We start from the raw sequence: 143,639 nt of genomic DNA on the forward strand, positions 1-143,639 counted from the left end.
CCTTGGAATCTGGAAAAAGCTAATATACAATATCTGCCTTTATTAGTTAAAATAATAAATGGCTAGTTCCACTTTTTAAAAAAATCATTTATTTTCTGGGCCTACCAGAGTTTGGACAGCCTCAGAGCTTTGTACTTTGATTGAAAAGTCTTTCATTTGTCTTTTGTCTGTCAAAATAGCTGTATTAGAACAGTACATTGGTATTTGACAGTCTCAGGTTGAAGGTTACCTACCTGCTTTTCAATTAAATGGATGAGAGAGACAGACCTTTTAAAGTTGGTTCCTACTGAGAGTAGTACGTGGCTTAAACAGACACACTTTTACACCATTTTCAGCATATAAATAAATACCAGTTCCACAGCTATATGCCCTGGCTCTTGAAAGGGAGAATCACAAGGTTTGAAGGTTGTTTTTGCATCTCTTCACAAAGTAGTATCTTCAATGACTGAAAAAACTTATTCTCTTGAGTAAGTAACAGCTAAACAGAAGTAGTAAATATTGAGTCAGATGCAGCACTGTGTTTAAAAATTTTACACCTCTACCCCGCTCTAATGCTGTCCTCAGGAGCCAAAAAATCTTACTGCATTATAGGTGAAACCACGTTATATTGAACTTGCTTTGATCTGCTGGAGTGCGCAGCCCCCTCCCCGGAGCGCTTCTTTACTGCGTTATATCCAAATTCATGTTATATTGGGTCACGTTATATCGGGGAAGAGATGTACTTGGACAACACAGCAATCACACTAGCAAGTTTCAGGAAGAGAGCCTAGTAGCACAGTATCTTGTGAAATATATACTTTGAACAGAGAATGAATAGATCTCTGGGCTCAGTCCTGTCTTCAGTTGCACCACGCAACTCTGGAGCATCACATAGATGTAAACGACAAAATAATTTAACCTAGAGAGACACACCCACCAGGGCCGGCTCCAGGCACCAGCCCAGCAAGCAGCTGTTTGGGGTGGCCAACGGTGAGGGGCGGCACATCCGGGAATTCAGCGGTGGGTTCCTCACTCTCGGAGCGAAGGACCAGCCGCCGAATTGCCGCCAAAGACTGAAGCAGTGGTGGTAGAGCTGCAGATCATGATCATGGCTTTTTTTTTTTTTTTTTTTGCTGCTTGGGGCAGCAAAAAGCCTGGAGCTGGCCCTGCACCCACATACCAAGAAGATTATAGGCAGTGCTAGTAGCAGGACTCGTAGTTAAGGTTGCCTGACACTTTGCATTAAGACCTATTTGCAGTTGCTTAGAACTGTGCCAAACTTTAACCATTGGGGATGAAGTTTCCCATGTTGGTTGCCTACCTTAGCTTGATTTTTTTTTTTTTAAGTTTTGAAAAAAAAATGCTGTAGCTGTTTCCCCAAGAATGAGATTAGGGAGCAGTACGTTATTTTGCCCATGTTTTAAAACAAACAACCCACAACCATTTTGCTGAGAGGCATAATGCTTCTGTGCTTGCTACAGGGACTTGAAATTTGGCAGGCTACCTGTGTCCATATGCACGTTTTGTTGTTCCTGTTGAAAAACACCCACATTTGGCCAGTTTCAGCCTAAGAAAAGTCTCCCTGTGCACATGCTCAGAAAACACTTTTTAGCATTTAGCAGCCAAATACTTTCACACACTGAGAGCCTGCACTGCATGTGTTCCAGCCCACGGCTGTGGGGGTTGAATAGGACTTGTCCATCAAATGGCTCCTCCTGGCTGCCAGGGGCTGCCATAGTGCCTGGTATAGAAATTAATAGCAGGAGACTCACTCTCTCATTCTCCTGGGCTTTTAATGCTCCCCCTGCTCCACCCAGGAAGCATAGAGTGAGGAGCAGATTGACTCAAATACAGAGGGGTGAAAGATGTATGCGGCAGCTAGACAGTAGGCGGGAGCAGAGGAACAACAGATGATGGGTGAAGCTGTGGAGAGAAGTAGGGAGGGAGGCAGGGGCTAAGAGGGTGGAGGTAGTATGGGGCATATGGGAAGGAGCTGGGATGGTGTCAGGGTTGAATTGGAAAAGAGGGGCAGGGAAAGGAGGATGGAACCAGGAGTCAGGGAGTGGATGGTACCTGTGTTGGGGGTAAGAGAAGGTGCGACAGGGGACTCCACTCAGTGCAGGTGGCACCGCCTCCTGACCATTTTGGGGATTAGCTCTGCACAACCCACTCCACCATGCTCTGGCCCTTCTCCAGTTCCAGGAACTGCTGCCTCCTCTTCATGACTCAGCCCTCCAGCCAGCTCCCTCAACATGTATTTCCCCCTCTGAGCACGAGAGTCCTTCCACAAGACTGGTCTCAGGCAGTCTTCTCCAGCTTCCTCACAAGCCAAAAGGGGAACTTAGAGCCACCCTCTATTCTAGGTTCCGGTCTAGGGACCCTGAACCTGATAACTCTCTGTTGCCAGCTTCCTGGCTTTATAGGCCCAACCCAGCTCCTCCCCAATTGGACATCATCAGCAAATTAAGCTTTCGCATGCCATGGCTTTCTTCCAGGTGCAGCCTATAGGTTAATTAGGCTCATTCACCCTTTCATGCCTTGTGTGGAGTAATCACCCCATCGCAGAGGGGAACCAAGATAGGCTAGAGGCACAGGGGAAGAAGGGTGTATAAACACTAGAGAACACTCTCCTACAAAACCTGAAAATTAACCTTCTCCACCTTCCTCTGCTGTCAGCAAATAGCTGTGAAGCCCATTGGCAAAGTGTTTCATCCCCATCTAGTATTCTTCTAGAGGATAACAGCCTATTTTGCTGCAGCTCAAGTGGTAGAGGCCTGTGCTCTGTATTTAAAGGTCTGAACCCATGCTGATCACCCAAATTAGGTCCACATGATGGCATTTGTTTTTTCAATTTGCCTTTTTTTTTTTAAATGAGGAAGTTACATAGAAAAAACTGCATTTTAAAGGTTGTACAGTAAAAAACTCAAAAGTTAGGAAATGCCCAAACTGAGCTGGCCTGTACAACTTTAATTCAGGCCTCTTGTGTGCCTGCATTATGGTACAGTATTCAGTTACAAAATTGTATACTGTTTTTTCCAGAGGACCCCTTGGCCTTATTCAGGGCACTAGATGGATGGTGCTCTGGGGATAAATCAGGGTATAGCAGTGAGGGAGGCTGTTGGCTTTAGGACCCCTGCCTCATTTGCTGCAGAAGTTGGAAGGTGTGTAGTAAATGAGGCTGTGAATGAGAGGAACAGAAAGGACAGTCTCATAGTTAAGGAAGAGAAGGACACCTTGAAAGATTGGATTCTGCCACTAAGTTCCTATGATGCTGGGCGAGTCATTCAAATCAAACTTCTCACTGTTACCAATTTTACCAACAAGGGTTTGAATTTACTCAGTAATTTAAATAGACCTCAGTTCAATTAGCTTGAGTGAGTTTTATTGACAATTAGATAATTAGACAGAGCACAGGAGAAAGAGAGAGACATTACCACAAACTGTGAGAACCTATTCCTACAACACCATGACAATTAGCTTACACTAGTTGTGTGGGTATAAAATGTCAGTTTGTAAGACAAATTCAGAACCAATCTGTTTACCATTTAATTCTATTATTTTCTCTTTTTCACAGACATTTTATTTTTTCCCATAAATTTCCAGTATATTTGAACATCTGTTGCTTATCTCCATGTTTTTGGTAAGCATATTAAATTCTGATGACCTAAGCATCTGTTACTTGTTGTTAATACATCACTAAAAATAATAGCCCTTAACAAGTCTTCTAAAGATTGTCGGGTGATTTCTGGTAATTCTTAGCAAACTATTTTCTCCTTAGGATGACTTCCAAAGTACTTTGGGAGTTTGGTTCATAGGCAAGCTATAGGCCTTACAAAAGTCTGTTTCATTCATCAGCACCACAATTGGCCACTAACTGTGAATTCCTCATTTTTGGGCGTCAACTGTAAGACATCTGGGATCAGAGCTGCAGAAGTGCTGAGTACTCGCATCTGCAACGGAAGTCAACTAGAGCTGTGATTTGAACCTATAAAATGCTAAGTACTGTGGAAAATCAGGCCATAGCTGCCTCAATTCATCACCTGTTCAGTATTGTGAAGATCAAATCATTAATGTTTGTGAAGCAGCCACACGATGGTGAGAGTACCAGAGAAATGCCCAGGAGGAAATTAATACTTCAGTATTTAGTGCAGGGTTTGGATGGTGTATATTAACTAGGTCTGGGGTCATATATTGAGTATGGTGGATAAAAGGAAGTACTGACTAGCAGCTCATTCACCCATTCACAGAATGAGGCAAAGGTCCTGCAGAAAAAAAATAGTATTTATCATATAATTAAAGCCTGTATCATAATGTGTACACACAGGGGGATGAATTAAGATTTCACAGGCAATCTTAATTCTGGTATTTCCTTACTTTTGAGTGCTCAACTTTGCAATGTTAATGTTCTTTTAACAGTTTGCTTTTATGCAATTTGCTATAGGCACAGTTTTGGGATGATGATACTCATATGGTGAACTATATTTAATTATGCTAAATCATCACAGATAAATGGAAATCCAAAAGTATGTTTCACCTAATGCTTTCTCTAGAGCAGGCACTCAAAGAAGAAAAACAGTTATCTACCTTTAACTGTTGTTCTTCGAGATGTGCTACTCATGTCCATTCCATTTTCCGCCCTCCTACCCCTCTGTCGGAGTTGCTGGCAAGAAGGAACTGAGAGGGCGCAGGGCTGGTGGCGCCTGATATACTGTCGCATGGGAGCGCCACAGACTGTCCTATGGATACCGCTAAGGATAATTGAGGTTGTACTATACAAGGAAGTATAGTACAGATCTATAATAGAAAATTATTCCCCATGGCTTAAAAAACGTGCCTTCAAGAGAGTAATAACGACACCCTCAGTATGAAGAACTGGGCTCACCAAAGTAGTACTCATACTTTTCCCAGTGGATGGCCTCAGTCATTATATGCCCCTGTGGGTTGCTTTTTAAACGCACAGCTCCAGCAGTTACAATGCATCAGTCTTATGACTTTTTAAAGAATAAAGAATAACAGCGCAGAGGATTTGCCTTCATCTTCATCAGTAACTACTGACTGCATTCCTGGTTTTCTTTAGCTTGAACCAACTAGGTTTAGATTTATACTTTGAGTCCAGGGTAATATACATCTGTATATGACAGTTGTCCTAAGTAATTCAGCATTTTAACAGACTCCTATTGGCTTCCGTAGTGCGGAACCAGTCCTTAAATCTTCTTTAAAGTGTACTTTTTTCCAGAAAAATGACTGTATGGGATGGTGGCTTTCAGTGTCTCAATGACTTGCTCAGCGTACACGTGAAACAATGTCTTTTCTGCCAGCCCTGCAAACTTTCCCTGGGATCTGAGAATCAAGCTGCATTCTTTCCTTTTCATTTCTTGTCACCAGTAATAATGATTCTGCAGGCCAAATTATGCTTTGTTATACCTGTGCAACACAATTAGGACCCTTGCCGTTGTAACTACTGAGGGCTTACTTGGAAGACACTGGTGTTGCACAGATGTGTCTGAGGGTAGATGCACAGGGTAAAAAAAGGCAGGAAGTGGCATAGAATGTGTGAGAAGATGGGTTTAAATGCAATCATCATCAGGTTAATTTGGCACTTGGCTACATGCCACTTTGACAGTCCATCGTGCTCCTACTGAAATAATTGACAAAACTCCACTCACTTCAATGGGAACAGCATCAGGCCTTTAATGGCTTGGCCTGGTTACTGGGAAGGAGTAACTTGGGATGTGTCTACACTGCAGTGTAAGCCCAGGATTAGTGGGACTTGAGTCTGGATCCTGGGTTTGAGCATCCACACTACATAGTGACCCTAGGTTTAGAATATCTGGACCCGTCCGTGCTGCAGTACACAGATCTGAGTCAAACCATCTTATCCCAGTTTCCTGACACTCTCCCCCAGCTGTTCTAGCCATTGGTTCGTGGTGCAACATGGGAAAATTTGACTGTCCACCCCACGTTACAGGAACTTGTTGCAGATTGCCAAGTTATGAAACCATAATCTGTCTCAGAGGGCCTGGCCAAAGGAGGTTTAATTACATTCTCAGCAAGTGCAGAATGTTGGCTGATTGTGCATTTGGAGACCGAAATCCTGCTGGCACTGTTTACAGACACATTTGGATTCCTGTCATCAATGCTGTCTGCATTATTGTGGCTCCCTTCATAATTTTTGTGAAGCTATTTTCACCTCAATAGAGCTGTGATGGTAATGGATTGGTGAACCAGTATGCTGAGGCAGAAAGTGCACCTATCGCACCCAGGCAACACAAATCAGGGATGCTCTGTCTATGGGCTTGCAGGGGCCAATGGGAGAGGGAGAATAGTATGTTTGTGAATGTGGTTGTACAATCTTTACAGTAAATGAAGTACTGACACATCACACAATGAAAAGCATGTGTGTTGCCAGGCACTGTAGTTATGAATGACATGACCACTTATGAAATGGGAGCAGGGGCAAGTGGCAAGAACTGGATTTACAGCATGGCTTGATGTAGAGAAATACACCTCTACCCCGCTATAACGCGGTCATGGGGAGCCAAAAATCCCTACCGCGTTATAGCTGAAACCCCGTTATATCAGGGTAGTGGTGGCAGGGCTCCAGCAGTGATTTAAAGAGCTCCGGGATCCAGCCGCTGCGGTGAGCCCCAGGCCCTTTAAATTGCCGGTGGAGCCCCACTGCCACAGCCCTGGGGTAGGGACCACTCGTGGGCGTGGAATGGCCTGTTGAGGTAGTCCGCCAACTCGTTCTGCACTCTTGAGAGGAACGATGCTTGCAGATGCATCGAATTCTCTACACAGAAGTCCCACAGCATGAGGGCTTCCTGGCATGGGGAGAGAGCATGCACCCCCATTTGTTGATATAAAACATCACTGTGGTGTTGTCTGTCATAATTGATACACAACTCCCTGTTAGGTGGGCTCAAAGTCTGGCACGCCCAGTGGACCACTCTCAGCTCTCTGACATTGATGTAGTGAGCCAGATCTGCCTGAGACCAAAGGCCTTGTGTCTTGACGTCTCCTAAATGTACTCCCCAGTCCAAGTCTGATGCGTCCGTCACCAGCAAGAGAGTTGGCCGGGGGCTGGCGAAGGGGACAGCTGCACACACACCTGTGGGTCGAGCCACCACAGAAGGGAGTTGAGGATGAGGTGAGAGAATCAGTACCCTGTCCAAACGGTCTCGAACTGGCCAGTACACCTAGGCTAGCCACGACTGGAGTGGCTGCAGCCTGGCATGTTACACTACTTAGGTGCATGCGGCCATGTGTCCAACGAGTCTTAGGCAATTTCATGCGGTGGTGGTGGGAAACTGCCAGAGACTTTGAATAATGTTGCCTATGGCCCGCAACCTTGTTTCCGGCAGGTACGCCCTGGCCTGGGTTGAGTCCAGAACCGCACCTACGAACTCTGTCAACTGAAGCGGGGATAGAGTCAACTTACCCCTCGTTGAACGTCACTATGATGAATTTGACTTGTGCCTCCACTAGAGGCCTGGATGGGCCCTTGATCAGCCAGTCGTCGAGGTATGGGAACACCCATACCTGGCTCCTGCACAGAAACGTGGCCACAACTGCCAGGCACTTGGTGAATACTCGGGGCGCCGCTGACAGACTGAATGGGAGGACTGTGAACTGGAAGTGGTTGTTGTGTGCCACAAATCTGAGGTATTTTCTCTGGGATGGAAAAATTTCTTTTGTTCACAATTTTTACAATGCAAAGATTTGTAATAAAAAAATATAATACAACACTTTGTTTTGTGTTGTAATTGAAATCAATATATTTGAAAATTTAGAACATACAAACATATTTAATAAATTTCAATTGATATTCTATTAACAGTGCAATTAAAACTGCGATTAAATCGTGATTAATTTTTTTTAGTTAATCATGTGAGTTAAATGCGATTAATCAACAGCCCTAATTAAATATCAAATTATCTGGACAAAGTGGAGAAATGGTATGAAATTCAATGACAAATGCAAAGTACTCCACTTAGGAAGGAACAATCAGTTACATACATACAAAATGGGAAGTGACTGCCTAGGAAGGAGTACTGCAGAAAAGGGATCTGGAGGACATAGTGGATCACAAGCTAAATATGAGTTAACAGTGTAACACTTTTGCCAAAAAAAAAAAAAAAAAGCACAAACATCCTTCTGGGATGAATTAGCAGGAGTGTTATAAGCAACACACAAGAATTCTTCTACTCTACTCAGCACTGATTAGGCTTCAACTGGAGTATTCTGTCCAGTTCTGGGTGCCCGTTTCAGGAAAGATGTGGAGAAACTGGAGAAAGTCCAGAGAAGAGCAACAAAAATTATTAAAGATCTAGAAAACATGACTATGAGGGAAGATTGAAAAAATTAGGTTTGTTTAGTCTGGAGAAGAGAAGACAGAGGGAACCTGATAAGTTTTCAAGTACATGAAAGGTTGTTACAAAGAGGGAGAAAAGTTGTTCTCAACCTCTGAGGATAGACAAGAAGCAATGGGCTTAAATTGCAGCAAGGGTGGTTTAGGCTGGACATTAGGAAAAACTTCCTGTCAGGGTAGGTAAGTAATGTAATACATTTCCTAGGGAGGTTGTGGAATCTCCATCACTGGAAGTTAAGAGCAGGTTAGACCAACACCTGTCACAGATGGTCTAGATAATATAGTCTTGCCATGATTGCAGGGGACTGGACTCCATGACCTTTTGAGGTCCCTTCCAGTCCAATTCCATGATAATTCTCTGCCCTCATCCAACAGGACAGTGATGGAAGAGTCATCAAGTTGTCCAAGATACAATGGACCCATGACCTGCTTTTACTACACAAGTGTGGCTGCAACTATCAAAGCATGTAATAATATTCCCAAAGTGCAGTTTTTGACTTCCAAAAATACCAAACCAAGTAACGGTTGGACTTTAATCGGATAAAGCAATATTGTGGTGAGAGAGTTGGGAGAAATCAAGGTAGTGCAAGTGGACTATTGAGGAGTAACAAGCAAACTTGTTTGGCATAATTTCCTTTCAATTTCATTGTTAAAATATGTATTTTTGTCAACTGGTGCTGGAGATAAAGCATAAAGATAAAATAGCACAACACAATTTGTATACTTTTACTGTATCAAGTAGGATCTTTCTCTTCTTTCCTGCCTGTGTGTGTGTGTGTGTTGGGGGGGAGCGGGGCAGTGACAGATTATATGATTTTTTTTTCCCCCTCAAAGAACATTTAAATTAATAGTTGACTGCTAGCTTCCATTTCTCACTGAATAATCTCATGTGTTTACTTGTCATATTAATAGCTTAGAAAACATGGTTTAGTTAACACACAGGACTGTCAGTCAGGAGTCCTGCTTTCTATTCTGTTCTGCCAGACACATGTTGGGCAAGTCTCTTAACCCTCACTGCGCTTCAGTTCCACCCTCTCCCTCCCCAGTTAAATGGAGACTTACACTGGCTGACTTTACAGGGCTCTTCAAAGACTAAAACTGCATTGTTGTATTTGTATAATGCTTTGAAATCAAAGTGAGAGGCCCTATAGAGATGCAAAGCATTGCTGAACAAGAAAACCTAGAAACAAGTTCAAGTGATACTATATAAAAATGCTGCTTGTTGTTCTGTGAGGAAAAGAGCTCCTGAACTATAAAGCCACCATCAAGAACTCTCAGCTGTTATGTAATAAATTCCATAGCAACAGACTGTTTAGTTCAAGTAGAATTATTATGGTCATTTTCAGTTCCCAACAAAAATCAGTATTGTCAGAAAAGGTAACAAGTAATGATCTGCCTCAGAAATAGGGTTTGCAAATTTCTCACACACAAGTACTTTTTTTTTTTTAAAAGACATAATTCAGATGACATATGAAGTGACCTTGAAAGTTAGGATAAACAATAGTTGCTTATATGCTAAATAAGAAAAAGAATGTTGTGCATTGATACAAGCAGCAGAAAGAAATTAGCTAGAACATTAGAATTCAGATATGAAGGGAGAATGCAACCTGATCATTCACTCACAAAATAATGCCACTGATACCTCACCATTGCTATTTTCATCCTAGTATTTCATTAACGTGCAATGACATCATCACAACGATAACCTTACATGGAAATGTCAAGACATCATCCCATGTTTTGTGTGGTTTTCCATGTCTCCATTTTGCAATATGTCCTTTCTTCACTTATTTTTTATTGCTGGAGTATGTATAATTGGAGCTGAACAGAAAGAAGGAAAGTTGTTTCTTCTACCCTCCCCTATATACTGACAGCTGGGAAGGACAAAGTGATTCCAATAATTCCTGTCCATTTGCTAAGCACTCCCAGCAGCTGCCTCAAGTCAGGTACTACAGGCACTGTTTTTCTCACAAATATTCAATTGGCCTAAATCAGATCTAAGCACTACACTGGTCACTTTCATCCTGGGCAGGTACACAGATTAAAAGGCTATAAAACAGATTCACGTTCACATTCAACTGACAACGCATTTTTACTTAGACCATCTAGAAACAGCTTTTTTTTTTTTTATTACAATGACAGCACAATTAATCTTCACAGCCATGAAATTTTGACTGAAGCAATCTGACAGCAAGCAGTAACTAAAAGCCATAGTTTCCATGCAAATAGAATGTGAAAACTATGGCAACCAGCTACAGTACAGTTTCATTATCCCATTATAAAAGATACACACATCAACTACAGCTTATACATTTTTCTTATTTATTCAAAACTAGGGGATAACAAAATGAGGGTTAAAATGTACGCCACCTTTTTTACATAAACAAATGCATAACAATCTATCAAAGAGATTCGTTTCACAAGCCTCTCTGTCCAAAAACACACACACAAATTAGTATTTTTATACACAAATGTTTATTTCTCAAATAAACATCCCCTTTAAACACAAGGAATGAAATCTAAATCTTCATAAAGATGAATCCAAAATGAAATCCCTCCAGTACATTGTGTAATCACACTCTGTTCTTGGTCACTACTGGCTTTAACTGTTTAACATAAAAAAAGGACAGATTATTTAAAAATCATGCTAATGGTTTTCTAGCTCCTCCTCTGACCAGCTCAATACTGATCTGCAACGTTTTAAAATTTTACATCACCAAATTTGAAGCAAGTTGAAGTGTGGAACAGCTGTGCATTAAACACAAACGACTGAACAATAAGATTATAAGATGTAGTCAAGTTCATAACGAATGTAGGTGTTCTTTTCATCGTTGTAGATTCTTGGATAATGTGCTATCAGGGCATCCTGTGAGCCAATATAGATTGAATTATAAATCTTCCAATACACATCTCTGACTTTCCTGGCAGGGTGAAACAAACCCTAGGAAAATAAAACAAAATATAAAATTAACAAGCAATGTACATTACAGACTTGGTATGTGAGCTATGCATAATAGTAAAATAAAACAAAAAAACTCCTTAAGCAATTATTTTTAATCGGAGTTTCGCTATTAAAATAAATGCCAACTAAAAGTCTGAGCTAAGAAAACACACTCAATTCTCTCCTGTTACTGCTATTCTTGTTTAACTTTCTAATGAAGATAAAACAATGATTTGTCATTACTTGGTACAGAAAGGAAATATTCAAATTTAGGAGTTCTGCACCCTTTAAGTCTCATCTGTTCTTCAGGGTGAATTCCACTTTATGAGTTTCTGGTTGTTTTGCTCTCTTTAGAAAGGTCAAGAGCCCAAACTCCAGTATATATAGCACTGAACTGGACGTAAGCAGGAGACCCAAGTTCTATTCCTGGCTGTGCTCACTTGCTGTGTCCCAGAGAAAGTCACATCACCTCTCTGTGCCTCAGTTTCTTCAAGTTGTTAAGTGGGAATAATGCTACTCAGTTTCTCCTTTGTACAGCCCAGAGATAAACACATGGAGGTGCTATCCAAGAGGTAAGTTTTTATTATTATCCCTTCCCTTCAGGACAGGTAGAATTTTAAGGCTCTAGGGAAATACTAATCTATTGCTTAGTAGTTTAAGTGAGGAAGATACAAATTAAGAATACAAAACAGAAAAGGCAGAGATGCCCCTTTCCCTTTCTTTCCTTTTCCTACTGCCTTATTCCTACTAACTCCTCACCCTACCATCTTAAAGAGCAAAACAAAACACCAGACATGCAACTAAAGAAGCAGAGTCAGTTCCTCGCTGTATTCAGTTCCCTGTATGTTATATCCTCACCCCCTGCCTTTCGTCTGTTTTGTCTTTTAGACTGCAAATCTCATAGGGCAAGGAGCATCTATTGTCAATGACAGTATAGCAATGGGGCCTTTGGATGCTACCATAATATAAATGTTCACTAAAACAATATTCAAACCCAGTGCTGACAGAATATTTCCTATCTCACAGTATAGTTTTCCAGTGCTTTGAGCTATCTAGTTTTAATTGTCTTGAGAGATGAACAGACCATTCTATGCACTAACACTAATCACTATCAGTTTGTTTCCTGATATTTAACCTAAATTCAATTTAATTTCATCCATTGTTTTCTCTTACACCCCCACTGTTCCTCTCAGTCCTTCGTATTTACCTTCAAGCATCTGCAGATATTTATACCCTTACAAGTTGGTCAAACTAAACTCATTTTTCCCATTAGCCTCATCTTTCATTCCCCACATGCTTTCTGCAGCCCCATGATTACTTTCATTTCACTTCTTTAAACCCCCTAAATATTGTCACCCAGAAATATGTAAACAAAGTGTGCAGAACTGAACACAGTATTTCAAATATAGTTTGACTCACAAAGTAATACTATTACTCTCCCACTTCTGTGGCGTAAGGCAACATTACACTGCAAACACTGAAGGTGATGTCCATTATCACCCTTAACACACTTTTGGGATTTCTGCTTTCCAGCTGTTTCCTCCTTGTGGAGTATCAAAGTTTGACAAATTACTTTCCCTGCCACCCCAGTATAAGCAAGCATACCTGTAAACAATATTGCAGCATTCTACACGGTCCAATGGCAACTCTTAGGCCCTCCAGTGCACCCATAACTGCCTGAATGACGTGAGGAGATGTCTCAAACACATTGGGCCACACATAATTTAACAAGTGATTCAGAGAATCCTCACAGCCAAATCCATATACTCCAAGAGACATATGCTGCACCACAGCACTGGCTGTTTGTCTGTGTACAAGGTCTCTGCAAAGAAAATATAACCTGTTTATTTAACAAGTTCACTTGCAAATAAAACTTTCTGATGGAAATCATAATAATTAGGGCCCTACCAAATTCATGGCCATGAAGAATATGTCCCGGACTGTGAAATCTGTCCCCCCCCATGAAATTTTGCCTTTTGTGTGTTTTAACCCTGCACTATCATGGGGGAGACCAGCCAGTGTTTCTAAAATTGGAGGTCTTGACCCAAAAGGGAGTTGCAGGGAGGTCACAAGTTTATTTTAGGGGGGTTGCGGTACGCCACCCTCACTTCTGTGCCGCCTTCACAGCTGGGCAGCTGGAGAGTGGCAGCTGCTGGCCGGGAGCCCAGCTCTGAAGACAGCACCGCCACCAGCAGCAGTGCAGAAGTAAGGGTAGCAGTACCGCAAAACCCCTACAATAACCTTGTGACCTCGCCGCACACAGCTCCTGTTTGCGTCAGGACCCCTACAATGACAACACTCTGAAATTTCAGCTATTTAAATCTGAAATAATGAAATTTATGATTTTAAAATCCTATGGCCGTGGACTTGACCAAAATGGACCATGAATTTGGTAGGGGACTAATAATAATGCTTTTTTGACACCAAGAATTCTAAAAAGTTCTGAGGCTACTCTCCTGTTCTTCCCTGCAAACAGCATGGGGCAGAGAAATGACACTTCAAATCAGCTCATAAAAAATTATCTAACAGTTTAGTAGGAGAAATTACTATAATTTAACACTGCTCAATAGCCTAGAAAAATAACTGATTAAAAGTAGTCCTAATATGGTAAATCCTGGGTCAGTCATTCTGTAATTATCTCATTTTGCAAACTTTTAATCTTCAATGGTATTACTAAAAAAGGAATGTATAGTTGTTTGGAACACAGAGAAAGTTGGCTTGAATTACATCAAACTAAAATATATGTTATTCTGTTAACGTTTTTAATGAAGCAATCATCTCCATGTACATTTTTCTGCTGTTGAGGAATCAGGCATGCGATGGAAGTGTGTTTAATGTAACAAGGAGAACCTGAATGTGACAACAAGTATCCTAAGCAATAAATTACTTACCTGTCCATTAAAGCATCTTCAAGCAATGGTGTAACAGCATAAATGTAATCTTTTCCCATCTCTCCAATGTATTCAAACAGAAAAGAAAGAGATTTTAATACACCATTCTGGACATTCAGTTCTGGAACTCTGTATTCATTCATCAGAGCAGGCAGTACTGTGAAAGGAGAGCATGTTTCAGCTACAATAGCAATTGCTACTGTAGTACATACTCTGTTCTGTCTTTCTTGTACTTTCAGGTTATTTAGCAGTGTAGCCAGCACATCATGGGGTCTGGAAGAGACAAAATGCAGAAGTTTGTCAGTGAAAAAATGTAAATATGTACTAAGTTACTTTTAATGTCAGAAACCAGTCAGTCAATAATAGATTGTATCTCAGTGAGAGACAGCTGATTTGGAACTAGCAGAAGGCAGTGAGTTTTGCAATAGCTAACCTAAGTACCTGTGTGATCTTTTCATGACCCGCATCCATCCTTCACCACTTGGAACTCAGTTGTTGTATCTTGCCTCAAATTAGCTACCTCCACTTTTTGGAGTAAGAATTTTCTGTTACTATAGCCCTGATCCTGCAAACATTTATGCTCTTACATAAAATTACACACATGCTAAGTGTTAGCTGGATTAGGGTGTATATTTGTACAGTGCTTGTATGCTGTGGTCCCAATCTTAGGGCTTCTAGAGACAAAGTATCTGTTTTTAAATAGATTGCTTATTTGGATAGTTGGCCATCTGCTAAGAATATGTAGACTATTTATACAGAATTAAGCTTCACTCTATAGTCTGTGCCAAGACTATAAATTGGGAATACAAATTAACAGCAAAAACTATTTCTTTGCTGAAGTTCTTTATTACAGAAAACACTAACGGAAGAGACTTGTGGAACTACAATCTCAAGAGCAAGATTGTATGAAAGGACCCGGGAAGCACCTGAATGTACCATTTCCTCCAATTTCTCAATCAGAAAAACATATAAACTTATAAAATTAGAACCATTCTAGTACAAGCACTGGAAGAAGATGGCTACAACTTAACTTTATCTTTCTACCAACATCAGAATGTACTTTAATCATGTCTGCCCTACAAAGCTAGGGTATATCTACACTAGAAACCCTACAGTGACAAAGCTGCAGTTCTGCTTTAGCACTGTAGTGTAGACACTTAATACAGCAATGCAAGGGGGTGGAGAGGTGGTAGCTAGGTTAATGGAAAAATTATACCATCAACCTAGCGGTGTTTACACTGGGGCTTAAATCGGCTTAATCAATCACATAGGGCGTGAAATTTTACACAGCCCTGAGCGATTTACTTAACACTATAATGTAGACCAGCCCCAGGTCTATTAAAACAGCATACGTTACTGAAGCATAACTGACTGTAGTTTACCTCCTATAAAGTGAATAAAACGAAGTACAAAAAAACCTATTTTAAACAACATTTGGTTAAAATTTTAAGAACAAAAGAAATTCAATGTTATTTTTTCAACAAGACACACAATCACCACCATCTAAGAAAGGGCCTACACATGCTGTTCAGTATCAAGACAACATACTTACCCAATAGCTTTTGCAATATAACCGAAAGTGTTCACTGTGGCTCGTCGGATAGCTTTCTTGTGAGCTTTTAACAACTCCAGCAGTTCAAAGCAGATCCTCATCCATTCCCTTGCAGAAACATATTCTGCACCCCTGGATAAGAAAATAAATGTGGGTATTTTAGTGAAGTCATACCTTTTTTAAGCAAGAAACAGATTACAAGATGTACACCTATGCTACTAACACAGGAACAAAGGCTCACCTTCTCTCTTTTTAAACAGTTAATTAGATGGCTATGTGAATTTTTTTATTTTTTTTTTAATAAAAGAGTACCCAAACCACATATAGAATTAAGCTTCATTCTACGATCTGCATCAAGTCTATGTAAACTGGCAAACCAATGAAAGACTAACAGTAGCAAATAATATCATTTAAATAGTACACGACACTTGATGCACTTGATCGATCATACTTTGTATCTACTTATTTTATTTTACTAATCATGAAGAAATGTTAATATGAACAATCTTTGTAAAAAAGCTTAAGGAACTCTACAAGCCCCAAAGATTTATAAAATCCAGATCCCAAACCTGATAACTAAATTATCAAAGATTAAAATTGGGTAAATGTTGTGACCTGTTATGTAAGCAATTAACACGTCACGGCATTTCAGAAGTATACCACAACTCCTCACCTGTCCGCAATACGCCCAACTAGGTCAATACAATTCTCCTGTACTTTCTCATGTCTGTTTTTCAAGATAGGTGTGAGTCTTGGCAGCAGGTCTTTGATTGGGGGCGTCATTTTGTGCATACCTGTTCAACAGAATGACACCTTATTAAGTCTCAGATTATCTTAACACCCCACCCCCCCATTTCCTTACTTCCCTCTGGCACAAAACCCCCCCACATACCTATAACATTCACAATGGCTTTAAGTGCTCCAAGTATACTGCCTAATACTTCAGGGTATTCCTCACCCAGATACTCATACAGGACAACACCCAAGTGTCCCATCAGTTTTTCCTAGAACCAAGTAACAAGATGTAGAAGTTAGCAAAAATTCTCTCACTTTTCTTTAATTTAAAAATGACTTTCTATGGAAAAGAGGAATTGGAGAAATAAATACCTCTTGACAAGTCTTCATGACAACTGCAGTACGTGAGATTAGGTCAGCAGCCTGCTGCCTAACTTTGGCTGATTTGTTGTTCAAACGCCATAAAACTGTACCACAGATCTGGGGCAAGTATGGTTTAACTCGTTTGCCAAGAGCATTAACCACTGTGCCAAAGCCATTCAACATCACAGAGTCCTGAACAACAACAACAACAAGAACAAAGGGTTAGAAAAGTAAGATCAACTACATCACTAATTGCATGCAATGTTGTTGGAGCCACACTGGTCCAAGGATATTAAAGACAAGGTGGGGGAGCTAATATCTTTTATTAGGCCAACTTCTTTTGGTGAGACAGACAAGCTTTCGAGCTTACACAGAAGAGCAGCTCTATGTAAGCTCAAAAGCTCGCCTCTCTCACAAACACAAGTTGTTCCAATAAAAGGTATTACATCTTGCCCACTTTGTCTCTCTTATATCAACTGTCCATTTACTATTGAACTCCTTTTGTACCTATAACCTTTATAATATATGCTACTTTAATATTCCAGAACTGCCTTACAAATTTCAGTGCTCTTTGTTCCAATTAAAAAAACCATGTAATTCTTGCTTGGATTTCAAGTGTAAATACACTGGACCCTCACTAGAAAGCGGGATATATGTTAAAATGAATTGTAATTGAAGTAATTAAATTTGGGATCCATGGCCGCAACCACGTTGTATGCGAATTCGTGCTATATAGACGCGCGTTCTAGCGAGGGTCCAGTGTACTAATTTTTCCAGAACAGTGTAAACGGATTAAATTAAATAAGTTAACTGCTAAGAGCATCTTCTAACAATACCTCTGTGGTCTGTTCCTGGAAGGCATACAGGATACCATCAATAAGTTGTTCTTCTAGTTTATGGTCAATGTCTGCTGCACCCAAGTTCCCCATTATTTTTTCAATTGTTTCCATAACCATTTTTCTGTACTGTTCAGCCTCATCTTTCAGATCATCCACAATCCTGGAAATAATTTCTGCTGCTCCGACTTTGTTTGCCAGCTCCACTGTGGTATCAACCAACTGAAACATAAAAATATAGCTTTGGGCAAAATAATCAGAGAGAGATAGTTTACAAAGACTTCCTAAAACCTCTAAGATGACCTGGGAAATCCTTTGCTTAGTACAAGAAAAGAAAGGGCATCATGCAGATATCATTTACTCTCAAGAACAGAATAACCCTTCTCAGGCAACAACCAAGTTGCAGAAAGCCATTTTCAAGGTTGTGGGTAAGCAGAAAAATTTCCAGAATCTCACATTCTTGTCTATATCCCGAGAAAAATAATTGCAAATGAACTAACCCACTTGGCTGTTCTTTGCCTTCAAGTTAGGGAGTGGGAGAGTTTTCCCTGCATGGATAATTAAAAATTATAAAACATGCTGTTTTTTAACTAATGTGAGAGGTGGATGTATTGCCCAGATAGTTAAACACTTTTTTTTTAAATGGGAGTTTGGAAATTCACACTATCACTGCGAATGACACAGAGTTTGTTTCCTGTTAGGATGGACTGAAAATGATTTAAAACATATTGCAATGTTAAAATCGCTCAACTGGAAGGACCAATACTAGAGTGGATGGAAAGTGAAGCATTTAAGTCCTCTCTGAGACTGTCAACTTGGGTGTTTATTTGAGCTAATAGTGGTAACACTTTTGTGATGGGGACACCTATCAACTAGAAACCGAAGCCAACCAGTCATTTTACATAGCACAAATAAGCCATCAGATGGTAATTACTTTTGCACTACCAACTGACTGGTATTCAAACCGGTAAACTAGAAGCAAAATGTTTTGTATTCCATTTAAGAATGCTGAGCCTTTTAATCATCTATCCACATCTCACGATGTCTCTCTGCCCAAAGTGAACGCCATCCCAAGATGCATTGAAAAAGTCAAAAATAAATTCACCATCACCAAACATCTCTCTATATACACCATTTTATAAATTTGATTCAAAGCAGTTTAAAATCTTTTCCAAACTAAACTATACCTGTCTGTAATTTCTTCTGTCCAGTGCCATTCTGTGCTGCCAAAAGTGTTTGAAAAATGGCGGCAGAATCTCTGTTTTAATGTAGTTTGCTTCAACGCCATCTGTACCACAACACTGCTTTACTACCTAGCAGGGAATAAAAATACAAGTTTTAATGCTGTAGACCAATTTTTTTATTTTTTTTTAAGAAGAATGCTTATTATATGACAGTTTTTTTTATTGATCCAAATCACAAGTAAAATCAAGTTTACTTTAAACATTACACTGACAATGTGTAAGTGATTTTGACATACCTTTAACACAATTTTTTTCATTTCTTCATCAGGAGACTGGAACTCTCGGATAAGGATTAGCATTACTTCTCTGGTATAGTAGTTGGCATACTCAGCATCCATAAGAGGGATAAGGTACCCAATAGCTTTCAAAAAGGCAGCCAGACCCTATTTCAATACATAATATATTTGTCATGGGTATTAAAACGTATACAGCAGTTTACATTCAAAATAGAGAGATGAAAAGAAACAGACTGTAGAGACATACCTTTCCTCTGTGCTGACGTATGCCCTTCCATAGGGGCTTTAGAACGGAGTCAAATGATTCAATACCATAGGGAGTAGCTGCCTCAGCCAAAGCAGCAATAGCCAAAGCACTGATAGTGCGCACTTTCTGCTGCTCATCCACCAGACCTGGAAAAAAAGTTATATTCAGTAAGTGCTTCTTACACCATTACACAGAGCTTGAATTACTGTGGAAAACCGGGGGAATGTGTGCAAGAGGACAGGAAAGAGGGGGGAAATCCTTCTTTTGTTAAAGCGTAAAAGCACACTCCCCACTTTTCCATCTTATGCTCAGCATTTCCTTGCACAAACCTTCAATATCTATTTTGGAATTAAAAAGTCTTGTTTACACAGAGAACTGTTTGCTCTAAACTTCTAAAAATCAAAAACAATGAGGAATTTCAGCTTCAAATGTCCCTTAAGATTCAGGCCTCTTCACGAAAGGTACTGAAGTGCTGCTTCCACTTGGCAGCTATTTAACAAAAAGGAATCATTGTAGAGAAGTCATGGGCAGGGGAAATCCAGATGAAAAACCTCATGCTATTTTGTAATACTTGGAGAAAACAGAATTGAAACAAAACACCCAACTACATCAGGCTGTGCTCTAACACTGCAGAAGTTGATTTTTTAAAAACATTTCAGAAAAAGTAAATGGATTGTTTACAATCTATGAAGTGCCTCTATTGTGGGTTTTAAAACATTTCACTCCCTAGAATTCCAGATCTTCTCAACAATGAAGTCCCAAGAGCTCCATAATACAGCAGTTAAAACTGACCAGCAGATGTTTCACTAAAACAAGTAAGCAATTACAATACAAGTCATCTCAAGTGCTGTAGTGTGAACTTGATATATGTGGATGTTATTGTATCAATAAACAAACTTCTTCAATTAGAATTGGCTCGCACTGTGCTCACTGAAATCCAAGGGTTCTCTGTATGTATAAATATCTGCTGTGTGTTCTATTCTATGCATCTGAAGAAGTGAGCTGAAAGCTTATGCTGAAATAAATTTGTTAGTCTCTAAGCTGCCACAAGTACTCCTGTTCTTTTTTAAATTATACAAGACTTGTTGAAAGATGGAAAACGCAGGATAATATGCAGTTATTAAAAAAAAACAAAAAAACAGTAATTGTTGTCATCTACTAGTCAAAACATGGTCCAAAGAGCAAGAAATATACTACATAAGAACTAAAGGATTAATAGTCCAAAAGAAATTAGAAGTACTAGTTATTTTCAAGTTACTGGCTTCTGGACTTTATAGCTATAACAACTCACATATAAAGGTTTATTACAGTTATTTAAACCAGGCTATAGACTAAAATCTTTTGACAAAAACTATAAAAAGGAAAGACTCTGATGTAGTCTGATGTAGTCTCTATTAGAATCACAAAGTCTAGACCTGACATTCAAGAATTTGAGTCCTTAATTTAACCAACAGCCTTATGTACAAACTAGAGAAAACATTTAACAAAAACAGAACGTACCATGTTCAATGATTTCAACCAAACTTCTGAGATGAGGCAAGATAGCACAGCCCATAAGAATAGCAATTTGCTGTACAATCTTGATGCCAGTGTGCCTAGCTTGCCAGGATTTTTTGCTCTTACATACGGCTTTCAAGAAGGGCAACAGAGAAGGAATGCCTAAAGCAGAGGCAACAACAGCAAAGGCTCGAGCTGTTGTATTTCTGACATACTCATCCATGTTATCAATATCAGGTCGCATGGTAGAGATCATTGTAGCCAAACCAGCAGCCTGAAAGACAAAAAATAAAACATATATACTTGTGTACAGGAATGATGAACTTTTAACTTTTTTGCTGGGTTTTTTAGTTTCTTATCACATATAACCATTACTTTTTCAATACTAAAAAGCAGAATACTCTAGGTCAAATAGTTACAGTTACATTTTAGCTATCACACTATCACATTCAGAAAAAAAAAGGAAGGATACTGCAGTGTTATTACCTTAGCCAAGTTTGATATAATTTCTCTGCCTTCCACTCTCGCATAGTAGTCTTCATCAATCAGCAGTGGTTCAATGACCACAAGAATCTGAAAAGGGTAATAAATGAACAAATTAACACTTCAAATTATATTAATGAATCTCTCAAGTATTATTGTCCACTTCAGTAGTTCTGGCCCTAAGAAAAGGCTGGTTAACATGGTGATTCCATGGCTCCCATGCTCATTAAATTCAAAAGATCACCATCTCCCTTAATAATCCTTTACCCCCTCATTCAACATGAATTCACATACTGATTTTCTAGACCTTTCTCCTCTAAGACAGGATGCCACCACCAGCGATATTGCATGGATCAGCTATCACAATCTTTTACTTCCAGCACATGCATATACAATTAACTCTTCCAGATTGCCTTGCTTTTAAGTTTTATATTTTGATTATTATTTTGTTATATTCTGACTGTGCACTCCTACCAATAATGTAAATATTTTTTTTTAAATGAAGATTCAAAGGCACGGATGCATAAACATCTATAAATCTGAGCCACAGAAAAGTAACTATTATAGAACACTCAGTAAAGAGTACAGAATGCATTAACAAATATTAAATATTTAAGTAAATTTCACTGAAACAGACCTTGTGTACGTATGGTCGGACCAAATCATCCAGTTTGTACAAGATTCTATCAATAACTTTGACAAGCAAGTGACGTTCTTGATCTTCAAGTGTTGGTGACATCAGAAGAGGTAGAATCTGATTAAACAGCGGACCTGCTCCAAATTCACGAGCTTTATCAGTAATCTGACGCAAAGCAGCCTAAAAAAAGAAACCCCTCTGAATGAAACCAAAATAATACAACATTTCTATGTAATGAGCAAAATAAAGCCATAATCAAGTGCAGTTCTACTAATTTCAAATGATTTATGCATGCTGTTGCCAGAAATGCATTTGGAACAATGATCTTAAGATACAATAATATATAACATCCTTCATATAAATGTGTCACAAAATGCTTTATAGATGTAATTATTATAACACAGAAATACTTACTGAATTATTTAATACATAATTTAGAGAGGGGGGGAAATTAAGAGGCATAAATAAGGGAAAAACAATACAGGGAGAAAGCAAGAGCTAGATGAGAAAAAGGAAAAAACAACAGACAGAAATAAAAGTCCTTCAGAAGCCGCTTGGAGCAAGCCCATGGGCAGTTTTACGGAAAAAAAGAGGTGAAACTGGATCCTAAAATAAATGGGAAGGAAATTACGGTATTTGAAAATTAGAGTGGTATGTCCACATCAGAAGAATGTCTTACTTTTCTCATTGGAGGTGTACCATTCTTTATTTTCAAGAGCAATTTCATTATTTTTCTTTCCTTCTGTTCTTCTGGACTAAGTGTTGATTCATCAACATCAACCTATAAATAATTACAAATATATTAATTAATGCACAGTTTTTCTACCATTTCCAGCCCCATCTCAGGAGACATTAAATGAGTATCAATAAAATCTCATTTACCAGTAGTTTATCAAAGTATTGAATATCATCTGGTTTTAGGAATGGAAGATTTCCAGATGGTTGGTCATTAACGCTCTTCATGGTCCTATCTTCTGTTTGCATGTGGAATCCAGTCATACCACCCAATGGCGTGGGAGTTGCTGTAAGTTTTCGAGCTGGAGTACGAATAGGCACATAACCAGCTGGAGGGGGAAGAACCTGAAGTGAAATGAAGATAAAAATAATGCACTGAAATAAGGAAGATACAAACATCTAAACACTAAAATCTAAAAGTATTTTCAGACTGCAGAGCAGGATGTTAAAAATAATATTACCTGACAGTCGTCAACAGCCTCAGAACAGGGAAGAAGTCAGAAAAATGCAGAAAATGACTGATACAAGTATCTGTCATGTTAACTGTTTATCCTATTGATTTGTGACAGTCTTCCAGCATATGTTTTAAAGTCTACGTTTGTATTGTTGTAAATTAAATAACTGTGATCTAATCAATTATTTGAAACTGTGTACATGCTGCTGGACTTGAAAGTACAGGAATGATGTCAAGAGGAGTCCTAACAAGCGTAAGAACTACTGTAAAGTTCTCATGAGCAGAGATGAAATATTAGCCTTTAAGTGTCTCTTTATGAAGTGTTTGATATGAATATTAAAATAAGTGGGTGGTGTTTTTTAAATGTAGCATGTTAATACTGTCTAACTGACAGTTTTCAATCTCTGTCTGATCTGTTTTACCATGCCATGGGCTCCAGTTCTGCAGCCATTCCACATAGGGAACTCCTTCTGAAATCAGCATGAGCTCCCTTAAGGTGAACCAGAAGAAAAACTGCCCTCCTTTTAATTTACCTCTTAAGTTTTTCCCTTCTAATGGATATTTATAAAATACCAGTAAGTAAACTAACAAATGTTAGCATGAATTCATCTGTATTTAGTTTGAGGCATTCAAATCATAAGATTTTATTGTTAAAATCCATATTCTGAGTGGAAAATGTATCACCAGTATGTTACAGCATTTATACTGACAGACTGCTTAGATTTATTCAGATGAACTACCTTATATCCCTCTGGGAACATGGCATCCAGTTCTTCATCAGATAGTGGCCGGTTTCTCTCATCTATTTCTCTTTCCCAGCGCCATGCCTGCAGCTGTTCAGGAGTCATGCTCATTATATGACCTACATTTATGTAAAAGAAAGGATTTTAATTTTTATCTTCTTTAACATTGTCTGGAATTAAGACATTCAGCACTTGAGTACAGAACTGGCCTCAGAATTCCAATTGCTTGAGTTAGAACTTTCAAGAAGCTCTTTAGCAATTCTTGCCTCTCAATTCAACAAACATTCACAGCAGACTTTGAGGTTACATTGTTCCGTGTTCTCTGCCAGAATTAAATTGCTACAGACATTCAGAATACAAAGTTGGGCTTCCATAGTCAAAAAAGAGAACGGGATGCCTACATATATCTACATTATTTTTACATTCTAATATGAAGTGATAGAAAACAGAAACCTTAGTTAATGGATTAATCTTACCTGGCGTAGGGGTTGCCATGTTCATCGCTGGTGTACCAATTGGTGTTTTGCCAGGTGTCAAAACAGGAGTACTACCACCCATTTGACTAGCAGGTGTTTCATCCCAACGTGACTTTCTTTTACTTGCTCCAGGAGTTGGGGTTTCACCAACTGAATCACCACCTCGATCTGTACGAGGAGTCTCAGCCCATCCACTGCCATGTCCCGGTGTATCTATAAAAATAAAAGCCCAATTTTTTCAGATTATGATGGCTCCAAGTCAGATTTTACAAGCAAAATCCTAACGTTTCTGAAAGTGAAAACAAACAAACAAAACATTCTAAAAGGGAAGCATTACATCAATATCAAGATCTGATCTCCCTTACACTATTCCATTCCACTCTTTCACCTCCTTGCCCATAACAACATACTAACAGAAGCATCAAGATCCATCACTGGTAGATCAGATAAGCAAAGATAGCAAACAGGTAAGCAAAAACTTCTCTCATTCTTAATATTAAAGTCTACCACCAGTATAATGAATGTATACAAGAATTTAATCTTAGGGATGAAAAGAGTCTTTTTTATATTCTTTGGTTTCATCTGAGCAACCAGTACTAGATATCATCGCAACATATTTGAAAGAACTTGATTATTTTATACATTAGATTAAACACTCCAATACTTGCTTTGTTAAAATATTTTAACAATTTAACATATGACAAAGATTTTTTCTATAGTCTAACAGGCGAATAAAGTTTTTCAAAGCAAATAGGGGTATAAATGCATAAATCTTATGAAACATGCCCAACTGACAGTATAAGCAACATTTTCTATATATCCATAAAAGAAAATGCAATGTGAACTTCTCTGTCCTGTCTGCATGCTTCAAAACCCTGATCTTCAAGGGCCACTGCAGCGGATAGTGCAGTGTCAGTACTAAAACAGACACTTAAGCCTGGTGTACACTTAAAGCATAGGCCAACACAGTGGTGGCACTCAGTGGTATGAAAAATCCATATCACTGTAGCTATGCAGACCTGCTTCTCCCATGTAAGTACAGCTAGATTGACAGAAAAATGCTTCTGTCAACCCAGCTGCTGTCATTCCATGAGACACAGTTCCTACAGTGACACCAAAACCCCTTCTGCGTTCATGCTACAAGGTTACAGTGCGTAGCTGTGGCACCATAGCCATGCTGATGTAGTGCGCATACTGCATAGCCTTAGTTTCCTTTACTAAAACCATGAGGGGTGACATTTTTGTGATAGAACTCTGCCTACTAGCATCCCAACTAAAAAACACATCAGCCACTGGATGTCCGAGAGCAATAACTTTTTTCCCTACTTCTGGCCTAACTCGCTTTCATACTGACAGCCTGAAGTGAAAAGTTCTTATCTCATTACCCATCCAGACCTTTCTATCAATTCTAGTAATTTCAGAAATACCTCTTTCTGTTTTGGGGGTCTCATCCCATCGATTTTTACGTGCACTGGAAGTTGCACCTCCGTGGCCTGGAGTTGCATGACCAGGTGTATCCCGTCCAGGGGTTGCAGCTCCTGCTGGTGTATGACTGGGAGTAGGATCCCATATTTTTGAGCCTGGGGTTGCTCCAGGAGTCTCACTACCCTTTGCACGGCCAGGAGTTTCATCCCACCTCAAAGAAGGAGTATGTCCAGGGGTCTAACCAAGACAAAAGCAGAAGCTGTTAAAATCAAAGGTAGCTGAGGAGGGGTTTTTTGTACAATAAAAGGTAGGTGTTTAATTTCTATTTAGTATAATAAAAGTGCAGTCTGTGAGATATCTATAGAAGTAAAGAGCTTCTGTAGAACTCTTAAGACTTGCTGGAAACATTAACAGCTTATACAACGCAGAGGTGAACCAATAAAGTGATAAGTACCTCTGCTTGATCCCAACTGGATAGTTTTTTAGGAGTTGTACCAGGAGTCTGGTCAGCTGTTTGATCCCAACGCCGTTTGCGTTTTGAAGGTGGCTGGGAGGAGGTGCCATTGACGACTTTAAGTTCCCCAGCTTTAGCTTTTTCTGCTAGTTGTTGCCTAATTTCCCTCTGTTAAAAAAAAATAGAGAATTTATTCCTTAGAAGGGCACTCCTGTGTTAAAAAAATTCTTAAAATGAGTTTCTTTAGGGTAATATTGTAGGTTACTAAAACAGAGACAGTAAAGTCTAATTCACTTGCATGCTGTTTCCTTTTGCATTTTTCTCAGCTTAGACAATGAAATTTTGACACTGTTTATAATCAATTTCTAGTCAATTTTAATTTCAAGTTCCCCTACACTAGCATAAAGCTGCAATGTTTGTGTTCAGCATTCTGCAGTAGAATATTTATTTTAAAAAAAGTTTTCACTAGATTCTTTTTAAAGGTTTCAGAGAAATATCTATATTGGTATTAGATTTTTACAAAACCAGTATTTTAGGCCAAACATGTCTTACCACTGTCTTTCTAAAAGGTTCTAGATGTATTACAAATGGAAAGTTAAATCAAATTTTATTTTAAAAGTTATTAATTACAGAATACTTTTCAATATGTGATTAGTAAGACAATGTACATTTAAAGACTTTACTACACATTTGCCTCAACCAAACAACTTTTTTACCCAAGTGCTTAGAAAAGTATTATTTAAAAAATATTTTTAAATGAATTATATCACAGCATGTAATATTTGAAGCTATTCATTTAGGTTTTAGTTAGCTATATGTCTGATCTTAATTAAATGTTAAGAAGATTGCTTTAGACAACTTGGATATATAATTAATATGGAACTCTATTTTAACTTATCAGTATATACATAAATATTAAGATGACAACATAAAAAACATGGGCCAGATCCTCAAGTGGGGTAAATCAGCATAATTCCATTGAAGCCAAGTGTGTCAGATGACATTGTAAACAAAACGCGGGCAGCATTATCTCCTGCAAATGTAAACAAACTTGCTTGTCTGAGCGATTGGCTGAACAAGAAGTAGAACTGAGTGAACTTTGTTTAGTTTTTGAATGCAGGGGTTGGTTTTTTTGGTTTTTTTTTTAAACATAATTCTACATTTATAAATTCAACTTTCATGATAAAGAGATTGCACTACAGTACTTGTAATGGGGGAACTGAAAAATACTATTTTTTTTTACAGTGCAAATATTTGTTATCAAAAATAAATATAAACTGAACACTGTACACTTTTATTCTTTTTTGTAATTGATATCAATATATTTAAAAATGTAGAAAACATCCAAAAATATGTAAATAAATGGCATATTATTGTTTAACAGTGCGATTAATCACAATTTTTTTAATTGAACGATTAATCACGATTAATTTTTTTAATCGTTTGACAGCCCTAGTAAAAACAAAATGTTGCAAGGATACAGCAGTTAGAGCACAGGCCAAAAAAGTTCTCTCTCCTGTGAAGAACTTAATTCAAAGCTTGAATTCAAAAATAAAAATTGCAGTTCAGAAATGTAACCAATTGAAATGCGTCATCTGCGCATAACATGCAATTTACAAAAGGAAAACTTCAGGAGAGTAAAATTATTTTAGGAAAGAAGGTTCAAAGACTCAGCTGGCAGGCAGATATTTATTTGGTCTCTCAAAACTGTTTGCAACACAGTTACGGGACCATAGAATTTAAGAAAACTCCTATTTAAAAAGAAAATGTAAAATGTATCAGAAAAATGAATTGGCTTTTAAAAAAGATTCCACTAAAAATCCAGCTAAATCTTTCATTCAAAGTCGCAAAGGTGACACAGACACTGAGCAGCAGCCAACGTCTCCTGGCATTCTTAACTTTGTTAGTTAATCCTTTGAGTGTCTCAATGCTTTTATGAAGTTTTAACTTTTTTTTTTTTAAGTAGGTTATAAAAGTTAAATATAAATTTGCAAATAAAAATAGGGACTAAAAGGGTGGCCAGAACCAGGATAGTGGTAAAAGATCCTTGATCCCTTTTTCAGTAGTAAAACAACTAAAAAACTGCAGAAGCAAAATAATAAAATAAAATGACAATTCATCTCCAAGAATGGGCATAAGAGAAGCGGGCATATGAACAATGAACCTTAAGGTGGCTCTGAGTGATCAGAGAGTGACTTGTATAGGGGTACACGAACACTCTGTAAGCACAAAACAGTTCCCCTTCATATAAATATTAAATTAATATACTAATATAATATATAATTAAATTAATACAGCTAAAAATGTTATAGCAAATAAAAAGTGCAAGTTAAATTATGAAAGAAGACATACTACTTAATTAAAGTCCTACAAGGGCTCCAAAGAGGAGCCACAGTAGGCTCTTTTCTTTTTCAGATGGCCATGTACTTTGAAAGCAGACAGAAACCCAGCACCAAGGAAAATCAGTAAATATAAGGTGTGAAGCCCAACCACTGAAATCCTATCCAAAAGTTCTGTTTTAACTGTGGTGTAAAATAAATGTTACTAAGTGAGGAAAAACAAAAACCACATGGTGGAGTTTTGTAAATAAATTTTAAATAAATTAAAAAAAAAATAGAGTAAAATATCCTAGATTGAAAACAGTTGCAAATAATTTAGAGTTAAGACCTATTAAGAAAATATTGTACAAAGATGTTTTGTTTGTGTGTCAGTGTTACTGAATTTTACATTCTGCAGTTACCCAAATGATTGTGCCCCCCTAAAATTTAGTGGAATATGATTAAAAACGTTGAAAGGACATTCTGGACAAAAATGTATCTTTTAGAATGCAGAAGACTGCCCAGATGGAGGGCAATGAGACCAAAGGAAACTTAACAGGATTGGGACTGGACTGTTTGAAATTAGTATGTCAATCTAAAAACAGCTGACAGGGTTAGGGACATGGGAACATGACTAAGCATTTCAATAGAAGATACTGTACCAGCAAAAGTACTGCATCCACTGAATGAGCAAAACCAAGGATTCATTAATGAAGCTTTGTTAACTGCATATAATATATATAATGTTATACATTAATTCCTCCCTTAACGTTGTAGTTATGTTCCTGAAAAATGCGACTTTAAGCAAAATGATGTTAAGCAAATCCAATTTCCCCATGAGAATTAATGTAAATGGGGGGGAGGGTTAGGTTCCAGGGAAATTTTTTTCACCAGACAAAAAACACTATATATTATATAGATATACACACAGTATACGTTTTAAACAAACAATTTAATACTGTTCACAGCTATGATGATTATGAAGCTTGGTTGAGGTGGTAAAGTTACAGGGTGGAAGAGGGAGAGATATTTCCCAGGGAATGCCTTGCTGCTAAATGATGAACTAGCACTGGCTGAGCCCTCAAGGATTAACACGTTGTTAATGTAGCCTCTCACACAAGGCAGCACGAACACAAGGGAGGGGAGACAGCATAGCAGACAGAGACAGGCACACACTTTGTGTGTGTGGGAGAGAGAGAGAGATGCACACTGCCCTTTAAGTAAGCTGACCCACTATTAAATACATTGTCTTTTTAAGTGGATCAGGAAGTTGAGACAGCAGCTGCTGCCCCAAGCTCTCTGTCTCTCTCCATCTGTGTCCCCTCCCTGTTCTGTATGGAGAAGGGGTAAGTGGGGTGCAGGAGTGCGGGGAGGGGGACACCCTGACATTAGCCCCCTCCCTCCTCCTTCTGCACAGCAAGCAGGAGTCTCTGGGAGCAGCTCCAAGGCAAAGGGCAGTGGGGGGGAGGGACAGCTGAACTACCAATTGATAGCCTGCTGGGTGGCTGCAACACAGGGAACTTGGGGGAGTGGGGAGCTGATAGGGGGAGCTAATAGGGAGGCTGCCGGTCCACCCTGGTTACAAGCCCCCACCAGCTAGCTGCAATGGGTCGTTCTTCCTGCAAGCGCGGGACAAAGCAGGCAGCTGCCAAACGACTTTAGAAGGGAGCATTGTACAACTTTAAACGAGCATGTTCCCTAATTGATCAGCAACGTAACAACAAAACAACATTAACTGGGAAGACTAAGTGAGGAGTTACTGTAATGGCTTTTAAAGAAGTATAGTATTGAATCAATGTATTCTAATATCATCATGTGAAGTATGTGGGGGATACATGCTATCCAAAGTCAAACCAGCTTTAAGTGAGTGATACGAAGCAAGAAAACTTGCTCTTTTATCATCCTAGAAAAGTTAAAAATGTGGGACAAGAGAGAGAACACCAGCTACTCAGGGTAAGAAAATTAACAAGGGTCCAATACCATGAAGTTAAATGCGAAACCACTGCAACCCATACAGGGTGGAAAAAGTTTGTTTTCCTTCCTCAAATACTGTTGCAAGACAATGCAAGATCTGGAATGCCCCAGACATCCTGCTGTTTGCACCTAGGGGACACTTACATGTGCAGGTGTAATGTCTTACAGAGTTGCTGGAATGTGGATTCACTCCAGGAGAACAATACAGTTTAGATGCTGGAACATTCATAAAGAAAAAAACTGCCTATGCTAGTGATAACAAGTATTGTATGGTGGCTGAAGAGGACCATTTCTGAATGGTATTTTAATTGGCCTAAGTACTGTTTCACACCTAAATTTCCTAGGGTAATAAATGGAAAAATTGTTATATTTTGTACCAGTTTTTATAATGTAAATAAAAGCAAAGTTAAAATTACAGCAAGATGCTCTAAAGGCAGAGCAATCTTATAATATAGAATTACGCCCTAATGGGCGAGGTGAGCTTTCACCCGGTGGTGTGTACTTTAAGCCTAGTATTAATGGTAGTTCAAATAACTACAAATACTGTAGTCTTGGGAATGTGTTGCTGGATAGTGAACTTAAAAAAGAAAGCACAAAGAGGCAGGAATATGATGCAAATTAAATGAATGCTAATATAAACAACAAAAACAAAAGCAGTGGAATATAGGCGTGGCTTGACATGAGTAGTTAGACATGTGTTAGGCCTCACTTCTTGGGAGACAGGACTACGGAGGTAAATGGATCAGCAGGCTGTAAACAGAATAACTGTATTAGCTAAGATAAGGGGGAACACCCAGAGAACCATTTACAACGGACAAGATAAATGCAGAATATGAAGATGAGGTAAAGAGTAAGTCATACATGGACAGAGCATGCTGTACAAGGACTGGTTCCTACAATGTAACCAAGCTAATCCCAAAATGTATGATGCAATATATAGTAAATACAATGTCATGTGTAAACGTATTTAAAGGAAAAGGTTTGCTCTAACTCTGGGTGTGTTGTATGACTGGTACCCACCCCCTATGCTTGAGCCTGATCAGCTCAAGTGTAGTTTGACTGCATGCAAATAAAAGATACCTCAGAGACGAGTTTGGTATTAAGCCGAGTTCTTGGGAAGCGAGTGAATAAGATATTGGAGGCTACTGAATAGATAAGGTCTCAGAAGCTACCCCAACACGTGGGTTTCAAATACTGCAGCAAAAAAATTTCTTTAAAAACCAATTTGGAATCTATTCAAATATAGCTTGGGGAACCAGTTCAAAGTCTTCTAAAAGACTTTATTTTTCTTTTAAAAACAAATTTAAATTTTAGGCCAAATTTAAAGAAACACAATCAACTTGAATTCTCTACTGATTTAAGATTTTTTTAAATGAACTAAATGTATGTTCAGATATCATATCTGTCATCAAAATCCTCTGGCAATTGTTTTGGGGTTTTACAATCACTTTTTAAAAATCTCTCTCTTGTCTATGCTGAATGAAAGATCAACATGGGAATCTGACTGTAACTGACTGAACAGGAAGTAATTTACTTTGTGCGTATTAAAGGAACAACAACAAAAAGATTTTCCTCCTCCATGATTATCTTAGCTGTTATTTTGAACCCTAGTAGATAAGCTTTCAAACAAACGTGATATTTAAACAAGTAATAACATTTACACATGAAGACTGGATTTCAAAGTAGCCTAAGGCCCACGTTCCTTTAAAAATCCAAGACAAAACAAATAAAGCATTAAGCTCAGATTAAAAAGATAACAGACCTCTTCTTTTGTTAAATGCTGTTCACGCATAACATCCATATATGTTCTGGCATTCATTTTAGGATCAGGTGTCTTCCCTCCTGCAGAAGAGAACAGCAACAGGACAGGAATGCAATAAGTACAGGATAATCAAAAAAATCTACTTTTTTCATTGTCCTGCTCTAATATTATATTATTCCATAATCACTTAATTTTACTTTTTTGATTGAATTTTTTTAAAAATTACACGTATCTTACGTTTATTCAGTTTGTTGATCAATTTAACCTGTTTGAACACAAACATAACTACTGCAGTTTAAAACAAATATTTTAAAGCAGATAAAAATGATAAAATGACAACACAGTTAAGAGTCTTCAGAAGTGATGGGTTCCTGGGTTGCTAATCCGGAATACGTACACTTTCGTGCCTTTGTGTCCATCAGCAGTTCTGACTTCAAGCAGCAGAATAGAAGCCTAGAAAATTATCTCTTTACCATTAGTAACACTTTGGAAAGATATTTATATTCAAAACATTACCTTGTGTAAGCTGTTAAATCCTACTTGTTATCTGACTATGAATAACTACTGTATACCTAGATAATGATTCAAAATGTTTTAGCATAAAGATCAGTTTATACATTTGACAAATTTGGACAAAAAAACCCTCTAGTTCTTTATTTTGAGGTGTCATATTGTAGAAGGGCTTCATTTTTTATATTATAAAAAAATGAAATTATACTATTTGACCCTCTTTTCTTCTGAAGGTACAATTACAATTGGGAGTTGATTGTAATACAGTACATTTACCATCATGATGATACTCACAGGCAAAAAGATTTTTGTATACCATGTTTTATTCTGTGTATCTTGAGTTTTTATTTTAATTTTTAAATACTTTACGGAAGCCCAAGTAAATAAAAATGAGACTTATCATGGACACACTATTCTAAAAAAATGTGCAGATTTGCTATACAAGCAGTATAGCATTACAATTTAGGAAAAATAAAATTCTTAAACATTTTCTATACTGAAGATCATTGCCCAATTGGCAGTGTCATTCTGACACTAGCTTTGATAGGACTTTCCTTTGGAATACTTTTTCACCATAATTTACACAGGATGTGTTGAACTGCACCCTTAAGAATGCAGACAGGACTGGCATATAGCAGTACTGCTGTAGGAAAGAAATTAAGGACAGTTAGTATGGGCCTGTGAATTCTGACAAAACATGTTTATATCAATTATTACAATTAAGCAAGTAAAATAATTAATATCCCTATTAATTCATGCAGGCTGAAATTCTAATTTATAAAACCTGCAACAGATTCTAATTTTAAGCAAACAGGCGCCTTATTTTCTCTTGTGAAACTCACTCACCTGAGGAAAACTTCCATCAGGCCCATTATGCCCCTTGTGCTGACTTGCATACTAAAATTAGCAGAACAGACTTGCACTATTAAAAGTATCAAAGTCTCTTTATATGCTTTTTGTTTCACTCAGCTATACTACCTGCATTAACATAAGATGGTAAGAATTATGTGCTCTATTTTGAGAATTAGCATTTCAAAAGCAATAATCCTGTAAATCTATGATTTGGAATGAAAACTTTCCATGTACTCAAAGTACTATTATTTTTGAGCACAAAATACATAAGTTGTTCAAAGTACAGTACACAACCCAAAACAAAATGAAAAGAGAAACCTTTAACCCTTTGTGTTTCTATGGCAATGGCTCATTATTTTCTTGTCCTTCTACCTGGAAAGAAAACTTGTGTTATAAAGATGAAAAATATGACATCTATGATTTCAACCAAATCTATAAAAATCTATATAAAAAAGGGGATGTTTAAAACAAAACTAAGTTCATAAGCATGCCAAAAGAAATCAAAGGGCTAAAGACAATTTAAGACAACAAACTTGATAAGACCTATAAAAAAGTGAAACCAATTACCATCTGCAAAAGGATCAAGACGCTCAGGAGAAATGATCATCATCCGTCTGTGCTTTTTGTATTCATCTTCTCGATCTGCAATCTTCTGTGGACGATGTTCAGCAAAGGGATCATACTTAAAGTAAAGAATATTTGATTGTTAGCCCACTATACAAAATAGCAGTATGAAAGATAACTGATGAGTGGTAGAAAGGTAAACCCATGTGGGTTTCCAGTATTATTACATGGGTTAGGATTTATTTTACAGTCTCAAATCATAAAACATCGGAACAGTAAACTGAGGGGAAATTACCCTTTACAACTGGAAAAAGTGATTTCTACCAGTGAATTTCTGTCCAGCAGTCACATCTGACTAAACCACATTACCATGCTTCAAATTAATTGCTCTTTCACTTAACTGTAGTTTTTTCTCCTCCTTATAAAGATGATTTTCAAGCACTTGCCCCTGTTTTTAGTAATTATAAAAGTGCCAGTTTCATAGGGAAAGAACTAAGGTATTTTTCCAAATGGCTTTTAAAGTCTTAAAAATATGGAACATAAAAGCTATAGGAACCACTTTAAGATAATATATTGTATAATCTTTTACTAAAAACCAAAAACACTTACACAAAAAACCTAGAATGACTTTCCTCTATACTCATATATTTAAGAAAATTCACCTGTTCAGTTGACTGTGGTATGTCATTAAGTAACGCCACTGGAGCATGGTACCCTGGCTTCTTCTGACCAAGCAAACTTGTAGAGGAGTAGTCATCATCATCCTGTCAAAACAAAATTTTCAGAAAGATAAATGTATTGTTTATTTTAAACCGCATGTTGCAAGATTTACATTTTATAGCTACAGATTTCTATATTGTATTGAAATAGAATCAGCTACATTTACTCTATACTTTATCCCCCTGCTCATAAAAGTACAGTTTTACTCCAAAAAATCAACTGCTGAGCAGATGATGCTACTTACGTTATTAAAATATAGCTTGCCGAGGTGCAAGCATCATGTGTTCTGCCACATGTTGTCAAGCCTGAAGTAAATTGTCTATACTTGTTAAACAGAAGTACCAGATGATCTCCAACATCAATTGTTGGAAATGTAAGATGCCAGAGGCATGTAATATACCTAATAAAAAGAATCTCCACTCTACACAATCCCCAGTAAATCAATTCAATCTGAAATTTTGGGGGGGAAAAAAAAAAGGGGGCGATGTGAATGACAAAATTTCACGAGGGAATGCTGATGGGAAACCTGTGGGTGGGGGCTGGAAGGAATCAGAAACTTATAAAGAAACTGCCCACTCAATAATAGCTACTGAATCACAAACAGAATTCTAAACGAAATATTATTAGAAATTCTCATGTGAAAAGTACCTACAATATATATACTGTACATATAGTAATCTAACTATATTCAGTACAGACATTCCCTGCTACAGCTCAGTAGCCAGTTTTAATACTATTAAATAGCTATTAAAAGTAAGCCATTTGAACTGAAATATATGCAAAAGTTATTAAATTGACTTTATCCCTTCATTAGGAGGTCTGTTTTAAATGCAGCCTTTGACCTCTTCAAATGACAACTAATAGCACTTGACCAAAAAAAACTAGTAAGCAAGTATCAAAATACCTACTATGTAACCAACTTTTGAATTACAAGTGTCAGCTTAACTTTTGTTTTGTTTACTCTTCTCCTTACCCCATATACTCTTTTAAAGAGTATACCTGGGTTATTAAACTACACGGTCTACTTCTTTATAGTCAGAGGAGTTAATAGGTGTTTTGTGACTATTCACACAACTAGAATTTTGGTTATGACTTAAAATATTTGCCTAAACTTTGTAAACATTGGGAATGAATATTTTGACAGTCTTTTATTTAACGACATTATTGAGGAAAGGAGGTAAATACCAGCAAAAAGACAATCCCTTTTATTTTCTCTCTTTTTACTCTTAGAATCTATGTAAATTACAATTTTAAATTTTACTTAGTTTGAAATTTTAAGATTAAAATATTCAATCTGTAAAGAAATCTGCTAGTTTTTTTCTTTATTTGACTAATTTAAAAATACTCAGAGAAACAAAATTAAGATCTGAATTATTTTGACGGCTTTCCCTAAATCAAACAATATGTTTCACTTACATCTTCTAGTTCAGTTGCTGCAATAGAAGTCACATATCCAGCAAACCTGCTGTCACTGCCACCATAAATCTCTTGATCATAGTATCCTGTGGAATCAAGGCCTACTCCCTGAGCTTCATCAAGGGCAGCCTTTTTCCCTTGAATTTCTCGAATCTGTGCTTCAATATCTAGGAAGAAATAATCAATTTTAGTATTCTTATATAGTTTGTTGCCAAAGCAAAGTTTACAAGCATGATAAGTGGTGAGACATTTGAGAAAAATCCAGCAAATAAGCAGCAATATTTAACATTACACAGAAAAGACTGATTTTTTTCCTCCCTATTCCAAAGTGATCCTCTTATAGTAGCATCTCTCACGCACAGTTATATTAGAATAATATCTAAATGTACTGCAAGTGAGCCAAATTTGGGGGGGTTCCTGAGATACAGCTTACCCCAGTACTGTTCTTAAGGTTGGCACATTCTCAATTCTTTTTTAGCAGACCTAAGGATTAAAACAAAGTTCTGATCATGCCTAAAATGACCTCAACTGTTCAACATTTATCTTAGCTAGTGAATGACATTCACTAACCCGTTTCCCATTATTTATTAAGTTTTATTCAGTTATAAATGTGTCTGTTTGCATGGGTATGGAATAAAAGTATATTTTTGGAAACTTAATTAATCTTTATTAGTTCACAACCTATGCTGGGTAGGGCTGACATCATTCACAGACAATAGTAATAGATACCTTTACAATGTTATATTACTACATACACAGCACTCATTACAAGGTTCATATCAGGGTGCAAAAGAGCAATGCCAGGTAGAGCGCACTACAGCAGCACACATTACTGGAGCTCATTAATTAAATGGTCTTTCAAAGGGCAGGTCTACACTACTGCGGGGATAGATGCTCTGAGACTGATCCACTGGCATCGATTTAGCGGGTCTAGTGAAGACCCGCCAAATCGACTGCAGATCACTCTCCAGTCAACCCCTGTACCTTACTCTTCTAGTCAGGGGTAGAGTAAGTCAATGGGAGATTTTCTCCCGTCAACCCCCCATGGTATAGACCCCGTGGTAACTTGACCCAAGGTACGTTGCTGGAGTTGCATAGCGTAGGTCAACTTACCACAGTATTGTACACATAGCCAAAGCCTCTGTGCACCAAATAGCTCTAGTTTGAGCTCTTCTTACTGCTCTGGTATCCAGCTGCTCAAAATCAGGAGACAGACATTCTACCTTTGCATTCCCTCTCTCCTTTCCCAGCACTCCAGCAGAAACTTTCCCCTCTTTGCTTCATAAATATTATGCAGGACATGGCAGGCAGCTAGAACTATTGAGATTTTTTTTTCACTGAATTTCAATCTTGAGTAGACAGCACCAGCGACCTTTCAAACAGCCAAAGGCACATTCAACTGTCATTCTGCATCTGATGAGCCTGTAATTGAAGCACTCCTTGGAACTGTTGAAGCAGCTGGTGCCCAGCTTCCTGAGCCATGGGAGCATGGGGTACGCTGTGTTTCCCAGGATCACTACCAGCATTTCAACATCCCCAGTGGTAATCTATCAATCTGGAAAGAAAGTCTCTGCTTGCAGCTTTCTGACCAGCACCTGTGTTCTTAAAGATGCATACATCATGCACCTTCTCTGATCAGTCCACACTGATGTTAGTAAAGTGTCCACAGTGATTGACTAATGCTTGCATTACCACAGAAAAGTAGCCCTTTCTGTTGATGTACTCTGTGGCAAGGTGGTCTGGGGCCAAAATAGATGGCATGCATCTCCCTATCACTCCACTACATTTTGGGAACCCCACTGCTGCAAAACCATAATGTTCTGCACATTGCCCAGTGTCACAGTCATTTGACTGATTGGTAGCAATTGGGTATTGCAAGTTCCCACAGAGCAATCACCACTTGCTCCTCCTCTGTCAGTGCAGATCTCAGTTTGGTGTCACTGCTGGAGGGCTCTGCACACAGATCCAGGAATGTGGCCTTGTGCATCCGAAAATTCTGTAGCTACTGCTCCTTATCCAAAACCTGCATGACAGTGCAAACCCAACAGTTGATGCTCCTTTACCAGGTCCACAACCAGTGTTCTATCATCTGCAGCTGCTCTGTGAATACCACCAATAACTTTGAATTGTTTCTTTCTACGTCCCACAGACATCTAGCCTCCATGGATTCATCATGTTCCCTGCAGCTCCTCTGGTGGCTTTGCAAATACTGCAAGATCAGGTGCCCTATGCTTGCAATGCTCATGAGAATAGTAGAGTGTGCAGGATCCATATTTCTGACACAGATGGCAGACAGTGAGAAGGGACATGCAGGTTTGTGGGGATTTTGAAAAGAGGCACAAAACATTATGGGATGGAGAACACTGCACTATGAGATGCTGAAATCATGTTCCCAGCACCCCGCGTGACTCGTTTGGTCCCATGAGGCATTGCAAAACCCTCCCAAAACACCCTGCATTAGATGGTGGCACGCTGCACAGTGGGATAGCTACCTATGGACACTGCTATCTGCATCAATGCAAGTGCTGCTAATGAGGACATGTACCGCTGACACAAACAGGGTGACCAGATAGCAAGTGTGGAAAATTGGGACACTTTTCTGGGGCAGGAGGACGAGGGATATAATTTCATATATAAAACAAAGCCCCTAATATCAGGACATCTGGTTACCCTAGACACAAGGAGCACAGTGTAGGCATTCAAAAGCAATTTAATTACTGCAGCAGCTGTACGCCGACGTAATATAGGTTGACATAATTTTGTAGTGTAGATAAGGTCTCAGATGAACACACAAGTTCACAGCCCTCAGAGCTACTGTTTCAGGCTGCATTCATCTCCATGGGGTGCTCTCCTGAGAATTAAAACATTGAGATCAATGGACTACTTCACACTTCTCAGAGCCTCCTATTCTTTCTTGATTATCCTGTGTTGGAAATCCAGATACAGCAAAGCAATCACTGATGATTAATTTCATAACATATTATAGTGGAGCACCACTTCTCCAGCTGCTAAGATTGAGAAGACTTTTTTTTTTTTTTAAAAGGGTGATTTTTCTAAGTGATCTAAAATACACATGCTCGCTCATAAAATTTGGCTTAGTTATCCAAATTTGGGGTCATTTTAGCAAGAGGTTCCTGAGATACAGTCCATCTGAAAAAAACAGCTTGTATTAAGGTTCACAGATTCTACCAATGTTTTTTGTACACACCTCACCCATGAATGGCTTAATGGGACAGCAAAGGGACAGTAAGCTAGAAATGGCAGTGGTGGGATGTACTTTGCAGGGCATGAGGGAAACACACCAGTCTTCTCTCACTCATTTGAAGTTACTGTAACTAGCATGTAATAAAATCATCAAGGTTTTTTTTAGACATAATCCATGTCAGATTTCTCTCACTGACCCCGTAAGCATACAGTCCAAACATTTGAAAGTACAGCCATTATCCCACTCGACTATAACAAAGTGTATGGGGGGTGGGGAGGAGAGGCACTTAGGAATCACATAGCAACCATGTGGCCTATGGGGTGAACAATGGACTGGAACTCAGAAAGTCTGGGTTCTATTCCCATTCCTGCCACTAGCATGCTGGCTCACCTTGGCCAACTCACTTCACTGCTCTGGGCCTCACTTTCCCCACTTGTGCAATGGACAGCATGATATTTTTCTCCTTGGTAAAGTTTTTTGACATCTACTGATGAAAACTGCTACCTAAGAACTAAGTATTATCATTACCTGGCAGAAGTAGCATTTCAACTACACACATTACAACTGCCTAAATGACCACTAACTCCTACCAACAACATGTTTCCGTTTAAAAAAAAAAAAAAAACCCTAAGAAATTCATTGACAAAGGACTTTGTTAACACAGAGTTAAGGTTGCCCAGAGGTATCTCACGCCATTCCAGCAATTCGAGTTAGGCAAACTCAAACTTCTGGAAAGCAGGATATACAGAGTTATGGTACATGTCCATGAAACTTTAACTCTGCCCTCTGAGTGATGCCCCAAGACACTAATCGCATATATACCCACACTCTGCCTTTCCAAATGAAATGAATGGGAGTTTTGCCACTGTCTTCGACGTAAACAGGATCAGGCCTTAAATCAACTAGAGTGATAATAAAACTATAACAACGCCAGACATTCACTACCTCCCGAAGACTCAAACGTGCAACTCTATTATATTCCCAACCAAGCCAGCAAACAAGAAATAAACTATTTGTCCGTAGAACTGTTAGAGGCTATAACTGTAAATGGGATTATAGTGTGTGCCTGCCATTTATAGTGCCACAACAATAATTAAATTTTTAATTATAATTTAATATTACAATTACTCAAAATATGTTACAGTGATAGCAAAGATGTGGGTTCATCAGCAAAGAGGACAGAAATCCCCACAAAACGTCTGGCTGTATTTGCACTCCTATTGTACTTCATTTTAATAGAGAGATATTTTAAGACATTATCTGATCAAAACTGGAGGAGGCAATTTCAGCAGGCCAAACAATTACACAACCCAGTACTTGACCGGGACACTGGGTTTATACCCCACACTTGCAGAAATCCCATAAACATTTGTAATGACCGTAAGTGGTCTAATGCTCAATTTTTAAGAAGCACTGTCAGCTGGTAGATCATCTTAGGATAATTAAAGCTGAAAGGATTTTTAAAAACCTTTCACTATCTGTGTTCTTTATTATCTCTCTTCATTTCATTTCTACTTTCCAGGATGAATGGATTTGTCAGATTTATTTTCCAGTTATCTTGCATTAGACACCAGGCTGGGTCACAAATCCTGTAAAAAATTTTAAAATAAATTAAAAACTGTTAAGTTTTAAAAATTTACAGGATTTGTGACCCAGCCTGGTGTCTAAAACTTTATTTTCATTAAAAGTTACTAATATTAGGTTTTGTAAAACTTATTTTAAAATCTGAAATCTTGGGCCACATAGAAACACAGAGTCAAATCAAGCTAACTTTGAAGTGTCTCTGAAAATGGCCTTTTAGGCTTCCAGGTTTATAGTGGGTCACTGATTCACATAAAAATGGCTTAGTTTAGGGAAAAAAACATCTTTTTAACTGTATCTGTCAGCTCTACAAACTCAAACTCAAAATCAAATCAGCTCTACAAATCGGAAATCAAAGCTGGGTTCCTTTCCTCTCACACACTGTCACTAATAATTAAAAAACACCGCAGGTCAAATTATGGTAAGCATTACAAGGGAATGTTTTGTACATACGCAACTGAGGGAATAATTTTACCTGACAAATCCTTATAACTGGTTACCATGTGTGAGAATTAAAGAACCCAGTCTGAGGGCTCAGGTGCAGTTTTCAGGGCTGCTCGATAGAAAAATGGATTTTAATTGTGAGCAAATCTGATATGGAATCATTGAGATACAATGACTATGGAACCTCACCATGCCACTTTTATGGTATTTTTCAAAGCAGAATAGTACATTATCTCTTTCCAAAGAGACAGTAACTAAAACACACACTCTTAGTATAAGGTCAGCATTGATTTAGGCCCCAATTCTGCATTCTTTGTGTACCCTCACAACTGTTTGTTTTCAACAGGAACAGGCTGCAAAAATTTCCCATCATTACCAGTGGTTCAGTTACACCGTATTACTCAAATAACCAAGGCATCAATATCTGTCATGTCTTAAGGACTATGTTGTGTAGATCAGTTTGTGTGACAGTGCTTAAAACAACCCTCTGGAGCCTTATCAGTTCTACCACCAATAGAACTGAACATGTAGCAATAGTGAATGTTTTGTGGCAAGAGAGTCTAGTGAAGATACCCCTTTAAAAGGAAAAGATCAATCAACAGCAAGTTACAGCAAGTGTTTTTTGTAGAGATCACTCATACAACCCCTGATCAGACACAACCCCGCTTAGCGTAGGAAATCAAAGACAGGTAGCATGATTGCATATTTAAAAAGTACTATGCTAGGCAGCAAAGACTTTAGTTTAAGATCAGTTAAAAGGCTTATTTAAAGGCAGTTAATGAGCGTGGTGACTTTCCTATTTATCTTGAAAAATCCTGGCAAAATTAACTGATCATCATCTCAGGCCTGATTCAGCAAAACATTTGCTTAAGTGCTTTACTGGTTTGGGACCTTAATATAAATATATAGAATTGTTAATTTAAGTCTGAAGAAGAACTGTACTTTTCTCAAAAGAAAACTGCATTCTAATCTTTCTTTGCTTTTAATATTGAAGAAGACAATTATAATATCTGACAACATGAAAGTATTAATTCTTCCTTTTCTGCATTTCACCCTATTTTGTAAATTTTATAAACCATGGTATTTAAACAAAGCATAGTATCATGAGTATGATTTAGCTAGAAAAACGGGTATTGAGCACTGAGTCTTTACAAATACAACTGATATCTTCAAGTTAAAAATAATTTAGACAAAGCACTTTTTTTTCCAGGGAGGCCAGAATGTGATAACCGAATTCACATTGGTAGTACCTTACGCCGCAAACAGCTCCATTTACTTCAATTGACAGCTTGTGGCATAAGGTACTATTCAATGTGAGAAAAGGTATAAGAATCTGGGCCAGTATTAACATATTATATTAAAGAAATATTTTTAATTTAATTTACTTTTCCCAATTCACTGTTTATTTTTTGTCTACTTCAATTAGGCTTTGTTTACACTACCACTTTTGTCGGTAAAACTTTTGTTGGTTGGGTTGTAAAAAAAAACAAAAAAACCCCCAAAAACCTGCCAACACAGCAAATGCCACTCATTGGGGGTAGTTTAATTATGCCAGCAGGTGCCTGCTAGCAAAAAGCAGCTACATGTGAGACCTTACAGCGGCACAGCTGTACCGCTGTAAGGTCCGTAGCGTAGACAAAGCCTTAGTTTGGACATTGAGCCCAATTATTCAGTTTCACTTTTGTTTCTAGCGAATCACTTTTAGGTGCTCATACATAAGCAAAATAATTATGCCTGACAGCTTCCCTTTAAAATTATCCAGTTGACAATAAGAGTTTGAAGCTGTTAATCTCTCTGTTCTGATCCCTGGAAAATTGCTTTATGATATATTTTTTTCTCAGACATTCTTCTTGGAATATTTAGCTATATACTACAACACTCTGCAGTTGTAACACTGAACACGAATGTGGTTGTTAATCATGCTGACAAAAACTCATTTCATTTGTGATCCAAGGCTAACACCTTGGCAGTTAGACTAACCAACCCTGCAAACATGCTCATGCTTAGTTCATAGTCCCTTTAAAGCCAATGGAGTATGAAGCTGGTTAAATTAAGCATGTGCATGTTTGCAAGACTGGAATTTATATTTGAATTGTTACCATTTTTGGTAAATTATGGTTATGAAGTCTGGTACCACTGACAAGACACCGAAGAAACTCAGTGGCCCTGGCAACCCACGGAATACTCAGATTCTCTGCACAATGATAGGCCTTATCTATACTTAAAATTTAGGTTGACACACCTACAGTACTCAGGGGTTTGAACAATCCACAACTCTGAGTGCTGTACCTATGCTGACCAAACCCAGAGCAGAGAGGTGGCATTCCTATAGTGACAGAAAACCCCCTTCCATCACTATATGCTGCATCTACACTATGGACCTATCCTGGCATGGTTACAGCACTGTAACCATGCTGCTACCATCCCCATAGTGTAGACATGGCCACACAGTCATAGAGTTTAAGGCCAAAAGGGATCATCAGATTATTCAGTCTGACATCCTGTATATTCATAGGCCACCAACATCACCCCAGCATCCATATGCTACATCCAATAACTGAAATTATTACAGACAAATCCTGGCAGATCAACACCCTTCATTTGAGTTGTGTATGATGCATTCAAATATAAATTGTTTATATGTGTGGTGGACTACTAAGTGCCTTTGTTCTATCAGTTATCTCACAATTTGCTTTAAAGCTGTTTCAGGACTAGGAAGTATTGCAGACATATTCCGGCAAGACAGTTTTTGCATATGCTCAGTTGGGGAAATGAATCTGGCTACAAATAACCCACATAAACTTTTTATAACAGCAGTTACTATAATGACAAGTTAAGGGCCCAATCCTGCAACTGACTGTGCTTGAAGAGATCCTTTTACAGCCACTCAGAGCCTCAATGAAGTCAACAGTGCTCCTACCATGTAGAATTGGGCTCTCATCAGGACAGATTACTGTATAACCTCACGTGGGCAGAGTGGCTAACAGTATTTCAGGATCATCATCACACCTGGGCACTATATAAGTAACAAGTGTCTCTATTCTCCCTAGCAACCCAGTATCAACTTCTTTATTACAAAATAAATACTATTGAAATGGAGGAGATCGAGCGAGAAAGAGACTACGCAAGAAGATCAACACGTGTTACCAATTCCCAGTCTCTGGTGTGGAAGGATAGTAAATTGTAACATGCAGTATTTATTAAGTTCCCAGACTTGCCGTGCAGCCACCTGTAACGCGAGAATACCCCCACCTAGCTTTGGTGCAACACTTTTTAAGTCAGTAGGAGACAATAACCCGCCTTTGTATTTCTAACTGAGAGGCAACGGGAATGGGAACACGGTGAGCGTCTGGGAGCGAGGCGGAGTTTCCGACACTGAATCACATCCAGACTGGATCCGCACATGGCTCGCCTCTACCCGGAGCCGGGAAGGCGACTGCGCAGGACCGAGCCGGGCTCCGACCGGAGGCGGACCGGGGGCTCGCGGGCCAGACGTCACCTTCAAAAAATGAAGCGCAGCCGCTCCCGCCAGCCCGCCCCCGTGTTACGGCGTCCACCACCCCCGCTCGGCGCCCGCCGCTAACCCATCGCCGCTCTCCCGCGGCGGGGCGGCCCGCATGGGGCCGGGCCGGGCCAGGCCAGACCGGGGGGGCCTGGAGCAGACGCAGGCAGAGACGCCATTACACGCAGGCCCTGCCCACTCGCCCGCCCGCCCGCTCGCCCACCCACCGCTCGCCGCGGCCTGCGCCGCTCCCCACGCGGTCAACCGGGCCCGGCGGCGCGGTGCCCGGGGGCAACAAGGCGCGCGCGCGCGCACCCGAGCGGGGGTGGCTCCGTTTCTCACCTTCGTGGGTCTTGGCGATCTTCGCCATTTTGTGCAGCGCGAACAACACCGAGACGGAACTGGAGCTCCCAGTCCCCAGCCACTTCCGCTACGAGGGACGGGGGGAGGGGAGACTCACTGCGCAGGCGCAATGTACGTCAGCTAGCGACGGTCCGGGGCGACGGAGACTCACTGCGCAAGTGAGGTTGCGTCGACGAGGGGCGGGATGGGGGTGGGGCGACAATTGCGCAGGCGCAGTGCTGGGCCTCACGGGCGTGAGAAAGTGCCCGTGGGAGTAGGGGACGATTCTTTGTAGCTGGGCACCCCCCCCACCACAGACAAGTTTGTTACCCTCCGCGTGTTTGGCTTCACCGCACCGTGACAGGCAGCCCGCTCGTGAGGGGCCGGAGCTGGGGTGGAGCTTGTCCTAGCTCCGCCCAGTCGGGATGCCCGGGACAGGGGCCGCTGACAGGACGCTGTGCCCGTGTCAAGGCTTGGTGCGCCGCTTGGCGGGGCTCAGGTGTCCTGCCGGGCTCGCCCGTAGAGCCTGGGTGCCCGGCTGTGATCTGCCAGGCGAAGTTCCTCCCGGACTCTGGAGAGGACAGAGTGGGTTGCTCTCTGGAGCCCCCACCCCCCGGGGGGCCTGGCACGAAAATGTGACGTCACTCTCAGCAAAGTGTGCTTGCATGGTCCTTTTCTCCTTTCTTACCCACTTTGAGAAGCAGTGAGACAGTTAATGCTGACATTTAAATTCTCATAATGGGATCTCTGAGTTAAAACCTCACTGAGATTAATGAGGCAATTCACATCCCTCAAAGATATTGTCTCAGGTCCAGTAAACGGAGGCAGAAGTCACTGAATCAGTTAACTTCCAAAATATAAAGTAAGCCTATCTTCATAACAATAAAAGCTACAGACGTTTTTAAAAAAACATTCTGGAGCACAAGATGGTGGATGAGGAATATAGGGAATGCCATGTATTCACCCCCAGCTTGAGTCATGTCCATGCTATTGGTGGCAGCTGTTCCCTTGCCTTTCACAGTGCTAGGAGATTGTGGCACCGTGCCAAGAAAGTGTCAACTTATCATCAAACTGTGACAGAGTTCCACCTGAGTGCCAATGTGCTGACTGGAATGACATAGCACAGTGTGGCAACACGATTGCTCTGCCTGGGACCTGCAAGCAGGCCCAAAACCCACAGCACAGGAAATCAGCATAACCCTGAAACGGCTTGGATAGACATCTGATCTACTCTATCTATCACTGCTGATCTGATGATGACCCTGCAGTAACACTACTACAAGTAGCAGTGTTTGAGGCTGCTACTTTAGAATACAGGAGCAGTATTACTTACGAGTATGGGTGGCAGTGTGTCACCACCATGATTTTTGTAATGTTTAAGAGGTTTGTTTGTTTTTTTGGTGAAAAGTCATGTTGTCCAAGTCTGGTCTTATTTGCTAGTTTTGCAGTAGTGCAATTCCACTGACTTATCTGGAGTTACTCCTGATTTATGCTGGTATTTTTAAAGGGTATTTAGGCACCCAAAGATGCAGATAGGTGCTTAGTGGGATTTTCAAAAAGCGCCTCAGTGATTAACTCCTGTAAAAATCTGACCCAAACTGCCTGCAAATCCTTCTCAACGTAGCTACAGCAGCTGGTCTTTGCAGCCACAAAAGTGATTGCTAGACACTGCGTAGGGCATTCAGGAATTATGTTAATTCGAGATGTTCCTTTGGGCTGCCTTGGCTAGAGAGGCTTGAAAGAAACCTTAACTAAACTCAGAAACATATTAAGTGGATTTTCTCAAATTAAAATTTAAAAAATCACCTTTAGACTCAGACCAAACCTGGAAAGTTTCAACCCTAAAAGAAACATGCAGAAAATTGAATTGGACTTGGACTAGCGACCAAGGGGTGAAAGGCTCTGTATTCTGTTAAACAAAGAACAACAGAAAACTGCATGAAATTATAGCAAAAGCTGTGGTGGCTTTTATTTTTGTTCTCCTGAGTTAGTGTGACCACCACCATTTTCAGTTAGGTTCCCAAAGTCTATTAGATTGTAATGGTTTTCAGCCACTCTGATACTAGGCTGAGACACTACCATGATGGGTGCTCTATAAATACAAATAATGGGTAGATTAGATAGACAGATGTCAGCAACCTGGTCTCACCAGCACGTAGGTGGGCAAAGATGTCATAAATCATATCTCTTCTATTTTCCTGATGTACCAGAGAAGTTTAAATGAATGTATTAGTCAAACCAATGTTGACAGTTTGAGTTCGTTAAGGGCATTTTAAGAGATCCTGTTAAGGTCAGATTGAGATGGACTAGCACAGCTGTTTGGTATTTTGATTGGGATAAATGGTGGAGTTTTTAATGGGATAGATGTTGCTATGGGGAGGAAGTTAATATTTTATTATAGTTTTCTGTGTTGCAGATAAATCTTGTCAAGCTGTATGGTCTAATTAAGTTTTCATTGGAGAATGATCTAACTGTAATGTTATTTTTCCATTTATTTGAGTTGGGCATTCAAATAGCTGGAAGATGGTGAGGATCTTTTCTTCTCTTCCCTTATTTTTATATTCCCTCTTATCAGTTCATGTTTTGTTAGACTCTTTACTGACACCCCACCCCTTCTTCCCATAGCCACAGAAAGGATTAGTTGTTGAGTCTCTTGGGGATCCAGTTCGGGAGATCAAGATAGATGAGAATTCAGTGTAGCAGAAGTTTAATGTGTGTAACTGTGATAGTTCTCGGGGTACCCAGGATTGTTAGTCACCTTGTAACCCTCTTGCCTTCAGTGGGAGAGAGTCTTGCTTATGCTTAACTTGTCAGCTTCCGGACACCTCCAGTCTTTTAGACCTCAAGTCCTCATGATAGATCAGGTTGTCTTTTTGCTGTTCATTATGGTTACTCGTTGTATACTTTCTTTTATAGTATTTCCTTTACTCAAAATACATAAACAGAAAATAATCAGCTGTAACAATCCTATCTGTTTCCAATCTTCTTACTTCAGTGTTTGGAACGTGATCCTTAGCTAACCAGCAAACTGTGGGTAAATCCTGCCATGACTATGCCACTGTGATTGTTCTTAAGGTACTCAGAACTGTGAGTCACCTTGTTACCCTCCAGTGAGAAAGAGGTTTGCTTGTGCTTTAGTGGAAGTTAGCTCCCTGACACCTCCAGTCTGCTAATCACACAATCAATCTCCTCTGAGCTATCCCAGCCCTTCCTTTGCCTTGAAGGTTAACAGGTATACTGGGTACCTGAGCCTCTTTAAAACATTCCCTTGCAGTGGCCAGCCCCTTATCCACTGAACACTCACAGTAATACCAGGTCTGCTGTCTCCAAAGGAACAGTATACACACCTGCTTGAATGACTCAACTCGGGATCAGCTCCTTGTATAACACCACAGGACTGAGATATATTTATAGTTAATTGACAATAAACTTATGATTGTTTTATCAAGATTTAAGAGATAGCGAGTAAGAATAATGAAAACAGGTTACATATAAAACAAAAGTATAACATGTTTTCTAAAGACTAAACTTAACAGGCTAACCTTTAGTCTAATACATCTAGCTCACCCCAAATGCCCTTTGCAGCATTTTGAACAAAGCCTGGTTCAGAGCCCATTTCCATTAATATAAACACACTGTCCATTTATTTCCTAGATGCAGGGATAAAGGTGTCTCCTTTTGCCTTCTCCTTATATCCCCCAAAGTTCATTGTTTGTCCCTACGATCAGGGTTGACCCCTTGTGGTTTATTTTCCAGTGTGCTGACTCCCTGTTGATTTTGTATGTAAATAGGGCTTCCATTGTGTTGGTTTCCAATGCTTAATTTACATGCAGCCCAAAAGAGACAGGTGAATAAACATATTTCTCTGGCAGAAGTCTATTTGTCAATTCTGCCTTGACACAGACTTCAGGAACATATTTTCAGCATGCATAGATAACTCCTTACATAGTGTCAGTACATACATTTCACAACAATATTAATGACCAATATCACCCTGGCTTTCTTTTAAGACCTTACATGATATTCTCTGGTGAACCAGAATGTACATACCAACATCAGGATATTCTTGTAACCCACTTGGCACTAAGGAGTTTGTGGGTGACAGTAACCAATTGAAGTCATTGTCACGTGATGGTGTTCCCCATAATGATTAGTGTGTCTTTCCTTCTCTTGAAGCAGCAAAGAATCCTGTGGCACCTTATAGACGAACAGATGTTTTTGCAGCATGAGCTTTCGTGGGTGAATACCCACTTCTTCGGATGCAAGTTTCCTTCTCTTGCGTCTCAAGCTTGGCTTCTAATGTTTGTTGTGCTGCAGAGTTAACATCAGTAACAAGGTTGTAAGTATAGTTTGTCAGGAATTTTCTGACAATGTTGTTGTAGTTGTTGTTTGTTGTTGGAAAATGCTAATTAATCAAAACTAAATGTTTCACAGACATATTTCAGTGTTGATGAACTTCCGCTAATAGACAGAAAGGGTCCAATGGGATCCTGCCTGGGCAGGGTTCATTTAGAAACCTGCCTGGTTTCCTGCCACCTCATCTAGCAGGCTGCTGAGGAGACCAGATTTCTAGGATCCATGACTCCAGGGCATCACCACCATGTGGACTGTGTAAGGACTGGGGCTCCCAGGGTCCATGGCTCTGGGGTGGCCCTGCCACATTGACTGCCTCAAGGCAGGGAATCCCAGGCTTCTGCGCTCACAGCTCCATAGCAGGGAGCTTGGAAGCTCTGAGATCTCTGGCTTGAGACCCTGACATATAGCTAGGAGCCTACTAAAAGTTTCTAGGCACTCTGTTCCTGGGGGGAGACTCCTGTGATTCCAGGAGACTTCCTGGGCCACCCCTGACTTCTGGGGAGCAACCCAGAGACTCCCCTGGAGTTGAGGCAGTGTGAGAAGACCCTAGAAATCGGGGAAGGACAAATCAAATGGAAATGTTTAAATATTTCCTAAAATAACATTTTTTGGAATTTCCTTTTTTTCCCCCTCTCTTATTTGGAGTCAAAACATTTTCAAAATGATGGAATTTCCTGTGGAATAAAAATTCGGAGTCTTGACCATCGCTAGTTACAAATAGTTGCTCTGACTAAACATCCTCCAGCATAACAGGGAAATAAGACATATTTCAATAGTTGAAGAGGGCATGACTCCCAGGAACACTTCTAATAATTAACTTCAGAATAGGCCATCTCCTGTAAACTAGAAAACCTAGCCCCAATGTTGTGTTGTGATTGAGTTTGGTGCAGTCTGAGGGTGGGAGGCAAGACTTTCATCCTTCCTCCCCCACAGATTCTGGAAGCTGCAAAGACTGTTTCCCAGGACCACTCTAACTTATGGCTGCCTACTGTGGCCCCTTCTCTGACACATTCTTTCCTTCCTTTTGTGATATCCCCATCATGCTCCACCAGCTCTATGCCTCCCTCCACCTCACATCAGGGAGATTTTCAGGTAGTTATTTCTACTGGGTTTATGACTCCTGTATCCCAGTGGAGCTGTCATACAGTAGCCTTATGTAACCCTGAAGAAAGCCTCACATTTTAAAATGTAGTTATAAGAAAAAAAAATCTGCATGTGTGTGAGAGGCTCAGAAGAGCAAGACAGAGAAGGCAGTAGGGAACTGGTCCTGTTTACTAATATACCCAATGCCAGCCTTGAAAAAAATCATACCTGCATGTAACAGGGTGAGCTGTCCCCATTACTGTCAGTGGGAACCTGGGGCCAACCCACCCAGGGCCGGTGCAACCCATTAGGCGACCTAGGCGGTCGCCTAGGGCACTGACATTTGGGAGGTGGCGACCACAGTGGCCAGATGTTCAGCCGCCGCGGTTGCCAAACATCCGGCCACCGCGGTCATCGGTGGTATTTCGGGGGCGGGACCTTCTGCCGCCTCTGTCGGGGATGCCATTTTGAGGGCGGGACCTTCCGCCGCCTAGGGCGCCAAAAAGGCTGCCAGCGCTCCTGAACCCACCCTGTTTGAAGGCCTGGCCATTAAGAACAGCTGCTCAGGAAGGAATAGTGGAACCCAACTGATAATGGGGGACACGTACCAGTAGAGTCACCACCTCCTGAGCATGATAGAGCCCTGCTTTTTAGAGAGAGGGAGAGCTGAGAGTCAGGAGAGAACTGGAGGAAGGGATGTCCTGGGGTAAAACAGAACTTTGGGGAAGTGGAAGGAGCTTGCTAGAAATGAAGCACAGTTTCTGGAAGGAGGATTATGGTCCCCCTGCCCTGAGTAAGAAATCTGAGACCGGAATTAAGGAAGAGACCTGGGAGAGAATCCAGAGTGAGTACAATAGTGAGTGGAGTCTCCAGAGTTTGGTGCTCTATAAAAAAGAAGCAGGGCTGCCAGGAAGGTTTGTAGTATAGGAAGAGGCCTGGGTGAGAGAAGCAGAATAGACTGTGGTTACTGGAGGGGTTTCCAGGCCTGGGACGCTATAGAAGAGGGTGTCCACAGGTCCTCCTATATTGCTACCCTGTGATGATGTGCAGTGACACCTGTAGATAAGGAGAATATAGGACTGATTAGAGCCTGGGAGGGAAGTGCTGGAAATGAGGTTAAGAGGAAGGAAAAGACAGTCCCTCAGGCAGGAAGAATCTTGCCTGCCAAGATGGGGGTGGAAGACTTGTTTGTATTTTGATACCTTGAAAGGGGTGGATTTTTGTGATTTAGCTGGAGGACTAAGTCACTAAAGCACCCAAACTGTGCTGAAAGCCAAGATGATCCTCTCAGATGAGGGGAAACTGAAGCAGGGTTAGTGCATTGCCCTGTGAGGAGGTGTGCTCTGGGACTGCATTCTACAACACTACAGGACAGGTACAGCTGGAGGGTATGTGCTGTGACCCCAAGTGTATTAGCTTGTAATAAATCCCCAAAGTTTGTTTTGAGGGAAGCCCATTGAATCCGAATGGAGAAAGAGATAGTCAGTTTAAGGCAAGGAGCCAAACCTATGTCTACTTGCTCTTCTGTTTTGTTTCAGAGCCATTGGCCATTATCTTTGAAAACTCATGGTGGTCAGGGTAGGTCCTGGATGATTGGAAAAAGGCTAATGTAGTGCCCAGCTTTAAAAAAGGGAAGGAGGAGGATCCAGGGAACTACAGGCCAGTCAGCCTCACCTCAGTCCCTGGAAAGATCTTGGAGAAGGTCCTCAAGGAATCAATTCTGAAGCACTTAGAGGAGAGGAAAGTGATCAGGAACAGTCAGCATGGATTCACCAAGGGCAAGTCATGCTGGACTAACCTAATTGCCTTCTATATGAAATAACTGGCTCTGTGGATGAGGGGAAAGCAGTGGACGTGTTATTCCTTGACTTTAGCAAAGCAAAGCTCTCCTACAGCATTCTTGCCGGCAAGTTAAAGAAGTATGGGCTGGATCAGGCCATATGGAATAAAGGCCATATTATTCCAAAGAAAACTGCTGAGGGCCAACCCCCCACGGCCCCGCGGACCCCCCCCCCAAAACACAACACCCCCCAGTCCCCCTGAAATACTCCCTCCCCAGCACCACGCAGCCCCCCTGAAATACTCCCCCCCAAGCACCACCCGCCCCACGGAAACAAACCCTCCTTCTCCAGCACTGCCCCACCGAAACAGCGGTATTGAACCCTGATATGTTACAGCGGGCCCCTAAGGTAGTATACTTAAGGTAAAAGAAAACTATCTTTTTGCTAGAAGTAGAATAAGATCTTCCCCCAACTTTGTAATAAATTGCCCTGTTGAATTAATTAGGTGTGAATGAGGAAGGCGTGGAAGGCAGGCACCTCCAGACAGCTGCAATCCTTGGAGAGGGGATGGGAGCCAGACCAGATCAGTAGAACAGGTCAGCCACTGACTCCTCGCTCACCTCCTCAGCCCCCAACCCAACTGGCTCGCCTCCTCACCCCCCGCCACTGCCCACCCGCCTCTTCAGCCCCCCTCCCTCACCCACTGCTTGTTGTGCAGGCCTGGGCTGGATGAATGGACTATAAGGTGGATAGAAAGCTGGCTAGATCGTCGGGGCTCAACGGGTAGTGATCGATGGCTCCCTGTCAAGTTGCCAGCCGGTATCAAGCGGAGTGTCCTAAGGGTCAGTGCAGGGGCCAGTTTTGTTCAGTATCTTCATTAATGATCTGGAGGATGGCGTGGACTGCACTCTCAGCAAGTTTGCAGATGACACTAAACTGGGAGGAGTGGTAGATACGCTGGAGGGTAGGGATAGGATACAGAGGGACCTAGACAAATTAGAGGATTGGCCCAAAAGAAATCTGATGAGGTTCAACAAGGACAAGTGCAGAGTCCTGCACTTAGGATGGAAGAATCCCATGCACTGCTACAGACTGGGGGCCGAGTGGCTAGGCAGCAGTTCTGCAGAAAGGACCTCGGGGGTTACAGTGGACAAGAAGCTGGATATGAGTCAACAGTGTGTCCTTGTTCCCAAGAAGACTAACGGCATTTTGGGCTGTGTAAGTAGGGGTATTGCCAGCAGATTGAGGGACGTGATCATTCCCCTCTCTTCAGCATTGGCGAGGCCTCATCTGGAGTACTGTGTCCAGTTTTGGGCCCCACATTACAAGAAGGATGTGGAAAAACTGGAAAGAGTCCAGCGGAAGGCAACAAAATGATTAGGGGGCTGGAGCATATGACTTATGAGGAGAGGCTGAGGGAACTGGGATTGTTTAATCTGCAGAAGAGAAGAATGAGGGGGGATTTGATAGCTGCTTTCAACTACCTGAAAGGGGGTTCCAAAGAGGATGGATCTATACTGTTCTCAGTGGTACCAGATGACAGAACAAGGAGTAATGGTCTCAAGATGCAGTGTGTATGTGTGTTGGGGGTGGGGGGGCTGGTTGGATATTAGGAAAAACTTTTTCGCTAGGAGGGTGGTGAAACACTGTAATGTGTTACCTAGGGAGGTGGTGGAATCTCCTTCGTTAGAGGTTTTTAAGGTCAGGCTTGATGAAGCCGAGGCTGGGATGATTTAGTTGGGGATTGGTCCTGCTTCGAGCAGGGGGTTGGACTAGATGACCTCCTGAGGTCCCTTCCAACCCTGATATTCTATGATTCTATATAGGTGTACATGGTACTTTACAACAGATGGCAACAGCTGGTCAAAACCAGGTTATAGAAATGCAAAGTCCTAATAACTTCTGGGGAATTAAATTGTGACTAAAACCAGAGGTGATGAGAGGGGAGGAAAGTGGGGACAATTGTACCTGAGCTCAGGGCCCCACTACCAGAAGTCTGTAACTGGGGTGAAATAGGAAAGGATGGAGCTTCAAGTTCTCTTTCAACAGGCCTGTCTAGAACTTCCAGTTGGGGATCAAGACACCACTGTTTGGTGCTATACGAACATGTAGCAGAGATTGTGAACTCTTCCGGATTGGGATTATCTAGACCAACAAGATTAGTGGATGAAACAAACAAATTGGTAAGAGTGGGGGAAAGGGAGGATAGGGTAACAGTGATGTAGAGCATATTTTGTGTAGGCTAGCAGCACACAGTATAGCAGCCTCTCCAGCCATTACCAGAATTGAATCTAAAGGAGGGTGGAGGTGGCTTTAAAAACGTTTGTGTGGGGGGCGGGGGGGGCTGTGCTAAGCATGTAGGTATGAGAGAAAATAGGTGTTTGAGGGAGAAGTGAACAAGTCAGTGAAGGCTTTTTGTTCTCTGTCTTTAAAGGTGACTTGCCCAGAAAAAATTAGACTTATAATGGAGGTCCAAAAACTTAAGAACAAAACTAGGCTGCCTTTTTTTTTTTTTTTGGTGAAGTCTTTTTACAGGATGTAGATTGAGAGCTCTGTAAGGCCTCGCCTACACTGCAAAGGGTTTGCTGGTATTTTTATACTGGCAACACCCCTCATGAAGATGCAGCTTATACAGGCGAGAGTTATTTTGCTGATATAGCTTGCACCAGTTCCCCAAATGAAATTTTGCTGGCATAATTGTTTGCTCTAGGCTTTTAGCTAGTATGAAAATGTTGTAAAGAATCACACCTCCACCTGACATTATTATACCAGTAAAAATTCATAGTGTAGATCTCATCTAAGATCCCACACCTGTGATGACTTAATCGTGTGCTTAACTCTTACACACTGTGAGTGGTTTATTGACTTCAGTGGAAGTATTCAAAGTGCACAACATTAAATGTGTGCATAAATCTTTGCATGTTTAGCAATCTTTAACAGATATAAAATTTCTTGCATGAGAAATTATAAGGTGCCTGAGTTACAAAAGATCTTCTCATAAAGAAATAAGCCTGAATAAAAAACTCTTCCAGCTGCAAGGTCACTTCTGTAGTGCCTCAATCTTACAATTATCCAGTAATCCATAATTTTCCAGAAAAAACAATGGAGGAAACTCTAATTTCTAATGTAAAAGTCAACCAGAAAAGCACATCTGAAATAAAAAACAACTCTTCAGGCCTCTTTTATAAAGAAGCATGCAAGGAGACAAACCCATAAAGATAATGGCTGATGTAATTTGCTTTCTCCTCCCTTGGATTCCTAGCAAATTGCAAAGAGAGCTGACAACCTAACTTTCTACATGCCCAAGTTGCTGTGTGCGCCTTTTGGATGACAGAATCTCTTTAATCTGCACAGATGTTGAAGATTCCCTGGCACGTTTTGAAACTCCACCTATTTTCTCCAGCAACCTTGTTGGATAAAGTAGTTCCTTGCTTTGCATCCTGCAGTTGTGAAGCATGTTAGCTGATGCTCTCCTCATCAGAGGTAGCTACATTTCACAGTTCCTTATGCATGAAGGCCTTGAACCTATGTCAGGATTTGTCAGCAGCACAGACTTCAACTCTTGCATAGGACTCTATCTAGGCATAGGTAGTTGTGATAGTGGATACAGATGCAAGATAAGGGCCACTGTTTTCAAAACATCTTGATATCTTTTGTTGGGGGAAAGGGTGCTTTAGAATACTGAGTGAGATTTTATATAAATATTTAACAAATGATTAATATTAATTGCATAATCAATAGACTCTAACCCAGTGGTCCCCAACCTTTTTGTGGCCAGTAGCACATTCATGTTTTCAGAAGAGTGTGGCGGGCGCCAACAATTTGTCAAGGCTTATTTTGTATTTGTACATTAAATAATACGAAAAACATCATATTTAATATTCTTCCCATTCTGGGTTGAAATAATACGTACGTTGTCTCTTATTTGAACCACTCATTTTGGAGCAAAATGTTAAAAAAATAATAAATTGCAAAGCACAAGAAAACAGCAGTATCAGTGCAGGAAGAATACTCACACACAGGGCTGGCTCCAGGCACCAGTGGAATAAGCATATGCCTGTGTCAGCATTCGGTCCATTTTGCAGAGGTGGAGCATGGTATTTTTTGTTTGTTTGTTTTTTTGTTTGGGTTTTTTTGGCGTAAGTTCTGGGCAGTGCAGGGACAAGCCTGAGAGAATCTGCGCAGCCTGCAACCCCAGAGTACTCTGCAACCCCAGAGTACTCTGCAGGGGCGGCTCTAGGAATTTGGCCGCCCCAAGCAGTCATGCCTTCGGGAGGTGCACCGGAGCCGCGGCACCAGCGGACCTCCCGCAGGCATGACTGCAGAGGGTCCGCTGGTCCCGCGGCTCCAGTGGACCTCCCGCAGCTGCGGAGGGTTCGCTGGTCTCGCGGCTCCGGTGGAGCATCCGCAGTCATGCCTGCGGGAGGTCCACCCGAGCCGCGGGACCAGCGAACCGTCCGCAGTCATGCCTGCGGGAGGTCGACTGGAGCCGCGGGACCAGTGAACCGTCCGCAGTCATGCCTGCGGGAGGTCGACTGGAGCCGCGGGACCAGCGGACCCTCCACAGTCATGCCTGCGGGAGGTCCGGTAGACCTGCAGGTCCGGTGGACCTCCCGCAGGCATGACTGCGGAAGGTCCGCCGGACCCACCTGCCGCCCTGCCGGCAAAATGCCGCCCCAAGCGCGCGCTTGGCGCGCTGGGGTCTGGAGCCGGCCCTGGTACTCTGTCCCCAGCAGGCGGGGGGCCCTGGCATGTCTCCCCTGCTGGGCACTAGGCGGGCCCCGCGCCTGCCGGGGACAGAGAACACCGGCGCCCGCAGCCCTGGAGTTCTCTGTGCCCGGCAGGCGCGGGGCTGTGGCTTCTCTGCAACCCCGGAGTTCTCTGTGCCCGGCAGCCCTGGAGTTCTCTGTGCCCGGCAGGCGCGGGGCTGTGGCTTCTCTTCTTGAAGCCGGAAAGAAGCTGTAGCCCAGCGCCTGCCGGGGACGGAGAGCACCGGCGCCCGCAGCCCTGGAGTGCTCTGTCCCCGGCAACCGCAGGGCCGCAGCTTCTTTCTCCTGCTGAGCGCTAGGCGGGTGCACATAAATGCCCCGGCCGGCACCACGGCGGGGACCACTGCTCTAACCTTTCCTATCGTTATGACATTGCAGTTACTCCCTCTTTCGCCCAGCAGGTGGCGCTGTGACGGCACACGCTCTCCGCGCGGGGCTTCCTTCAAGCCTGCAGTGAGCGCCTTGGGGCGCCGGGCCCCTACCTCTTGGAGCAACAGCCGATTGGGAGGCTTTGCTGTCGATCAGAGAGTCTGGGCGGGAGCAACCCGCTCTGTTGGGACAACGGGCTGTCAGTCAGAAGAACCGGGCGCTGATTGGGCCCTGCCTCCACGCCTGAGCGGTAGCTGCCCGGGCCAAGGCGATAGCGGTGATGGGAAGGCGCGGTCCGGAAGCGCTGGTGCCCGGCGCGTGCTGCCTTTGTTTTACTGGCTCCCCCGAGCCAGGGAGACGAGCTTAGGGTCCGCTGCGTGTAAGAGGGGCCCAGGTGCGGCAGCGGAGAGGGGGCGGTGTGGGCAGGGCGCAGGCCCCCGGCCTGGTGATGCGCGCGCGGGGAGCGCGCGGGGGGGGGAGGGGAGAAGAGACGGCTCTTCCCGCGCACGGAGCCTTGGGCGGAAAGTGGCGCGCGCAGCCCGGCTGTGCGAGGGGAGCGGGGCGACCTCGCGGAGCGCGAGGGGAGCGGGGGCGAGAGGGGGCCCCAGAGAGAGACCGACTAATGCACAGGAGCCTTGAGCCCCGGGAGAGGGAAGATCTAGGGGCTGAAATGGCTCCCTGGTGCCGGTCCCTGCCTCAGCCTTCCACGTGTTTATCTCGCCTTCCACAGCCCCCTGCAGAGGTAGGGAAGGGCTGTGATTCCCCTGGTACAGCTGGCAGATGAGGCCCAGAGACAGAGGCTGTCTCTGCACCTAAACATTAGATTAACTTAACTGCCTTGGTCGGGCCTATGAGAAACTTCACGTCCTGTTGATGTAGGTAGGTTGCTCTAACCCCCACTGTAGAAGCAGCTAGATCAAGGGAAGAATTCTTCCTTTGATCTGTCATTCTCTGAGAGGTGGATTAACTAAATTGATGGAAAAACTCTTCTGTTGATGTAGGATGTGTTTACACATAGCAGTGCCACCGTATGATCGTCATACACTGACTTACGGTCACACAGGAAGCATCTGACAGAGTAAGAATTGGACTCATGGTCTCCAAGTCCAAGAACCCTAACCACTGAAACACTGTAGTGAAAGGATCTGTAGAGCCATCAGCAGGAATTTCATGCTTCTGCTACCACTTCCTAAAAATATAAATAGATGCAATAATATTACCAAAACTTACTGTGTATTTTCCATTGAATAGTTCATGTTTCTCATAAGTTTTTGTTTCACCTGAAAACTTTTCTAATATTCTTGCTCAGCAGTTCTCAAACTTTTGTACTGGGGGACCCCTTTCACAGAGCAAGTCTCTGAATGCAGCATTCCCCCCCCCCCCTTATACATTAAGAACACTTTTTTATATTTAACACTATTATAAATGCTGGAGGCAAAGTGAGGTTTAGTGTGGAGGCTGACAGCTCGTCCCCCCCCACCCCCCCAATATAATAACCTCACAACCTCCAGTTTCAGGACCTCTGTTCTTGATACATTTTAATTCCATCTGAAATTTAGAGGTCTAACTTTGCTTTCAAATTCTAGATGACCTTCCATCAGTTGAACATAATTCAACTCCATTGCTGTCTACTGTTGAGAGAGTTAATGTTCTCAGCTTCCTTTCTTAGCTTACAATTTCTTATGAAATTTTGCCAATGCTGTACATATTTTCACAATTAAATACATGATAAAGCTAGTGAGGGGAGACTCTCTTCCATCTTTGCCCCACCATGGGGGCTAAATGCCCTGACATCCCCACGTACATGCTAGTGAAGCTCTTATCACTTTCTATCATTGTCTTGTGACTAAAGCATAGGACTAGGAGAAAGGACATTTGGGTTCAATTTCCAGGTCTGCCACCAATTTGTATCACCTTGAAACAGAATGGTTAGTGACTTGGCCTATTTCCCTGCCTCACAGAATTGTTGTATTGGCTTAACAGTTATGTGTAAAGCATTCTTAGTTATTTAGATGGAAGGCACTCTGAAAGTCTTGTTTATAAAAAAAATGCTTTATTACTGCTTTGGCTGCCAAAGGAGCATCCCATACGGTTGCACTATTCAGCTATCTATAGAGCCAGTTTTAAATACAACATGTTAAAAATGCAATGTATTTTAAACAGTAATTATCCACGATCACATATGGTCATCTCTGGGAGCTCCAATTAGGAACCACTCTTTGCCCACATATGACTCTGAAAAGTGTTGGATATTGTAAAAGTATTTTTAAATTATAATCAGAAGGTTGAAATGAATCTTAACTTTCTAGTCAGTTTTTCCTCTATTGCAAATGTATGCTCTAGTTTGGTATTATAGGATTGATTATGCTGGTGGCTTCTCTTTTTTAAAAGGAAAACCAGGTTTAATAATATAAAAAAAGCTCTCTGTTGGTCATTAGGACAGTGTGATATAAATGTTTTAAAAAAAGAAAAGCACCTTGAATGTGGAATTTCCCTACTGGAATAGGTCAGTAGAGCCCTGCACAAATACAAAATTTGTATCCGCATCCCATCCGTGGATATAAAGCAGGTATCTGCAGATTTGTAGGGCTCTAGATCTGAGCTGCGATCTGCAAAAATGGTCTGGGAATATAAATCCACAGATTTGTAGGGCTCTGTAGATCAATCAGGCCAAGACCAAACCTGACAATGTTCAGAGTACAAAGCAAAAAACACATAAGGGGTGAATAGGAGTGAATTTAAATAAAAGCTAAAAGTAGCAGAGATGAAGTACAGGATCTCTTACAGACAAAATAATGCGTCTCAATGTATAAGGGTACTCTTTTTAGGGATTTTTAATGTGACCATCACCTAGATATCAGAATATATTTACATAAATTAGACAGCGAGATTGCGTTTCTCAATCTTTTCCCTTACAACGATGGGCATGTTAGAAATGTCTGACATAGATGGAAAAATATTTTACAGCTTGTTTTAGGATTGTTCCTAATTGTTGATTCTTGAGATATGTTGCTGAGAATTAGATTGGGTTTTTATTTTTTGGTAGATCTTGATATCTTCTGGTAATGGAGAGGGAAGTGTTGCTGATTTCAAAAATTTTCTATGGAGTTGAGTAAGCATTCTACAACAACTGTGATAGGGACACTCCCAGGACACCAGGAGAAATACGAAGAGAAGAGAAAATACTTGGTGGTCAAGAGGAGTACTTCTGAATAAAGAAAAGGTTGGTACCAGAAGAGAAGGAACAGCAGAAAGAAGCTCCTGCTCTGTAAATAATTAAATAAATCAAGTCTGATGCTCTTAAGGCTTAAAATACTCAGCCTTTATTTTTTCTTCTGGTCTATTTATTTTATGTTTCATTGGAGTATTTTTACTGTGTTGAAATGTTATGTTTCTTTGCACAGATTTCTTGAAACTTTTTTAAAAGAAAGATGTTGCTGGATTTCATTTTTTGAATATCCCAGAAAACTTTTCTTGGGAGCTGGAAATTAAAAATCAAAGATGTTTACCACCTTCTTTAGATTGATGCAGAGAATAGGATTCAAACCAAGGACATATTGGGATTTTAACTGAATTTAGTGCTTATGAAAGATGACCATTGACATCCTTGAAGACGTATTCACAAAAAAAGTACATAGGGATGTTTTTGCCTTCATTACAGGCTGTCACTGGGCCTATGCCTCAGTCTGCAGGATCAGTTTTGGGGTGAGTGAAGTTTAGTCACTGTGGGCCAGATCCACAAAACAATTTAAATGCTTAAGGCCAACGTTTAAGCACCACTAAGGTCCTCAAAATCCCTACTCACCTGCTGCCTCACTCTAAAGTCCCTAGGTACTTAAATTTCCCTTGGTAAAGTCCCCTGGTTTTTGCCAGTGAGCATGTGCACGGCCACCTCAGTCTAGGTGTCAGGCACCTGAGTCCTGGGCAGGGTCCTCAAACTAAGTGTTCCTCTGCCTATCTTGCCTATAGAACCTGATCTAGAACATGTTCCCATACAAAAGAGGAAGTGGTGGTGGTGGTGCTGCCCCCTTATAATGTTTAGCCCAGTGGTTAGAGCACTCACCCAGAATGTAAAAGACCCAGGTTCAATTCTCCCTGTGCCTGAGGTGGAGAAAGGAAGTCAACTTGTCTTCCTTTACTTTGTGATTTCCTTAACCACTGGCCTAAGGGGTATTCTGGGACATGTGACTATCTCCTGTTGAAACTGTTCCACTTTTATAAATAATCAAACATGCATCGGAGCAGGGGGACTGGAACCTCGATGTCTCACATCCCAGGTGAGTGCCAAAGCCACTAACAGCTATAGAGTCATTCTCACTCTCTGTTCCAGAGCATATTTAATTACTTATTCACAGTGGAACAGCTTCCACAGAATAAATTGAGGGACTCATATCAGATTATGCCATAGCCGGTGATTAGGGTACTCTCATGGGAGGCCCAGGTTCAAATCCTGTCTCCACATCAGGCAGAGGGGGAATTGAACCGGGGTCATCTGTATCCTAAGTGAATGGTCTAATCACTGAGCTAAAAATTATTAAGGGGGGGGTTCTACCATCTTCTCTGTGGCATGTCTTCAAAAACCAAAACAGTGTAAATACCTACTGTAATTCCAGAAAAGGGGTTTTGGCTGAGAATCCTTAGTGGAGATGGACAGTCTAGCTTGGACTTGGGTACCTAAGTGCCTTTGAGTGGTGGCACCTCTCCTCAGCATTTCCTATTGGCTAATTTAGGTTGGTCCCTGCTCACTATTCTAGCTTTTGTGATCCCATTCTTAGATGTCCAGCTCTTCCCATGCATTGTATAGGGAGCCTACATGCCTGATCAAGGCTGTGAGTGGCAAGGTGCTTAAAAGTTAGGTACTGAAATGCCCAAACTCTTGTGGATCTAGCCATGTGACCAATTCTGTCTTTGGCCTCTCTACTAAGACTGCACCAAGTGTAATAGTTGCAGTAATGGAATTTGTGAGGTAGGCAGCTTTGGACCAAAACCATCAAGTAATTTCATAGATCACTAGGCAGCTATCAGGCAGCAATGATTTCCAGTCACCAAGCACCAGACTTTTAAAGGTATTTAGGTGCCTATTTGTATCTTTAGACATCTAAATACCTTTAAAAGTCTGGCCACAACCAACTTGGAGTTGATTAGAAGTAGTGTCCTCAAGAGTCATAGATCTTACTAGTCACGTGAGCAGTCCATTCTCCTTTTGCTTTGATAATATAGTTTGTATAATACAACCTGAAATTAGATCCTCTGTGGACATTTTTTCCCTTTAATGCAGGGTATGCACTTTTTGGGAAGAGTGGTACAAGGGAGTGGGACTTACCCAGCGGCACCTCCTGCTGGTCTCTTCCAGGAATTAGCTCTCCAGCCTCCAGAGTACCCTCTGCAGGCCAGTGTCCCACTGCCTCTTGGCTCCCATGTCCCTCCCAGGACCTGGTGCCCCTTTATCTGGGGTGCTGCCCCCTGGCAGTAGCCCTTCAGTCTTAGGGTCTCCCCTCCCCATGGAACCCCCACTCACTATCCCCACCTCAGTATACAGCTACTGCCAGTAATTATCTAGCCCCCATGCCCTGGGGCAGACTGCAGTATCAGCCTACTCATCACTGGCAAGGTTGGGTTTGGACCTGCTAGCTTTGCCTACCCCTGGGCTGCCCTCTGCAACCCCCAGTACCTATTTGCCTTCTGTTAGGCAACAGCCTGGGGCTTTCCAGGCTGGAGCTCCCCAACTCCTCTGCCTTTCCCCAGCCCAGCTTCACTCAGGTACCCTCTCTCTCACTCCGTGCAGCCAGGCCTATTTCCCTCAACAAACAGAAATAGAGTGCTTGGGCTTCTGGCTCACAGCCTCTTATAGGTGCCAGCTGGGCCTGATTGGGGCATGGCCACAGCTGAACCTATTTTCCTCAATCAACCCAGGCTTCTTGCCTCAGCCACAGCCCTCTCCTGCGCTATTTTAAGCCCTTTAGGGCAGGAGCGGGATTAGCACCCCGCTACAGTGGGGATTAATATCTTTTATATAGAGAGTATTTTGGTGATATATTGAGTAATATTATAAGATTGTAAAATGTTATTAAGCTAGACAGTGATTTTTACTTATCACTTACATACTGCTTTCCATCCAAAGATCTCAAAACACTTTAAAAACATTAATTAAGACTCACAACATCTGCATAGTAGACAAGTATTGTCCCTACAAATGGATAAACCAAAACACAGAGTTGAGGTTAAAAGTTTTAAAATTGCATGTCTACTCTTAGGCACTTAAATCCCTAACTAGGCACAAATTTACAAATGGGCTGACCATCAGAAATGTTGATAATCTTCAGATTCCACTAATGTCTGTAGAGCTTGAGGGCTTCAACACCTTTGAAAATCAGTCCATTTTTATTTTGGTGCCTGATTAGAGATTTAAGTGAGTTGCTGAAGGTCACAAGAAGTCTGGACAGAGCTGGGAATAGAACCCAGGATTCTTAATCCCAGTTTTGGGCATTAGGCAAAAGACATTTATTAGTAAAATACTTTGAAGGAACATGTTAATTATGTCCTATATAACTTTTTTTCCCATTTGGGAAGAAGAAAGCATCCTATGGTTGTAAAATTTGCTGTCTACCATGTTTATTAAAGTACCCTGTGAACTTTTTGAACTAGCTGTCTATATTCAGATGAAATTTTTAACAGGTTTGAATATTTGGACCCTGAGTTACACTTACATATAGAATTTGTTTTTAAGGTTTAGCAAGCCTTTTCCTTTTGAAGAGTTTGAACTGGTTGTCAGAATTTATTGGTTAAATCCTCTTTTTTTTGGTATGTTACCTTTTTTTTTTTTTTTTTTTTTAATCCTCCAGTAAGGGATTTCAGATTTTTCATGTTACTTTTATCTTGGGAGATTTATAGTAATTGACTATTTTTATTTTTAAGGAATCTTATGTTCTTGGAGAAGCCCATAACACATGACCATAGATGGCGCCTAAACCACTTGGGAAGTGGGAAAAGTATGGAAAAAGATACTGTCGAGATTGGGAAAGGGAAACTGGATTAAAAGAATGGATTCGAAGTGTACCCGGAGATGACACAAAGGCAGCATGCAAATATTGCGCATGTGAAATCAGAGCCCATCATAGTGATTTGGTTGCACACAGTAAAACCAAAAAGCACAAGAGACATGTTGCTTTATTTTCATGTTCTTCTGATATGAAAAAACATTCATTTGAATTTGAAGTTGAAAACCAAAATTCATTTGACGATGATATCACGCAAGTCAAAATGGATCAATCTGTTAATGTGTGCGCATTGAAGCTAGCGGCACACATAGCTTGCAATATGAGCATTTTTACAGTGGATCACCTAGGCTGCATTGTTGGAGGGATAGCAGAGAAGGACATTAGTCTGCATAGAACAAAATGCTCCACACTGATTAGAAATGTCATTGGTCCTACTGTACACGAAGAACTTCTGAGGGACATTGGCAATGGACACTACTCGTTGATCATTGATGAAAGTACAGATGTATCAGCACAAAAGCAACTTTGCCTGATAGTAAGATACTTTAGCAACAAGCTTAAATGTATTGTATCATCCTTTGCAGGGATCATTAATTTGACTAGAAGTGGTACTATCACAGAAGCCCTCTTGACATTTCTAAATGACAACAAGCTGAACATAAAGAAGTGTGTTGGGATTGCTGCTGATGGTTTCAATACAAGCTTATGTGGAAATAAAAATTCATTGCTCAAAAAGTTTTATGAACTCAATCCTTGTGGAGTTTTCATCAAATATGTAAGTTACTCTCTCTATTTGTGCTCTTCAAAAGCCATTGATATGCTTCCATTGAACATAGAGTATATGGTTTCACGGACATACTTGTGGTTTTCCCATAGCACTTTCCACCAGAAGAGGTACCATGAACTGTATGCTGCCATCAATGTTGGAGAGAATTTCCTGAAAATACTGCAGCTTACTGAGACAAGATGGCTGTCCATTAGCCCTTGTATTAACAGAGTACTTGATCAGTATGAAACTCTGATGTTGCACTTTCAGTCTATAAGAGACAATGAAAGGGACTACAGTGCTGAGCTTCTCTATCAAATGTATTCTGATCCAGTAAATAGACTCTATCTCGTTTTTCTGCAGCCTCTTATTCAGGAAGCTAATAGGATCAACAAGTTACTTCAATTTGAAACAGTCAATCCAGTTAACCTTATTGCTGAATTAATGCTGTTCTATCAGAATTTGGTGCAAAGAGTCATGAAACCTTGTGTCTTTACAACATGGTCATCCATTGTAAATTATGACATTCACTGTAACAGGAACTACATGCCTCTTTCAGAGGTTAACTTTGGATCAGCGTTCCTGTCTGAATTAATAAATGCAAATCTTTCCTCACATACGGTAGAGACCATCCAAAGCAGATGTCGAGATTGTATCCTTGAGTTTGCTAAGCAAATAAAGCTCCGACTGCCTCCAAATGTCCATCATCTAGAATCTCTTAGTGCTCTGAACCCTTCAGTTGTTCTAAGTCCTACAAAACCTGAATTCTCAACCCTGTCTTTCTTGTCCTTATGTAGAGGGGATCATATCAAGTTGAAACAGCAATGGAGAAATCTAGATGCAGTCTCATGGACAAACACAGAAGATAGCCAAATAGAACAGTTCTGGATAGAAGTTGCAAAACACACAGATGAAGTTGGTGATAAGGATTTTGTTGAGCTAGGATTATTTACCCTTGCCCTTCTCACCTTGCCGTTCAGCACTGCAGCTGTGGAATGTACAATCTCACAAATGAACTCGATAAAAACCAAGTTAAAGAACAGACTGCAGGACAGCCTACTTGAAAATATCTTAAGGATCAGGGCCTATATGCACCGAAATAAGATTTGCTGCAACCAGTTTCAACCATCCAAAGAGATGATATCTTTGTTTAATAATGAGTTTTATGCAATTGCTAATAGCAAGGACGCTACAGATGACTCTGAGGAGGATATATTTTGAAGAGACTCAAGTGAAGAGGATCTCTTTTAAAAAAGTAAGCAAGGATTTTCAAAATGGCTCATTGCAATTGAACTATTTGACTCATGCATTTCAAATTTTGTTCTATCTACAAATCTGTTTTCCCATTCATTTAGTAAGAACTACTTTTCATAGAGGAAGATACATTGCATAAAGCCACACATCCCTTTTTTAGAAAAGGATTTTTGAAAAACTAAAGTAAAATTAATGAGGCATGCTCTAATAGTAATTCATTTGGTGGGGGGCATATTTGACTGAAGATGCTGATTAGACAGTGCACCAAAAAACCCTCCCCATTAGCCTATTAATGTAATACAGTCATGGCATATTTTTATATTGAGTGATACACAGCGTAACACTACATTTCTGTGCCTCAGTACAATACTCTCAGTCAGGACCCAGATGGCTGGGTGAAGATTGAATAAAACCTGCTTTTTTATGTTTTGGAGGGCACTACTCTTGAATAATTTGTACTTACGACTCTGTTAAGAGATACTTCTGAGGGCATTCTGTGCCAAAAATTCTACACCAAAAAAATAAAAATTCTGTGCACAATATTTTAAAATTCTGCAAAACTCTATACATTTTATTTTTCAGATAAATGTGGAGGCTCTTCATGGCATTGGCGAGCATATGCCACTGGCTGCACAGAGGTGGGAGATTATTGTGCAGCTACCCCTTGGGATACGGACTCAGTGGTGAGGCTGCACCCAACCCTGACACAGTGCTAGGACTGGGCCTGCCCCTGACACACCCTAAGGCCCTTCCCCTCCATGCCAGGTGCACCAGGTATAGGAACCAAGTGTGGCGGGGGTTAGTGTGGGGGAATCCAGGGGTGGGTTGAAAAGGTTCTGTGTGTGGGGTAACCTGGTTGCAGGTGGCTCAGTGAGGGATCCAAGTGTAGGGGGGAACTGGATGCACAGGGGCTTGTTGTGGAGTTCTGGGTGCAGCGGTAATGGGACTCTGCAGGGGGTCCAAGTGAAGGTGGTTGGGGCTCAGCAGAGGGGGGTTGGTGTGGGGAGGACAGAGCTCTATAGAGGGGTCTGGGTGTGGGGGGCTCAGTGGTGTTCAGATGCTGGGGGAGTGGGGCTCAGTGGGATGGGGATCCAGGTGCAGCTGGTTGGGGTTTCGGTGGGGTGGGGATCTTGGTGTGGGTGGCTCGTCGGAGTCGTGCAGGGGGAGTGGGGCTCCTCAGGGGGGTTCTGAGTGTGGGGGGTGAGGCTTAGCAGGAGGGTCTGGTATAAGGGTGTAGATCCATGGGGGTTGGGCGGATGGGGGAGTAGCTCCCCGTACAGGGATCCTTCTCCCTGCATCTGAGGAGTGATGGGTGCAGGAAACGGGGTGGGGTGCAGTTTGCAGAGGTCCCTGCAACTGGGGGAGAAATCTGGGGGTGGGTCTGACCTGGCCCCGGATGCCATGTAGGGAAAGAGGAAGTCCTGTCCTCCCCAGCCCAGCCAGGACTAGCAGCTGAGCCTGGTGCAGGGTTGGAGCCACCAGCCGGGTCTTCCCCAGTCCTGTCCCCTGCCTCACAATGATTTACCTCTCTGCCGGCTGCCCTGGGTACCCGAAATATATTGCTGGGGAGGGTCATATGACTGCTCTTGTGGCTTCCCTTTGCTTTCCCATCAGGAAAAGGTGAGGGGGCTACAGGGCAAGCTCTGAGGGGAGGCTTGGAGATGAGGCAGGATCTAGTTTTCTGTGGGGAAGCAAAGAAATCTGACGGGGATGTAAATTCTGCACATGCACATTGGCACAGAATTCCCTCAGGAGTAAAGAGAAGTCTGAAATTCAAAGTGGCATATTATACATAAAAAGGCTAAGGATTATTACAATAATTGTAAGATAGTTGTAATTTCTTAATGGTATTGTCTTGTGCTTTCTTTTGGAACTGGTATTAGATGAATTATGTACAAGTTTGAATTAATAACTTAAAATAGTCTGGAATTGTAACAGTGTAGGATAACACCATAAATATTTTAACTGTTGTAATACCAATTTTGAACCCACTTTTATTCATTTTTAATGTACATTCTAAATTTTTGTAATAAACTGATATGTATAATACAAAACTTGTAATTCTGCTGTTATAAACGAAAGTCCTGAGTGTGAGAGGTGCTAAATGTCTTTAATTCTCAAGGGCATTCACAATATGGCACTAGTGAACACTAGCAGTGTAGTTAGTGATGTGTATGAAGACAGCTGGTCACCTCAAAGGAAAAAAAATCCATAGGAACTCTTCTAATTTGTTTTTTATTGGCAGAGAATATTTTATAGTTCCCTAACTATGGCAACTTGTGGAGCTGGATCTTCTGAATACTATTCCTTAACAGTTCCTAGTATATTAACCACTCCTAAACAGAGCCCAGATACCCGGAAAATAGGCCTATGTGCAGCCTCTGCTTAGGTATGTAACTTCTCCAGTGTTACAAAGCTGACTCTAACCCTGAAAGCCCCAGAGTTTAGAGGCACTGACCTTCCTTTGTACTTCTTGAGTAAAACGCACAAGGTAAACTTATTCCTTGTTATGCACAAAGTAGTATTACTTGAAGTTAGATGCACCATCAGTTCTTCTTAGGAATAATAAATATAAAAACATTATCACAAGCTGGTCTGTGGGGAAGGAGCAGAGTCTGTGAGGACAGGAGCACTGGACACCACAGGGCTGGGTCTGGATTGTGTGGACGGGGGAGAGGAGACAAGGGGAGGGCCTCTGGAGGGAGCATGGGTGTAGTTTGTGAGGCAGGGGGCATTGTCACCCCAAAATGCAAGGCTCACAGAATTTGCCCCCTCCCCCCCATATACGGTCCTGTTGACTAGATTGGAGCTGCTTCAAAAATACAGAAGTTACTATGCCTGGGTGGGGAGGGGGAGCTAGAGAGAAGGGGCACGACCTGAGAGGTAGGGAAGCTGGTGACAAGGAGAAGCATTGGCGGGAGCTATAGGGCAGGGTCTGAGGGGAGGGAGAGCTGGTGACGAGGGGAGGGGGCTACAGGACAGGATCTGAGCGGAGGCTTGGAGATGAGGCGGGGTCGCTGGAAGGCGGGAACCGGGACGGAAGGCTCGTGGGGGAATTGCCCCGCGCACAGCAGAACACGGAAGGTGGAGGGAGACGCTGCAACGCCGTGTCTTGCTCCTCCCGACCCCAGGCTGTGTAACTTTAAGGGCTACTGAGTGTCACTCCATTCGGCCAATCAACGGACCGATTCCAGCACTCGCCCCGCCCCTGTTGCTCCAAGCCTTATGTAACCCCGATAAAGCCGGCCCTAAGCCTTGTGACTGCGCGCGGTCCCGTAGCCCTGTCTCGCGCTCGCGCACTAGAGTCATGGGGTGGGTGTGTCGAGGGTAGGACACCGCGAGCCACATAGCAGTGACGTGCGGGACTTTGGACACGGTGATTGGCGGTGTCTGGGCGGCTGCTGCGCGGTGATTGGCTTGCTAATAATGGGGGCGGGTCTGGCGCCGGCAGCCGTTAGGCTGACTGACTGGGATGGGGAGGTGAGGCAGCGGGGCCGAACATGGCGCGGAGCGGCCGGGCGCTTGGGAAAGTGCTCGCCGAAAGGCTCACGGCGCCGCACAGAAGCGTCCTCAGGTAGGCGGGGTCCTCGCGTCCGGCCAGTCACAGGGACATGGTCAGGTTTAAAGGGGCTGGTGACCCCTCGCGCCCCGTTCTTCCCCGCACTGCGAGCGGCTCCTCCCACCGCCTAGGAACTAGGAATCTCCCTTGAGCCGCTTCGTGAGAGGCGGCCCCTGCTCGCTCCACCCGGCGCCCGGGAGCTGAGTGGCGATAACTAGCAGCGTTGACATTCGCCTTGCGATCAGTAGGCTCCAGAGTGAACACGCTGGCGCTGAGCGGGGTAACTGCTCGCTCCTCTCGGAGCCCCTGTCTGGCTGAGGATTTGGGCACTTGGGGTTGTGGGGCCCAAGGCTCTTTCCAGCTCAAAGGCAATAAATAGGTAGCTAGGTGAATCCGGGGAAACCCCAACATCACGCTGGAGTTCAGGTGATAATTTAAGGGTGAAATACTGTCACAGGAGTATTGTGACGATTCCAAAAAAAATTACTGCAAATGAAACGTCTGGTTCTGCTTGAAGGAAATGCAAAACATTAACAATTTACACACTGACACTCTCTCTAGCTGAACCAATATATATAATTTTTGGGCACATTTCAAGACCTATGTTATGACATTTTAATAAATGTAAGGTTGATTAAGAGTCAAAACCTACCCACTTTGTGTCACAACCGGTTCTGGTAAACCCAGTCTTTCAATTATAGAGCCAGGTTGTGGGAAAGCAAAATGAACTCAAACTATTTCTCTTAATAAGGACTGAAACAATAAAAGGTCTCTTCCAGTCTTTATTGGTAGTAGGGAGCTGCTGGTTGTGCCTCCATGTTAAGGTTGAGGTAAGGTGTGTGGTTCCCCTTTTCCCCATATTTAAAACTGGCAATAAATAGGCTTTTATAGATCCAGACTAACACAGCTACCTCTCTGATAATAAATAGGCTGGAGTTGAAATCCTTTCATGATATCATAAACTACATTCAGTTGTTGGACACAGGGACTGAAGTAGCAAAATGTGGGATCTTTTTTCCCTCTTTGGAGGGGAAAAAATGTCATTTTATGTCCTGTCCACATTCAAGTGAAGTTTAATGTGGGCTGGAGATACTAAAATAGTTCATTCTTGTTAAATGAAAGTAGCTTTTTAAAAATGATTTAATGTGCGTGGTTTGAGGACAAACTCCACTCCCAGAAACTGTGTCTAACACAGAAAAGCCTGTTATCTAGAATCTTGTTGAAAACTACCTAGTAATATTTGAATATGGTTATATCCTGTCTTAAAGAAACATGATGTTTAGGTTCTTTTGATCCAAGTATAACTTGTCTTAAAATGATAGTGTGTTCAGGACTTTCTGTCATTGACAGTGAAATAAAGAATTAGGGGAGTTTAGATATTACTAGGGTTTTTATAAGCACTATGTTCATGATCTACCAAATACTTCTCTATAGATCCAATCTGTACCAAACTTGTATATAAATGTATCTTTATAACAACTTGTATAATGCATAGTGTGCTATTAATAAAAGTGAGAGACATTAGACCACTCTTCCATAAAGCACTTTTTTACTTTGTCACCTAGTACAGAGAGGAGCACTGTGGAAAGCTGCACAATTATGTGAAAAGGAAAGATGTCTATGTGGTATCTTAACACCATGCAGCTGCTTGCAACCCTTCTAATGGGTGAGCTTTGCTCTGCCTGTGTGTTGAGTACCAAACTAACTAATGAGGGAGAAATTGATGTCCACTGGAGTTTGGAATGAGGTCAGCTTGTCACATTGGTGTCATAGGCCATAAAACAGCCACCAGATGACATTATCTTGATGAAACTGATATTTGAGAAACTATGAATACGGTTACACTGGCACATCCTTAGTACTAATCTCAGTCTTTTTTAATCATTTGTTAGATATCTCTCTTCTTCTAGTACTTGATTCTAATCAACTTTAATCTTAAAACAGATCTGTTTTTTAAAATTTAATAAAATCATGGCGTATATGTTATTTGAACATGTAAGATACAGTAGTAACTGTTTACTCTGTGGAGCACGAAAGCCATGTGGTACCATAGTTGGTGTTCTAGCATTTGGAGATAAAGCAGCAAATGATTGGATTGGATAATAGTAAAAAAGTATACTAAGATGTGAAAGCTGGCTGCCCTGTTGCTAGAATGGGGTGAATGCAGGACTAGAAGCCAAGTACTTCTGAATTCTAATATGGGCACTGCTGCTATCTGCCCTTTGTGACCTTGAACAAGTTAATACTCTACATCTGTTTCCCTATGTGTAAAATTGGGAATATTTAGTGTTTGAAGATGGATGAACAATGAGTGTTGAGCACTGTTTTTTATATACCTAAACTAAATACTTTGCTACTTACTACATGTGACCTTGAAAGAGTTAAAGCCTGATTCAAGAGAGCGCCTATGCTTAAGTCCCAGTGGTATCACGTATTAAAGTGTTGTCTTCTGTAAGGATGCTTTCCTGAATCGGAGCTGAAGACAGCACATTCTTGATATCTGATTTATCTTCAGATGAAATCAAGAGAAAATAAACGGATGATGCAGTATTCCATATGAAACCTCCCCAGACTTGTTAACCTTGTAATTTCTTCTTATGTTAATCATGCCTGCCTTGAATGGTATTAAAACTCTAAACCAGACATTACCTATCAGCAATTATTTCTCGTTGTTCTTATTTATATTATTTAATATAAAGGATTGGATTTGAAAATTGCAAAACAAGTCTAGCTGAAAAATGGTTTGAAATATTTTTACTGTATCGTTACAGAAATTTAAATACACATTTATTTTTGACAATGTACTGTACATATTTAAAAACTCTCGTGCTTTATTTCTGTCTGTGGTCAAGAGAGGCTAACTTAAATGTAAAATAAGGTTAGTGCTCCAAAATAAGGCCTGTCTCAAGTTTTCTGAGTGCATTGGCCAGATTTATAGAAATTGGATATGGATAAGGATTTATTAATTATTTTATCAATCTCTCTGGCACTGCAAGACTGTTTCTCTATGGTACCTTGCTGCATCTTGTCCAGGCTATTGCTAAATTATGGGACTGTATTCACATCTTTTGAGATACAACTGTCCTACAGTCAAATAGATGTAATTCCCAAGGGTTTTCCAGATACTCTGCCTAACTTTCCCTTTCCTAATTTCATACCAATACTCCTGGTTGTATCTCTGATACAATCCCAAGTAATTCTTTTCTGTCTCTGGTGTTCACAGTTTTAAATATTTGTAGTCTATGGTCTTGTTTCACATGTTTATTACCTTCCAAAATATGTATATATTATCTCTCCAGACTCTGTTTGTGTTCTTTGCTCTCTTCTGAAGTCCCTCTCCAGATTGGTTTTCTGCCTGTTAACATGGTGAACCAGAACTAAATGCAAGGGTAGCCTTGGGGTAGTTGTACAATCAAGGGTGACTATTGCAGTTCTTAGGGGCATAAGCATCTTTTGTCAAAAGTCTTCATGGTAGTTTTGAATAGGATTTAGTTACTCAAGTAGATATTTCTATTATATAAGCTCCTCAAAGCAGGGATTGTCTCTCAAGAATGTTTGTAAAATGGCTTGTATAATTACAGCATTATTTGAATGTTCTGTAATAAAGCTCCATTGAGGTGAGTGCAGAGCAGGTATGATGCTTCCATGGTGTATTGAATGTTTGCCCCATAAGTTTATACGGTTGGTTATTGTAGGACATTATTGGGTGTTTTGCAGTCACAGGCCAGCAAAAGTTAATAGTTTCTTCTTTAAATAGTTGGCAGTTTACACTTGGTTATCATAACTTGTTAAACTTCAGTGGTTAAGGAGAAGTACGCTATGGAAAAAAAACTTTCAGCTTATTGGGGAAGGTCAGTTCCATTTTTAACTCCTCATCCATATGACTGCTTGAATCTAGAGTTACAACTCTGATTGTGTTAGAAATACGATAGAAACCCAGATAGTTCATTAGATATTATGGGGAGAGGTATCACTGGTAGATAGTAGAGCTCTGTCTTTTAAATGCATTGATGCCAGGAATCAGGACTTCCTGAGGTTAACTTTTGTATAAAATATATTAGTGCTTCTTAACAATGATAGATCCCAACTCAAGCAGAGTCGAGAATTTAACTGTAGATAAATCTATAAATGTGGTGATTCACATTTAAAAACTGAAATATGCTTTGTATTTTTTCATAATATTAAATTCATTGACAGAATACAGATATAACCTTTATAAGTATTTCTGAAAAGTAAATGGTGAAGTTTTATTTCTGAAAACACTTGAGTTCAAGATCATATATGATGATCTCAACTCTTTCAGGAGAAACAAATGTCTAAAGTAGGATAAGGAATGTAGTTTCCTCTCCAAAAGGCCATGCAGCCAGGAACTTGCTTTTTAGGAGAAATAAGGGGGGAGGAGAAACCAATTTCTTGTCGTCTGAAACATAAAAATATGAATGTATTTTTAATGGAATTCAGCTGTGTATCTCAGAGTCCAAACTTCTTATCCTGTTCACATATTCAGAATGGGACAAAATATTAGAGATGACTTCTGAAAACTATTTATGTATTAGCAGGAAATGCTGTTCTGCAAGTCAAAGTGAACTCAGTTTAGTGCATGGCCTCAGACTGACTTGAAGCCAAATCTTAAGGGAAGGCCTTTGTATTTTACTGTGTGCCAATTTTTTTTTCCCGTGACTGGAAACTATTTTTAGTTTCGCCAAAGGCAAAAAAAGGTTAACGTTGCATCTTGAACAGCTTACAGACTGTTACAGAGCTCACTTTCACATCTGAATCCAAAATTTTCAGTAATACTGTAGAAAAGATTGCCTGTATGTCTCACTTTAATGTATGCAGTGTTATAGCCATGTTGGTCTCAGGATATTAGAGAGACAAGATAGGTCAGGTCATATCTTTTATTACACCTCACCCACCTTGTCTGTCTCACTTCAATGCATTAATAATTTGCTTTGTTAATCAAAAACACACTATAATAAAACATTTTCACAATTGCAGGCACTTGGCTTCATGTGGTATTCTGATGAGCAGAATTCCTCCAATGCAAGCATCCGTAACAAACCGTACCTTCGCAAGAAGAACTTTCTTCAACATTGCTTCACCATTCGGAAACAAAAGAAAAGAATATTCTGAGAGAAGGATTATAGGGTTTGTATAATAGAACTATAGAAATAGATTTATAAATGTCTGTGCATTTGGTTTCCACAAGTTGTTGTAGATAATCAGAAATACTAGAAATGTTTATGGCTTATGTTTAGTGGTGATTAATGATTTTAAAGGAGCCTGACTTTCAGAAAGTGCAGAGCATCTCTCCCCTCAAAATCAGGCCCCTTTCAAGTGCCTCAAATTGAACACCAAAAAATGAAGACACTAAAAATCACTAGCCAGTTTTGAAAGGTTAAGTATGTGACTGTTGTCTTGTCCAGAAATTAAACCTGGTGTTCAAAAAAAATTATAATAAATAAAACAGCTACCCCTTCTAGTGGAAAGAATGCCTTAACCATTTAATCTGCTTCTGCAGAAAACTAATTCCAGCAAAATAACAAAGGTGTCAACTGAACTAGTTTTTCCTCATTTGCTCCAAGAATATGGTAATACTTTGCACTTATACTGCACCTTTCATTTGAGGATCTTGAGTTCTTTTAGATTGCTTTTGGGGGTGTGCAGAGGAAGCATTATCCCTGTTTTATAGATGGGGAAACAAAAGTACAGAGCTACAGCCCAGGGTGAAATCTGGCCCCATTGAAGTCAACAGCAAATCCCCCGTTGATCTTATTAGAGCCAGGATTTCATGCTAGGGCTCTTGGCCTCCCAGTCACATGTTCTGGATATGAGACACATTGTTTCCTCTTCAAACCCTGCCTTTGCATGAAAGGACTAGTGATCCTTGAATTTCAGTGAACTACATGTATGTATCCAAAAGAATAACTTGGCCAACAGCTGTAATGTTTATGATCCTTTTTCCCTGGAATGGATTCTCTGTTTATTTTTCCAAAGCAGAACTTTCCTTTTTAGGATGGAGGAAAAATAGTCTTCCCTTTCACCTTTGACACATCTTCTTTGTAGTTGTTACTAGTATCTCTCCTCCTGTAGTAGAGCACCTTTGGTTAATTGATAAACTTGGATATAGCTGAGCAGGAAAAAGGACTACTTCCCAGCTGGAATACTGTACTTCTTTGGTCTCTTAATACTGAGGAGTATTGGCCACAATCCAGATATGTCGCTCACTTGTGGGGGTTTTTTTTAAATTTTTCAAACATATAGTTATCTTTTGTTAATGTGACATTATTGCTGGATCCATAAGTCTGCATTGTTGACATATATTTAAAGATGGAATGAAATACTTTTTAAACATTAAGGAGTTACTTTAAATCAGTGGTCCTCAAACTTTTGAGGGTCACCCTCCCTCCCCCTTACCCTTGTCCCTTCCACTGGGAATGAGGCTGCGGCTGTGGGGGTAGACACAGATAGGGGTAAAGGAGCCAGGGCTGGGTCTGGAGTTGGGGGTGGATCTAGGGCTGGGTCTGCAGTTGGGGGTGGATCTGTGGCTGGGAATGGGGCTGCTCCCAGGTTTGGCTCTGCTCCCGGCCTTGGCCCCGGGCCAGGAATGGAGCTGTGGCCAGTGGCTGAGGCTAGGGGCAGGGCCGGGAGTGGAGTTGCACTGAGGCTGGGGACAGGAGCTGAGAACGTGGCTGGTGGCAGGACTGGAGCTGAGCTGGGGGCAGGGAGGGTTTGGGTGGTGCTCCCTCCCCGACTCCTGTGGGGGCTGGCCCAGGCTCCACCATGCCCCCCAGACGTTACTAACAGGGTGTGCCCCACAGTTTAGGGACCTCCGTTTTAAATTGATAAGAAACATGCAAGAGTTCAGGATCTCTTTCTTCTCAATTTGATGACTGACATTGGGACACCTACAACAGAAAAGGGGCTGCGTGTTCTACTTTGCTTTAATTGTTTGTAATGTCACTAGTTGTTTTAGGAGAAACTCAGGATCAGAATTTTGTTTTTCATTTTGTTTCCAAATGCTCCTTAAATATTTTTAATCTTTAATTTAAACCCATCCCCATACTTCCTTAGGGTCCAATCCTGCAAGGCACTATGCACTTCGGAAGTCAGGGCACTCTGTACTTATCAGGATATGTTCAGCATTTTGTGGGTATGGGCTGATCTTACTTACTATTTCTAAAGTACCATAAATGTAATTAACACTTCAAACAAATAAGAATGTCCTTGCCCCCAGGCAATTTGCTATGTGAAGTTTAAACAAGATGTATGAGGGAAGACAACAAAATGCTGGGCACAGGATGAGGGTGATGTGAGGACAAGGGCTGATGGGATAAGATAATGGAGTTGGTGAGGTAGATGATAGATGTATCTTGACGGTTAAACAAGGCAGTTCACAGCATGCTGAAGGATTGAAGAAATGAAGGGTAGGGAGATGGGATTGAGCTAAGGTTTTCCCACTACGATAAAAGATAATAGGAAAAGGAGCCAGATAGGAGAGAGTGGTTAAAGAGAAGGAGGTGAAATAAGCAGAAAGGAGGAGTTATGAGTTGAAGGGTTAGAGGCAGATAAAAGAAAAGAGACTACAGCAGCAGGAGGATTCTTTAATTAGGTCTGTTGTTTTCCAGAAACTCTTGTATATTCATTGTATTGTATATGCACAAAATTTGACTTTCAAAGGGTCATAACCGGTTAAATCAAAATCAGTTTTCTTCAGAAGACTCTGACAGGTTTCAGTGAGGGCAATTACCATGTCAAATGGTTGCAAGTTCTCTTGTGTGTGTGTGTCTGCAAGTTAGCTTTCTCCCCTTTCCAAAAGCAGCTGCAATTTTCCCTTCAAACTTGGCATGTAGATCTGCAAAACATATTAATGTGGCTGATTTGCTAAAGGGTGGGATGAGAAGATAAAGATATACAGAATCTGTATCTCTGTAGAATTTACTGCAGTTTTGCATGTGTCTAGAAGTCTGAACTAGAGGTATGAAAACTGCTCTGTGGAAAATCACTTGTGCAGTATTTGAAGAGCCTTAATGGATAATTAGAAAAATAGCAACATTTTCCCCATCTTCTGATATCCTTGTTTGACCATAACAAATTAAAGTGATATAAATATTTACCCTGGGCTGAAACTTCGCATATGGGTCAGAATCAGTAGAAATTCCGTTCTGCCTTTACCTAATTTAAAAACTAGTTCAAGACACGACTAGAATTTCCACCTTGCTTTCACCCTAAGGGTTTGAATGAGATCCCGACTTAGTAAAAAGTCAGGAGGAGGTTTTTAATTAAATCCAGCATCTTAGCCTAATGGCTTCTTTTTAGGGTTTTTTTTTGTTTTGTATGTTTCTTTGGTTTTGGTAAAGCCCATTTGATACAGAAGTAGTTTAAAAAGCCCTCAAACTTAAGACTAAAAGGTTCCCCCTTTTTGAGATACTTCTAAAATTTAGTACCAACAGTGGTTATCTTGAAGAATTGCATGTGCAGACTGCTTGAAATTAGCTTTTAGCTTGCCTTTTTAAAAAAAAATAAAATACTGAGTAACTTAGGCTCCAATCCTGCAAACACTTATGGATATGAGGGGCTAGTCATATGCATGAAATTACAAATTACTCATTTGTGTGTTTGTAGGGTTGGGACTTTAGCTCTCGAATGCAAGGGACTAATAGCAGCAGCCTGACAGAACAGATGGTGGGTAAGCACTGTGCTGGCTTCCCCACCTAGTTTTACCAACATACCTCATCCCAACCTGTGGCATCTTATCTATTCCAATGTCTTGCTTCCCTTGGGCAAATACTGATTTGTGCCAAATTGCTTACAATACTTTCTTAACTATATATTTAATTAGCTAAGTTACCTGTACATTTTTTAATAGCTATATTGTCTTCAGTTGCTAGAATCTCAAAAGATACAAAGTTGTATGATTTTTAGAATGAAAATGTTCTTCGTTTAGCTTTTTGTAAAGTGTAGTCAGCATTTACGGTACTGTATAAAGTACTGCTAAAATATTAAAAGGATGTAAGGCTGCAAAGTCAAGAACTCAGACATTTGGAAACGCCAAAATTAAAGTTGCCCATCTAACTTATAGTGACTTGGAAAGCTTTTATATTTAAATTACTAGAGTTTTATAATTGGTAATGTCATGTTTCTATTTCCAGGTATTCCATGCAGGAAATGTATGAAGTGGTAGCTGTTGTGGAGGACTACAAACTCTTTGTTCCTTGGTGTAAAACGTCAGACATATTATCCAAACGTTCTGGATACTGCAAAGCCCACTTAGAAATAGGATTTCCTCCTGTGTTAGAGAAGTATACATCAGTTGTTACCCTCGTGAGACCTCACTTGGTTAAGGTAATTCTTATTTTGTGTATTTCTTGTGTGTAACTTTTCCTAATATCCGATTGTATAAACTTAATACTTTAAAGAAAACAGGAAACTACGACTTCAAAACAAAATTTAAAAATGATTCATGAAGCTGTTTTGAGTGGCGCGGTATTTCCACAGACTGTGTGTAGCTTTTGTTTAAGACCTAATTACAGCTGAGGGATATTGAACATTGTTTGTTTTTAAAATGTGAGCTGCAAAGCAGAAAAATCTTTGCTTTATTTTTATGATGTGAGAAATAAGCAGCCATTTATGTGATATATGTATATACATATTCCTGGTTCTCTTCATTATAAGGGGTGTGTGTGTGTGTGTGTGTGTAATAATATGTATATAACCCTCTTTAAACTTAATTAATCTTGACTTACCCACTCCGAGAAAAAGACGGTTACTCACCGTAGTAACTGTTGTTCTTCGAGATGTGTTGCTCCTATCCATTCCAGTTAGGTGTGCGCGCCGCACGTGCACGGCTCTTCGGAACATTTTTACCCTAGCAACTCCGGCGGGCCGGCTGGGCGCCCCCTGGAGTGGCGCTGCTATGGCGCTGGATATATATCCCAGCCGGCCCGTCCGCTCCTCAGTTCCTTCTTGCCGGCTACTTCGACAGTGGGGAAGGAGGGCGGGTCTGGAATGGATAGGAGCAACACATCTCGAAGAACAACAGTTACTACGGTGAGTAACCGTCTTTTTTTCTTCGAGTGATTGCTCCTATGCATTCCAGTTAGGTGATTCCCAAGCCTTACCTAGGCGATGGGGTCGGAGTGAGACGTAGCAGAGTGTAAGACTGCTGAGCCGAAGGCTGCATCGTCTCTGGATTGCTGCACCAACGCGTAGTGGGAAGCGAAGGTGTGTACAGAAGACCAGGTGGCCGCTCTACAGATGTCCTGGATAGGAACATGGGCCAGGAAGGCAGCAGACGAGGCCTGCGCTCTCGTCGAGTGAGCGGTGAGGCGGCATGCAGGCACACGAGCAAGCTCGTAGCATGTCCGGATACATGCTGTCACCCAGGAGGAAATCCTTTGAGAGGAGACCAGCTCGCCTTTCATGCGGTCGGCAACCGCTACGAACAGCTGGGTCGAATGCCGGAAGGGCTTCGTCCGCTCGATATAAAAAGCGAGAGCCCTGCGGATGTCCAGGGTGTGAAGCTGTTGCTCCCGAGGGGAGGCGTGCGGCTTCGGGAAGAAGACCGGAAGGAAGATCTCCTGGTTGAGGTGGAAGGCCGACACCACCTTAGGGAGGAAGGCTGGGTGTGGTCGAAGCTGCACCTTATCTCTGTGGAAGACAGTATACGGCGGACCAACCGTGAGGGCACGGAGCTTGGACACCCGTCTTGCCGATGTTATAGCGACGAGGAAAGCCATCTTCCACGAGAGGTAGAGCAGGGAGCACGTGGCCAAGGGCTCAAAGGGGGCTCCCATAAGCTTGGCCAGAACCAGGTTCAAATCCCAGGCCAAGGTAGGACGTCGTATCGGCGGGTACAACCGGTCCAGGCCCTTAAGGAAGCGGGAAACCATCTGGTTCGAGAAGATGGATCGACCTTCTACGGATGGACGAAAGACGGACACGGCTGCCAGGTGCACCTTCAAGGAGGAGGCCGCGAGTCCTTGTTCCTTAAGGTACCAGAGGTAGTCCAGGATTGTAGAGATAGGGACTAGGAAGGGATTAAGGCCGCGCTGGTCGCACCAGAGCGCAAAGCGCTTCCATTTCGCGAGATAGGTGGAGCGAGTGGAAGGCTTTCTGCTTTCAAGCAGGACTTGCTGTACTGCCACCGAACAGTCCCTCTCTGCGTTGGTCAGCCACGCAGGTACCAAGCTGTAAGATGGAGGGACTGTAGGTCCGGGTGGCGGAGTCTGCCGAAGTCCTGCGTGATGAGGTCCGGGCATAATGGAAGGGGAATGGGATCCCGAACGGAGAGCTCGAGCAGCAGGGTGTACCAATGCTGCCTCGGCCAGGCCGGAGCGACGAGTATTAGGTGGGCCCTGTCCCTCCAAAGCTTGAGTAGCACCCGATGTATGAGTGGGAACGGAGGGAAGGCGTAGAGGAAGTGATCCGTCCATGAGTAAAGGAATGCGTCCGACAGGGAGCCCGGAGAGCGACCCTGGTAGGAGCAGAATTGGTGGCACTTACTGCTCCCCTTGGAGGCGAACAGGTCTATCTGGGGAAATCCCCACCTTTGGAAAATCGTGTGTACCACATCTGGACGAAGGGACCACTCATGGGAGAGGAACGACCTGCTGAGATGGTCGGCCAGCGTGTTCTGCACTCCTGGGAGAAATGACGCTTCCAGGTGAATCGAGTGGGTCACGCAGAAGTCCCACAGGAGCATCGCCTCCGTGCAGAGGAGGGAGGAGCGGGCTCCGCCCTGCTTGTTCACGTAGAACATTGCCGTCGTGTTGTCCGTGAAGACTGCCACGCAGCGGCCTTGCAGACGGGCGCGGAAGGTGTGACACGCCAAACAGATCGCTCGCAGCTCCCGGACGTTGATGTGGAGAGCGAGCTCTTGGGGTGACCAGAGACCCTGGGTGTGAAGGTCGCCCAGGTGAGCCCCCCATCCCAACACCGAGGCATCCGTGGTCAGGGTGACAGATGGGCGAGGAGGGCAGAACGGGACTCCTGCACACACGACCTCTGGGTTCAGCCACCAGCTGAGCGAAGCGAGTGTCGGTTTTGTGACGGTGACTACCATGTCTATCGAGTCGCGCTGCGGGCGGTATACCGACGCCAGCCAAGATTGAAAAGGGCGAAGGCGGAGCCTCGCGTACGCGGTGACGAACGTACAGGACGCCATGTGGCCCAGGAGGCGCAGGCAGGACCAAACCGTTGTCGTGGGAAAGGTGAGAAGGTCCCGGGTGATGGAGACCATCGTCTGGTGCCGAGATCGAGGGAGGCAGGTCCTGGCCAAACTGGAGTTGAGGACCACCCGCTGCGATGGAGCTAGGGTGGACTTCTCGGCATTGATGAGAAGGCCGAAGAACCGAAATAGGGATAGTATCTCTGGGATAGTATCTCTACCAGCTGTCGGGATGTCCCGCGAACCAGCCAGTCGTCGAGATACGGGTAGACGTGTATGCGACGACGGCGGAGGGCTGCGGCAACCACTGCCATGCACTTGGTAAAGACCCTCGGCGCGGTGGACAGGCCGAATGGCAGCACTGCAAACTGGTAGTGCGCGTTGTTGACTACGAACCGCAGGTAGCGTCGATGGAGAGGGTAAATCGCGATATGGAAGTACGCGTCCTTCATATCGAGGGCGGCAAACCAGTCTCCCGGATCCAGGGAGGGAACGATGGTCCCCAGGGTGACCATGCGAAACTTGAGCTTGAGCAGGTACCTGTTGAGCTCCCGGAGGTCCAGTATAGGACGTAGACCTCCTTTCGCCTTGGGGATGAGAAAATATCGGGAATAGAATCCCCTGCCCCGCATGTCGTGAGGCACCTCCTCTATGGCATCCAAGCTCAACAGAGTCTCGACCTCTTGTAGGAGGAATTGCTCATGAGAGGGGTCCCTGAAGAGGGACGGGGAAGGTTAGGTGGGAAGGAGGGGGCGAAACAAATTGAAGGCGGTAACCAGACTGGATTGTACGAAGCACCCAGTTGTCCGTTGTTATTTGGGACCACGCCGGAAGGAAGTGGGAAAGGCGGTTGCAAAATAATCGGGAAGGATCCGGTACAGAGCCTGATGGGCCGTCCTCGGGCATCCCATCAAAACGCCTGCTTGGGGCCCTGAGGGGCCTTCGAAGGCGGGTGGGTCTGGCTGCGCCTGTTGCCCGGTGGTCTACGGCGGTTCAGGCCGGGCCGCCGGCTATTATAGGGCCGCGACCTGGGCTGATTAAAGGGCCGGTAGGGTTGCTGCCGGAATGACCTTCGCTGGGTAGCCAGTGTGTGCATACCCAGAGTGTGAATGGCAATTTGACCGTCCTTGAGGGTCTGAATTCTGGAATCCGTCTTTTCCGAAAACAGACCCTGAGTGTCGAAGGGGAGGTCTTGTAAAGTGTACTGCACCTCCGGTGGCAGGGTGGAGGACTGCAGCCAGGAGATGCGCCTCATGGTCACTCCTGAGGCCAGGGTTCTGGCTCCCGAGTCCGCCGAGTCCACAGCGGCCTGGATGGAGGACCTGGAGGATTTCTTGTCCTCTTCCAGGAGGGCCGAGAATTCCTGGCGTGAGGCTGTCGGGATCAGCTCCGAGAATTTCGCCAGGGACACCATGATGTTAAAGGTGTATCGGGCGAGGAGGGCCATCTGGTTGGCGATCCGGAGCTGGAGACCCCCCCGCTGAGTAGACCTTTCGGCCCAACAGATCCATGCGCCTAGCTTCCTTGGATTTCGGCGCTGGAGCTGGCTGGCCATGTCTCTCCCTGTCGTTGACCGACTGGACCATGAGTGAGTCTGGTGCAGGATGGGTATACAAATACTCGTACCCTGTGGGGGGAACGGAGTACTTCCTTTCTACACCGCGAGCGGTGGGAGGGATGGATGCCGGTGACTGCCAGATGGTAGTGGCATTCTTTTGAATAGTGCGGATGAATGGTAAGGCCACCCGCACTGGGGCCTCAGCCCCAATTACATTAGTCACCGGGTCATCATCCTCAGCGACCTCCGCCACGGGGAGGTCAATAGCCTTCGCCACCCGGCGAAGGAGGTCTTGGTGGGCCCGCAAGTCAATAGGTGGAGGGTCTGCCGTAGACGCCCCCGCCACCGCCTCGTCTGGCGAGGATGACGAGGACCGACCTTGGACCACGTCCTCCGAAGGTGGTTTTTCTATGGGGTGGGCAGCCGTCTCGGACCGCTGATGCTCCGCAGGACCAGGTGGCGTCTGGTGCCGGTTGCAGAGGTCGAGGAGCCTCGGTACCGGAGCAGCTGGGGGCCGCCGGTGCGCTGCGCGCCGATGATGACTTCGGTGCCGCCGGGGTCGGTGCGGGAGGCTGGAGCGTTGCCTCCATAAGGAGCTGCTTTAAACGACTGTCCCACTCCTTTCTTGTTCTAGGCTTAAAGGCCGTGCAGATAGGACACTTATCTGAACGGTGGGTCTCCCCGAGGCAGCGCAGGCAGGAGTCGTGTGGGTCCCCGACAGGCATGTGCCGCTGGCAAGTCGCACAGGGCTTAAACCCTGGTGCCTTGGGCATGAGCCCGCACCGGTTGCGGAAGAATAGGGGTAAACCCCCCTTATTCCCTTATTCTATACTATAGTTAACTAAACTTATTCAACTATACTAACAACTAAGTAAACTAAACAACTATGTACACTCAAGGGTAGAGAAACGCTAGGGCTGTGGAGAAAAGGGAGCACTCCACTGTTCCAACTGGCCGTCACGGGCGGTAAGAAGGAACTGAGGAGCGGACGGGCCGGTTGGGGTATATATCCAGCGCCATAGCGGCGCCACTCCAGGGGGCGCCCAGCCGGCCCGCCGGAGTTGCTAGGGTAAAAATGTTCCGAAGAGCTGTGCACGCGCAGCGCGCACACCTAACTGGAATGCATAGGAGCAATCACTCGAAGAAGAGAAGGGTATGATGCTTCAGACACTTTAGCAAGAACTGTGGCATTTGTCATCACTCTCCTCCAGCATTCATGACTTATGTTATTTGGCCTATTTGGCTGGAAAGGCTCAAGCCCTTTAATGGTGAAGGCTTCTTCAGTAGCAAGACTGATGAGAAGATGGAGACTGTGTCTACTGCTCTGTCTTTCAAGTTAACCTGGTCAGAAGATAACAGGGCCGGCTCCAGACCCCAGCGCGACAAGCACGCGCGTGGGGCGGCAGTTGTCCTCAGGGGCGGCAGATTGGGCCGGCCGACCTGCCGCAGTCACGCCTGCGGGAGGTCCACCGGCGCCCCGGGACGACCGGACCTGCCGCAGGCATGACTGCAGACGGTTCGCTGGTCGCGCGGCTCGGCTGGACCTCCTGCAGGCGTGACTGCGGCAGCTCAACCAGAGCCGCTGGATCAGCCAACCGTCCGCAGCTGCGGGAGGTCCAGCCGAGCCGCGTGACTAGCGGACCCTCACCAGTCAAGCCAGCAGGAGGTCCGCTGCTCCCGGGGCTCCGGGGCGTCTCCCGCGCATGACTGCTTGGGGCGGCCGAATATGTAGAGCCGGCCCTGGAAGAGAAGGAACCCTGCTTCATCTTCTTTCACGTTCCAGAGGCGATAACTTTCATCTGTTTCCTTTTACTCTTCTTCATAACAGTTTCAACCATGGCAGTAACCAAAAAGGCAGATTAAAAGAACAACATTTTAAGCAAAGGTCTGGCACTTCAGCTGCTCTTTTGTCCTCTACACCTACTCAGGTTCAAATCCAAGGGTTGCTTAGGAACCTAATCTCTATTCTTTTACACTTTTTTGTCCCATACCTCTCCTTCACTTTGGGAATTGTCTCATCCATTTTCTTACAGCAGGGAGTAGAATTGCCATAGATAACTTGTGTCAAAGATAACTGTTCGGATAAGCAGCCCAAATCTGTTCTTTCTCCCATCCCCATTCTTTCCAGGGATTCCTTTTATAAAACACTGTTAAGAGCAGAAATGGATTTCTTGTTAAGTATGGGAGATATAAAGATGCCAAGACAGTACAGTGGGGGGAAAGGCTTGTATTTAAAATACTTTCTCATTCTGGGGGGAAATCATGGACCTGAGACAGCTGAACAATTACAGCAGAAAGTTCAGGTTTCAAATGCTGACTGGACTCTATCCCTACTATTTCCTTACAAGACTGGCTCTTGACCTAAAAGATGTCTCAGTGTAGGCATCAGTCTGTTCAGTCAACTATCTCTTAATTTACAGTGCACCTTAAAAGAGCACATCTAGTCTTGGAGAAGACTAGAGCAGGGGTTCTCAACCTTTTTCTTGCTGAGACCCCCCTCAACAGGCTATAAAAACGCCAGAGCCCAGTGGGTTCAGGGAAGGGGGGGACCCTTGGGCATAGGTATAGTTTTACTTTTTGGGGTGGGGGGCAAGAGCTGGTGGGGCTCAAGCCAGCTCTGCACAGTGGGGTCCAGGGAGGGAGTGCCACCTCCACCCCTGATTCACTCAGGAGGCCACCCAGCCTGTGTGGGGATGCAACCAAAAAATATAACTCAAAGGAAGGAGTCTGTTCAAAAAGCTTGAAAACCACTCAGGGTACAGGGAGTGGTGGTGGTGGTGGGGCACAGGGGTGCTGGCTTCAGACCCGTACCGCTCCTGGCTTCAGCATTGGGGCTCAGGGCACTGGGTTTCAGTCGCAGGGCTCTGCGGATCCCTGGTTGAGAACCACTGGACTAGAATACCTCACCCCTAAGAGTGGTGAAGGGAGAAATCTATTTTTGGTGCTTAAGGTCTCTCCCAGACCTACTGTCTTTGTCTATACAAGGATTTTTTCCCCCTAAAAATTCCCACCATTCAGCTCCATCAGTGTTGGCAATGTGGGAATGGTACTGTAAACAAGGAACTGCTGGTATTCCACCTTGTGTTGTTGTGGTGGCTAAAACACCAGCAGCGCCTACCCACCATTGCTGTTGCTGACAGAGTTGAATCATTGATATCAACAGTGGCAGATGTGAAGGAAAAAAATTCTAGTGTTGATGCATCCATTGAAGCTAGAGGAGTTGCCAATTAGGGAGCAGCATTTGGGTGACTTTTGATGAGGGAGCATTGTTCAGTCCTTCTTTGCTGGAAGTATGGTCAGCCCAAATCTGGGTTCAGACAGCAAACAAGAGTGAGTGAAAATAAGGGCTACATTGATCTTCTAATCCCAGAGTGGAGGTTATGAAGCCAACGCCAGTATGCTCCCCTAATATAAAGCTTTAGGCAAAGACTCTAATCAAATCTACCCTTAAACACTGCTTGCTGGGAACTGAAGCCAAATATGTACACTTATGGCTAGATTCTGATATTCTTCTATAGATTTAAACCCTTACATTGAAATCAGTGAGACTGTTCATTCAGTGAAAGTGGTAGAATATGTTCCTTAATGACATATATTTCTCGTGACAGAATATTTGTGAACTCTCAAACTTACAAAGGTGGCTGAAGTTGAGACCTACGGTAGTTTAACATACAGCCACTAATACTGTTTAGCATCAAAAGACAATTTCTACAAATTAAGACTACTTATACAGTGTAATTACAAATATTGGAGGCATTTCAGTGCATATACACAAGAAATAGTAAAGGTGCTTACAATACTAGGGCACTATTCTGCTTGTCCTACATATGTTGATCTCTTAGTTCTGTGTACCTGGTTTGAAATCTGTTGTGTGGATCTGGGAACAGAAATTGGCCCTCTCCACACCCTCCCTTTTCCACCCAAGGACTGCTCCTCATGCAGATAACTTGATTACATTGCTTTAAATTATTTTAGGTAAACTGATCTTATCTTGGCTTCAATGCAAGAGGAATTCTTAGCTGCACCATGCCCTTTAACATGTAGTGAAATGTGAAAACATTAACTTGCTTTGTATATTTAACATACAAGAGTTCTAGCTTAACTCTTAAACTTTCTTTTAGGCATCCTGCACAGATGGGAAACTATTTAATCATCTGGAAACTGTGTGGCGTTTTGGTCCGGGAATCCCAGGTTATCCAAGAACATGTACCTTGGATTTTTCAGTAAGTATGGTAATTAAGCTCACTGACTGCTGGAAATGGGACATGGAAATGTACTTAAAAACAAACTACAGCCATGATAAACACAAATGTGCTGCTGCTAATGAAAAAATATGCTAAGCACATACCCTGAAAAATCAAGCTAACTTTAAAAAAGTTACTCTGTTAAATGCTATGTGAAAATTTCCCTTTGTAGTCCTCATGAAAAATATTTCTTGGATGAAAACATTAGCTTCCATTGCAATGAAGTATTTCAGGGGGTTGAGTATTCCCCCTCCCCCCCCCCAACTACTAAACACTTAATGCTGATGTTTTCCAGGTTGCCAGACGAATACATATGGGATAATTGTAAGTTAGTGATAGAATTGCTTACTAGATGGTATAGACCAATGATTCTCAAACTTTTTTTACTGGTGACCCCTTTCACATAGCAAGCGTCTGGGTGTGCACCCCCCCATCAGTTAAAATCCTTTTATATATATTTAACACCATTATAAATGCTGGAGGCAATGCAGGGTTTGGGGTGTGGAGGCTCACAGCTCATGACCCCCCCCATGTAAGAACCTTGCAACCCCCATTTGAGAACCCCTGATAAAAACGATGTCTCCACAAATACAGGATTGTTCTCATGTTAGCTTCTAGTTTTAAATATTCCAATGGAGAGGACTTCACCACTTCTGTTGGTTGGCTATTCTACAACCTCTAATAGATTTCACAGTTAGGACACGTGGTATTTTCCCTCTGCTCTTTAGCATGGAGTAGACTCTTTTTTCCTTTTTTGTGTATAGACCTTTCCTCTTCCTTCTTTGTATTGTTATCCCTTTTTGGTTGTTTCTAGCCAAGCTTTGTGTATTGAGCTCTCCTGTTCTAATCTTTTCTGAACGCAAGTGCTCCAGCCCCCTAATCACTTTTTGCTCCCTTATGAACTGTCTGCATGCCGTTTAGATGGTTTGGTAATGAGGTGGCTGCAGTTAGATGTAGTATTCCAGACACAGTTATACTGGAGTTGTATTCAGGGCAAATAACCCCTCTCTGTTCTATGGGAAACCACTGCAGTTCTAAACTGTTAGCCCTTTAGATGCAATGTCTGATTTGTTAATACTTCTAGGTAACTTTTTCCCTGTATTACTGCTTCTGTAGTTTCTCCTATTTATTTTCTATCTCCCTTTTAAGTTACTCGGTTTTTTAAACATATTTTCTAATTCCTTTGTCTGTCTATCTATCTATCTAAAATATATATAGTATGCTTGTGGGGTTTTTTTATTTTATTTTTTTTGGTCATCATTCCCAAGCCAGGACCCACCTGTAAACCTGCACCTCTGTGTATATAGCCTGGCCTACAGCAGCAAATGCTGTACTCCCATCTGAGTAGATACTGTTGCCACCTGCTGGAGTTCCCTGATTTAAGAAACTCTCTTGTAAATAGGAGAGCTCTTTTGGTGCCTCTTGTAATTTGAGACCCTCTTGCTTGGGCTAATCTCCTTCAGTTTACTGGGATGGGGACATCACAAATTCAGTAATAGAAAAACAAGCACATGCCTGTAAAATTCAATTGTTTCTCTCACAGGACATGCCACTTAATCTTGCAAGATGTATGGACTCCCAACTCTTTTACTCATAGAACATAAAAGCTCCCCAGAAAAACATTGTCCTAAAGTTCCTCAAAAAAAGCAGTATGCTAGCTCCCACTGAAGATTGTTCTGCAGAAATGCTGAAGGTTTTATCCCAAACCATGTCTGAGTTGAACGTTAGAATGACTGGTTTTAAATCCCATAATCCAGATACCTTTTTCTGGAAACATAAACTTAAAAAAAAAAAAAATTTTTTTTTACCTAAACCGTTCTATGGCATTCTAGGTTGACACCTTTGTTAAAGGGAGTCAAAATTGGCCTTAAAATGGACACTGTTCAACTTTACGTGGAACTGCTATCATGGCCCTTTGCTATCCACACTATTTTGAAGAGGTTAAATGGTTTGTGTCAGTAACAGAAGTAGAGACAGTTTAGTTCATTGGGTGTAGAAGAGGACTCTGAGTGAGGCACTTTGGAATGCTAATCCTTGCTCTGCCACTGACTTGCTGTGTGGCTACAGCTAAGTAATTTAATAAGTCTTTTCCCCATCTGTGAAACGAAGAGAATGTGACCGAGTAAAACTAAATTATTTGCAATAACTGAGGGTTTAAGTGAAACAACTAAAAATTTAGTTTTAGGGATGTAGGTTTAGATGCAAAAATAGAAATCTGACCTGAGATGCTGCTTGCTCCTACATGCTACTATGCCAGTCTTCTACCAAGTCAGCAGTGAATTCTGAATGAGAGGTATCTGAGTCTAAGCTGTGTTTTAGCCCTTTTTAACCATTCTTCCTACATACTTTAAGTACAGCATAGTGTTTGCAGTTCACTGAAAAAATCTGTACTATCAGAAGTTCTTAAACAAAATTAAACTGATACTTTTTTGCAGGACACAACTCTTGGTCCCTGCCCTGGAGTTCTTGTTCCCTAAAGAACTTTTAGAGTTGCAAAATGTGCTTGTCTTAACATCAGTCCTACTTAAGTAAAAAAACAAACAAACAAAAAAAACCCCCTTATCCCATAAACAATTGCTTCTGTGCTGGAATGTGTAAGTAGATTAATATGCAGCACCATTCCACACAACTCCAAATGAAGACTGCTGTATCTATTTGAAGCTGTAAGGGCAATTTATAGGCAGGCTATGAGTGCCTCATTTGGAATTTAATTGGGACATGGCTCTTAACACTGACTTTTAGGAAGAATGACATTTGATGTTTAAGCATCTTACAGGAAAGACTGCATCTGCAGCAGCTGAGTACATCCTAACACCATGCTACAGCACTTAGTACTGATTGTGGTAAATTATCACCTACTAAACCAGGGGTCGGCAACCTTTCAGAAGTGGTAGGCTGAGTCTTCATTTATTCACTCTAATTTAAGGTTGTGTGTGCCAGTAATACATTTTAATGTTTTTAGAAGATCTCTTTCTATAAGTCTATCATCTATAACTAAACTATTGTTGTATGTAAAGTAAATAAGGTTTTTAAAATGTTTAAGCAGCTTAATTTAAAATTAAACTAAAATGCAGAGGCCCCTGGACTGGTGGCCAGGACCTGGGCAGTGAGAGTGCCACTGAAAATTAGCTAGCGTACCGCCTTCAGCACCTGTGCCATAGGTTGCCTACCCCTGTACTAAATCATATGGGAATTTTGTAAAAATTTCTTACTAGGGTGACTTGTGTATGCAACCAATATAACTGAGTTAAGACACATGATTCCAGTTTAGTGTAGATGAGTGTTCCCTAAAGAAACTAAAACCATGGACAACACAAAGTAATATGACACGCTATTTCACAGAGTAACATGCTGTCATGAGTTATGTAAGCTTCCTTTCATAATTCTTGTTTTAAATGCAAGAATCATTAAATGGTTAGCAAATGATAGGATCCAAAATCTGGTACTATAGTAGTCTTAGGGCTTGTTTATAACTAGTACATCAGTTCTCATTTTGTGTTTAAGGGAGGCCCATTCACTAATTGGAATACTTAAATCCAAAGGTGGTGAGAACAGCAAATGTAGTTTACAGCAAAGTTAGTTATAGCCTTACTTACTGAAAGATGGAAGGGGAAGAGTAGCAGGTGGTCTCCCTCCCTAATTGCCATCTTGTTCTTTCCTTGCTTTAAATGTAGCTATAGCATGACAACCACCAGTCAAGGTAAAAACGAGATGTAGTGTTAAAATGAAATGTTATGTTCAAGTGTGTTTACACATTCCCTCTCATTTCAGGATCTAGCCTCCCCCTCCTGTCTCTGGCCTTAACTCCATGTCTGCCAGCCCTTACTCACCTGGCTCTGACCAATGCAAATATCTTTTCACACTTACCTAGGTCTCAGTTTTCCTGTCACTAACTTATAACTGCATGCTTTATTCACCCATCTTCATTTTTTAATAACTGTATCATGCTTTTGTATTAATACTGAAGTATTGTGGGATGCAGTATGTATGAAAGTTTATCTAAAAATAAACTGAGTTGAATGGCTTGAGTTTTCACTTATTTTTTAGTTGTATATAAACTTCATGCATAATAGGCCTAAAGTGCCCCTTCCTACAATTTTTTTTTAAATTGTGCTAGATATATAATTCAGAAATCCTAGCCTCACTTCCCCTATAATGCATGTTAAGTAAAGGGAGATTGACTTTTTGATAAAGCAAGATTTACTGAAATGGTAGATGCTAGAACAATCTTTTTCTTGGTCTCTCAAACAGGTTTCTTTTGAGTTTCGTTCACTTCTACACTCTCAACTCGCTACACTATTTTTTGATGAAGTTGTTAAACAGATGGTAGCTGCCTTTGAAAGAAGAGCATCCAAACTCTATGGGCCAGAAACTAGTATACCTCGGGAGCTAATGTTTCATGAAATTCATCACACATAAAGGGAAAAGTGTTAGCTCTCTATCTATATTATAATCTAACTTGTACACCTTATTTATAAGAGGTGCTTTTCTCTGTGGGCATCTATTTGTTAACTTAGCTTTGTGTGTAATATACTGCTGTACAAAACATGCACATAATATGGAACCAGATGTACATAGAATATTAAGCTTCAAGTGCAATTCAGGGTGTGATGTTTATAACAAACTGAGTGGCAGCTACTGTAAACTAGCCAATCAAGATTGCCTTTACCTTGCCAAACAGTTTGATTATATAACGAACAGCACATCAGCATTACTGCCTTATCTAAACTGTTAATTTTTTTGCAGTGTTTGTAATAAGCGTATGAAGTTTAAGTTATTAGTAGTTTTTGAACATATGTAACTTATTCTCATGATATCAGCATCAACCTAAACAAGTTCAGGGAAAGTTTAAGACAGTTGCCCTTAACTTCCTACTTTTCCTCTGCATCAGGAATACTAGTTTTATGCTCAAAAGCCTGAAAGAAGAATGCCCTAATGGACAGTTTCAATACATTTTAACTGACAAGGCTCCTGTAGACAAAGCAGTGCCATCTTGTATTAGTAGCTGTGCTAAAAATATAAACTGACATTACAGAAGTTAAGAGCAGCAATTACTTGTACTACAATTTATGAGTTTAGATTAAATCAGTGTGGTAGTGTACAAAGTATGTAATTGACTTTAAAAAGGTCTAAAGGGAGCAATTAAGCTTTTTAAAATAAATCTAAATTTACACACAGTACTACCATCAAACAGATTACTATAACATTAAAACAATGAAAGAAGTAATTTATGCCAAGAATTCTTAAACACATTTGATAAGGCTGGCACTTTTTTCCAGTCACTAGGGCTATTCCTTTGTGTGATAATTTTCTATATTCCCCTTCCTCTCCAAAAGCAAGCTGGAGCTAAATTGTCTCTTAAATTAAAGATATAAACTAAGTGAATGAATAGATCTGCATCCTTTTTCTATTATATTGAATTGCCTAATTCCTGTTTTAATTTTAGATCAAGTCTGAAATTAAGTGACATGTTTAGGTTCAGGTCTAAAGTTTACCCCTTTTCCCTCTCAGAAAAGTTAATACATATAAGTGAATATAGAGTGGATAGCCCAGAAAACTTGAATCCCTTCAGATTCTTAAACTGAGTTCGTTTAAATCAGTTGCAGGCACTACACTATGAGTACACAATTTCCCTCCCCCTAGAATAGCTTCACTGTTTGCTGGGAACAGGGAACCATGAAACTAAAGATTTCTGTCCCTCAGCAAAGTTTAAACTGAAGGAAAACTTTCTCCCACTTTCCCTGGAGGACAGGAGTTGCAACATTCTTCAAGCAGCTGCAGAAGTCTGATTCTTTAACTTCAGGCGTTAAAAATATACCATCTCCTCCATGTTCTGGTAGATGTCTGGTGATACAAAACTGTTAGCATGTCATCTTATAAAAAGTAAATTAGTATCCCTGTGATGGAAGACTAATTCTTCTGTAGACACACAAGATTCCTTTTCTTAAAATCTCTGGCAATTTATCCTTTCATACCCTCACAAAACAATTAATGTTACCAACACTGCTGCTAAAAGGATCCAATACATGAAATAGAATTTGTACTCAATAGGAAGAGTGACAAGTCCCTGTCCATAGCTTACTATTTCAACTGCATTAAATTTAAGATTAATTTTTCAGTTGAGCGTGGACATGTTTCTCACCAGAATTTTATAACATCTAAACTACCTGTGGTCTATACTCACATTCAATTCAGGGGAGGATTGTTTCTTAAACAAATACTCCATCCTTTCCCAGCAGTAAAGGTCAGGTCAGATTTCTAGCAGAGTTTAAATGTGATCCCTGTATCATTAGGTTTGATTTGTTAAAGGTTTGTGGACAGGTGAATAAGGTAATACATTTCATAACTTTGAACAATCTTTTATTATAGAGGTTGTCACATAATTGTATATTTCTTTGTACAATTTATTTTAAGTCTTGCACACAATGGTTTCATCTGAACTTTTCCTAGTAGTGGCAAGCACCAATAAATTCTGATTAAACAGAATTTCAAGTGCCTTAGTTGATTAAATTTAAAGCAGGACATTGGCATGTGGATCTTGCACCCAGTAGCAGGAATGTACAAATGTCTTTATTGAAAAATACAAAATAAATTATCTGTAGGCATGGACAGTGACTAAACAGTTACATAGGTTAAATTAAATCCAGTAACTAATGGTTACAGTGATTCTTTTAAACACCAGCTTCACTTCAGTCACTATCCATCCCTGGCACTGACTTCTGAAGTTTTTAGCAAACTGTCAGTCTCAACCATCACAGTTCATGATGTCTCAGTATTCCAGGAATTAGAACATACCACCTCCCATTCCTCCACCCATTCCGCCTACAGGCACTTCCTTTTCCTCTTTAGGAATTTCAGTAACTACAGCTTCTGCTGTGGATAAGAGGGAAGCAACACCTGCAGCATCCATCAAAGCAGTTCTTACAACCTAAGAGAATGGGGAAGGAAAAAAAAATCAATACTAGTTCTCTCCCCCCCACACACATTAAAATAAAGTACAACCTTAAAGTTCTTTGAAAAAAATGTACATTACCTTTGTAGGGTCAATGATTCCTTTCTCTACCATATTTACAAAGTCTCCAAGCATTGCATCATACCCAATGTCAGGTGGACTTTGCATGATTTTTTCAACTATCAATGATCCTTCAACACCTGCATTCTTAGCAATAGTCATTGCTGGAATTTTCAGTGTTCTCCTAATGATTTCTATGCCTGTAAAAAGTATTTTTAGTGTTTAAATACAGTACATTTTCCATGCATTTTACTGCAAGTCAAATACTCCCACTTACTGATGTGCTAATTAGTTACAAGGAGAGCAAACAAAATTTTCTGCCTCCTGCAGGAAAGTGTTAGATGACCTACTGCTGGGAAGCATTACAAGTGAAGCCATTACTAGTACAAGGCTCAAGCACCAGTTTAAGTTACCATTATCACTCTTGAAAATAAGCTATGAACTTAACCGAAGACAAACACTCCCACTGAAAACAATATGATCTGCTCTGAGTTAAAGAATCTTTAGAAGCCACTGTCAAATTAGATTCTCCACATTAAGTGAAATGTTCTGTTTTTAATTATAACTGAAGTACAAGAGACACCCATTTTGTTTAACTGTTTAGAAAAGTAATAGGTTAGTTATCTCTTGCATTAAATACCACTGTCTTAGAATAGCGGTTTTCCTGCTTTTTCTAAATTAGACCACACAGAAAGCTTCTTCCCATTTTTAATGTAAAACAGATTATCAGGAGTATCAAAGGTTGCTTGTTAACTAGACCAAATAACCATAAAGGACTCATTGAAATGAACTGTATTCTAACTGACATCGTGCAGCTGTTTTTAAAGGTAAGTAGTATCACAAGGAAAATGTTAATCTAAAATTAAAAACCATTCTCAAGTAGTTTGCTTACCAATTTTTTGATCTTCATTGACTGGTGTTAAAACATCTAGTGCTGGGATGCATCGAAGCAATGCACAACCACCTCCTAGAACTATACCTTCCTCTACAGCAGCACGAGTAGCATTCAGTGCATCAGTAACTCTGTCTTTCTTTTCATTCACCTCAATGTCACTTGTGCCACCAACCTAGAGTAAACAAACCACTTCTTGTCAGTTGTGTATAAAGTCCCCATACATCTCAGAGGCAAGAGAGCACTGCAGACTTCAGAAGCACTGCAGGCCAGTTAAACAGAGTAACAAATTGACTTTTCCATTTGAGTGCCAAAAAGCAACATTTTTTGACCAATGTCTGCATGTACTTCAGTTGTAGAGAGCCTTTTGCAATTAAGATACTTTACATTTCTAAAGGTGTAAACGTATCACTTCATCCATCCCTGAAAAGCAAAATTATGTATTCCTGCTGTAAAAATGGATCAGAGTTGAAGTGACAGGAAATGAGACCCGTAGAAGATCTGTGCAAGCTCAAAAGTTTGTCTTTCTCCCAACAGAAGTTGGTGCAATAAATATCTTACCCACCTTGTCTCAGGAAATTAAACCTGTAGATAGTGGTTAACAGCCCTACTCATGTACACAGCATCTTTTGGATTTTTAATGGCCATAAAGAATTAGGACCTCCATTTTAGACTAAGAGCACCTGTAGCTGGCTAGGTGCCCTAGCTACTGGGCAATTTCAACTTAGCACCACTTCATATAGCAGTTTGGCCTTTCCACAGCCTCCAAACTTAAGTAGAGAGCCAAACTGCCTTTCCTGAACTAAGGCCCTATGTGACCAAGTAGGCCTCACTCTTGCACCTAGGGAAGCATTAAGGAATTACATAAATGTTGCTAAATTGCAGATTGTCAGAGTGTCCTGGCCCCTTAGAGGAAAGATGAGTCAGCCCCACCTGTGCCATAATTAATTAGCTGCTTCCCAGCCTGAAGGGGTGGGATTAAAGAGGTGATAGGTTAATGCACACGTGAGCCTTATAAGAAGGCTGAGAGAGCTCACTCACCCACTGGAGCTACAGGGAGAGAGAGGCTCCTGCGGAAGGCCTTGAGCCCAGGTACTCCAGGGGAGCCAGCCTGCTCTATAGTTGATCGGGAAAGGATGGAAGGAACAGAGCCCAGTAAGGACCCAGAATGGTACTCCAGGGGAACCAGACTGAGGCAGAGTATTCTATCCCTTAGTCAGAAAAAGGACTCAAAAGTAACCCAGAAAGGGGATGGGAACAGGGTGATATGAAGACAACACCCACAAGGTAGAAAATCCTTTTTGTTTTTGGGACTTTGTAGTTGGGCTTTTGCTACCTCAGACGGGGTGAAAATTTGTAACTTAGCTGGAGGGATAAGCCACATCCCCAGCACAGACCAGTCAGTGTGTGGAGAGCCAGGAGTACTGGCAGTGCCCTGCTCTGCCAGAAGGGGTTGCTATAGGGCACAGTTGCTCCCTGACAAGCCTTACGAAAAATACCTACAATATAACCATATACCCTTCACTATACTTGTTTCTACTAGACAGAGGTTTTTCTCCTGAGGAAGGACAAAAGGCATGTAAACTAATGTAATTTCTAACAGGAATGTCACTCTATTTTAACCATCCTGACAAGAAAGAAGTGTAACAGAGGTCCAATTTACCAGGTTTGATTAACATGGTGGGTTTTTTCTGGCACTTTAGAAGTGGAAATTAAAGATAACACCTCTGCTAAGCATTTAAAGAGTCAAAGTGATTTAGTGAAAAGTAAAATTTTCTTGGTTGTCCATTTGGCATAGCATAATTCTAGTCCAGGGATTCTCAAACAAATTTGATCAGTGCCCCCCTCTGTCTGTCTGTAGTAGTTTATGCCCCTACCCCAATAAATATCCTGCCTCTCAGCTCTGAAGGTAGCACTACACCAGCAGTACAGAAGATGGAAATGTGAACAGTGATATTAAGTAATATCACTTTTCCCAGCAGACTTAGCACCCTATTGTCACCCTTACTTCTGCACTGCTGCTACCATCCCAAGGCTGGACAGCCGGAGTTGAATGGCGAGGCTCCACCTGTCCCCTTTATGCCCACCTCCCAGGTGTGCATGGCCCCTTCTGCAGAAGCTCCAACCACCTAGAACGGACAGCCAGAGCTCCCTTAACACTCCACCACCACCAAATCACACCTCCCTTGGGAGGCCTGCCCCACAGTTGGAGAACGGCTGTTTTAGTCTAAAAAGGAAGAAGTTTAAAGTTCCTCACCTTTAGTACTGCTACTCCATCAGAGAGTTTGGCCAGTCGTTCATTTAGTTTCTCCTTCTCGTATTCACTTGTAGTAACTTCTAATTGTTCAATGATTTCTTGGATACGTCTTTCAATTTGAGCCTTTTCACCCTTCCCTTTCAGAAGCATGCTATCGTCTTTTGTCACGATGACCTCTCCAACTTTACCAAAGTCATGAGGCTGAATGTCTTCTAGATTGAGACCCAAACCCTCTTCTCCAAATACCTGAAATAGATCATATGAAAGCTTGGACTCTAAGGCCTTATCTACATGTAGACATTTCCCTGCACAGCTACAGTAGACTAACTATTCTGCTTTAACTCCCTGATATGGACACTATTCTGGCAAAATGTGATTTATTCTGGAATAGTTACTTTGCTTCTGGAGCAGAGTAATTCTGTAATACGTGATTGTATTCATAAGAACGTAAGTGATCTTTCTTCTGCCATCCATCTCCACCCTCTGACAAACAGAGGCTAAGGACACCATTTCTTACCCATCCTGGCTAATGGCCATTAATGGACTTACCCTCCATGAATTTATCTAGTTCTCTTTTAAACCCTGTTATAGTCCTAGTCTTCACAACCTCCTCAGGCAAGGAGTTCCACAGGTTGACTGCGCGCTGTGCGAAGAACTCCCTTTTATATGTTTTAAACCTGCTGCCCATCAATTTCATTTGGTGGCTCCTAGTTCTTGTATTATGGGAAAAAGTAAATAACTTTTCCTTACTCACTTTCTCTACACCACTCATGATTTTATGTACTTCTATCATATCCCACCTCTTTTCCAAGCTGAAAAGTCCTAGCCTCTTTAATCTCTCCTCATATGAGACCGGTTCCAAACCCCTAATCATTTTAGTTGCCTTTCTCTGAACCTTTTCAAATGCCAGTATATCTTTGAGATGAGGAGACCATATCTGTACATAGTAGTCAAGATGTGGGCATACAATGGATTTATATAAGGGCAATAAGATATTCTGTCTTATTCTCTATCCCTTTTTTAATGATTCCTAACATCCCGTTTGCTTTTTTGACTGCCGCTGCACACTGCGTGGACGTCATTGTGGATAGTTCTCTGAAGACTCCAAGATCTTTCCTGATTCGTCATAGCTAAATTAGCCCCCATCACATTGTATGTATAATTGGGGTTATTTTTTCCCAATGTGCATTACTTTACATTTATCCACATGAAATTTCATTTGCCATTTTGTTGCCCAATCACTTAGTTTTGTGAGATCTTTTTTGAAGTTCTTCACACGCTGCTTTGGTCTTAACTATCTTGAGCAGTTTAGTATCGTCTGCAAACTTTGCCACCCCACTGTTTACCCCTTTCTCCAGATCATTTATGAATAAGTTGAATAGGATTGGTCCGAGGACTGACCCTTGGGGAACACCACTAGTTACCCCTCTCCATTCTGAAAATTTACCATTTATTCCTACCCTTTGTTCCCTGTCTTTTAACCAGTTCTCAAACCATGAAAGGATCTTCCCTCTTATCCCATGACAGCTTTAATTTACGTAAGAGCCTTTGGTGAGGTACCTTGTCAAAGGCTTTCTGGAAATCTAAGTACACTACGTCCACTGGATCCCCCTTGTCCACATGTTTGTTGACCCCTTCAAAGAACTCCATTAGTAAGACACAATTTCCCTTTACAGAAACCACGTTGACTTTTGCCCAACAATTTATGTTCTTCTGTGTGTCTCACAATTTTATTCTTTACGATTGTTTCAACTATTTTGCCCGGTACTGATGTTAGACTTACTTGTCTGTAATTGCTGGGATCACCTCTAGAGCCCTTTTAAATATTGGCGTTACATCAGCTATCTTCCAGTCACTGGATACAGAAGCCAATTTAACGGACAGGTTACAAACCATAGTTAACAGTTCTGCAATTTCACATTTGAGTTCTTTCAGAACTCTTGGGTGAATGCCATCTATCTGGTCCCAGTGACTGTCACTGTTAAGTTTATCAATTAATTCCAAAATCTCCTCTAGTGATGATACTTCAACCTGACAATTCCTCAGGATTTGTCACCTGCAAAGGACAGCTCAGGTTTGGGAATCTCCCTAACATCCTCAGCCGTGAAGACTGAAGCAAAAGAATTAATTTAGTTTCTCTGCAATGACTATCGTCTTTAAGTGCTCCTTTTGTATCTCGATCATCCAGGGGCCCCACTGGTGGTTTATCAGGCTTCCTGCTTCGGATGTACTTAAACATCTTGTTATTACATTACCTTTGGAGTTTTTGGCTAGCCGTTCTTCAAACTCCTTTTTGGCTTTTCTTATTAAATGTTTACACTTAATTTGGCAGTGTTTATGCTCCTTTCTATTTACCTCACTAAGATTAGACTTCCACTTTTTAAAAGATGCATTTTTATCTCTCACTGCTTCTTTTACATGGTTAAGCCACAGTGGCTCTTTTTTAGTTTTTAATTGTGTTTTTTAATTTGGGGGTATACATTTAGGTTAGGCCTCTATTGTGGTGTCTTTGAAAAGTGTCCATGCAGCTTGCAGGGGTTTCACTCTAGTCACTGTCCCTTTTCATTTAACTAACCTCCTCCTCATTTTTGCAGAGTTCCCCTTTCTGAAATTAAATACGACAGTGTTGGTCTGTTGAGGTGTTCTTCTCACCACAGGAATGTTAAATGTTATTATATTATGGTCACTATTTCCAAGTGGTCCTGTTATAGTTACCTCTTGGACCAGATCTTGCGCTCCACTCAGGACTAAATCGAGAACTGGCTCTCCCTTTGAGTTCCTGTACCAGCTGCTCCAAGAAAGCAGTCATTGAAAGTATCGAGAAATTTTGTGTCTCTGCATTTCATCCTGAGGTGACATGTTCCCAGTCAATATGGGGATAATTGAAATCCCCCACTATTACTGAGTTATTTATTTTGATAGCATCTCATTGTCACTATCACTGTCCTGGTCAGGTGGTTGATAATAGGTCCCTACCATTATATTCTTATTAGAGCATGGAATTACTATCCACAGACATTCTATGGATTCACTTATTCATTTTGATTCTACATTTTCTTTCGCATATAGTGCCATTCCCCTCCCCCTGACCTGTTTTGTCCTTCTGATGTATTTTGTACCCTGGAACAATTGTCCCATTGGTTGTCACTTCCAAAATACACCTGCCACATGGGGGAGTTATAATGGAATAGTTATTCTGCTACAGCTATGCCAGAAAGTCTCCCTGTATAAAGAGTCCCTAACTTTGTTATCCATGCTTGTATGTAGTGATGAATTTGGCCATTAATAAAAAAATAAATAAATCTAATTTACACACCTTCAGCAGTGACTATCTAAAAGGAATACCTTTGCACATTTATCTCCAGCATGTCAGGTGTGACAGTTGTGTTACAGAGACATTGTCAGGCCATTTCAAGGAGTTTCCCTATGTTACTGATGCCTGCAATTATAACTGAATTTAGGGGATTTTACATTTGGTTTATCTTATTTCCTTTTGCATTGCAGCGAAGTCTATAATTTTCATGAATTAGTTTGGATCTTGTATAATGCTGCTGTGTTTTCAGACTTGTATACAAAAAAAATAAAGATGGCTTTTTAATACGATAGTTGCCCCTACCATAATTTAAAAAAAACAAAACATTAAACTGCCCAACAGAACCTTCCATGCTTCTTCAGACCAAACTCTAGAAGACTTACATCTGCACTGAAAATTGAGAAGTCATGATATGTTCACGAACATTAGCTTTGGTAATGCTTTCGTTCAGTTTTATAAGTAAAAACTTCCAGAACTACTCTGACATGTTTCCTGGGCACCACCTAGCTACTAACCTGAAGATTACTGGGGAGGGTCTATATGTAATGTTAAAAGGCAGTCACTGAAAAAAGCTATTTAACGCGCACACCTAACTGGAATGCATTGGAGCAATCACTCGAAGAAGAACTTACTCATATATAAAGATTATTGTAAATGAAAAAGTGCATAAATTAGACATTTCGAGGTGCCAATCTGATTACCCTGCATATTAAAGCTGTACACAGTAGTTCCAGACAGGCAAAAAACCAACCACAGTGCAAGTTCTCCCACAGCTCCCCATCACGTCAAGAGTCTCTTAAGGAAAGATGACCTAGGGACAAGAACAGTTCCATGCCCATCCAATACGCTGAAGAGACTATTAACAAGAACTGCAGATGTGAAGTGGACACCTAATAACCAGCCAGAACAACTGGCCACTTACCATGCTATGCAATGGCATGACAGTTCACCCTGGACCAAATGTGAATCAGTGACCTGGAAAGTGTTGTACCTGTTACCAGTCCCTCAAATACTTATTCTCTGGAGCATTTTGGAGGAAGTTAAAATCAAATGGGTCCCCGGCCACAAAGTTAATAAATTTGTACATATTTACATACACATGCCTACAATTTACTTACAGCACCACCAGTAGCAATTGCCATGTCCTTAAGCTGGTTCTTTCTATTGTCACCAAAACCCGGTGCTTTTACAGCAACAACCTGAAGACCAACTTTTAATCTGAAAAGAAAAAAGTTCAGTCAGAACACTAATTCTTACCAAGTGTTAAACTGTTCACTTCCCTATGTTACAGTAACTGAGAGAACAAAAGAATATTTTAAATGAAGGTATTTTAGTATAAGTGAGACAAGCAAAGCAAAAGTGCCATCTTAATGGATCTTACGAGCCCATCAATTGGCTTTTTCTACTAAACTGATTAGCAATTAAACCATCAACACTAGGATTCAGAGTTATCACCCAAATTAGATGAATGGGGCTATTCACAGTGGTTACTGTTTCTCTGCATTGCTGAGAGGAGACCTAAATAAGAAGCAATGCAAAGCTGTCAAGGTCAGACATACACTTGGGCCTACTGCCCTACAGAGTAAACTGCAGGAACATCTGCTGTTTTTAAAGACTAAGTGAACACCACAGTTTTCTGACTCTAAAGTAGACTGACCAGATTCTATATGGAGGTACATCTATTCAAGCCTTACCTGTTCAAGACTAGAGTACTGAGAGCTTCACCATCAACATCTTCAGCAATAATGACCAAAGGCTTACGGTGAGCATTGGCAATTTCAAGAGCTGGAACTATGGACTGAACACTGGAAATTTTCTTCTCACTGATTAAGACATAAGCATCCTGGAATTCACATTTTTGTCCTGCAGAGGCAATAAGTATTGTTTGAACTATCTAAATGTTCTATTTTAGCAAGTATATATGAAGGTACCCTTTACAACCCCCAAATCTGATCAAATCTGGCTACTACACTCTCCATTTACATTAGATAACTTCATTCTAAGACAAATTAAATAAGAGTAAAAAACTAGTTTCAAGTAACATTTCTACTCCTGAAGCCTGATGCCAATTCGTGATTTTTGTAACATTTCTATTTCCTCTCTCTCATGAAAACTCCTACATAGTCAGCAGTAGTTGAAAAATACTGCACATGATCAAGCCACTTAAGAATTTTAGCACTTTGACTTAAAGCTGTGCCACAAATGGGTCACACCCTCAATTTGTATTTGATGACTTAACCCTGAAAAATATATACAAATAATACTTTTGGGTTATAACAAACTTTTGCATGCATCCGGGTATATTCTGGGATAAAGGAACACCCACCAACATCACCCTGCCCCTTTACTTCAATTTGTTAAGTGAAGGTGATTTTACCTTTCCCCAGCCCTTACTTAGGAAAGAATGATCCAGTTTTACAAGGGAATGCAAGAACTAGCCACACAAATATACTCTTATATATGTTTCTCAAAGATCAAAATGATACTTCTATTCCATGTAAACTTAAGTCTTAAATTTCATTAGCATGTGACTGCACTCTGAAGAGACCAAAGTGGCATTTTCTTGTAAGCAAGATTTTTTTCCTGCTTTAACTGCCAGTTTTGAAAAGTCAATTTAGGATCAGAAAGTTAAGCTGTGTTTTCTGGGTCACACACCCATTACAGAGCCAATACAGCCAGCAAATGATAAAAATTTGTTTTAGTCAAAAAAGCAAGCAGCTAACTGAATATAAAAAGGGAAACATCTTTGGGTTCAGAAAAGTTACGGATAAAATGTTGATACTTCACCCAAAATTCACTTTACTTGTATTGTAAGCTCTCTAGGAAGACATTTTTGTTCATACAGGTTATAGCACAAGGCACTTTGATGGCAACTTTTGCAAACTTACCTTTAGCTGTATTAATGAAGTATGGTGAGATGTAGCCTCGGTCAAACTTCATACCTTCAATGATTTCCAACTCATCATTCAGGGTTTTTCCATCCTGTTTAAATGTGATAAAAATTTACATTTAATCTATAGTTTAGGTAGTAAATAGAGTGCTTCCATGCACATTTTTAACATGGAAATCATCATGGAATTCAAGTCTCTCTGCGCTACCTTCACTGTGCTTGTATTCTTTAGGTTCTCTCCCCTTTATGGGGGGAAAAGAACAATAAGGGAGAGAAAGAGGGGTCAATCTAAAAGAGATACTGTTTCTAAGGGGGGGTATCGGTGCACACAACTTGTGTTCTGTAAAACACAACCTTACCTCCTGTGGTGGAAACAGTGTCTCACAAGAATTAGATCAGAAAAACCAAGAAAGTTCACCTCTACTTTTATAGCTAAATTCATCCTATATTAGTCTTAACCGAAAATATCTTGACCACTTAGCAGTATTTATTGTTCTAGATTACGTAAACAATGAAAGGAAAGGGGGGGGGGAGGGCTTGCGAACCAGTGACTGTTGGTTAGTATAAGTCAATCTTACCTCAATTTATTGCAGTTAAGAAACTACCAAATTCTCCCAATTATCTTTAAGAGATTTTAAAAGCACTATGCACCATAGAAATACTGGTATGTCTCATATCCAGGCTACTGAGAACCATTCAGCATGTCACATTAGTTTAGACATATGTATCTGCTCTGCAGTCCAACTCATCACTGATTCAGTTCCATTCACTGAATTCCATGTCCCTGTATTTACTGTGCTGATGTTATAACCACTGCATAATTTTGGTCTATATGTCATCTTGACTATAAAGAGCAAGCAGCAGTCCCCCTAAAAAAAAAAAAAATTATGTTCTCTAGTTTCTTTGCACTATTCCCTACTGGCTATGAGGCAAAACTACAATAGTGTTAACAAGCTGTTGGGCTCACTATGTACTCCTAATCCAACTCCAATTTACTGGGGTTCTGTAGTGATGGCAGAGTACATGAGGCGATGCCATACAAAGCAAGAACCAATAACATATAGCAGCAACATATAGCAGGTTTGGATTTCAGATTAAAGTGGAAGGAGTTTAGTTACAAGTGCAGTGAGTTCACTTTTTACTCTGGTTATCTGTTCTTTCAGCAGAGGTTCCTCTAACTTGGCAAGTTTATCTTCAAGAAAACTGCAGGTAACCTTCAACAGGCATAAGAGTTACTCTTACCTTAACTGTGATAACACCCTTCCGTCCAACTTTTTTCATTGCATCAGAAATTATGTTGCCAATTTCCTGGTCCCCATTTGCTGAGATTGTAGCAACCTTCAATGAGATGTTAGTTATTTTTCCCTTTAGCACTTGATTAATCAACTGTTTACAGAAATCAAGTTTAAAGACTTTTTAAGGGAGCAGTAAGACTAAAGAGTTACAGGTCAGAGAACAAGAGAATGCAATTCATGACATGATAATTTCAGCATTAACATTGCCACGTGATTAGATATGTAATATTAGATAGCCTTTTCAGGGAAAGTCTCTTCCATTTTTCATTACCCAAAAATAAAGTTGGTATGGGACCTAAAGTCTTAATCTCATGTTAAACTTCTGAGAAGTCTAGAAATCTAACCATTAATCTAACATTAAATGTTTCTCCCATAGATAGCCAGTGATCCATTACGAATGAGTTTAATATATAGCTGTTTCTTTCCTCAATATATGTAGTATTCACTTGTGAATCAAGATAGCAATAGTCACTTGGCATTTTGTCACATGAAGACAGAACCTCCTTGGGAGGCTGAAGATCAATCCTGGTTTAAACAAAATGCTGGTTTTCAGAGAGTGGACTGGGCCCTTTAAAGGCCAATGGCCAGCCCTCCTGTGCCTCATTAACAGCCTAATGGGTGCTGAGGGCAGGCAGCTGGTCTCTATAGAGCAGTGGTCCATAAACTTTTCAGGGTCATACTGCCTCGTAATCCTGTATGCCCCCCCCCTCCCGAGCCATGACTCCAGGGTAAGGGTGGGGAAATGCAGACCAGGGTAAGGAGGCCACAGCTGGGGGTGGGTCTGGGACCAGAAGCGGAGCCCCAGCCTGGAGCTGAAGGAGAGCTGGGAGCGGAACAGGGCTAGGTGATGCTCCCTTCTGGGGGGTGCCTGGGCCCCACCATGCCCCTCTTCCCCAGGAACTCTGCTATAGAATCAGAGGAAAACAGAGAGCAGCTAGAGAAAGCTGAGGCAGAGCACTAGAGGCTCATGCAGGCTACAGAGACCTAAAGATAAAATGTTGCATTTTCAATGTAAGCTGCAGCAAGAGGCTGATCAACACAACAGCAAGTTGATGCCATATTCCCAAAATGTAATTTAGCGGGTTCCATTACAATCATTATTTTTTTATGTTACTCTTTATGGCACATCTTCACTTGTTGGATTAAATTTTTATTTATGACCGTTACAGAAAACTAGTAAACCAAGAAGGAATGAAGCCTCACCTGGGCAATTTCTTCTGGAGTTGTAACAGGTTTGGACTGTTTCTTTAGTTCAGCAATGACAGCATCTACTGCTAGCATCACACCTTGATAGAAGAATATGATAGTTATGGTTACTCATAGGAATTCTATTTACATGGTGCAGAACAGTCAAGTTCCATGACAAGCTTCAAAATTTCTCAAAATTGTAATGGAAGCTGTGCAAGAGCAGCAACACATCCTTTCCCCCTCCATTTGTGTACAAAGTAGAGCACTTATTTTTTTGCTGAGTCTAGGCCATGCACTTTCAAGGACAAAGGACAGCCTGTCCCAATCTTACAAACATAAGACACACTGACAGATCTACAATTTTTTTTTTTAAAACACTCATCAGTATTAAATTGCAAGTACATACAGAATATTCAGTGTGGAGAGGAAGAAAAGCAGAGATAGCTATGTCAATACTTGGTAAAGAAATTAAATAGAATTTAAAATAAATACCCTGGGCACATAATATTAAGCACTGTATAAACATTTCCTGTTTTATAACTTCCATAAGATAAGCCTATCAGAAGACCGACTTTACTGACATCTGTTGTGATGAATTCCAATGATGAAAAAAAAGCTCTATACTACAGGTTATATAAAATTTGTGTATCTAAAAAAAGTAAGGCCTGACCATATTAGTTCACCCACTTGCCAGCAAAGTTATATTCCTTTCTATGTTTTGCCCCTTCCCAAAAGGGTCATGTGGCTTTTCCAAGCGGAAGCAGGTTATCTCAAACACGAGTCAAATTTGCCATGGGTGAAGCAGAGAGAAGAAACTGAAGAGACAAATGTTAGAGAACACCTTAAGTGGACCAGTATTAAATTGTTAAATTCTTACCTCTCCTGATTTCCACAGGATTAGCTCCTTTGCTGATTTTCTCAAAGCCCTCCCTGGCAATGGAACGTGCCAGTACTGTTGCAGTAGTAGTTCCATCTCCTGCCTCTTCATTTGTGTTGTTGGCAACATCTTGAACTAATCTGGCTCCAATGTTTTTGTATTTGTCTTTCAAGTCAATTGCCTTGGCTACTGTCACACCATCTTTTGTTACCTTGGGACTTCCCCAGCTTTGTTCAATAATCACTGTTCTACCCTAAAATCATCCAACATACATAAGAGGTAATGTAATTAAAATGATACCAAGCAGCACAGACAGAAGGTATTACTACAGAATTACCACTTGCCTCATCTACACAACATAAAGAGTCTACATGGCAATAAAACACCCAGAAATGGTCCATGTTAGGTGACTTGGGCTTGTGGAGCCCTAGCACTAGGACCCCATAAGGGGTGTGTGTGGATCCCAGAACCTAGGCTCCAACCCGAGCCCAGACATCTACACTGCAATTTCATCGCCCTGAAGCCCTAACAAGCCAGCTGACATGGGCCAGCTGCAAGTGTTTTATTGCAGTGTAGACATATCCTCAGAGAGCCACTTTCCACCAAGACACACAGATTTGTTAATACTGCCAACTCAAAATATACACTTATTTTTATGAAGAGGAAAGTTTATGCTCCTACTTTCCAATGTCAGAGAGAGATTTATAATGGTTCTTGGGGCCAGAAATCAGCAAAAGCATATGGTACCATTTTAAAAGGACAGCATCCAACTTCCACAAATAAGGTATGTTATGAATAAAATGGAACACAATGCAGTTCAATCCTTCTCATCCCTGTAAAGTCAACAGGAGCAATAAGGTAGCAAACACATAATCATCATCAAGACTGAACACATTATGGGCAAGTCTAACTATGTCAACAGGAGGGCTTCTTCCATTGACACAGCTACCGCCTCTTGCAGAGGTGGATTAGTAGTATCTTCCCTGAAGGGCTACAGCAGCACAGCTGCACTGGGTGTTGCGGCAGCATTTTAGGTATAGAGCTGACCTTAGCCTCACCACTTTTTCTCAACCCTCACCTTGAGAAACTAGCTGTTCACCTACATCCACTACACCTTTGCCCTTCAGAAAAGCTAAGAAGGTGCCAACTCCAACTGTTACAGGGTGACTAGCCCCTTAAGAGTGGGCAGGGGCCAGTGCCCGATTGATTAGTTGCCTCCCAAATGGGGTTAAGAGAAGCCACCTAAGACATATAAAGGAGAAAGTCAGAAAAGTGGCAGGTGACAGCTGCATGAGGAGGAAAGGACAGATACAGGGAGAAACAAAAGCAGCAAAGGAAAGCGGATACAGAGAGCCACTGGTGAGGACTGGCCAGCCCCGGTGAACCCCCGCTGAGTTACAAGAAAGCTTGTACAGAGGCCCCTAGGAACAAAGGGAAAAACCAGTGTTGTTAGGGGAAGCCAAGCATGAAACAATAGAATTGATGTAGGTCAGGAGAATGGCTCCCAAGAGTATGGGTAGGACCCAGTTAGGGAGGCCTGGGTGAGTGGAACACTGCTAGGGAGTTCTCATTGAGGAGACTTGACTTGGTGCTTCCAGAGAAGTGATGGTTAGAAGCAAATCTGGGAGCTCTCAAGTGGATGGCCTGGAGATCAGAGCTCTGGAACATGAGAGATGACGTCCCAGAAACGGGCATGGAAAAAAGCTGAGAATCTCCTGTACTTTGGGATTTTTTAAAGAATTATTTTATCATGAGGGTTCTGCAGATTATTTAACATGTACAAGAATAAACTATGACTACAGACAGGCCTTTGAATTGAACATTTAAAGAGTGTTTCTTTAATGGCTGGACAAAGAGGAAACAGGCACACACATCATGGTGCAGTTTGTGGCTTGGGGGTCACCTTGTCATAGTGATGAAGAAATAAATGGACAGACCAACTCATTTCTCATAAGCTACGCATCCATTAACAGTGAAAAATAACTGCTTTCAGCCACCCAGTCTCACACACTGCCGGTTGTGTTTATTTAGATAATTTTTATCATGGTTTTTAAAAATAAAATAGAATCTCCTCCCCACTTGAAAGTTTTTCCCTTAAGCTGATAGATATCTAATTTGTGGTTTTGGTTTAAAAAGAAAACTTTAGGAGTGCTGAGTGATGGAACACTTACCTTTGGAGACAAACTTGATTACATGCAAATATTCTATAGTAGTATACATAGCCTCAATCCTGCAAACACCTAATGTGTATAATATATTCATGGGAGTAGTCCAACTATATTCAATGGGATTACTCACTGTGATAAATATTTGAAAAATTGGGCCCTAAAGGTGCATTCACCCATCATCCACCCTTATTATTACACCCTTGGGACTTGCTTGCTCTTATTTACCAGGCCAAGTCAAGATGAAACCAATACTGGCAGACAATGTATGAAATTTATACTCCCTAGAAGTGGTTCTCAACCTATTTACCATTGTGGGCTGCATCCACACAATATATATATATATACACACTACCTGGATGGCCCTGAGGGTCTCACATGCATCACAGATGTGTGCTGATTGGACCGCAAGTGGTCCACAGGTTGAGAACCACATCATATGATCAAGCAGGACATAACAGCTAGTAGTCTGAAAGCCTAAACTTGTTGCAGGCAGTTAAGCTGCCTCTATTCTTTTTCTTCACTGTATGTTCACAGACCCCATTAACACTAACCACCATAAATATATCCTCCACAAGTAATTTTCTATCCACTGAATGTGACTTCAATTGTTCAGCCAACATTTAAGTGGCTGTGTGGCACTGGAAAGACAGATTTAGCAGCAAAGAAAAAATTAAATTCTCTCTAACAAGAGTGTGGCTACTATACATTTACCATTTGTTATGTACACAGTGATTGAATGATTGATAAACTATGCACTGTACCTACTGTAATTTTGAAGTGGTCTATTTTATTAATTTTTCTATTTTATGAACTCCTCAACCCCCAATTAGTTTACAGAACTCCTCAACCCCCAATTAGTTTACAGTACTGCACAAGTATTCACACCACACAAAAGTAGATTTTAATATACCTTTGGTCCCATGGTGACAGCTACAGCATCTGCTAGAAGATCTACTCCCTGTAGCATAAGAGCTCTAGCCTCTGCTCCAAATTTAACATCTTTTGCATAGGTCCGTAGTAGGTGTGGGGCCAGTGCTCTGGACACTGGCCTCATCTGACGTAGCACTGTTGATAAACGGAGCATTTCTGAAGGAAAAAAAAAGAGTAAGATACTACATTAGTTTTATTGTGTCACAGTCCTTTGAACAACCATATTTCTGTCTTCCAGCAAGTTAGAGTAAACAACAAGTTGCTAGTAGTTTGAGTTTAAAAAAAAAAAGTGGTGACTGATCAAATATTTTAGTGTCCTAATTTTTGTAACAGTTGGATACTAGAGCAAAAGTCCAAGATTCTGGAACCCTAGATTCTATTCCCAGCGACTCACTATGTGATCCTGGGCAAGTCACAACTTCTGAACCTCAATTTCTTCTTCTCTAAAATGGGAATAAAGTTTATCAAGCTCACAAGAGCACTGTGAAGTTCACTTTTTGTATGTGAAGAAATTATAGCCACAGCAATGACGAGTGTTATGAGAATACTAGTATTATGTATGATAAAGCAGGAAAGGTTGTATATTTCACGACTATTACTACTACAGGCTAGAAGAAAGTCAGAGCTCAGCAGCTTTATCAGCATAAGCATCCTAAAAGTAAAGCTGCTATCTCAAAAACCGACTGTGACAGTGAAAAATGAACAGTTCAAGGCTGAGAGCATCTGGTGATAAACTAACAAAAAAATTGCAACAGTAACGACAGCCTGGCAGAGAAAGTCTGCAGAACCCAGGCCTATCCCCCCGCCACATGGTTCTCTCCATCAGGACAGAACAAGGTCAAGAGACACTCGCCCCCTGCTGCTCGATGAGCCAACCTGCACAGGCAGCGGAGCCACCCTCATGGTGGCCCCTTCTCCCAGAGATTATGGGAGAGGCTGCAATGTAACGGCAGCCCAGCAACGAGCGGCATGAGACCATCCTGCTCACGGGGCAGTGCCCTCGCTCCCGCAGGGGCAGCCCAGGGCTGGGAATGCTTCCAGGGCAGGAGAGCGGAGAACACAGTGCGTCGGAAGCCGCGCACACAGACCCCACACACAGTCCCACCCCCCCTCCGAGGCTGAAGCTGAAGGGATCCACACACACACACACACTCACACGCAGTGTCAAGGGCAGGAGGCGGGAAAAATCTCTGTCTCTCTCACACACACACACAAAGAAAAGAGCAGGAGGGGGAATCGCACACGAACAGGCGTCTCCTTTCTCCCCCTCCACGGTAGGGCCCCCCCCCGTCACTCACACACACACTCCCCCCCCCCCCGGTCCCTCCACGTCCCCGGCACGTGCGGGCAGGGAAGGGGCGTGCGCGCTCCATGGCGGCGGGCAGGGCTCGGGGAAGCCGCGAGGGGCCGTCCCCTGCCTCTTCGGCGCCGATGGCGGCACCGCGCCGGGGGAGGCTGCCCGGGGCCCTAGACGCACATGGCTGGCGGGAGTAGAGGCCCCCGAGCCCGCGCCGGGCCCCCGCCTCAGCGGCCCCGAGCCCGCGCCGGGCCCCCGCCTCAGCGGCCCCGAGCCCCCGAGCCCGCGCCGGGCCGCTCACCTATACAGGGCGGGCAAGGCAGCAGTCGGCTCCGCGGTCCGGGTTGGGAGCTGGACGAGCAGCGCGGCGCGGTGTGACTGAGTGACGGGAGCCTGGAGGGAACACCGCACTCCCGGACTCTGCCCCTCCCCCGCTCAGGCTGAGACCCATGTGGGGGTCCTGTGTAGCCGGGCCCCGCAACTAGCATAACAGCATACGCTTGGCCCAGCCGGGGGCGGAGCGCGGCTTTCCACCAATCGTTCAAGGGCCCAGCCGGGGAGTGGGCGGGGCCGGCGGGACTGTACGTCCTATGTGTGCGCTCCGGCTACTCGCGTATGAATCAAACAGGTTTCGGGGCCTCCCAATTCCAGAACCTTCTGGAACGCTCATGCTCGCCATAGGTCAAAGGTTGTATTACGCCACTTCCGGGTGTTGGTCCGATGCAGGGTTTAACGAGGAACTATTGACGCTGGTGTTGGGCTCTGCTGCATAGAGAATCCGGGTCTATGGCGTAAAATGCCGGTGAGAATAAAAAATAAAGGTGGAAATAACACGTCTTGTAGGGACCACGGAAATAGCCCCGCCTTCCGGCGCGCGGCACCAGCGGGGAGGTGGTGGCGCATGCGCAGTCAGAGTGGCACCCCCCACGTGTATTAGCTGAGGTGTGCGGCGCTCAGCAAGTCACAGGGCGGCGGTGAGCGGAGGGACTCGGCGCGCCATGGTGAGTGTCGCCTTTTCCCCCCGCGGCCGGGCTCGCGAGCAGGGGCAGGCGGGAGGGAAGCAGGCAGGGGCCGTGTTTCCCTCCGGCACGTCATGGGGCGGGGGGGATGTGCGCGCCGGGCGCCCCGCCAGTGCCGCCCCCGGGGCGGGGGGCCCTGCGGCAGGGTCACGAGATGGCCCGATTTTATAGGGACAGGCCTGATAGCTGGGCCTTATATTTCTTATATAGGTGCCAGTTGCCCCCCCACACACACACACTCCGTGTCCTAACTTTTCACACTCACTATCCGGTCACCCTACGGTGGGGGGGCAGGGTCCCCCCCTTCCTATTGCAGCCGAGCGGGGACAGGGTCGCCTCCCCCCTCTCCCCCTTGCAGCCGAGCGGGGACAGGGTCCCCCCCTCCCTATTGCAGCCGAGCGGGGACAGGGTCGCCTCCCCCCCCCCCCCCATTGCAGCCGGCCTGTAGGCACAGACAAGCCTCGCGGTGCCCCGGTGATGAGCGCACGAGGGGTCGGGGGGTGGGGTGGGCAGGTTAGAGCACGTGGCCCAGCTCTGGGCAAGGTCGCACTTCATGCCTCGGAACTACACAGCGACCTGGCCCTCCAGGCTGTTCCTCGGCGGGCTGGTTGAGCCAGCCCTTCGCCCCCTGTGAGAAGTTAGGCCAGTGATCACATATAAACACCAGCTGAATAGGAGCAAAGACTGTAGGAAAGGACCGTGTTCTTGCTGTGTGCTGGTGGAAATAGAAATGTGTCTAACTTCTGGCTACCATAAGTAGCTGTGTAATGAAAGTGTGTTTGCTTTTACCAGGCAGCCTGCCTTTGTAATGGAATTTGCTGTCAGGAGCCTCTGAAGTGAACATGTATTTCAAGTTGACCTGTAACTTACCCAGTAACAATCTTTTTTTAATTAATATAGTTTAATCTATTTTTTTCTCTTTTCGGTCTATCCATGAAAGTGACCTTGCATGGTCACAAGGTCATTTAGATACAGTAGAAATTGATACACCAATAGAAGTAGAGAGAACAAGGATGTCCTTCGCTTCAAATGTTTTTGCTTTGTCACCTATCAGAAACAATGTTTAAAAAAAAAAAAAAAAAAACTCGGTACAGTGTGAGAGTGAGCTCATATTCGTAGGCATCTGTAATGTGTCTTTAGACAATGCTAAAGCCTACAGAGTTTGAGGAAAAAATTCCTTTCAACTTTTTTCTGACCGTTGGCTTTCTTATATTGTATCAGAGGGATAGCCGTGTTAGTCTGTATCCACAAAAACAAGGAGGAGTCTGGTGGCACCTTAAAGACTAACCAATTTATCTGGGCATAAGCTTTCGTGGGTAAAAAGGTAACTCACTTCTCTTCAAGTGCCAATTTATATTTACGCCTGTATCTGTAATTTTCACTCCATGCATCAGAAGGAGTGGGTTTTTTACCCACAAAAGCTTATGCCCAAATAAATCTGTTAGTCTGGTGGCACCTTAAAGACTCCTTGTTGTGTCTTATATCAATCCTTCCTTCATGCTGTCTTTCCTGTCAGAGAAATCACTGATTCAAAAAACCGGGAGTATAAAAGCCCCTAAAGAGTTTAAATAACTTAGATTTAAGCAAGTGTTTTCAACATGTTTATAGCGTTGCCCATGTCTTAATAGAAATGGGGGATGATCCACAATTAGCTAATACCTTTGTGAATAACAGCTCCCTGTTTCCATGTAGCTCTGCTTCTGTTAGCAGCACGGATCTGTGAAGCAGCAGCCCCTAATGGAGGGACCTAGTCTTGTTCTTTCTCCTTGTTTCTGGCTGCTTCTACAAGTGTCCAGGCTGTGGCATCCAGACATCTGTAGAAGCAACTGGAAAGGAGCAGGGAGCCAGCACCATGTGACTTGGCAGTTCTCCACAGACCACAACTTGATTATTTTTTAACTAAAAGTGTTCCCACTCCCTGTGCCGCCGCTTGTTGTGTTGCCTGCTTAGTGAAGTTGCAGGGATTGCAGACTTGTATGTGGCTTCTGCTCTGTGATCTCAAATGCTGCTGTTACCTGCTGACTCAGTAGTTACGGCTGACATTGACCACCCTAGACTGGTAACATTTTTACCATTGCCTACAGCTAACTTGAGTTCAAAATGATTGCAATCCTCAGTGTTGATGTTGGGTTTACTTTCTCCGCCCTGAGCTGCTCCCCCCTCCGCCCCGCTGCTTTCTGTTCATTCTCCGAGCAGCAATATTTGTAATATATTTCAATGTATCATATGCTAAGCTTTACAAAAAAATATAACTCTTAACACTTTTGTAAAAATCATTGGACAGTATCTGCAAAACTTTTTGCAGATAATGGCATTCCTTCAAACATTTTTTGTATACCTTATCTCAAACTTCAAAAGCTGGCAAAATAAGATGACTGAATTGTCTTCTCTCCCAAATAACTTAGGACAAGATTGTACCTTAATTATTGTATGGAATGCTAAACTTGAATATTTCAAAAGCCTTGACCAACATGTGATATGCTTAATCTTTGCTTCTCTGTTTTGAGGCATTCTGCTACAATAACTACAATAACTGTTCCACAAGTGTCTCATATCTCAGCAATAGGTGACTCTTATTTCAAACTGTATGTGGACTGCATTTAATCAGAAGTAATTAATCTTAATAACATATCTTATGCTTTTTAGATCTACAGAGGTTTAAACTACATAGGGTTTCCCTAAAGCTTTCCTCATCTGTTAATGTTTGAAGTTATCTTAGGCAGTTAGTTAAAATTCCGTGCATCTTAACTGTTAAACTTGTGTATTTGTTGCACATATTGAGACTATTTTGGAGCCTATTCGTTCTCTAGAATTATGGGATACTGTCTTACAACAATAATTTAGCTCTATTTTTGCTTTAATATTTACTTTTGGGCCTAATTCAGAGAGATGCTGAGTACCTGCCATCTTTATTGACACCAGTGGGAGTTGCAGGTGCTTAGATTCCAGTCCTTTCTTTGCTATTTAAATAGTAAAATTGTGGTTTTTTGAACTTAGGATTGCAATTTTGTTGCAGTCTCAAATGTGAATGTGTCCTTTTTATGTATGGTACAAAAATAGCAAATTCTATTTCAACAGGCAGGGAAAGCATTTAGGAAGTTTCTTCCCCTGTTTGACCGTGTTCTGGTTGAAAGATGTGCGGCTGAGACTGTAACCAAAGGAGGCATCATGCTTCCGGAAAAATCTCAAGGAAAAGTGCTACAAGCAACAGTAGTGGCAGTTGGATCGGGATCCAAAGGAAAGGTAAATATGTCCAGATTTTGCACCTTGCTAACTCTTTTAGATAAAAGGAATAGAAGCGGGATGTTATCCGGGGGTGGGGGAAGCTACAGGATGTCTAGCATTACATTTATATTGCATCTGATATAAAACAATAAGTGTAATACTTTGAAGAGGAAGAAATTAAAAAAACAAGAAGTGTGGCCTGAGCACAAGGAGAGGAGCGAAGAACTCTTTGAGTCCTAACCTGGCGCTGGTAGCCTCTGTGACCATGGGGAAATCAACTTAGTGTTCCTGTCTCTTTATCCCTATCTGTAAAATGGGGAATAATACCTGTTTCACAAACGTTTTGAGAGCGATAGTTATTGATGGTTGTAAAGAGCTTTGAAGAAAATAAGTTCTTAATAAAAGACTGTTTCCGTGAGGATGGTTTCTCTGGCCTTGGCTACACTTGCAAATTTGCAGCGCTGCAGCAGGGTGTGAAAAAACACCCCCTCCAGCGCTGCAAATTGCGGCGCTGCAAAGCGCCAGTGTGGTCAAAGCCCCAGCGCTGGGAGCGCGGCTCCCAGCGCTGTACGTTATTCCCCATAGGGAGGTGGAGTACGGACAGCGCTGGGAGAGCTCTCTCCCAGCGCTGGCGCTTTGACTACACTTAGCACTTTGAAGTGCAAGTGTAGCCATAGCCTCTTGCACTGCATCACTTACCAATTAATGCCAGAGCTAGGAGGCTAAAGGTTTGTTCTAGGATCATTGAATATATTTAATTGCTGAATAGCCTTATTGATTAAATTGCTGCAGACACACAACACATTCCCAAGATTTAGGAGCAGAACAGAAACCTGGAGCATGACTTATATTAAATACTATCATTGATACTCCTCTGCTGTACAAAACATCATCTGTTAGTTAACTGAAGTTATTTTAAATGTTCTGACTTCTGGTACTTCTGTGTTGGTTTTAGTATAACTGTAGATTAAAGTTCTTTAACTGGAAGGAAGTTGGTCTGTATTTGGTGGTATCTAGTACGTAAGAAAATTAATCAGAAAATGTAGATGGACATTTCAAGGCATATGGAGAAACTACATATACAAATTTTCTCATTTTTAAGGAGTACTTATATGAGCATGTTCAAATCAGATTTCCTAGTATAAAATAGGATATAGGTGCACCTGCTGGGGCTGAATCCCTGAGACCCCCCTCCCCACTGAGCAGAAGCCAGAGGCAATGCATGGGGAGTGCATGTGGGGTCATTCCTTCTCTCTCCCCACCCCCCATGATTTTTGCCTGGTTTTGCTGGCCCTACTCAGTCATATAGTGCCGCATGTCCCCGTCCCTGCACAGCAGCCTGTGGAGTCTGCAAGCTGGGAGCTGTGGCTGTGGGGAGAGGCAATGGAAAATAGCTGGGAACTGCAGGGTGAGTTGCTGCTGCCTCTCCCCAGAGAGCTAAAGCAGCAGCCCCTCCCAGCAGTTTACTGCTGTCTCTCCATGCAGAGCTAACACCTGGGATCTGCAGAGAGGGGCCACTGAGCATAATGGGGAGGTGTGTCTTAAGCTGTTGGGTGGGGGGTGAATCTTTACATTCTGGACCTTCCTTGACCCCCGGAAGGCTAGACATCTCTGGCAGAAGCCCCTAGCCTCACCACCCTGCTGCAGGGCAGTCTGGTAGGTGGAGAATGGGCAGGCCTGGGGGGCTCTGCAAGCCGGTCTTTAACTGTAAAAGAGCCGCATGTGGCTCACAAGCTGTGGTTTGGCCACCCTGGCTCTGTATGGTAACCATATGAGGGCAGGGCAAAAAACGAGAATCAACTAAAAGACCGGAGGGGCAGAGTTTCCCTCCCAGGAAGATGTGCCCAGCTAGCACATGACACACCCAGACTCAGGCACCAACACAAGCATAACAAAGAAACAGGAACTGTGTTGTCTTAGGAGTTTTTAAAAAACACTGCTTCTGGGGGGATTTTTTTTTTTGGTCTTTATTGTTACTGACTTATTTGCTAACAGATATTTTGAAATAAATTACCCAAATTATTAAAATTGGCATGATTATATTGTGTTATTTTGACAAATAAAATATGCAGAATTTGAATATACTGCGCAGATTCCCCTGAGATTAGTACTTCCACTGCTAAATAGTTAGTAAATATGTTCTGCTTAAATTTTCCTAAATAAACGGGTGTGTGCTTATGAACAAATGTAGGATGTTTGTAGAAACTTATGAGGGTTTTTTTTTCTCCCCTTTAGAGTGGAGAGATTCAGCCAGTTAGTGTCAAAGTTGGTGAGAAGATTCTGCTACCAGAATATGGCGGTACTAAAGTAGTACTGGAAGACAAGGTTTGTTTGCTGAACTTTATAACTGCAGACTAAATTGGTTTATTAATATTCAGGATTATTTTAAAATCCTTCTAGCTAATAGGCCATGTGAAAAAATGAATAGTGTTGTTGACAAACTGAATGACAGATACAACTGCTAACATTCAAAATGAGGAGCATCAAGCTGGCCCTGTGGCTTTTGCACAGTACACATCTATGATCCTCTGCTGTGAGAGAAACACTTCTGCCCCTGACATTTCCCCATAGCTGTACAGAGAAAATGGTTCTCTGTACCTGCCACCTTATCTTGGGAGGAAAAAAAAATCTAGAGGGCTGACTGCAATGTCCTCCTTGCTGAGGAGAAGAGAAGATTCAAGAGCCTTCTACCACTTAATGTTACTATCCCCATGAATTTATGAATCTGTCTCAGAGGATGCTCCTGCCAGAAAAATTTACCCCAGAGCCTTGCCCAAAGGGGTGAAAAATATCCCCTGGAATGAAAGAAACAGTGACAGGCTCTCAGGGCAACAGATAGTTATAAACGTCCTTGGGTTAATAGTTCCTGTGATTGTGTAGTATCAGCCTCAGCCTTCAGCAGTAAATCAATCTCAGGGACCACTGACCTTGGAGCCAGTTCTGTGAGATTTGGCTGCAACAAATATTAACTTATTTTTTTTCTCTCCATTTGCAGGAGTATTACTTATTTAGAGATGGTGACATTCTTGGAAAGTATGTGGACTAAATTTCTCAAATGGCTGCAGTATCATGAAGTTGTCCATTCCACTAAAAGTGCTGAAATCTTTTTCCATCATGTAAATAATTTCCTGTTCTTTATTTTATAATAAACAGATAACCAGTCTCTCTGAAATAACTCCTACAGTCCCATTGTAGTGATCCAAACACTTCAAAATAAAAGAATGTGTACAGTCAGAGAAACACACGTTTGTTCTTATTTGGAGTGCCATTGAACAGTTCAAAGTGCTGGGGTTAATTTGAATTTTTGTAACTTTTTTCTAGATTTCAGAAAATTCAATTTTGATATCCTCTCAACTGTCCTGAATTTTTTATTTTAAAGGAATTTTAGTGTTTTTTTGTTTTTGTTTTTTTTTGCTGCCTGTCATTATTAGTCTGCTTCTTTTGCTGTTCCCCAGAAACAGTGAAACTGGCTACATCCAAATATGACTTCCATGCACAACTGCAGTACAGTTGTACTGATAACACTATGTTGTTTCCAAAAAAGTACACAAAGAGATGGAAGGACTCCACAGAGGAGTGCTGCAAAGATTGAAAAGTGGTATTTTATTGTAATTGCTGAACTAGGTGAACCTTCTTTTCTTGTTCAAACTACCTGTGGCAACATCTTTTTTGGTTTAATATGAAGCAGACATCTTGTATAGTAACACTAACTTTCATATTAAATAACAATTATATACATTCACACAAGACATTGTGTAGGCAGAGGAGTTGAATATTCATGTTAGTTATACAGTAGAATCTTAATATGCTGTGTATTCACTCAGCAAAATTATGTTCTCCAATGAAGCTTAATGTCAGTAAGATGCCAATGTTTTTACAAAATATACCTCAGTGCATTTCTAGGGTGTCACTGCTCGCTCAGAGTCCTGTCACCTTCTGTAAAGACATAACCACTGGAGCAGAATTATCTTATCAACTGGGGATACACAGAGGTCTTCCAAGGGGTACCTCGGCTCATCTAGATAACTGCCTAGTTTTACAGCAGGCTACATAAAAAGCACTAGCAAAGTCAGTACGAACTAAAATTTCATACAATGACTTGTTTATACTGCTCTATATAATAAACACTACCCCAATCAGATTCCTGAAATGGGTACCCTAGTCTGGAAAGGTTGAGACAGTACTATATTCTCCCACCTTGACCTTTTCTGTGATGCACCCTCTCAGCAGTCAGTGAGGCTGAAGTTTGCTACTTCCTTCTTCCACCAGCAGCAAAGTGTGGTTTTAACTTGTCCGAAGCGTTTACTGTGATTTAGGCCAGGAGTTCTCAACCTGTGGTCTGTGACCCCAGTGGCCCTGAATCTCTGTGTCCTGATGCTTCCCTTGGGCCAGAAGCCATGAGCCCATGGGTGGAGTTGCAAGGGCACGAGAGTGTTGCCTCCAAAACTGCAGTGTCAGAGCTGGGCAGTCCTGGAGGTAGCTCCCTGCCGCCCCCCACCTCCTCTCCCTGCATCTGAGGCCCCACCACCTGTCCAGGTAGGAGGTGGGAAGCGGAAACCAAGCAATGTGGGGCAGCTGCTGCTCTGATTGGTGCCATGGAGCAGGCAGCTGCAGCATTCCTATTTCCTGCTGGTGCCCAGTGTTGCAGCTGCTCCTTTAGCTCCCAGCCCCCCTGTGAATGCTCATGGAGCTTATAAGAGCCACCTGGGTTGGGGATCTAGCTCCATGTCTGACAGAGCCCTCAGGGAGCAGCAACTGCAGGGGAGTTCTCCCAGACCTCTACATTAGGATTAACAAGACCCATAAATTTACATCTCCTATGTGGTGGTTCATGAACTTGATGGTTGGATGGGGGAACCAAGTTAGGCTTCAGCTTGTATATATTGGGTTTGGTTTTTTTGTAATGGCCCTAGAGGTGTCCAGGGTTTGGAACTCTCTGCCTACGTTGGCTCACAATAGGCTGGGTTTAAAGGCTTTTCCCATCATGTAGTATATGGACTACAAAGAAAATAGCACTATAGTGGTATTGAGGTATTTGTCAATCCAAAAGCATATTCAGGAACATACAGTGGCTGTTCATTTACACAAATGTAGCATTCTTATAGTAAATATTACCCAGCCATGATTTAATTTTAACCAAAGTAACATTGTTTCCTAAGCAACCAACCCTTCCACACATTTTCTTACCAAAAAAAAAGCTAACTTCTTCAAAAGGAGATTCAAGGTCACTCATACTTAAAAAGAACAGAATTTATTTGTTAGTCTCTAAGGTGCCACGAGTACTCCTGTTCTTTTTGCGGATACAGACTAATGCAGATACAGACTAACACGGGTGCTACTCTGAAACTCATACTTAACAATGTGAAAACCTTTATACATTCTAAAGGTACCGTTATTACTGCTGACAAAACTTTAACAGTAATAGCATGGAAAATACCGCTACTTAAAAAAATTAAAAAAATAAAAAGCCAATCTATTAACTACCAAAATAACTGTGAAATCAAAGTTCCAAGAAAAATGTAAGGAAATTATAGACCCAATACTGAGCCCACTGAAATTAATGGCAAGAGGATAGGACTTTTATTAAAAGATGCTACTTTTATTCTCTAAATAATATTGTGAGTTAGGGTTTAATGGTCTAAGCTGGACTTCCTGAAACCATAACTGTATTTTGTATTGATCATCTGCTGATAATGTTAGCTCAGTCGTTTGATCTTCCAAGGTAGATAAGGATTGCCAACTGTGGCTGTTTTAGAGGAGACCTTAAGTCAAGATCCCTGTGTTATGTGTGGACATTAATGATCTCATGTGACCTGATGTCTTTAGCTAAAATTTTCCCTGCCCCAGTTTAGTATCAGCTGGCTACCACCACCTCTTCATAGATGTCTGCTTGCACTTCAGTGGGTCTGCATCCAAATTGGGCAAAATCATGTGGTTATTACCAGTTTGAGACAAACTCCTCTTGACTTGTCTGATAGTCTGCAAAGTGTTTTAGAATGAAAGCTGCTGAATAAATGCAAAGTCATGTATTGGCATAAAAATGAAGCCTAAACACTTATCTATCTTGAAAGCTGCCCCATTTCAATTTTACTTCATGATTCTAGTGATGCATTTTATTTCTGAAACTGAAGATTACTGTACCCCAGGAGAAGGCAGCCTATGGCAGGCGTGCCAAAGGCGGCACACGAGCTGATTTTCAGTGGCACTCGCACGCCTGGGTCCTGACCACCAGTCCAGGGGACTCTGCATTTTAATTTAATTTTAAATTAAGCTTCTTAAACATTTTAAAAACCTTATTTACTTTACATACAATAGTTTAGTTATATATTATAGACTTATAGAAAGAGAGCTTCTTAAAATGTATTACTGGCATGCGAAACCTTAAATCAGAGTGAATAAATGAAGACTCGGCACAGCACTTCTGAAAGGTTGCTGACCCCTGCTGTACTCTAACTATTTTAAAACCAATGGATTGTGCAACCCAAATGCTAATAAGCTTGTGCAAATGCACCTTCTGCTACCACAGCAATTATGATGCAATCACTTATCTTCTTTGATGATGCTTGCGTTCTAGGATTTAAACAGGTCACATGATAAGTTGAATCTTTGAGCTGACTGAGATTTAAAATATTAACAGCCTAGTTTCTTTTTGTAAGCTAACTATTCGTAGACAAGAATTGGGGTAGAGATTGTCTTTGAATGTAGGTCACAGGTAAGCCTAATATTTGAGAGTCCCTCTGAATAAGAGTCTTTTAAAGATAAAATGCACACAGGAGTCTTATTTGTAGTGGCTATCTCTAGGGGCTTGATGCTCCATGTACCAGGCTACCAGGAGTGGTCATTATAGTTTTTGCAGATGCATTTTTCAGCAAGGGAGACCTGAGAGATACAGGTTTCCTTAGCATGTATCCCACTGATTATTTATATTTAGTGACTAAGAGTCCTAGTCATGGACCAGGACACCATTGTGCTAGGTACTGTACAAGCAGCCCAAATTCGCTTGGGTGTATTTAGCATGCTAATGTTGCTACAGGTACTTCACCCAGTATTCTGCTCCCTCCTTATGTTCTCAGGTCTCTGAGATTTTTCAGCACTTCTGAAAATCAGGCCATTTATATAAGTGCCCAAAATGGATGTAGCTTCTTAACTTTATGTAATTGAAAATTTGGGGGATTTAAGATCTGTTTTCTCATCTGAAAACGGAGCTAATGCCTTCCTACTTCTTTGTGTTTGTGAAGTGTGTTGAGTTTCTTGAAAAAAAGGGTATTATAGTTTACAAGTGCAAAGTAATAGTGTGGCCCTGAATCCACGCTGCACTATAAATAAAGTGCTTAGATGACTGATGGACCAATATGCACAGATTACATATAATGTGAAGGTTGTTTTTATTCTGCAAGGCTATCACTGCGGGCAGGGACAGGATGACTTAGTAACTGATTTATCTGCCACTGTCATATCAATTTGAAGTCAATGACTGTGTTCCAGTAGTTACCCCTCAGGTTTTATTGCGGGGAGGGCAGCCACCTGTTAAAAATTCTCACTTCTAGCTGTTTATCCCGTATCAGAGGTTGTCTATTTCCTCCTCTGCTTTATAGACTAGAGGTAGGTGAAATGGGGAGGTACAGGTACTTCTGTTCACCTCTGGACTTTCTCCCCAGCCTTTCAATAACTACATCTGATTGTGGGAGTGGGGGCATAGGTATGCCTTTCAAACTTCATTCCCCTTCGGCCACCTTATAGATCCTGCCTAGAAGCAACTGTCTCGTCTTCAGGAAACTTTGTTGCTCAGGCTGGCTCCATCCCCTGTGATGATGAGGCAGGAATGTGCCTTCATGAGGCTTCTAAGTGAAAAAGCACATTATAGCCAGAAGCCCTAACCCTGCAAAAATAATAAGAACAAGAACATAAGAGCAGCCATACCAAGTCAGACCAAAGGTCCATCTAGCCCAGTATTCTGTTTTCCGACAGTGGCCAGTGCCAGGTGCCCCAGAGGGCATGAACAGAACAGGTAATCATCAAGTGATCCATCCCCTGTCACCCATTCCCAGCTTCTGGCAATCAGAGGCTAGGGACACCATCCTGCTTAATAGCCATTGATGGACCTATCCTCCATGAACTTATCTGGTTCTTTTTTGAATGCTGTTATAGTCTTGGCCTTCACAACATTCTCTGGCAAAGAGTTCCTCAGACTGACTGCATTGTGTGAAAAAAAATGGTACTTCCTTTTGTTTGTTTTAAACCTGCTGCCTATTAATTTCACTTGGTGACCCCCTAGTTCTTGTGTTAGGAGAAGGAGTAAATAACACTTCCTTATTTACTTTCTCCACACCAGTCATGATTTTATAGACCTCTATCATATATCTCCCCTTAGTCATCTCTTTTCCAAGCTGAAAAGTCCCAGTCTTATTAATCTCTCCTCATATGGAAGCCGTTCCATACCCCATATCATTTTAGTTGCCCTTTTCTGAACCTTTTCCAATTCCAATATATCTTTTTTGAGATGGGGCGACCACATCTGAACGCAGTATTCAAGATGTGGGTGTACCCTGGATTTATAAAGAGGCAATATGATATTTTCTGTCTTATCTATTCCTTTCTTAATGATTCTGAACATTGTTTGCTTTTTTGACTGCCGCTGCACATTAAGTGGATGATTTCATTAATATTAAATAAATTGGCCAAATACTCGCTCTGACTTTCACTCATGAAAAATGAGGGTGCGGGTTAAAAAAAATAGTGAAATGATTCTTTAAACACTCATCTAACTTGGTAAAATTTAACATGGTTGGACAAATGCCAGACATAAGTAACTAAATACTGGGAGGGAGAGAGGCTTAAAGTCCCACTTAAAACTTATTGGTTAAAAAATACCATTAATTTATTTTCTCTTTGACTTGCAAAAACTGTGAACTGGTTGAAGATTGATAGAGCTGATACATATTGCCTTCTGACAGATGTGTTTTTCAGCTCGATTTATTTGCATTTTGGAAGCTCTGCTATCCTTGAATTGAAAGTCAGGGACAAGCAGCTGTCAAAACCCTAACTTCTGTGCTTCAAATGTTAGTTAACCTTTAGAAAGTATGGAAAGGAAAAAGATCAGTGCCTAGTGGCAGGGGAACCCCTCCAGCTAATGAGTGTGTCTGCCTTGTCCCATGCTTAGCTGAGCAGAATGTCGTCTTTCAAGGCATTCATTAACTTTCGATTGCACCAGGTTTAAATAGGATGGAATATGAATCTAGATATTTTTACCTAATCCTTCATTGTAGGCCACTATTTTCCACCTCTAATTTTATCACCCTTCACACACAAGTCCCACGTTCGACCTTTTGACTGAGAAAACAAGCAATTGCTGAGCCTGGAATGCTGGCCTACAATGTGCTTGTGGGCTGGGAAGCTAATTACCATTCAATGTAAACTGCATTCATGCACTAAACTGTCACCTGTTCAACATTACTATGTATATTCTGTATGGAACTGCCAACCCAGTCATGCTGTCAGCTCCCTGAGGTAGTTTCCGGGTATCTGTGTTGGAGCCCTGAGGATCCCCTATTTCCCATCACTTTTGACTGTCAATCTGGCCACTAAGAACAGGACTGGTCTCGCTGTGAATGCTGTTAGTGACATTCCCCAAGCAAAACAAAAACTCAGAATGATTTAACAGCAGGAAACAAAGTTTACAATGTAGATTATGAACCCTTTAATGTTGGGAATAGGCAAAAGTTACACTAAATGTGCCATCAAACTGAAAATGACCCTGCAAGGGATGAAAGGAAAAACTTTACAGCTTGAAAGTGTATCTCATTCAGAATTTGCTTGGTGCAATAAGAATGCATGCTCTATGGCCTTTATGCAGCTTTATTCAAGGACAGAGGTGGCTACAAACATTTTGATGTAGCAAGATCATTTATTTACCTTTTCAACTGATAACAATTCCTTATCCCACCCATTTTTCTTTATCTTCCTTGCTACCAAGATGCTCAGTCTCATCCACCTTCTGATCCATCTGTCCTGTCCTATTTAATCCCCCCCTCCCAAGTGGTTCTATTTTGCCTTCCACTCTCTACAGGCATAGCTGTCTCTGTCTTTTCCTTCTCCCTGTCCTCCCCTAGGAGGCACTTTCCCCCCCTCCTCCCTAACCTCCATCCCCATCTCAGCAGAATTTATTCTATCTCCATTCCTCCTCTCTGCTTTCCATCACCCCCCACTAGCACTCAGATAACAATGATGATTATCATGGTATTAGACCTGACAAGAATATTCCATCCTCATTCCCTCCTCCTGTCCTACAGAAGCTGTTCCATCTCTGTGAGAGTTTTTTCCTTTGCCAGCTCTATTTCTACATCTGCATTTGTTCTATATGCACCTTCAGTGACAGCTACTGTACCCAGGTCAGGCGCCAGTGCAGGTGGGAGTGCCTGGCTTGTTTCAGCCCAGAACCAAGGCCAACCCTTCTCATGCTTGCTCACTGCAGCCTGTAGCCATGGGGTACTTATTAGCCTTTCTATTCACTTCACTCTGAAGGGACCTGAGATGCTTTGTGTCCATTTTGCCATTAACATACTAGCTTGGTGGAAACCAGACCAATTTTGCAGCCCTATCTCTATCCTCCTGAAATACTGCTTTTAAAATGTTTTGACAACTTTTGCTTTTTTTTTTTATGGGACTAAAAGAATTAAATTCCCCTTTAATGACATTATAAATTTTTACTACTTTTTCACTTTAATTTTTTTAATGTTATTTCTAGTATTTCTAGAGAGGAGAGAGACTTTGCTTCGCTCTGGACTCGTGCCTGCAATTCGATGTGACAACCAGAGAAGCGTATCGTCTGCTGCTGGACGTAGTGCAAGGAATGCTAGGAGCTGTGAGTCCTGGTGCCATAGGTGAAGAACACGGATCACACTATCATCACTCCAAGAGCTAGAACCATGCTGGAGAGGACCCTGAAGGATACCATCTGCTGTCAATATATGGGGAAACCTGAAACGAAATCCGGGCCAGGGAAAGGCATTCAAGGTGTCGTGCAAGTGGGATGCCAGCAACTACTTCCTCCCCAGGGACAGTTTCACCCAATTTGCCAACTGGAGGTTCATCCACAGGGCCTGGCTCTACTGTGTTCTGCTGAATGGAGCCATCTGCCAAAGGAATCGGGACAAGCGATGCAGGAAGTGTGGCTAAGACAACGAGACGCTATCCCATGTCCTGTGTAGCTGCAAGCCCCATTCCAGAGACTGGCAGCTGTGACACAATGCCATCCAAGATCGCTTGGCCAGAGCCATCCCGCCACTCGTGGGGAAGGTTACAGTTAACTCTGCCATCCCCAGTACTGGCCATCATCATCACCAATGTGGACCGAAAGAAGATCATCATGGTGGACGTCACAGTGCCCTTTAAGAACATGACCCTGGCCTTCCATGATGCCCGAGCTCGAAAAGTGGAGAAATATGCCCCTCTGGCCGAAACCTTGAGAGCTAAGGGTTACCAGGTTAAGACGCACACAAATCATCAGAGCCTTGGGTGCATGGGATCCAGTAACAAGTGAGTGTTTAGAGAATGCGGAATTGGTCAACGCTACGCTTGGCTGATGTGGCAACTTATGGTGTCGGATGCCACCAGATGGTCGAGGGACATCTACATAGAACACATCACCGGACATCAGCAATACCAGGAGGGATGAGCTGGAGTGCCGATGAGAAGCACAGTCAGTAAAGTAACTGAAATACTTCCCTCATGGATTATATTTTCTAAATGGACAACCTACCTAATTCTCAATTACTAAGGGACTATCTTCATTCATTGATATATGTGCTTTCCACAACCAACTCTCTGTATAACTTTTCATGAGTGATGTACCCAAATACTTGGATGCTAAGATCTAAACTGTAGTCTTAAATTTACTCACCTAAATTTGGGTTACTGCTGATTACGCACTATACGTATCTCATGACTTTAAAAACAAACTTTGTATTTGTGGATAATCTAAGCACTATACTCAGAAGTACAGACACTCTTTTCTCAATCTGTGTATTATAATTTTAACAAGAGCTTTAATAAAATGTTTATGTCTAGGGCTCAGGGCCTCATTGTGCTCAGAGCTGTGTAGACATTTGATATAAGATAGTTCTGGCTGCAGACAGGTCAGAGATAATGGCAGGATGCAACAGCAGGATGTTTGAAGAAATTAACTTCATAGGAATTTCTGCACATACAGGCATCTTGTTTGCAAAATAACAACCTGGTTAGCTTGCTAGCCTTTTGGAGCCAAGTTCACGTCTGATAAAAGTATAACTTATTTTGGGGGAAGTTGTATGGTATGTCAAGGAAGCTCTATGGCCTGTGTTATCTAGGAGGTCAGACAAGATGATTACAGTAGTCCCTTCTGGCCTTTGAATCTATGAATCCTACTAATTATTTTTGTGAGGCCAGGATCTTTTCTTAGGTGAAACTCCCTCATGCAGGTGTTTTGAGGCCATGGGTTCCTATCATCTGATGTGTAATGGAAGAGCAAGCAGAGGGGAACATTTCTGTAAGACACCATGGATTTTCCTCTTGAGAAAAATCAGAAAGGAAGCCATATTCCTTACTATCTAATTACAAGCCATGTAAGCCTGAGAAGGGGACACTGGAACTTTTCCTTTCGGTGTGGACTGGCCCAAGGGTTACTTTTTGTTAAAGAGACTTTCTGACTGGCGATGAGGGTCGATCCTAAGTCCTTAAGAGTCTTGACCCACCCTTGTGGCGATGGCTCTAGGGCACTTTTGACTGGTGTGATAGGCTGGGGACGCTGTACCAGACGGCCCTGGCTCTGAACCTGGCCAAGGCAGGGCCTGCAGTCTGGGGGTGGCTGTGCACAACATGGGGGCGATCGGGCAGCTGCATGTCAGGCAAGGGCATTACCGGTATATGCTATGAGGCAAGGGGCAGCTGCCGCCTGACTTTCCCTAGCTCTAGCCGTGCCCCCCTCAGGGAGAGCCAGACACAGCCGAAGCCCCGCCCACACCCCCTGGAAGCGCGCGGGGCGGCCCGAGGCTGCCCCGTGACCCAGCTCGCGCTCTCCCTTCCTCCGCGCACACAGCGCGCGCACCACGGGGCGCCACCCCCGGCCTCTAGAGGGTTATTCTACCTACCGCTGCCACTCCCGCCTCCCCACCGGCTCTTCCGCCTGCCTCCCTCCGCGGAAACTGCTTCACCCCCAACCCCCCCACTCCGCCCCTTTCTGGTCGTCACGCGGGCTGTTCCATCTTCTTTCCCCCCTCCCCACCACCAGCTGTTCCCGAGCCTCCCTCCCTCTGCTCCCGCCGCGCCTGTTCCTCCCCCTCTTCGTCAGCGGCCGCCGCATCCGGGTCCTGGCGCCGCTGTCACTATGGTCATGGCGGAGGGGACGGCAGTGCTGAGGCGGAACAGGCCGGGCACCAAGGCCCAGGTGAGGCGCGGCGCCCCAGCCGCCTCCTGCCCGCGCGGGGCGAGGGGCCGGCAGCAGCGGGCGGGCTGGGCTGGGCCTGCCCGGCCGCCGCGCTCCCGCGGGCAGGAGCCGGCGCGCTGCGTCCCGGCGCGGAGCCGTTGGGCCTCTCCGGCCCCGTGCGGGGCTGGGCGGCGCGGCCCGCCGCGGGCTCTGGGCCCAGCTCGCCTGTCAGGGACCCGCGCTCGGGCTGTCACCGGAGCCGGGCCGCTCTGGGCTGTCCCGCGCCCGGCTGGCGCTGCTCCCCGGGGGCCCCGCAGGGGCTGGTGGCGCTTCTCGCCGCCCCGGGGTGTGGAGCCCCCCTGCCCGGCTGGCGGGGCTGAGTCTGCTCCGGTTTTAGCCTTGTCAGCGAAGAAAGGGGTTTTCTCCGCGGGCATTGGCCGGGAGCCCCCTCCCAGGGCAGCACCTGCATGTTCGGCAGTCTCGGGCCATAAGACAGAGTCGCTGAATGTTAGTGACTCCAGCTAACGTCGTCTTACATTTACGTGCCTCTTTCCATCCCGATCGTGTGTGAGTGGGTATGAATGATTACTTCACCAGCCACGGGCAGGCAGCCACCTCGGAGGTGAACTTTGACACCTTTTTAACAGCATCTAATGATGTTACACGATGGGTTAGGATGAAAATGAACGAACCATTCAATCAGAAGCAACCAGGCAGGATATTTGGTAGGATGAAAGAATAATAGTTAAGTGTCTTGGCTGAGTTAGGCCAACACCCCATCATAACAACCCAGAGTGCTGCTGGAAGTACCACATTACTCCTATCTTGCTGGTCACTTGTGAAATCACTTCAGTACCACTTCCTTCAGAACCCTGGACTTCTTTTTGGGGTCTTTAAGTGTTAACCAGGTCTGACTCTTCTTAGCATATGAAAAGGAATGAAAGAGATGACATTACCAGTATTACAAGTCAAGCAAAGCTTTAGCTTTAATTTTAAGATATGAAATAACTTTGTGGTAGCTCCTTTATTGTAAGTTTCATATTTTGGTTTTTAGGAGGGTGAGCATCAGTCCCCTATAGTCCTTTGCAGCTTTGTCTGCTTCCTCTCTTTCTAGATGTAGTTTCCTGTTTGCTGAAACTGTAAAGGTTATTTTCCTACAGCCTGTTGAAGTTTCCTGATATTAAGCATTCAGAATTTGCTGCAAATGTCATGCTATCTTTTCCACCCTTTATTAAACTGGTTTAAATTTGTTTGTTTTTTCCATAGGATTTTTACAATTGGCCTGATGAATCCTTTGAAGAAATGGATAGCACACTAGCTGTTCAACAGGTATTTTTTGTTCTAATAAATATTTTTTCATGTGTATAAGTTTAGTCACCCAAATCTTGTGACTTTTGGCAAGATGTGAGCAACAGGGCACATTCTCTTCTTGGTTGTGATATAGTTGTACAAAAATAACTTCATAATTCCATAGAGAAATAGAAATCAGTGTTAATACAGTAATTTTGTGTGTAGAAATCAGTAGAATCCTGGTTTCCGGTTTCACCAGTTGAACAGGTTTTATTGCTGCCTGGTAAAACTCTCTGCTCCTCTTACCATTTCTCATTCAGGGAAGACATGTTTTTCACACACTGTATTTTGAGGACATTTGCTTTGTTCCTTCTCCACCTATTGCTACTTTTTTTTTTTTTTTGTCCTCTTACTTTGGTCCATCAACATAGCTGCTCATTTCCAGCTAGACTAAAGAAATAAGTAGCTGTTATCCTTACTGTAGTGGCTAGTAGGTATATATCAAAGTAGCTAGAGTTGTGGCACAGTCCTAAATATGGAGTCTTACTATCTTTAAACAACTTTTAGAAATTATTACTTTTTCTTTTCAGTATATCCAACAAAACATAAGGGCAGACTGTTCTAACATTGACAAAATCCTGGAACCTCCTGAAGGGCAGGATGAAGGTGTATGGAAGTATGAACATTTACGGTAAGAATTCATGCTTTGTCAAAATGTAGAATCAGGAATCTCACCACACTGATTAGCAGTAGTAATGAATCATAATAGTCTGACTCTTATAGACTCTAAATATTTTTGTTTACAACTGTTTTAAAAAAAAAAAAAACCTACAAGAGCAAAACTTTGTACTATTAAACATTTTAGAATTATGTATTAGTAATAGATTTGTAGTCTTAACAATGGAATTTATTTGCTCCTTTTCTGATTACCAAGTTCATTGTTGTGAGGATTCCCTTAAACTCCTTTTTGCTTTTAAAAATTTGTGATGTCAACATACATGTATTTAAAATAAGACAAACTTCTAGAATTGGACTACAAAGATTTATATCAGTATGGACTGAAAGGACAGCCATGAGATTTCATAGCACCTCCCCCCCAATCTCATTAACTTAGTGGTCCCCAACCTTTTCGTCTGGCAGGCGCCAGAAAAAGGACCGTGGCGGCGGTGGAGCATCCGCCGAAATGCTGCCGAATTTCTGCGGCATTTCGGTGGGCGACGCCGCTCGACGATGTCACTTGCCGCGCTGGCAAGTGACGTTGTTGAGCGGTGTCACCACCTAAATGCCGCACAAATTCGGCGGCATTTTGGCGGATGCTCCACCGCCGGCCAGGACGCGGACGCATTTAGATGCTCCCGCGGGCACCATGGCGCCCACGGGCACTGCGTTGGGGACCCCTGCATTAACTCCTTACTTTCACTTACTAAAATATGAATATTGTAATCATTAGATGCTCTCCAGAATAGCCTTTAGCTATGAGGCTGGTTTTTAACAAACTGTAAGAAAATATTTTTTGTAGTAAACATGTTCTCCATTTTTATTCCAGTCACTATCAGAGAAATCGTGACAGTTTTTTCTGGCCTTCTCTTTGTCTATTAGCTGTTACAATACATTGGTTAAGCTGGCTACCTAGATGCCCTTTATATCTCCAAACTGTCCTTGTTACTGAAAGTGTTTGTTTTATTATCATACAGACTCAATATTCTGCTCACTGATATTTCCACCCTTATTCTGCTTTGGTTTTTACATCACTTTGCTATGATTAGTGTCCTGGCATTCTGAAAAAAAATCAGTTTTTTTCTTAGTTTGACTGTCTTGTCATTCCATCAACATACATTTTCAAGGATAAGAATAGTTTCAAGTTAGTGCCTCCAAATGAGAGAGAGGCACCTAGGTTCTTTTAAAAATCTTACTAGGTACCTAAATACCTTTAAAAATGTGGCACTTGGGAACCTGAGTCCCAATGACTTTTAATGAGACTTAGGCTCTTAAGTGTCTATATTTCTTTTGAAAATGGGACTTAGGTGCCTAAGTTAGTCACTTCTGAAAATTTTACCCTGCTTCCTCCAAAGCATTAAATCTTCTCTAAACTGTCTGCTAGAGTGTGCCTGAGAATGAGGCAATCAGCAGCTTTCACACATAGCCTCACTGCATTACACCTCAACTCAGGCTGGCTTAAAGAAAGGTACTCCTGGAGGTCTCAGTAGTCATCTCTTGAGCATTTGGGGATGGCACTAAAGCCACAGAATTGGTCTTTCAGGGTATATAGCATAGATGGGTTTGATCAGTTTGCACCTTATGATCTGTTTTTCTTCAGTGCATGTTTAAGGGATTTTACTATTTTTTTCTTAAACATGAATTGATATCAAAGGCAAATTTGTAAAATGTAGATTTTCCTAGGGGAGAAAATATTATATTCCTAGTCTCAGCTATCGGAATACTATTCAGTTTATCCTTTTTGACAAAGGAGAAAACTCAAATATAGTTGTATGAGTTTGTCTGAACAAATAATAAATTAAATTTTTCTGACTTTTCTTTTTGTATTCCTGTCATCATATAGTCTCCTTTTATTTGTTTTCTTCCTTGTATATTCTACAGATATGTTCAAAGATTCTAAATTTGTCATAGGTGCTGAGATTATTTTGAACCATATTTTTTACATTTGATCTCATTCCTCTTCTGCTTTCTACACCCCAGAAGAGACCCATGTAATTTTTAAAAACGCTAGAGATGCATAAAACCATTAGCGTTTATGACAAGTTCTTTGCGTTAAAATGTTTCCATTAGGGAAACTGTTTTAATAATGCTATATTTAAATTTCTAGACAATTCTGTCTCGAGCTCAATGGACTTGCTGTCAAGCTTCAGGTAACTCTTTTCTTGTTCTCTAATTTTTGTTTCGGAGACCAGGTTGTTTTTGTATTTTTAAATGTAATATTAGCTCACAAAGCTTTGCAAACTTTTAGTTCACATATTTTTAGCCACCATGACTTTAGGAACATAGTTTTAGGATTCCAGAAGACTTTAGTTGATGAAGTAGCTTTAAAATATTTTTCTGATTTTAAAGAATTGAGTTAAATTATTAATAATGATCAAATCTTGCTTTCTCTGGTATTTTATTAACTGAACAAGTTTTTCAACAGAGTGAATGCCACCCAGATACATGCACTCAGATGACAGCAACTGAACAATGGATTTTCCTTTGTGCAGCCCATAAAACTCCCAAAGAGGTAAGGAGAGTATTTTTTGAAATATATCTGTGAAGGCTCATATTTTCTTCAGGGATCCATGCACAGAAGGGGCCATCCGTGCATATCTTGTCTTAGTCAAATGGAAGGGCTGTGTGGGAATGCGACTTTCATAGCAGTACTCCCTGCTTGCTTCTCACATCTTCGATAGTGACTCATAGGAGGCTGAAGAGCAGGGAACCAGCTGCTCTCCGTAACAGTCCCATAGGGATCCCTACTTCCCCCTCACCTTTTGTGTGGGAATCTGGAAGAGTAATATAGCTTTAATCTGTATTAAATTTTCTCTGGTCACCTCAATAATTGTTACTGAACAACAGAAAGAGGTTTCTTTTTTAGCAGATCGAGTTGCCTTTCTCTGCGGTTTCATGGAATTGGAAGGCTTCCGCTCTTTCTCCTCCTCCCCCCACCTCCCTGTGGACTCTCAAGTCCCTGCTTCTGGTGACAACTTGCAGGGAATTCTGCAATGGGAACCTCTGCATCTTCAGCTCCTCTGACACCCTCCTGTGGCTTTCTCCTTGGGAAGGGCCATTCTGGCCCTTGGTTTTTGACCTTAGTTAGTTTTGTGCAAATTTTGGTAGTAAGATTGTAGACTGCTGACTAGTCTGACTTAATTTCTCTGTACTGGTGCATGAACAAGAGTCAGTAACATTTGATGCATGCTTGTTAGGCCCTGGCGTACAGCTGTTCACATTACCACCATTATTACGTTGAGAGTCTTAGCAAAGAGATCAAGGACTAAGTAGCCATGGAGACTGCACTTTCTTCTCAGCCCTGGAGAAAGTTCCCTTTTAGGGGAGGGTTGAGGCACTCAGGTGGGATGGTTCGGGGATGCTTGCCGTGCCATTGCATTCGCTGCTATACAGAGCAATAAAAATACCTATTCCATAGCTAGAAGTTCAGCATATTTCACCAGAAATACACCTCTACCTCGATATAACGTGATCCAATATAATACGAATTTGGATATAATGCAGTAAAGCAGTGCTATGGGGGGAGGGGTGGCGCTGTGTGCTCCAGCGGATCAAAGCAAGTTCTATATAATGCGGTTTCACCTATAACACGGTAAGATTTTTTTGGCTCCCGAGGACAGCGTTATATCGGGGTAGAGGTGTAATGTGCACTTGGTGGGGGGGAAAAAAAGGCATTATAAGCACATGATGACACCTTCCCTTTGAAGTAAGTGAAGAAAGAAGTTTGGGGGAGGTGGGAAACAAACTTTCTCAAACTGAAATGGAATTGGAAGTGAATATACAAAATCAGAAAAAGGAACCATCCCGAATCTTGGTTAGTGTTTTTAGCAGAGGTAGGGTTCCATATTTTGTTTTCCTTTCCTCACTGAAACTGACTTCTTGGCTCTTTAGAGCTCAGATCAAGTGTAGTACCTGTTCTTATCAGTTTAATATCTGATATGTCCTTTATTTGAGGACTGTGTATTAAATTGATTTTTGAAAAAGGGGGCTGGAATAGGAGCTTGCTCTGTCCACCTCATGCATTGGCTGGTATTGCAGTGTTCTTAATAATTGGAAAGTAGTTAAGTGGCCAGGCTAAAACTGAATGAAATGTTACATGAGTTTACTTCTTATTTTCTACGTTCTCAAGCTAACAGTGTTTGTCATCTAAAATTCAGTACAGAATAATTATGGGGTATTGATGAAAGGAGAAGGGAAATTGATATTTTGCTACCCCTTCATGGGTGTGTTGATATGTTTCACATGTCCAGACTAGTGTATTAGCGTGGAATACTTGTCACTCAGTCAATGAGATCTATCTTTAACCCTGCATGATTAAAACAGTTAAGTATAGGGATTTTAAATTTTCCATGGCTTGGTCTGCTACAGCACAGACCAAGGGCTGGTTCCTTCTAGTATGTTGACAGGCACAATGATGACCAGTCACTGCCAGGATTTTCACACTCTCCAGCTCTTTCTCTGCTTTTCTAGTTTGTCCTGCCTCATTCTGAACATAAGAACAGCCGTACCGGGTCAGACCAAAGGTCCATCTAGCCCAATATCCTGTCTACTGACCGTGGCCAATGCCAGGTGCCCCAGAGGAAGTGAACCTAACAGGCAATGATCAAGTGATCTCTCTCCTGCCATCCATCTCCATCCTCTGACAACAGAGGCTAGGGACACCATTCCTTACCCATCCTGGCTAATAGCCATTTATGGACTTAACCACCATGAAATTATCCAGTTCTCTTTTAAACGCTGTTATAGTCCTAAGCCTTCACAACCTCCTCAGGTAAGGAGTTCCACAAGTTGTCTGTGCGCTGCGTGAAGAAGAACTTCCTTTTATTTGTTTTAAACCTGCTGCCTATTAATTTCATTTGGTGACTCCTAGTTCTTGTATTTTGGGAATAAGTAAATAACTTTTCCTTATCCACTTTCTCCACATCACTCATGATTTTATATACCTCTATCATATCCCCCCTTAAGTCTCTTTTCCAAGCTGAAGAGTCCTAGCCTCTTTAATCTTTCCACATATGGGACCCTCTCCAAACCCCTAATCATTTTAGTTGCCCTTTTCTGAACCTTCTCTAGTGCCAGTATATCTTTTTTGAGATGAGGAGACCACATCTGTATGCGATGTGGGCGTACCATCGATTTATATAAGGGCAATAATATATTCTCAGTCTTATTCTCTATCCCCCTTTTTAATGATTCCTAACATCCTGTTTGCTTTTTTGACCGCCTCTGCACACTGTGTGGACATCTTCAGAGAACTATCCACAATGATCCAAGATCTTTTTCCTGACTCGTTGTAGCTAAATTAGCCCCCATCATATTGTGTATATATAGTTGGGGTTATTTTTTCCAATGTGCATTACTTTACATTTATCCACATTAAATTTCATTTGCGATTTTGTTGCCCAATCACTTAGTTTTGTGAGATCTTTTTGAAGTTCTTCACAGTCTGCTTTGGTCTTAACTATCTTGAGCAGTTTAGTATCGTCTGCAAACGTTGCCACCTCACTGTTTACCCCTTTCTCCAGATCATTTATGAATAAGTTGAATAGGATTGGTCTGAGGACTGACCCTTGGGGAACACCACTAGTTACCCCTCTCCATTCTGAGAATTTACCATTTATTCCTACCCTTTGTTCCCTGTCTTTTAACCAGTTCTCAATCCATGAAAGGACCTTCCCTTTTATCCCATGACAGCTTAATTTACATAAGAGCCTTTGGCGAGGAACCTTGTCAAAGGCTTTCTGGAAATCTAAGTACACTATGTCCACTGGATCCCCCTTGTTTGTTGACCCCTTCAAAGAACTCTAATAGATTAGTAAGACACGATTTCCCTTTACAGAAACCACGTTGACTATTGCTCAACAGTTTGTTTTTCTATGTGTCTGACAATTTTATTCTTAACTATTGTTTCGACTAATTTGCCCAGTACCGACGTTAGACTTACCGGTCTGTAATTGCCGGGATCACCTCTAGAGCCCTTTTTAAATATTGGCGTTACATTAGCTAACTTCCAGTTATTGGGTACAGAAGCTGATTTAAAGGACAGGTTACAAACCTTAGTTAATAGTTCCGCAACTTCACATTTGAGTTCTTTCAGAACTCTTGGGTGAATGCCATCTGGTCCCGGTGACTTGTTAATGTTGAGTTTATCAATTAATTCCAAAACCTCCTTTAGTGACACTTCAATCTGTGACAGTTCCTCAGATTTGTCACCTACAAAAGCTGGCTCAGGTTTGGGAATCTCCCTAACATCCTCAGCCGTGAAGACTGAAGCAACAAATCCATTTAGTTTCTCTGCAATGACTTTATCGTCTTTAAGCACTCCTTTTGTATCTCAATATCCAGGGGCCCCACTGGTTGTTTAGCAGGCTTCCTGCTTCTGATGTACTTAAAAAACATTTTGTTATTACCTTTGGAGGTTTTGGCTAGCCGTTCTTCAAACTCCTCTTTGGCTTTTCTTAATACACTCTTGCACTTAATTTGGCAGTGTTTATGCTCCGTTCTATTTGCCTCACTAGGATTTGACTTCCACTTTTTAAAGGAAGTCTTTTTATCTCTCACTGCTTCTTTTACATGGTTGTTAAGCCACGGTGGCTCTTTTTTAGTTCTTTTACTGTGTTTCTTAATTTGGGGTATACATTGAAGTTGGGCCTCTATTATGGTGTCTTTAAAAAGCGCCCATGCAGCTTGCAGGGATTTCACTTCAGTCACTGTACCTTTTAACTTCTGTTTAACTAACCCCCTCATTTTTGCATAGTTCCCCCTTTTGAAATTAAATGCCACAGTATTGGGCTGTTGAGATGTTCTTCCCACCACAGGGATGTTGAATGCTATTGTATTATGGTCACTATTTCCAAGCGGTCCTGTTATAGTTATAGTCCATGATCTGCCCTCATGACTGAGCCATGGAAGCCAAACTAACTTGTAGGTGGTGGAATGAACTTTTTTTTTGGCGGTGGTCTTCCATTATAGAACTTCTGTCATGTCAGTTGCTAAAGAGAGATTTAATTAGAACATCTACTCCTGTGCATATGCCCGACTGCCAAAACAACCGTTCTCCTGAAATAATGCAATCAGGGGTACTTGGAGGTATAATTAATAAAACGTGGGAGGCAGAGACAGCCATTTTGAATTCCAGAAGTTTTACAGAGTTTTTATAAGGGTTTGAGTAAACTTCCCCCAGATGAGAGCTATGTGATGTATCAGACAATTCTGTGTGAAATATTGTGTGATGCAGTTTCATACCTGTTTTCCCCCTGAATATTTTTTAGTGTCCTGCTATAGACTACACCAGGCACACGCTTGATGGAGCTGCATGTCTTCTGAATAGCAATAAATATTTCCCCAGCAGGTAAAACTCTTAGAAGCATTATTTTTATTTATTTTTTTTTTGCGGGGGAGGGAGGTTTACATTCAGTAAATCTTGTTCATAGGTGGAACAAATCTGAAACAGTGTTTGGTAACGCAAATTGTTTTTCATGTATCTAATAGAATCAATTACTGTATTGTTCATATATAGTATTACAGAATATGATGAGAAATACTAAATGTGGCAGCATGTCCACTCTTACTGTTGTTGTTAAGTATGGGAAGAGGTCATGCTTTTAGTGCTGCTCTGCCACCAGCTTGTTAGAGGTAAAACAGAGGTGTCTAAGGGACTATATTACCAATCCAACTTAATCAAGTTGGGTTTTCCAGTGTGGTCTAGGTCTCCAGTGGGGAAAATCCCATCTCAAAGGAGGGAGGGGGTTGTGGTGGCTCAAGGTACTGCTAGACCTGCTGTGCTGGGAAACTCACAGCAAACTAGTGCAGTCCCAAAAGTGGACACCACTGACTGCAAAGAGGCCTGGCCAAGGACATGCACAGATTCAGTTTCTCAGGTAGTCTCCATGCCAATTTATGGAACCCTGGATGGAAAAGTAAAAGCTGAGTTTTCTGGGGAGGAGCCTCCATGGAGCACAGTGGTCCTGCTGGGGAAGGAGTGTGCAGTTTGCATCCCTCTGTGCTAGAAATGGGGAATCTAGCCCCTTCCAGATTAATTTTAAAAACTGTCTATATGTGGGAAGAAGCCAGTGTTTCTGCAATCAAAATATGAAGTTTTAAATGTGCAGAATGAGCCAACTTAATATTTTTACTAAATTCTTTCAAGAATAATGATTACAGAATTTAAATGTTATCAGTCATCTACAAAACCTAACTTTTGGAATTTCATGTGGGATCAATTCATCCAGTATAAACAACTAAAACTAAATACACAGGCGCACATGTGCATGTTTTATATCTGTATTCAACTTGTAGATTTGTAAAAGTGAGTACTGTATAACATTTGACTTATGCTTACAGGGTTAGCATAAAGGAATCCTCTGTAGCCAAACTAGGATCAGTGTGTCGTAGGATTTACAGAATATTTTCCCATGCGTATTTTCATCATCGGCAGATATTTGATGAATATGAAGTAAGTAACTGAGTACTTTGCATTTACTTTCATTAGTGCATTTATTAAAGTGATGCCAAGCATTGTTCTTCTGCAGTTGTTACATATTTTCTTCTCTTAACACTTTCACTACACAGACCTCCTTAGCAAGCAAGGTACAGTTCATAATAGATTACAAGTATGTGAGAATTGTGTGAAGTTTCATGTGAATGACTTTGGTCTTCAAACTAAGCAATTTCATGTGTGCTTTTTTAATCCTGTTTATTATAGTTCTCCTCAATTGGGTAGAAGTTCACTATATAGAAGCAGAAAGCTTTACAAGAACTTTAATACCATCAGTTCAATGACCCTTGTTATGAAAATTGCTTGCCTTTGAGTGTTACAGGAAACCCTTAGGATTATTATCATTGAAAGTAGAGAAATATTTTTTCAGTTTACTTGATGCATTTGACAGCACTTTTGTGTACAGTCAGTTACTTGATTGTGTATATCTTTCACACAGTAGTGGAGGAAACATTTTAACAGTTGGGAAGTGTGATGGTAAAGCCACAGAATCAACAGGGGACTCAGGGGCATGTGTATTACCTGGAACTATTTTATTTTTTTTAACTGACTAAATTTTAGGTCAGGAAGGGGGCTTAGAGGTGTTAATGGCAGTAAAAACAAGGGTAAGGACTAGCATGGGGAGGAGCACAATGGGTACGCATACTACTGGAGCCTGTGGACTGTAGTAGCAGCTAAAGACTGACTCAGCTTACTGTTTAGTTGGGGGTGTGTGTGTGTGTGTGTGGCGGGGGAGGGATTTAATTACCACAGGTGCCTATATACAGCTTTCGTTAGGGCTTTGCATAGTGGACCAGGATTTAGTTGACACAGAATTGCTTATCTGATTTCATACTTGGTATAGTGGGACTTGAATATATTCCTATTCAGGCGCTTTAACATTGAGTTATGAAAATAAAGATTAAATAGGTGCTTGTGTCCACTCTTATGAATATAAAAGGGGGAAATAAAACTATTTTACTAATGGATTCCTTGTGGTGGTATTATTTAGATGTAAACCACACAATGTTCCTAAAAGTTACAATACCAAGGGGACAATTTATTTATGCTCCAGGATTTTTATGATAAATTTCCCACAATTCACTTTGAAATATTCCCTTCTCATATGTCATAATGCATTTTATTTTACATTGGAATTTAAATATTTTTTTTCCATCCTCAGAATGAAACCTTTTTGTGTCACCGGTTCACTAAATTTGTGATGAAATATAATTTGATGTCCAAGGATAACCTGATTGTACCAATTTTGGAAGAGGAGGTGCAGAATTCAGTGTCTGGGGAAAGTGAGGCATGATGGGAATTGTGGTACAGAAAGCAACTGTACTAAACACACAATTGACATTATGTACTGTATATATCATTTTAGACACTCAATCATGTATCCTTATTATAGCTTTGTTTAGTATACTTTTGTATGCTGTGTGCATTGCCTTTTAATATGGGAAATACTTTAAGTTATTCATGAACTGTATATTCATCAATGTGGCACTCATGGTTTTTAAATAAAATTAGTATTATCTGTTTATAATACCTGTTAATAAAAGAATTACAGTTGTGTAAAATTGCTGCTAAACAATCATTGGATCACAATCCTCAAATGTGTCTGATTAAAAAAGATAAGTGAGACTAAGTTTTCACACAAGCCATTTTCTAATGAAATAGCAACGTTAGCCTTAGTTCTGAGTTTAATACATACCTTAAATTTAGAATCCTGCAGGAAGGTCCTTGTAATGTAGCTTATTCCTAATTTTAGCTCTTACTTTTTTTAAAAGAACTCATTTGTTTCTAAGTTTTACTTCTGCTTTTGGGCGTGCGTATATAGTATTAACTATTCTTGTATGTGTATATCCAAATATTAAACACAACTACAGTATTAGTAATACCAAAAGGATAACTTTACTATGCTACCAAAAGTATATTTTTGATCTATATGAGAGACAGTTGTGTACTTTTTGGACTTGCCTTTCTGTAACAGTGGAGGCCTGTATACATCATGGAAGTGATGTGTTGAGCTAAAGGCAAGGAAAGATTATTTTTTTTCTTATGAAAATCCTCCACTTTCGTTCCTCCCATGACTTCTCAAAAGAATAGCAGTGGCTGAAAATAACCTTTCCTCTTGGCTATAGTAAGGTACTTAGTGGTTTTATACCTGTGCATATCTATAGTAACTGCTTACAGATTATACCTCAGTGTTCATATTACACTACAGAACAATGTACTAGCATAGTCTTGTTTATTGTTTTAGCAAAAAAATTGAACTCTAGCCTTGCCATACTTTTGATTCATGTTGAGAGTATGATTAACAATGTGCTTTCATCCATTCACCTGGATTGTATACACTCTGAGATTAAATACATCCATAATTGGAGTTGTTTGCAGATTTGCAATAACTCACAAGTTCCATGAGTGCTGCTTAATGGTGTTGAACTGTCCAGAATTTGATTAGAATTAAATGTTTTAAAGATTATTCTAGCAGACTTGCTGTTAATGGTGTACATAAATGAAGAGAGTCTAAAATCACTAGCAGTGTTACTATATTAAATGGATCTTGCCTAGATAAAGTAAGTTTTGTGGCTTCTTCACACAGTAGAGACTTATGTTGTCAGGGGCCTGTTCATGTATTGAAACAGGTTAAAGTGTTGGGCTTAGTGGGCCAAGCCATTTATCTAAACTATACTTCCCCTTGAAGGTATGGTTACCTGGGAATGAGAGCTAATTTATTTTTAAATAGTAATTTCTTCAAAATATACTGAACATGCCTTAAGTAGTTAAATACAAAATATTACAAGTCAAGTATACCCTAAGCAACTGTACTATCTGGATATAAAGGGAATTTAAACAATGAGAACATGGAGAGATAAAGGTCTTAAATTGCTTCTACAGTGCTGCCTTCTTGGGCAGATATTTTTGTGTGTGTTTTAATTTTTAAAATTGTTTTTAATGGTCAGCAGGGTCACTGCATCAGATGCAGTCTTAGTAAC

The 143,639-nt window shown here is 41.9% G+C and overlaps 5 protein-coding genes and 1 pseudogene across 20 annotated transcripts; 4 read left to right on the plus strand and 2 right to left on the minus strand.

The window, feature by feature from the left end:
• Positions 1–10,649: 10,649 nt before the first annotated feature.
• Positions 10,650–45,651, minus strand: SF3B1 (splicing factor 3b subunit 1). Of its 4 annotated transcripts, XM_045031917.1 has the most exons (25): positions 45,490–45,646; positions 36,416–36,582; positions 34,942–35,043; positions 34,283–34,397; positions 32,354–32,433; positions 26,300–26,467; positions 25,848–26,082; positions 24,421–24,633; positions 23,942–24,063; positions 22,895–23,092; positions 22,692–22,793; positions 22,013–22,192; positions 21,379–21,465; positions 20,896–21,166; positions 19,396–19,541; positions 19,149–19,295; positions 18,856–18,981; positions 17,669–17,890; positions 16,842–17,024; positions 16,627–16,738; positions 16,408–16,528; positions 15,735–15,866; positions 14,183–14,455; positions 12,897–13,113; positions 10,650–11,291 (listed from the first exon to the last, which is right to left on the minus strand). In XM_045031917.1, the coding sequence occupies exons 1-25, from the start codon at positions 45,515–45,517 to the stop codon at positions 11,133–11,135; spliced, it is 3,906 nt and encodes a 1,301-aa protein (XP_044887852.1). In that variant the 5' UTR covers positions 45,518–45,646; the 3' UTR covers positions 10,650–11,132. The 4 variants fall into 4 exon arrangements, with proteins under 4 accessions (XP_044887852.1, XP_044887853.1, XP_044887854.1 ...); XM_045031918.1 differs by lacking the exons at positions 34,283–34,397; positions 34,942–35,043; positions 36,416–36,582; positions 45,490–45,646 and adding an exon at positions 32,751–34,183; XM_045031919.1 differs by lacking the exons at positions 10,650–11,291; positions 12,897–13,113; positions 14,183–14,455; ... (15 more) ...; positions 25,848–26,082; positions 26,300–26,467 and having other exon boundaries at positions 32,413–33,506; positions 45,490–45,651.
• On the plus strand, positions 44,965–67,837 carry LOC123378324. 6 transcript variants are annotated; one of them, XM_045031922.1, is made up of 5 exons: positions 45,653–45,673; positions 57,880–58,241; positions 60,894–61,070; positions 64,763–66,866; positions 67,448–67,837. In XM_045031922.1, exon 4 carries the CDS (start codon positions 64,805–64,807, stop codon positions 66,830–66,832), a length of 2,028 nt encoding a protein of 675 aa, XP_044887857.1. In that variant the 5' UTR covers positions 45,653–45,673; positions 57,880–58,241; positions 60,894–61,070; positions 64,763–64,804; the 3' UTR covers positions 66,833–66,866; positions 67,448–67,837. The 6 variants fall into 6 exon arrangements, with proteins under 6 accessions (XP_044887861.1, XP_044887862.1, XP_044887860.1 ...); XM_045031926.1 differs by lacking the exons at positions 45,653–45,673; positions 57,880–58,241 and adding an exon at positions 44,965–44,986; XM_045031927.1 differs by lacking the exon at positions 57,880–58,241 and having other exon boundaries at positions 45,646–45,668.
• Positions 67,838–70,294: 2,457 nt separating this feature from the next.
• Positions 70,295–95,278, plus strand: COQ10B (coenzyme Q10B). Of its 3 annotated transcripts, none has more exons than XM_045032770.1 (5): positions 70,295–70,439; positions 75,423–75,572; positions 79,577–79,769; positions 88,273–88,374; positions 92,647–95,278. In XM_045032770.1, exons 1-5 carry the CDS (start codon positions 70,366–70,368, stop codon positions 92,812–92,814), a joined length of 687 nt encoding a protein of 228 aa, XP_044888705.1. In that variant the 5' UTR covers positions 70,295–70,365; the 3' UTR covers positions 92,815–95,278. The 3 variants fall into 3 exon arrangements, with proteins under 3 accessions (XP_044888705.1, XP_044888707.1, XP_044888706.1); XM_045032772.1 differs by lacking the exon at positions 92,647–95,278 and adding an exon at positions 89,939–91,347; XM_045032771.1 differs by lacking the exon at positions 70,295–70,439 and adding an exon at positions 70,560–70,704.
• Positions 94,739–112,973, minus strand: HSPD1 (heat shock protein family D (Hsp60) member 1). Its single transcript, XM_045032769.1, has 12 exons — positions 112,816–112,973; positions 111,198–111,373; positions 108,120–108,372; positions 107,258–107,340; positions 106,002–106,097; positions 104,758–104,851; positions 103,564–103,732; positions 102,988–103,087; positions 98,557–98,802; positions 96,300–96,474; positions 95,429–95,607; positions 94,739–95,323 (listed from the first exon to the last, which is right to left on the minus strand). The coding sequence occupies exons 2-12, from the start codon at positions 111,369–111,371 to the stop codon at positions 95,180–95,182; spliced, it is 1,713 nt and encodes a 570-aa protein (XP_044888704.1). The 5' UTR covers positions 111,372–111,373; positions 112,816–112,973; the 3' UTR covers positions 94,739–95,179.
• Positions 112,974–113,295: 322 nt separating this feature from the next.
• On the plus strand, positions 113,296–142,288 carry LOC123378688 (MOB-like protein phocein). Of its 6 annotated transcripts, XM_045032779.1 has the most exons (9): positions 115,310–115,592; positions 116,612–116,776; positions 131,424–131,486; positions 132,038–132,138; positions 134,272–134,314; positions 134,590–134,676; positions 139,433–139,512; positions 140,505–140,616; positions 141,821–142,288. In XM_045032779.1, the coding sequence occupies exons 1-9, from the start codon at positions 115,536–115,538 to the stop codon at positions 141,950–141,952; spliced, it is 840 nt and encodes a 279-aa protein (XP_044888714.1). In that variant the 5' UTR covers positions 115,310–115,535; the 3' UTR covers positions 141,953–142,288. The 6 variants fall into 6 exon arrangements, with proteins under 6 accessions (XP_044888712.1, XP_044888713.1, XP_044888714.1 ...); XM_045032774.1 differs by lacking the exons at positions 115,310–115,592; positions 116,612–116,776 and adding an exon at positions 129,869–130,178; XM_045032775.1 differs by lacking the exons at positions 115,310–115,592; positions 116,612–116,776 and adding an exon at positions 130,623–130,779.
• On the plus strand, positions 136,036–136,212 carry LOC123343459 (annotated as a pseudogene).
• Positions 142,289–143,639: the final 1,351 nt, after the last annotated feature.

Source organism: Mauremys mutica, chromosome 10, assembly GCF_020497125.1.
Source record: "Mauremys mutica isolate MM-2020 ecotype Southern chromosome 10, ASM2049712v1, whole genome shotgun sequence".
NCBI lineage: Eukaryota > Metazoa > Chordata > Testudines > Geoemydidae > Mauremys > Mauremys mutica.

Coding starts and splice junctions, on each gene's coding strand:
- SF3B1 (XM_045031917.1), bottom strand. CDS start 45,517: ATGGCGAAGATCGCCAAGACCCACGAAG. Junction 36,583..45,489: donor GATCGCCAAGACCCACGAAG/GTGAGAAACGGA, acceptor ATTTCTTCCTAG/ATATTGAAGCACAGATTCGA. Junction 22,193..22,691: donor GTACACCTCCAATGAGAAAA/GTAAGACATTCT, acceptor TTCTTTTTTTAG/GCTGCTTTGCGTCAGATTAC.
- LOC123378324 (XM_045031926.1), top strand. CDS start 64,805: ATGGCGCCTAAACCACTTGGGAAGTGGGAAAAGTATGGAAAAAGATAC.
- COQ10B (XM_045032770.1), top strand. CDS start 70,366: ATGGCGCGGAGCGGCCGGGCGCTTGGGAAAGTGCTCGCCGAAAGGCTC. Junction 70,440..75,422: donor CCGCACAGAAGCGTCCTCAG/GTAGGCGGGGTC, acceptor TCACAATTGCAG/GCACTTGGCTTCATGTGGTA. Junction 88,375..92,646: donor CATGTACCTTGGATTTTTCA/GTAAGTATGGTA, acceptor TCTCTCAAACAG/GTTTCTTTTGAGTTTCGTTC.
- HSPD1 (XM_045032769.1), bottom strand. CDS start 111,371: ATGCTCCGTTTATCAACAGTGCTACGTCAGATGAGGCCAGTGTCCAGA. Junction 106,098..107,257: donor CTCCAGAAGAAATTGCCCAG/GTGAGGCTTCAT, acceptor ATCTCATTGAAG/GTTGCTACAATCTCAGCAAA. Junction 103,733..104,757: donor CTTCATTAATACAGCTAAAG/GTAAGTTTGCAA, acceptor TTGCCTCTGCAG/GACAAAAATGTGAATTCCAG.
- LOC123378688 (XM_045032779.1), top strand. CDS start 115,536: ATGCTGCTGTTACCTGCTGACTCAGTAGTTACGGCTGACATTGACCAC. Junction 132,139..134,271: donor TGGAAGTATGAACATTTACG/GTAAGAATTCAT, acceptor TTAAATTTCTAG/ACAATTCTGTCTCGAGCTCA. Junction 139,513..140,504: donor AATAAATATTTCCCCAGCAG/GTAAAACTCTTA, acceptor TTATGCTTACAG/GGTTAGCATAAAGGAATCCT.